Below are 144,179 nucleotides of genomic sequence, written 5' to 3'. Positions count from 1 at the left end.
GAGATGAAAAATAGATGTAATAATTACAATGCCTATTTCCGTGTCTGCTCAACTCCTCCTCCCTTCTCTATAACATATTGATATCAATATAGATTTAAATTACTAACAATAACTCTATTATCCCCCACTCTTCCCTTTATATATATTTTCTTTTTCCTTGTCTTTTTCACATGACATTTCCATTTTCCTTATTTGTGTGTGTGTGAAAAAATTGAAAATGCTTAATAAAAAAAATTATATAAAACACCCAATCTAATGTTAAATTTTAACATGAAGCCCGAGATTTTAACCTTCCTGAATAAAGGTCTGATTCCCCTTAAAATTTTATCCTTGCTCCTCACAAATCTAACAGCCTTCCTATTCTGCATTTCCAACTGAGATCAGCACTTCCAGCATCTTGAACGAATCTATAGGTGAAGCTGTATTTGCCACAGGGTAGTTTGGTAACTTTGGTGCATACAGAAAGGAAATGTGTAAAAATAAAACACTGGGAGGGGGGAATGGCTGGTTCCAATGGCTGTTCTGCTGTAGCGTTGCGTGTGACCTCCCCGTCTAAGGCTTAGGCTCAGATCTCCATTGGCCACACCAAATACTTGTGAGGTCCACATCTAGCCCCTGGGCTGCATCTGGCCTCTGGGCCACATGTTGTGCAGGCCTAATCTGTACTGATCATATAATACAACTTCTAACTGCATTATATGGTAGTGTGGATAGGGTCCATGTCAGGCCATTCAAGAACATTTTTGAGGTGCCCCCTCATTTCAAAAATATTTTTGAAAAACCTGAGCTTAGAATAGTTACCTGTGTCTTTTAGGTGTTGTGTGGAACCTTTTGCCACATTATGGCTGTTCCAGACCTAGTAGAAGCAAACAGAAAATCAATTGGTTGACATTCTATTTCATAAAAAGACCATGCCTAAACTTAAATGAAGGGCTAAAAAAGCAACAGAACTCTCCTCATTTTCCTTTGTGGAATTCCCATGGTGTTCCTCACCACTCCTTGTGAAGGTCTCTTGAAGAACCAGCCCTGGTAGGTGTCAAACCTAGTCTAGATAGCTTAGTTTTTTAGTTTGATTAAAAAAAGCATTTGCCTACATTCTTAGGCAGAAAACAGAACAAGAAAGAAGAGTTTGGATTTTAATTACATTAGGAGAGTATAGTTGTAGAGCTCTACTCTCCACTACCCAAAATAGAGGAATATTTTTGATGCACATTTCATTTAGAAACTCTGAAGGTAAGGGATTCCAGAACAGATTTGTAAACAGCCTGTGCAACATGGGAGTCACCTGCTCCCTAAGAGCCCACAGGCTATGTCTCAAAATTTGCCAAGTGGCTGATCGCTCTTCCCTCATCCCTGTTTTTGCACTGTAAGGTAAGCAACCAAAGAAAGTACTTTACTGAGATCCTAGTGAGCTTGTTCTCTGCCTTTGACTTGATAGATCTTACTTTGTGCAACCTGGATCCAGATTCCTTTCTTCTCAATCTGCCATTCTTTTTAGTCTTCAAACTCCCAATGTAGAAGTGTTCATTGTACTGCTAGCCCCACATATTTATGTCTTTGTAGATTTTATTATGCACAGATTTGATTAAAATGTTCTCTCAAGGAATCTCTAGTTTTTTCAGTGTGACTCTATGGTCAATGTTTATGACAGAGTTGTGCTGGAAAAGCTAGGGATTCCTAGAGAAATATTCTCTCAGATGAAAAATTGTGAGGTTTTTATTCACAATTTTCTCACTTTTGTAGGGGCCTCGAGCTCCTAACTCCAGCCAATATGAAGGGCTGACTGTACATGAAAGGGAGGGTGGCATCATTATATCATTTGCCATCTACACTTGGGGTTGAGAAAGTGGGTACATAGCCAAAATGAGTGAAACTAGTGAAGAAACAAGAATCAAAATGCTGCATACAAAGATGAAACTAAACTGCACATGTTTTAAAGGTGTGTGTATACAAAATTAAAAAGCTGTCAAGCCATCTGGTGGGTTTCATAAAGTAAAAATAAAATGAGTGCATGAAGGAATCTTTCATCACCCGAGGCCTCCAGACCCAAGTTCTAATGGAATATTGATAGCTATAGGGAAAAAGGTTTGCACATCCTCATTAGCAGCTGTACTGAAAGGTCACAATTCTACGGGTTTTGGGGATTTGTTATCCTGGAAGCTTTAAATCTGAATGGCCAGCAATAAATGTAATGCTGGCAAAAAGAACTGGAGGAGCTAAAAACTGTAATCTCATTTAAGAAATGATTTCAGAACTCTAGAGGGCCATTTCAGCCTTCCTATTGGCTTGTGGTGATGTCATCGTCATGACAGTAATGCATCTTAATGGGTTTTCCTTGTTATTCATACATTCCATTTCACATAGGCACTTCTAACAGTAGACTGGAGACAACAATTACAAATTAGATGGATAAGCTCATTTGGCCTTTAGCCCTGAGCCTCAGGATGCTACCTAAAGTTATAGGCATTGCAAGTCGTCATTTTATGGTTTTAAAAATAGCATTCTGGAAGCTTGGGGAAATCAGATTTTCAGGCTGCATGTTAAGATAAGCTTTGTCGAATTGGCTGTTGTAATCAACATGCATATTCTTCAATATTAGTTGAAGAAGAAAGATGCAAAAATAATGTTATCTAGTAAATGCTACATTTTTATGAAGCTTCACTCTAACAGGAGTACTTTTGTTTTCAGTCCATTTTCTACATTTGGTTGATATACTTAATTAAGATTAGAAATGCATTCAGAGTTTTAAATGCAGGAATGGGGATCATTTGAATGAAATGGTTATGGGGTTTGTAGTCCAAACATCTGAATAGCCAAATAAGTTACAGGATGGATCAGGGATCTAATTGTGGCATCCCAGTTTAGAAACTGAAGACATCTGATGTAATAACCATACTAAAACTAAGGACATCTGGATCAGCTCTGTATCTGGGTACTATACTGTGTTAATCTCACCTCCTCTACCTTAAAATCCATGAAAGAAAAACTGTATGGTAAACATAGCAAAAGATTAAACCACCTATGAAGTTTACCTGTTAACAAAATAAGATGCAAACCACAACAAGTACAATGTAGAGACTGTATGAATACTGCAGGGATGAAATATCTTTTATAGAAGGAAATTTTATTTATTTATGCTTCTGATACAAAATAAATAAATAAAAAGTAGGAAATGACAGTTTCATCTCTATAGCAAGGGGAAATGGGCAAATAAGTATAGTATTGTAAGACAATGCAAATACAGCTAGGTAAAAAAGGGAGACTATAAGTTTTAATTATATGTAAGCATTACAGTTGGCCCTCTGTATTCACAAATTTTGTATCCATAGATTCTACCATCCACAGCTTTTTTCCTTTTTGAAAAAAATGGCCCAAAGCTAACTCTGATTTTGCCATTTTGTGTAAGGAACACTACAAGGTGTTTTAAAAAGACAGGCCTGATTTGAAATTGCTATATGCATGAAAACCTTACCCCTTGAAAGGGTGAGACATAGAGTTTCAAATGATTGCTGCTATATTGCTCTCCCAGCACACAAACAGCCCCTAGCCTTAGTCATTCGCAAGATGGAGACCCCACAACATAAGGCCTAATGAGATATCCTCCATTTGTGGAGTTATATATATATATTTTCTGACTCAAAATGGTTAGTAAAACTTGATAACTTCATAAGTCATTAAACTGTAACTTTTTGTGTAATTGTAACATGTTGCTATGGAGAAATATACTGCTTTGAAATTAGATCTATCATTTTGAAAGATTTTGTATCTTGCTATGGCATTGTATATAATAGAACACGAGAATCAGTGATTTGGCATTCATGATGGGTTCTGGAACCAAGTCCTGGCGGATACAAATGCCTCACTGTATGTATACTAATAACAGACATAAGTACATTTAGGATGGAGATAAACATTTCTATTTGAAATATTAGACTTGGGGAAATATATTTCTAGAATATCTGTGGATTTGCCCACTAGTTTTAAACCATGGATGTACCTTTTACATCTTGATTTAATGATTTCCTGAAGCTATGCAGGCTTAAATCTGAGTAGTGATTGACTGAAAGATTGCTTATAAAATCCTGGCTGCCTTGATTTTCATGGAAGACCACTCAGGCTACAAATAGGAGACCGATAATGAAAGGGCCAGTTGTGGTTGGCTGCTAACAGGAAATAACTAATTAAAGGGCCAGCAGCAGGGAAAAGCCTCAGTACTGCTTTGACAGTCCACACAACAACAATGACCACTATAATTGTATTTAAAATGGGTAAGGATACCACAGACCAAGAGAGAACAAAAGAGAAAAGACACCATTGTCTGGATAGCCTTGATCACTTAATGAATGGTGCTAATTTCAGAGAAGATGGTTGATACAGAAACTACAGAACTGGATATGGAAGAACTATAGTAAAGGTAAACATAATAGGCAATACTTTAAAAAAGAATTGATCATGTGTAGGCGATTTGGTGCTAGCTCTACAAAGTGGGTCCTAGATTTAGAAGAGTTTAAGTAGTTATGATCATTACATGAATTGTGATGCAAAAGGGATTTAGCACTTGCAGAGCAATACAGTGGGAATGTGGAAGGAGAAGGAGGGCACCGCTCCTAATGCCCTATTTCAGAACATAGAGGAGAAAGAAGCAAGGCAAACATTTTCTGCTGTTCCAAAGACTTGAACATGAACCAGTGGATCCATATTAAATGAAAACATTAGAAAGAACTTTTTCTTACTGTAAGAGCTGTTAGACAGTGAAATAAATTGATGTGGAGGGTGTGAACCCACCACCTTTGGAGGTCTTTAAAGAGAGTACTTTATTTGTGTTGTCAAAGGCTTTCATGGCCGGGATCACAGGGTTGTTGTATTTTTTCCAGGCTGTATGGCCATGTTCCAGAAGTATTCTCTCCTGACGATTCGCCCACATCTATGGCAGGCATCCTCAGAGGTTGTGAGGTATGGAGAAACTAAGCAAGGAAGGTTTACATATATCTGTGGAAAGTTCAGGGTGAGAGAAGAACTCTTGCAATTGGAGGAGATGATGCTATTCAATGCTAATTAAGGCGATTAACTGCAACATTCACACTGGCTTCCAACTGACAAGAGTTCTTCTCTCACCCTGGACTTTCCACAGATATATATAAACCTTCCTTGCTCAGTTTCTCCATACCTCACAACCTCTGCGGATGCCTGCCATAGATGTGGGCGAAATGTCAAGAGAGAATACTTCTGGAACATGGCCATACAGTCTGGAAAACATACAACAACCCTACTTTATTTGTGTTTTGGACTAGATGTCCCTTGTGACCATTTCCAAGTGCAATACTTTATGATTCTGTGACACAGCAACTTTTCCCCACTCACACAGAAGGAGATGTATGCATGTAAATCATACATACTTAATTTATGGAAAAGCTGGACATTCTGACTAGATATTTTCAGTTAAAAGACCCTTCAGAGTTTGGGAAGGATTGGGAACCTTTTAAAAAAATTCTAGAAGAAAAGAATATGCTGACATGGGGATTTCATGTTTAAAATGTTATAGAAACAACTGTAATAATAATCAGTCAGAAAGAACTGTTTTAACCATATAAATCATGACGAGGTCAGGGTGTACTTTTGTAGATTTACACATAGGAAGCTTTGTATAGCATTTGTGAGAATAAAAAGGGTGGCGGCGGGTACCATGGCAAAAAATATGCATATTTTTATAGATAGCAGTGAGGAGTTGAAGCAAATGATGGGGCAGAGTTTACACTGGAGTTGGTATAGTCAGATTTTGGGGGGATTGGTTTAGTTGTTCTGTTAGGGAAATGTCAAGAACCAAAGGTTTGGTTTCCACCTTGGGATTGTGTGATTTCAGTTAAATCAACAGCACTATGCTGCATTTAGACTATGCCAAGCTTATAGCAATTATGAAGGTTGTGAAGATTAGCATGTTTGTTGTTGATGACTGAAGCACCTCTCTAGAGCCAGGATGCAACTGAGAGCAACAGAGGTACTCACCCCATTAAATAGATACAGCTTGTGTAAGATATGTCACAGAGTTCTTCTATTTTGATTGGTCCAACAGGCAAGGCTCACAGGGAAACCCTGTGCAAGCATGATGCAACAGCCTGTTTACACACCACGTGATGCCAAATAGGAGAGGAGGAGCCGCGACCAGCTGTTGTGTGGCCCGTTTTGGCTGGAAAAAAAACATGGCAGCTGAGCCCTTGCCATTATGGCAAGCTGAACAAGCCAGATTGGCCCAACGGAACCAACCAAACCGAATCTGTGCACAAGCCTACTAACAGATTTAAGAAATATTACTTCTTGGACTATTGATTCTCAAATGGCCAGAAGGTTCCAGAAGATGTAATTCAAAGAAGTACCATAGCATCCCCCCCCACACACAATAGACTGCTGCCTTGCTAAGAAAAAGAGTTGTTTTGAGGTATGTAAATCTGACTATGATTTTTGTCTCAATTTATTTTGGAATATCTTTTCTAATTTAGATGGAATGATATAACAGCATGTTTAATAAAGATTCCAAGCTCCACACCTACCCCATGTATGTTAGAGAGAGAGGGAGGGAGGGAGGGAGGGGGAGGGAATGAAAATGCAGGGGATAATCCTTATCCCATATTTATAGTTCTTCATATCTTATCAGGAATAAGAACTTTCCTCTGGGTGTGTGGCAGTCTTTCTGTACCAATTTTTTTAATGTCAGGAGCGATTTAACAAACTGAAAGTTGCTTTTGGTGTGAGAGAATTGGCCATCTCCAAGGATGTACCCAGGGGACACTTGGATGTTTTGATGTTTTACCATCCTTGTGGGAGGCTTCTCTCATGTCCCCAAATGGGGAGCTGGAGCTGACAGGGGGAGCTCACCCGTGCTCTCCCCAGATTTGAACAGACAACCTTCAGATTAGCAGTCCTGCTGGCACAAGGATTTAACCCATTGCACCACTGGGGGCTCTGTTTCAGTACTAATAAGAACAGGCCCTATTGAAGGGAAATGTGGTTTCAGGCTTCCTAACGATGCTTTTAATGCATTTGAGGCTTCTTTTATCCTCTGGTAGTTTTCTAAGCTACCAGTTAATGGTGTCTCATATAGTATTTTTTTTCGAGATCTTGCAGTTTAAGGAGGGTATTTAGAATTATGAGCCAGAGAGCTCCAGTGCCTCACAAAGCTACAGCCAAGGCAGTTAAAATGGAATCAGAGCACAACAATTGGGCAATATGAATGAGCCCTAAGACTTTGTATGGGTACTATAACCACAATGTAAAGGCACTTGGTTTAAGATGGTTCTGCAAATTTGAAGTGAACTATAAAGAATCCATTTTAATTGTTTTAATTATTTTAATTGTTTAATTGTTTTCAGCAGAAACTAGCTGTGTGGAATGTCCATTGACTGACCCTTATGGAAGTCATGAATCTTTTGCATCCAACTGTAAAGATCACTCATTGATGATACTATCAGCCCTTATATTCACTGGGGTTTATTTATTATTTATTTATTTATTTCCAACATTTATATCCCGCCCTTCTCACCCAAAGGGACTCAGGGCGGCGTACAAAATTGGCAACAATTCGATGCCTATACATAATTAAAACAGCTATAAAAATCCAATAAAACAATTAAAACAATATAAAAAATATAAAAACATATGATTAAAATCCATTCCTCCAAAATCCTCGTGCTGTAGCCGTAAATCAGTCCGGGTCGTCATTATCATTTAATCTTCAAAAGCCTGGGCACATAGCCATGTTTTCAGGGCTTTTCTAAAACTCAAAAGTGTTGGGGCTTGCCGTATTTCTCTGGGGAGGGTGTTCCACAGCCGGGGAGCCACCACCGAGAAGGCCCTGTCCCTCGTCCCCACCAGCCGTGCCTGTGAGGCAGGCGGGACCGAGAGCAGGGCCTCTCCAGATGACCTTAGGGAAATTCCTGGCTCATAGGAGGAGATACGTTAGGACAAGTAGATTGGGCCAGAACCGTTTAGGGCTTTATAGGTCAAAACCAGCACTTTGAATTGGGCTCGGTAGCATATCGGCAGCCAGTGGAGCTGGCTAAGTAGGGAGGTGGTATGCTCCCTATAAGCTGCCCCAGTTATTAATCTGGCTGCCGCCCGTTGTACTAGTTGGAGCTTCCGGGCCGTCTTCAAAGGCAACCCCACGTTTGCAGTAGTCCAAACGGGATGTAACCAGAGCATGGACCACCGTGGCCAAGTCAGACCTCCCAAGGAACGGGCACAGCTGGCGCACAAGTCTTAGTTGTGCAAAGGCTCCCCTGGCCACCGCCGAGACCTGGGGCTCCAGGCTCAGCGATGAGTCCAGGAGAACCCCCAGACTGCGAACCTGTGTCTTCAGGGGGAGTGCGACCCCGTCCAACACAGGCTGTAACCCTATTCCCTGTTCAGCCTTGCGACTGACCAGGAGGACCTCTGTCTTGTCTGGATTCAGTTTCAATTTGTTTGCCCTCATCCAGTCCGACACAGAGGCCAGACACCGGTTCAGGACCTGAACAGCCTCCTTAGTGACAGGTGGGAAGGAGTGACAGAGCTGGACATCATCTGCGTACAGATGACACCGAACCCCGAAACTCCTGATGATCTCTCCCAGCGGCTTCATGTATATGTTGAACAACATGGGGGACAGTACTGAACCCTGCGTGACCCCACAAGTCAATGGTTGTGGGGCCGAGCAGGTGTCCCCCAATGACACCATCTGGGAACGCCCCTCCAGGAAGGACCGGAGCCACTGCAAAACAGTACCTCCGAGACCCATCCCGGCAAGGCGCCCCAGAAGGATACCGTGATCGACGGTATCGAAGGCCGCTGAGAGGTCCAGCAGAACCAGCAGGGACACACTCCCCCTGTCCAGTTCCCGGCGTAGATCATCAACTAAGGCGACTAAGGCTGTCTCGGTACCATGCCCCGGCCTGAAACCAGACTGCGCCGGATCTAGAAAATCAGTGTCAACCAAGAATGCCTGGAGTTGTGCGGCCACCACACATTCCACGACCTTGCCCCAAAAGGGGAGATTGGAAATAGGCCGATAGTTATCCAATTGAGTGGGGTCCAGTGATGGCTTCTTCAACAGCGGTTTGATCACAGGCAATTTAAGGCTCGCTGGAAATATGCCTTCCCGAAGGGAGGCATTCACCACCACCTTCACCCACTCGGCCAATCCCCCTCTGGCTTCTCTCACTAGCCAGGATGGGCAGGGGTCTAGGATGCATGTGGTAGCCCTCACCTCTCCAAGCACCTTGTCCACGTCCTCAGGCTGAACCAATTGAAACGAATCCATCAAAATAGGACAAGCAGGTGCTCTTGCTACATCCTCGGAGACTGCCGTTCATATGGTGTCAAAGCCAGAACGGATCAAAGCGACTTTGTCCGCAAAGAACCGAGCAAATGCTTCACAGCGGGCTGCCGAGTTGTCAGGGATCCTGTCTTGAGGGACGGGATATAACAAACCTCTGACAACTCGGGACAGCTCCGCCGGACGGTTCTTTGCAGACGCAATATTAGCTGCATATGCCCTAAGATAGGAACACAGCCGTGTTCGGTTTGGCTCGCTCGGCTCCGAACGCCACACACCCTCTAGTCCCCTCTTCTTTCGCTTCATCGCTGCCAACTCCTCGGTGAACCAAGGAGATGGTTTAGCTCAGGTACTTGAGAGGGGACGTTCCGGAGCGACCGTGTCTATTGCCCTAGCCGCCTCCTTGTTCCAGAGGGCGACCAGAGCATCGACAGGGTCACCAACCGAGGTGGCGGGAAATTCCCCAAGAGCCGTCAGGAATCCATCCGGATCCATAAGCCTCCTGGGGCGGACCATTTTGGGTCCTCCACCCCTGCGGAGGTTGGGGGGGGGCGCAGTGATTCTAAACCTGATCAGGTGATGGTCGGTCCATGGCAAAGGAGCGATGGTGAGCTCCTCCACACCGCCACCTTCCTCCCATCCCTGGCAGAAAACCAAGTCAAGTGTGTGCCCTGCTCTGTGGGTAGGGCCAGATACTAATCGGGACAGCCCCATGGTTGCCATGGCGGCCATGAAGTCCTGAGCCGCACCGGAGGGAGTGGCCTCGGCATGGACATTGAAGTCCCCCAGCACAATGAGCTGTTGGGACTCCAAAGCCAGGCCCGAGACCACCCCAGCTAGCTCAGGCAGGGAGACTGTCGTGCAGCGGGGTGGTCGGTACACTAACAGAATCCCTAAACTGTCCCGGCTCCCTACCCTCAGATGAGCACACTCAAACAAGGTAGACTGCGGGATGGGGCACCTGGTCAGGGGGATGGACTCTTTATAGACCACTGCAACCCCTCCTCCCCTCCCTCCAGATCTTGGTTGGTGCTGCACGGTATATCCTGGTGGACAAAGCTGGGTGAGGTTAACTCCCCCAGCCTCGTCCAACCAGGTCTCCGTTATGCACGCCAGGTCTGCCCGCTCATCCAGGATGAGGTCCTGGATGATTGCAGCTTTACCGTTGACAGACCTGGCGTTCAGCAGCACCACCTTCAGATCGGAGGGTCCGCCAACCTGGGCACCCAACTTTACTTTGTCAGGAGGCCGTTTTAGATCTACAAGCACTCTATTTCTCACCCTAGGCCGAATTAAGTTATGCCTCCCTTTCCCATATCTCCCCCTCCCCTGGATAACTTCGATGGGGGCCCCCCAGCTGCTAAATGCACACCCTCTCCCTACATGGTCTACCATAGTTGTAGACTCACTTTCACACGTGAGGATCATATTACCGCTGCTTCCTACTCCTACCTCCTTTGAGGGTTATACTGATGTTCTGATTGGAAGCTGTAGTATACTCAGCGTAGGAGTTAAGATGTTAATTTCTTTACCCCAACCCTATAAGAGTGCTCCAGTGCTTCAGTGTTGTTTATATTGTTATCTATGGATGGTAATTGCACTGGCCCAATGGCCTCTAACCACTGCCCTCCCTTCCCACCCTCCTATTTGTGTCCCTGACCCTTAATTAATACTCTAGCTACTAACACACCTTGATCACTACAGATGTTGACTGTGGTTGTAACGACCTCAGTGCCAAAGTGCTATAGTGCTTAATTCAAGTCCAAAGAAGGGTCCAGCAATAGGTATTTGATGTTATCATAATTGTCAGGACCCAGGCTACAGAGCACCAATAACCATACGCAGAGGCCAGATTCAATCTAATATCTTTATTAAGGAAATATATAAGATTAATAAAAATAAATGTAAAAGTTAGTTCAGAAGCAGACCTTTCAGGAAAGGTCAAAATTAGTCCAAAAAAGCAATGTCCAATATGAAATATTATGATCCAAAGTTGTAATCCAATAACCGAAACACTCACTTTGCCAGGCAAGGTGAGGGGAGATGACAAGGTCCTTTAGTCCATAAACTTGAGCAAGGCTAGGAAATAACTTGATACTTGAAGCAAGGCTTAAAACGTGGAACAAGGTAACAAGGAACAAGAACAAGGTCCGTGGAATAACTTGGTAAAATCCGTGATACAAGGCAAGGTATAGTCCCGGGAAACAAGCAAGGTCCGTAGGTAAACAAAGGCTGGAAACTGGAGCGAAGGCTGGAAGGCAGGCAAAGGCTTGAGCGGGAACGAGGCTTGAAACGGAGCGCGCTGTCCAAACACAACTCGCTCCGGAGGCTGACGAATTGACTCCGCGAAGTTACTACGCGGGTAAAACACCTATATAGAGTCTAACTTTCCCGCCGAAGCAGTTCTCTGGGAACCAGAAACGAAAGCTAAACTCTGGGACCAGATGTTTGACTCCCTAAAGGTTCTCACGGAAAGCAGTCTTAATTGGCTACATTCTTAGCTGCAATTCTAGCACTCCTGCGCGAAGCTGCTTCCAAACCCCTCTGTTGTTTACAAAACTCACGGCGCAAGAACACGGGAGATGTGGCCTCTGGGTTTGTTTGACATACTTCTGGGACACAACTTTCTTGCAGGTGCAAGGTTCCCAGATCTGCCTGGGAAAGATCTGGCTGAGAAGATTCCAGTTCTGACTGGGAAGGTAAAAAACCCAAGTTTTCTTCTTCATCAGGGATTACAATGTCCTGAGCAGGACTACAAGGCCCATGGGTCATCACACTATCCCCCTCCTCAAGGCCCCTCCCAAACTGGGACTCTCTCCCCGAGGCGCGAGGTCGCGGCTTGGCGGGATAGGTCTGATGAAAGCGACGGGTTAGATCAGGAGCATGGACTGTGGAGGCGTCTTCCCAAGAGCGTTCCTCAGGGCCAAAACCCACCCAGTCAATGAGATATTGTAGGCGGCGGCGGTGAAAACGAGAATCCAAAATGTCCTCAACCTCGAACTCCTCCTCCCCATTCATCAAAACAGGAGGGGGGGCCGGTTGGTCTGTATCAGGACGCACACCATCCGCCGGAAGGAGCAGGGAACGGTGAAACACTGGGTGGATGCGCATTGAACGCGGAAGTTGGAGTTTGAAAGTCACGGGGTTTAATTGCGCCACCACTGGATAGGGGCCAATGAAACGGGCATCTAACTTCCGGCAAGGGCGGTGGGAGGGCAGAAAGCGAGTGGACAGAAAAACCCGATCTCCTACCTTGATTTCGGGGCCCGGCTGGCGATGTTTGTCAGCGTGGCGTTTATAGTCCTCCTTGGCTTGGTCTAGTTGCTGGAGCAAAAGTTGTTGTACCGCTGTGAGTTCCTGCAGCCAATCCTCTGCTGCGGGAACTTCTGAAGTTTCAATGACAGGGGGAAAGAAACGTGGATGGAAGCCGTAGTTTGCAAAGAACGGCGTTTCTTTTGTAGAAGCTTGAACTCCATTGTTATAGGCAAACTCTGACAGTGGTAACAGAGAAGCCCAATTGTCCTGTTGGTAGTTTACATAACAGCGAAGATACTGCTCCAAAGTGGCATTGGTGCGCTCCGTTTGTCCATCTGTTTGGGGATGATGAGCTGAAGATAAGCGAGAGTCTATGCCCAATAGTTTTTGTAGTGCCTTCCAAAAACGAGAGGTGAATTGAGATCCACGGTCTGTGACTAAACTCTTGGGCAATCCATGTAGTCTGAAAACATGTAGAAGGAATAGATCTGCAGTCTCTTTGGCCGTGGGAAGACCTTCACAGGGAATGAAATGGGCTAACTTGGTGAAAAGGTCCACCACCACTAGGATCGTGGTGAATCCACAGGAAGGTGGTAGGTCAGTGATGAAATCCGCAGAAATTATTTCCCATGGTCGAGATGGGGTAGGAAGGGGATGCAGAAGCCCTGAGGGCTTCTCCCTTCTTATCTTGGAGCGCTGGCATACTGGGCAGGTGTTGACATATTTTTCCACATCTTTGCGGATCTTGGGCCACCAAAAATCCCTTAGGATCAGATGCATGGTTTTAAATAGTCCGAAATGCCCTGCTGGTTTGCAGTCATGACACAGACGAAGCGCTTTTTCCCTGCCCGGTCCGGGTGGGATATAAACATGATTTCTATAGCATAGCAGTCCATCTTTAAGCGAAAAGGGAAAATGCAGACCTTGACGAAGTTGGTCCTGCGCCCAGGCATCTGCTTGCTGACTAGCCCTGATTTCTTGAGCACAGATGGGTCCTGGAGTAGAGGAAGTTGAACCAATGGGAGTGGATTTGGTGTTCCCCACTGTGAGCGTGGCAAAGTTCTCGGGTTGTAGTAATTGGGATTCAAAGGTCTCCTTGCGTCCTGCAGCGTATTCCGGTTTACGTGACAGGGCGTCTGCTTGCTTGGTTTGGGCTGGGGTCACATAATGAATCTGGAAGTTGAAACGTTCAAAGAACAAAGCCCAACGTTGCTGCCTCTGATTTAGTTTGCGGGCAGTTCTTAGATGTTCTAGATTTCGATGATCAGTGTGGACTTCAATGGGAAATTTGGCCCCTTCTAGCCAATGTCTCCAAGTTTCAAAGGCTGCCTTTATGGCCAGTAGTTCCTTTTCCCAAATGGTGTAATTTCTCTCTGGTGTGGTTAGTTGACGGGAGTAAAAGGCACAGGGACGAAGGTGGTCTCCCACCGGTTGTAAGAGTACAGCCCCAATCGCCACATCAGAGGCGTCCGCTTGCACAACAAAAGGGGTTCCAGGATCTGGGTGCTGTAGAATTGGCTGGGACGTGAATAATTTCTTTAGTTGCTGGAACCCTTTCTCTGCTTGATCAGTCCAGCGGAAGGGCTGTTTTCCACGGATGCAGCTAGTGATTGGGTCAGACCAGCGGGCAAAATCTGGAATGAACTTGCGGTAATAGTTCGCGAACCCCAAGAAACGCTGCACCTCTTTCTTGTTAGTTGGCGCCCGCCATTCCAATACTGCTGAAACCTTGGCTGGATCCATGGAGAGCCCTAGAGGCGAGATACGGTAACCAAGGAAATCTACCTCTTGTAGATCAAAAGCGCATTTTTCCAACTTGGCATAAAGTCCATGATCCCGCAATCGTTGTAACACCATTTTGACGTGGTTCTCATGTTCTGATTGTGATCTAGAAAACACCAAAAAATCGTCCAGGTAGATTATCAAGAACCTATCTAGATAGTCCTGAAAAATGTCATTGACAAAATGCTGGAACGTTGCGGGAGCTCCGCATAATCCATAATTCATAACTCGGGACTCGAATAATCCGAATTTGGTCTGGAAGGCGGTCTTCCACTCGTCCCCTTCTCTGATGCGAACTAAGTTGTAAGCCCCCCGAAGATCCAGCTTGGTGTAAACCTTGGCTCCTCGAAGCCGATCCAGTAGATCCGAGATTAAGGGCAGGGGATAGCTGTTCCGCTTGGTGATATTGTTCAATGCTCTGTAGTCCACCACCAAGCGTAGTTCCCCTGACTTCTTCTTCACAAACATCACTGGGGAGGCGGCTGGGGATTGAGAGGGTCTAATGAATCCCTTACGAAGGTTTGTCTCTATGAATTCCCTGAGAGCTTCTTGCTCTGGTTCAGTCAGGGAGTATAGGTGCCCTCGCGGGATCGGGGCCCCCTCCACCAGGTCAATGGCACAGTCATAAGGTCTATGTGGGGGTAATTTCTCGGCTTCTTTTTCATTGAATACATCCCAATACTCGGAGTACTTCTTGGGCAGGGTGATGATGGGCTCGGTGTCTGTGGCATGGCAGACCTTGGCTACGAGGCAATGGTTTTGGCAGTACTGTGAAGCAAACTGCAGTTCTCTGTTGGACCAGGAGATGCTTGGGTCATGGAGAGTCAGCCATGGAATTCCCAAAATCACAGGGAAATGGGGAACCTCGGTAACAAAGAAAGAAATCTCTTCCATATGTTCCCTTATCCACATCCTGGTGGGTTCCGACCACTGACTTACGGGGCCCATCTTGAGGGGGCGGCCGTCTATGGCTTGTACCACACGGGCATTCTTGAAATCATGATATTGTAATCCCAGAGAGTCGGCATACTCTCTATCAATGAAATTGTTGGTGGCTCCGGAGTCTATCATGGCGTGGATCATGACGGGTCCCCTTTTTGCTGACCATAAGGTGACCACGAGAAGGAACAGGACCCCGGTTGGCGGCTCTTGAACGGGTTTTTTGACCGGGTTGGCGAGCCTCTCTACGCCCGGTCGTTGGCTTCCCCCGCCGGCTGTGTGCCAGCCGGCTCAGACGCCTTCGTCTCCGTGGAGGACGCCGCCGCAAGACGGGCGGCGGGCTTCCCTTTGGCTGGGCACTCTCTGGCGAAGTGGCCCCCGTTCCCGCAGTACCAACAGAGGTTTAAGCGTTGACGACGGGCCTTCTCGGCGGCATCTAATCTGGGACGCACGTTGCCCAACTGCATCGGCACCTCCTCGCTTCCTCTGGGGTATGGGGTTGGTGGTGGGGGTCTCCACACTGGACGTGGCTGAACGCTGGCGGGAGCGGGGGGTTTTGCCCCAGCTCTACCGCTCTGGCCTCGAACCCACTGTTTCCTGTTGGCAATCATGACTTCAGCCCGTAAACATTGATCAATGAGTGCTTCGAGGGTCTGGGGAGGATCCACCTTGGAGATTTCCTCCAGCATTTCGATGTTGAGACCCTCCCGGAATTGTCCCCTGAGGGCTACATCATTCCAGCCGGTGTTATGGGCCAGCACTCGGAACTCGGCTATGTACTGAGACATAGGTCTGTCTCCTTGGAAGAGGCGACGGAGTTTGTGACCGGCTGCCTCCAAATTGTCCTCGATTCCCCAAGTCTCTTTAAGGTGGTCCAAGAAGCGTTGCGCGGACCTTAGGTGTGGAGAGGCTTGGTCGAACAGTGCCGTCGCCCAGTTGGCCGCTGGCCCGTCTAGAAGACTGTAAACCCATGCCACCTTGATGTCTTCTTGGGGAAATTCGGCAGCACGGGCCTCTAGATAAGCTTGGCATTGGCGACGGAAAACATGAACCTTAGAAGCTTCTCCAGTAAACTTGGTTGGCAACGCCATGGCCGGTAGACGGATTCCGCGTTCCTTCAAACCTTTTATTTCTCCATCCTGGGCATTAAGCTTATCACGGATTCGATCCACCTCATCTTTGTCGATGGTGTAGGTAATCGGCTGGCCGCTCGGCCCAGGTACGGTTCCGGTAGACATTCTGGCCGAGGTTAATTGGTGCTTAGGGTGGCGGAGTCAAACTGTCAGGACCCAGGCTACAGAGCACCAATAACCATACGCAGAGGCCAGATTCAATCTAATATCTTTATTAAGGAAATATATAAGATTAATAAAAATAAATGTAAAAGTTAGTTCAGAAGCAGACCTTTCAGGAAAGGTCAAAATTAGTCCAAAAAAGCAATGTCCAATATGAAATATTATGATCCAAAGTTGTAATCCAATAACCGAAACACTCACTTTGCCAGGCAAGGTGAGGGGAGATGACAAGGTCCTTTAGTCCATAAACTTGAGCAAGGCTAGGAAATAACTTGATACTTGAAGCAAGGCTTAAAACGTGGAACAAGGTAACAAGGAACAAGAACAAGGTCCGTGGAATAACTTGGTAAAATCCGTGATACAAGGCAAGGTATAGTCCCGGGAAACAAGCAAGGTCCGTAGGTAAACAAAGGCTGGAAACTGGAGCGAAGGCTGGAAGGCAGGCAAAGGCTTGAGCGGGAACGAGGCTTGAAACGGAGCGCGCTGTCCAAACACAACTCGCTCCGGAGGCTGACGAATTGACTCCGCGAAGTTACTACGCGGGTAAAACACCTATATAGAGTCTAACTTTCCCGCCGAAGCAGTTCTCTGGGAACCAGAAACGAAAGCTAAACTCTGGGACCAGATGTTTGACTCCCTAAAGGTTCTCACGGAAAGCAGTCTTAATTGGCTACATTCTTAGCTGCAATTCTAGCACTCCTGCGCGAAGCTGCTTCCAAACCCCTCTGTTGTTTACAAAACTCACGGCGCAAGAACACGGGAGATGTGGCCTCTGGGTTTGTTTGACATACTTCTGGGACACAACTTTCTTGCAGGTGCAAGGTTCCCAGATCTGCCTGGGAAAGATCTGGCTGAGAAGATTCCAGTTCTGACTGGGAAGGTAAAAAACCCAAGTTTTCTTCTTCATCAGGGATTACAATGTCCTGAGCAGGACTACAAGGCCCATGGGTCATCACAATAATAAATATTGGTGTAATATAGGTGGTAAGCGGTTTAGTTCATAAAGTGCAGTGCAGCAGTTCAGTTCTATTGGAAAGTGCTTATTGGTGCCCCTTCTACACTTAAAAGTGCATTAATGACGACAACACTGTCCCCACAAAGTGTTTGACGAACATCTGGTTTTTAAAGTGCTCAGCAGGCAGCAGCTCAATAGGACAGAAGCTATACAAAGTTCTTTCCCCTGTAGCCAAAGGTTGGATGGTCCCTTAAGTAAGCTCCACTGCCCTCTTCCTCCAAGGTGTTTCTGGAGTTTGGCAAGTTCTTTCCCCTCCGCTCTTATACACACACTGGCGTGGAATGGGGGAGGGAGGCTGCAGAGCTGTAGCCAAAGGCTGGATGGTCCCTTAAGTAAGCTCCACTGCCCTCTTCCTCCAAGGTGTTTCTGGAGTTTGGCAAGTTCTTTCCCCTCCGCTCTTATCCACACACTGGTGTGGAGTGGGGGAGGGAGGCTGCAGAGCTGTAGCCAAAGGCTGGATGGTCCCTTAAGTAAGCTCCACTGCCCTCTTCCTCCAAGGTGTTTCTGGAGTTTGGCAAGTTCTTTCCCCTCCGCTCTTATCCACACACTGGCGTGGAGTGGGGGAGGGAGACTGCAGAGCTGTAGCCAAAGGCTGGATGGTCCCTTAAGTAAGGGTTAATTGTGCTGTTTTCTTGTGAAAGTGAAAAACCAAGAATTAAAAATGATTTTTTGCCTGTAATAACACCATTCTAGGAATCTCTAGGTAACATGTTTCAAACCCAAGGCCCACTGACCGAATTTGGCTCATAATGTCAATTTTATGTGGCCCTCCAGATTCTTCTTTTACAACTCCTTTATTCCTCATCATTAGACATCATAACTAGAGCTGACGGGAGTTGTGATACAGTAACATCTGGAAGGCTGCATGTGATGGCACACCGGGGTTAAAAAGAAAACGATGATGACTGGCTATACCTGGTGGCTATCGGTATACCCTCTGATGTATTTCAGTTCTTTAAAATAAAGACTCTTGAGGCAGGATAAAGGTAACCAAAATAGGTTTACTGGAAACATAGGCAAAGTTAACTTCAGTCGGGGTTATTGAAAGGTGAATCAAAATAATATATTACAAAGAGGAAGTTTGTTGGTTGAATTTAGTTATACTGGTAATAAATACTTGACTATATTTGTATAATATGAGGTAAAATACTTGACTATAATGGTGGTAAGTCACTTGGTAAATTACTTGGCTATTGAAGGTAGAATACCTGGCTATAGATATAATACAGAACAAAGATGGTAAAGTACAGAACTATGGTGAAGAACACTAAGCTATATTGGTAAAGTACTATTTTGGTGGAAAAATACTGGACTTTGATATGGTAAATTCTGGACTATGATAACTATATGGTAAGGTACTCTAAGTTATGTTGGTAAAATATAAGCTATGTTGGTAAAATACGTGCTAAGGATGCCTGTCTGGATTGCTAAGGCCAAGGAACCCAGACATTTTCTGGTCTTCTCCTCTAAAACTCTGACACAGAATAAAAAGGAGGGGAAAGCCTTTCAGGCAAGGTCTGAGGCAAAAAGGCTTAACCAACTGAGCCAGGCCTCTACGGGGGTTTTAAGCTCCAGCCCTAAAACTAAGTACAAATGGAAAAGTCCACACCAAAGGGAGAGCTAAACAAGGAAATGAAGCAGAGGAGGAAAAAGCTAGGCCAAGACATCACACTGCAGTTTGTTCTGTTTAGTCAGGATAGTGGGGTTTGAGCTTTTGTGGACATGATGTCTGACTTTAAAATGCTTTTCCCATTATCCCCAGTCCACATGATGGATAATCAAAAGTATGGAAGTTGCCATTCAGTAACACTTGGGAATCCAAATTGGGTAAAAACTCAAGAGCACCAATCGCTATATTAACAAAATAGTTGACCCTCTGTCTCCACAGATTCTCCATTCATTGATTAAACAGCCCTTTGAAGGCAACCATAAGACTGATGTGGTCCTTGGTGAAAATGACTTTGACATTCATGCGATAGGTTCTTCATCATTACTCTGTGGTCCAACATCCACTGAAAGTGCAGCACAAGTCGACTTGAGACTCACACTAGAGGACCTAAATATTCCTAGAGATAATATTTTTTTTAAATCCATAAATAATCAAGTCTGCAAAAATCAAACCTGTAAATGTTGAGGACTTTACTACACCAGCCTCATTACATTAGTTAAGGGAATGTAAACATTCTGGAGTAGGTATGTTCATTATCACACAGAATAGAAACATCTCAAGATAGGTATCTATTAATTATTTCACCTCTCTGCATTAATGCTTTAGTGCTGGTGTCACACTCTGTGGTCCCATGTTTCTTCTGTGCCAACTCCATAAGTCCATCTTCCTGCCCAATATTCCTTCTAGGGTTTTTTTAACTGCAATTTTACTGTTATGGTAATACAGAAAAATGTTAAATAAAATAAAATAAATAGAGATGTGAAAGGAAAACAACCAGCCGGAAATAGCAAGGGGGAGGGGGTAGAGGGTGAGAATCACACCCACTGATTGACTGCTGGCAAATTGGAACAGAAACAGAAGGAATCTACTGCACTGAGGCAGGTAATGGGAAGGCAGTGCTATCAAGAGCCATTGGCAGGCTTTTTTCATCAATAAAAAGGGACTCAGCATTCATGGAGGGAAAGCAAATTAGCAGCAATATGCACTTGATGCCATGTGATAATTACCAACAACAGTTTAGGTTGTCCTTCTACAGTTTGCAGGTCTCTTATGATAATGTTCTGCATAAGCCTAAGATTTTTCTCTTCAAAAATAAAGAAACCCAAAATACAGTATTTTCTGTTTCATAATTTACCAGATGTTTCTGTTTGGAATTTTGGACCATTTGACTCAGCTTTTAGCCAACAATCTAGAAATCAGAGAGATATTTTTGGACAATATGGCGTGTTCCAAGTAGCATTACCTGCAGTAATTATGCTGTAGCAATTCAATTAAGATATTTTGTCTATTTGGTTGGAATTATCAGTAATTATTACTTTCAAAGAAACCAAATATTTAAATTTAGAAGCAGGCAGAGCACGAGAGGGAATTCCCTCTTATCCTTTTAAACAGGAAGAATCATACTCATCTGAAATGTGGAAAGTTAGAAATTGAAGTTGGACTTAAGTGCCTGTATCTGGAGAGGACCAATTTCTCAGTGCTCTATTGCTCACCAGCAACAGGATTTCAGATACTTTGAACTTCAAAGCTGAAACCTTTTATTTGTACAGAAGTGAATCACAAATATGTAAAACCCCAGTTGACTTACAAAATTCAACTAAATGATGGACAGAAAACTGACTTTTATATTGAGTCTGTCATGAGCTTAAAGGAACAAGTATTTCATATTATAGAAAGGTTATTGATTTTGGTAATGAGAGTTTTAACCAGAAGAGACGTTTATTTTTGACAAGAACCAGATTTAAACAGGAAACTCTCAGAATGAATGACAGATAGCTCGACCATTCTTCAGTAGATACTTAGCTTGTTCATATTCTTCATTAGAAATTTAGCTTTATTCTTTCCACAGTAAGATGGTTTTTTGCCTCTGATCTGAACAGTTGGATCAGTATGTGATTTCTCTGTTGTTCTTACAGTTCTGCTTCACCAGTTATGTATCAGAGATTACTTTACTTCCAGTAAAATATGTACCAGATAAAAGCCAAACAATCATTGTTAATACAATATATGCTCTTGGCATCTTTTACTCTGGTTGGAGCAATAGCACCTGCTGAAAACTTCAAGTGATAGTGTTGTTCTCCTAGTGGCAGCACACTCTACTCACTACTGTACAAATGTGAATGAAACACCTAGCATAAGTAACACCCACAATACCTAGCATAATGTTGTGAAAAGGTGTATAAAAAGTCCCAAACAAGCAAATAGAAGTATTAGACTCTACCCTTGTGCAAAGATTAAAATGGGAATGCATTTGCCCTGTAGAATTCATGAGGACTGGCATGATTTTAACTGCCATGACTCAATGCTATGGAATCATGACAGTTTTAGTTTTACAAGGTGCTTAGCCTTCTTCCAAAGAGTGCTGGAGCCTCACCTAACAACACATTCCAAGAATCCATAGCATCAAGCCATGGTAGTTAAAGTGATGTCAAACTGTATTAATTCTACAGTGTAGCTACACCCTGGGTCTTCTGAAAGAAGCAAAAGCTGTGTACTGTTGGAACAACATCACTGGATAGACATCACCCTTGCATTGCAATTCTTGGAGAATAAAAGAAACTGTAAAGGTAATGAAGTCTATGATCATGACAAGAGTAGCTGTTAATGTGTTCTCGGCCAAATACAGAATGCTTGATTGGATTTGGGAAATACATAATCTGAATGTGGAATATCAGAAACAGTAGATGCAAACAAATCAAAATAAATGTGTGAGATCCTTTCATTTGACTTTCTTATCTCAATGCCACCTAGAACACCCAAAGCAAAAAATAATTCCCATCACATTCATGTGGTGATTATATTCATATCATTTATGAATTTATTTCTCCCTGACCGTTATTGAAAGTTTTAGACCTCAATCTTTAGGAGTTTGTTTTACAATAGAAAGGGTGAGTACTTCTGTGTTCAGAGACTGGGAAAAATCTCTTCACACTCCACAAGTAGACATTTAGTTAACACCCATTAAATATCCAGACATCCCTCAGGCAGACACATCTTCTGGTTGGTATCAGAAATCTGGGGAAGATCTGTTCTCCATAAGGGCTTGTGAAAATTTTGGACTTTTCCCCAGATGATCTGGCAACTGAGTGAAGTCAGGAGCAGAATTCAAAATGATCTTAACAGATTAGAGAGATGGGCCGATACTAGCAAAATGAAGTTCAACAGTGACAAATACAAAATACTCCACTTAGGCAGAAAAAATGAAATTCAAAAATACAGAATGGGTGATGCCTGGCTCAACAGCAGTAGTTGTAAAAAAAATCTTGGATTAACAACAAGTTAATCATGAGCCAACCAATGTGATGTGGCAGCTAAAATAGCTAATGGGATTTTGGCCTACATAAATAGGAGTATAGTGTCTAGATCCAGGGAAGTCATGCTACCCCTCTATTCTGCCTTGGTCAGACCACACCTGGAATCACACTGTGTCCAATTCTGGGCACCACAATTGAAGGGAGATGCTGATAAGCTGGAATGTGTCCAGAGAAGGGCGACTAAAATGATCAAGGGTGGGTAGAACAAGCCCTATGAGGAGCGACTTAAAGAACTGGGCATGTTTAGCCTGCAGAAGAGAAGGCTGAGAGGAGACATGATAGCCATGTATAAGTATGTGAGGGGAAGTCATAGGGAGGAGGGAGCAAGCTTGCTTTCTGCTGCCCTGGAGACTAAGACACAAAACAATGGCTTCAAACTACAGGAAAGGAGATTCCACCTGAACATTAGGAAGAACTTCCTAATTGTGAGAGCTGTTCAGCAATGGAACTCTCTGCCCTGGAGAGTGGTGAAGGCTTCTTCTTTGGAGGCTTTTAAACAGAGGCTGGATGGCCATCCGTTGGGGGTGCTTTGAATGCAATTTTCCTGCTTCTTGGCAGGAGGGTTGGACTGAATGGCCCACAAAGTCTCTTCCAGCTCTATGAGTCTATGAATTATCAAAGGGATCTCTGCACCCATAATAAAGGATAGGGGTGGAAACATTGGAAACATCAGTAATCAAAAGGCAAATAGATTTGTATTACTCACAGCAGCTGATGCCTAAAAACCAGGGGTGTGTAGGCCAAAAGACACTACTTAGGGGAAAACAAAGCCCAAAATCACTTAACTTTTTCCTGCGCTAGTATTTGTCTTGGCAATTTCTTGTATTAACAGTGCTCTGAAAATCCATGGCAGGGTATGGCGATTTTGTTTTTCCTGCGTATGATGGACAGAAATAAATGTCACACATCTATACTCATTCTCTCAGTTTCTTCCACTTCAGTTTCACTGGTAATATTTGAAATGGAGGTATGCCTTTGCCAGAGAGGTTTTCCACTGACCTCCTCACCACAACAGGGAGACAAGAATGGCTCAAATGAAACATGCAGATTGAGGGTAATGTTAAACTTGGATACAACCAGCAACAGGCAAGGACCCAAAGCCCAGGTTATTTAGGACACAACTCACTGTGGGAGCAGAAAGAACCATTCTGAAACATGAAAACCAGAGACCAAAATTCCCAATGTTTACTGAATTATTGAACAGTCCAGGGGAGCCTTCACTGGATTTGGGAATTTCTTATTAATTTTTTCATAATTGGCCAGGTAGTGATTGTAGTCAATGATGCAGAAACTTTCTTTGCTTTCAGTTGACTAAGGGGTGAATAGGAAATTCTTCCTCCTCTGACTTCCTTCGGAATCTTTTTTCCCGACTTGAACATAGGAGACATCCTCATACTGCCTTTTTTCTGCCAAGAAAACAATAGTTTATAGGCATATTCATTTTCCCACCAGTATTTTTAAACTATCCAAAAGCAACAAGCATAACCAAGGATTATCCATGGAAGGACACAGGCCAATCTTTCTAGTTTAGAGACTCTCTTCCTATTGATTCTTTGGAAAGTAAAATATTAACTCACTGTGAATTTTCATTTCAGGATGTGGTAGGAAGACATTATTTTCCACATCAGTCTGATAACGTATGTTATCAGTTGCAGAATATTGGTGAGGGTGGTGGAGATAAGTTCTATATATCACTGGAGAAAAATAGTTAAAAACCTAGGGATGATAACTTTTTCTCTCTTGTCTCTTTGGTTGCATTCCACCACTCAGCTATTCTCTAGTTCTCTGTTAATAGCTAACTCCTCTTCCTGCTGCAGTATTTGTTATTTAGTGAAATCATGAAGACCTATTGCGTCAACCTGGAGGAAGAAGTTACTTTGGCCTTGATTAAATCTCCATTTCTTAAGGGAAGAACATCCCAGCAGTGAAAAATGCCCTCCCACAACTTTGTGGGATGACAAGATAGTGAGATTAGAATTTGTGTCTCCAGGTGATAATATGAAAGGGGTGGGAAAAAGTTCAGAATATTTTCTTCACAAAAGTACAGGAAGATGGGGATATTTATTATCAATGAGGGAATAATTCAGATACACATAATATTTTCCTGGATACAGGATGCAGGGACTGGGAAGAGATGGGCAGCCCTCCTTTTCCTCCTAGAAATTAGCAAGAGGTCCGATATTGCCTTCCCTAGAACATTTCTCCTAACTGTGCTTTCTTATGCTTGGCTTTTCTATGTAGTGAAACAAGTTGCAAGTCTTGCATTATCATTTATTCATCCCATGACCTCAAAATCCCTTTTCCTTACACAAAAAATGACAAGTGCACTTGAGAACAGCAGACTTCATAGGAAATCAAACCATTATCCCCTCCCCCACTCTTGCTAAGTGCACGCGCATGCATGCGCGTGCACACATACACTCACTGCTTGTATCATGTCAGAAAGGGAGAGAATTTAGCTTTCTGATATGTGTATATTTTTTGGTGCTTGGAGTGGTTACATAGAGTAATAAATAAGGGAACAGAGATCAAGTAAAAATGTTAAGACATTCGTGAGTAAAAGTCCAAATATTATATTTACATTTTCCCCAGATGCCTTGATATAGTTCGTTTCCCACCACCATAAATATGTTTATAAGTATGTAAACACAAAAGAAAAGGATATGGCTTGAGATGGAAAAAGCAAAATCATAGCAGTGGTAAAGAGCTGACAATTGAAACACATATTGGCTGAATGTAAGAAGTGTAGCAAGGGTTTCCACGCTGAGTTCCAGCACTTAGCTTTGGGGCTCTCTCCCACCACAGCTCCTCCAAATGTGAAAGAAGGCATTCGCAACCACTTATGGAAGGACTCTTCTCATCTTCTGGTAGCATAACTGTTAATAGAAGCTGGGAGCTCCTTCTATCATTGACCTCCCTCCCTCCTTTCTCCAGTTCTGGGACTCAAGATGGCTTTCCAAAATTAAAACAAAGATAACATTTCACAACACTAAAACAAGAAGGATAATATGGAATTAAACTATTAATAAAATTAAGAGCAATTTAAAAATGTATCCGCTAAAAAGCAGTTAACATGGAAAATACAGCTCATTATTACCCCCAAAGCCATATTGGAAAAGGTTTGGTGATGGAATGCAGGGCCACCAGATGCTGATTACAAAAGGAGGCTGTGATCCACAAAAATACCTCTCTAGTCTCTAAGGAATACTAAAAGCTTTCTCATGAAAGAACTGCAAAATTCAAAAAGGAATATTATAGCTTCAACTACAAAAATTAGGAGCAGAGCAAAGATAACAATTAAGATAGTGCCCAATTAGGGCAAATCAGGGACAAGGCACGTTAAAGTGATTGTGTCCTGAGATACACTCTGGTAGAGTATATGAAGCAGGAGCGCTTGTCTTGATAAAGGCAATATGGTAAACGGGGTGTTGTGTCTCAAAGTCCTGTGTAATAAAGAGTCCATTATCCAAGAAATAAGAAATTGAACTGGAATGTGTCCTAACAGTGGTCTATCTTCTGGAAATCTAAGGGGAAACCAATGCATCCTCAAGAGGTAATTGCCTTTAGTTGGTCATTTGCTGACTCAGTTGTTGCCTCATCAAATCAGAGTTAGCAAATACTCCAGTGAATAGATGATGTTGCTCATTCCCTTCATTAAAGAGATGAGGGTAGAATTGAAGACTTCCAACTCCCTTCACACTACTCCCCTCTGCTGGATGGACTATCGACCTCATCAGCTAGGCTTACTTTCGGAAGCACGCACATGATCTTCTATAGTTTTACAACTGAGCCTGCTAGCTCCCATACTATGACACTGAACTACTTCCAGTGAGGCCTCCACCGTAAAACTGTAGAAGATCCGTTGTATGCCGCCACGTGTTGCCTTTGAAACTATGGGGGAAACCAGGCAGACAATGCTCCCCCCCCCCATGGAATAGTGCACCCAGTGAGTCAGGGCATGGGATGACGGGTTCCCCATGGCCTCCGATGGGCACTGCCAGATTTGCCACAATGCATGGGAATTCTGGCGGCCTGTCTGATGAGGTCACATGATTCATGCATGTCCCATGCAATTTCCTTCCCTAAAATGTTGAACCTCAGGTTCCATCTTCACTTTCAGAGATCAATGAATTACAGTTCCTCATGATCTGCAATAGTAAGAGGAACATTGCATCTATCCCGTGAACCATGAGTCTATTTCTGCAAACCTCACCTATCCTCTGACATTTTGCAGATGAACATGGGGGGGCATGTGTCTGAGCATCAATCTGATCAAGATGTCAAAAGTTATTAATAAGAAAACACAGGTAAGCTCAGAGAGGCTGCAGCAGTTTGCTTTTCTTTGAGCCTATTGAGAAGGGCAAAATTCCACTCCTACCTCCTCACTCACCCACTCTACTGAGTTCACTGAGTGCAAACTAGTTTTGTTTTTTGAATTAAGTTTACAGTGAATAAAATCAGCAGAATATAAAGGGAGAAAGTTAGAGAAGATTAGATAACTGCCCCAATTTGGCAGGGACAGCCGTAATTCATCCTCTGCTGTTCCACTGTCCCACCTGCTTTAAATGTTCCAACAGAGGATCACGCTTAGGATCTCATCACATTGACCAAATCAAGCATTCTAGGACACTTCCAGCCTGCTTTGGGGATGGAGCCCCACACCTGCTATCACACGACGTTGTGTGACTTCCAGCAGAGGCCCTGCCCCCAACTGGGATGGAAGCATCCTTGGACACTTCCCTCCAAACACAGGATTTCCTGTAATCCTGGCCATGATGGAGTCAGAACACTTCTGCTCGGTTTGGGCGAAGCTTCTCCCATGTGATGGGGGAAGCGTCGCTGTGCCGAAGAGACGTGCAGGGTGTCATTATGACTGAAATTGCTCCAAAACAGAACACCTTCTATTTTGTCCCACATAGAACTTTATTTAGAATAGAATATAATTTATATCACACCCCTCTCCCCTTGGGGACCCGGTGCAGCTTACATAAGCATTGTACCACATAAGCAAAATCCATTGTAAAAAAAAATATTTGACAGCAAGATGGGCCCACTTGCCCAACGGGGCCCTGTGCTTAGTACGTATAAGCACAATGGTAAATTCAGTACTGTCTGGAAGGTAATCTCTATTAAGGTCTTAGGGTATGTTTAGCTTTGAAGAAGAAAAAGGCTGAGGGGGGACATTATAGCTATGTTTAAATATTATAAAGGATGTTACACTGAGGAGGCAAGCTTGTTTTCTGCTGTTCTAAAGACTAGGACACAGAGTAAAGGATACAAACCATAGAAAAAAGAGACTCCACCCAAAGGAAGCATTTTCTGAATGTAAGAGCTCTTTGACATTGGAATATTCTGCCTCAAAGTGTAGTGGAGTCTTCTTCTCTGGAGATTTTTAAACTGAGGCTGGGTGGACATCTGTCATAAGTGCTTTGATTGTGTGTTCTTGCATGGCACAGGGTTGAACCAGATGGCCCTTGAGAATTTTTCCAGCTCTCAGATTCTAGGATTCTATGACTCAGAGCTGTACGTGCCAAACTGGGACAATTACAAGCAAGGTAAAAATGGTCCTAGTAGAGGACCATATGAAGATGAACCTCTAGTTTTAGAAAATGAAGTAGAAACTGCATTTAAAACACTTGGGAGCAATACATCATCAGGAACAAATGTCATAGCAATACAGCTGCTTCAGTCTGCAGAAGCAAAATCCACTGAGGTTCTAAGTGAAATCTTTGAGCAATATGGAAAACATACACATATTTCTTCACATATTGGAAATTCTCAGTATACATTCCAGTCTCCAAGAAAGGAGTCATGAGAGATTGCAGTAACCACAGAACTATTACATTAAGTTCTCACATAGGCGAAAAGGTTGTTCAAATTCTATAACAAGGACTTCTACCATCCATGGTAGAAATGTCAGATGTCCAAGTTTGCTAAAGAAAAGGAAGAGGCAATAGGGGTCATATCACAAACATGTGTTGGAGTAGTTGAACCAAAGCACAGTGTTGCATGCCTAAGTTACATTCCATTTGGATTGTTGTAATGCAATTTTTGTTGTGTTGCCTTTGAAAAATGCTAGGAAACATGGTCCAGGGAGTGGCAGTCAGGTTGTTAACTAGGGCTGGGTACAAGGAGGACACAACTCCCCTGTTGCAAGAGCTCTGTCGGCTGTCAGCTTATTTCCGGGCACAAATCAAATGCTGGTTTTGACTTATAAAGCCCTATATGGCCTGGTACAATAGTATTCAAAGGCCCTTATCTCTCTTTATGAACCCGTCAGAACACTATGATTATCAGGTTAAAGTCTTTTCTCTGTCCCACCAGCCCCTCAAACTTGTTTGGTGGGAACAAGAGAGGCGGCCTTCTCAGTGTGTTGCTCTAAGATTTTGGATCCTCCACGCTAACAAGGCCAGAGTGACCCCATTCCTTCTTGCCTTTTATAGGCAGGTGGAAACATAAATGCCATCAGGCATTTATAAAATGAGGAGGGATGGGCTTTCAAGGTGTGATTATGATTTTCAGGTGGATATGAATTTAATATGTTTAATATTGTAATGTTTAATGGTTTTAATAACATAAATAGTTAAATTGTTTTCATGTTTATATTTATATTTTCATTTTTATATGTATACTTTAATGTATTATCATAGTTTTTAATTAGCACTATTTTATATTTCTTGTTTGTCATCTTGGATCCCTATATTGGGAGAAATCCATGATAAAAATAATGTAAATAAATAAAATATTTTAAAATGAACTTGAGAATGGAGCACATCATAGAATTCCAAAAGAACAACAGTGTGAGCATTCTAAATTGTAGCAAAGCCCTTGATTGTATAGATCGTGAAAAATTATAAATCACTCTTCTAGAAAAGAATGATTGCTCTTAAGCATAACCTGTACTCAGGACAAGAGGCTAACATTTGGACAGAATACACTACCTTGAACTGTGATTGGGTGTCATTTTTGGAGGTTTGCAAACAGAGACTGGATAGTCATATGTCAGAAGTGATTTGATTGTGTATTCCTGCATGACAGGGGATTGGACTGGATTACCCTTGTGGTCTTTTCCAACTCTATGAGTCTATGACTCTGTGACTTGGAGAAAGAAGGCATGAAAATTGGATGAAGTAACACCAATAGTTTAAGATATGCAGATGACATCATACTACTAGCAAAAAAATACCAAATACTTAGAATGTTTACTGAAGAAAATCAAGAAAGAATGTATAAAAGCAAATTTCAGTTAAACATTAGGAAAAGAAAAATGGTTGAGAAGGCTGGACAGTGAAGAAAGCGAATAGGAAGAGAATAAACTCATTTGAAATGTGGTGCTGGAGAACAATTATTTGCATACTATAGACTGCCAAAATGAGAAACCAATATGTATTAGAGCAAATCAAACCTAACCTCTCCCTAGAAGCCAATATGACTAAACTGAAACTGTCATACTTTGACCACATTATGAAAAGACAAGACTAACCAGAAAAGATTGTAGTGCTCAGTAAGCTAAAGGGAAGCAGGAAAATCACAGTTCTCAGTCTGCAAGATCTGAGTGAGACTATTTGGTGATAGAGGGACTTGGGAGGCACCACAAGTCTAAAGTTAGTTTAATGGCAGCGAACAGCAACAATACAAATTTTCTCTCCATGTTTTTATAACATTTAGGCAACATTTCTACGATCCACAATGATCTCTCAATTTCAAATAATTTTAAATTTCTCCTAATTACATTGTTGTAACAAAAATACCCCAAATACCAGAATTGATTGTGATTCAGGGTGATGATTATAATTCTTCCAATTATACTTGAAGCCTGGTTAAACATTCCACCGGTGATGTTGAAATCTATCATACTTTCCACAAATATATCCTATCCATTTATCTTGGACCAAAAGGTTTATATTCTTGTCATGTTGTCAGGAGCAACCATTCTACCTTCTTCTAATACCTGCATTCTTGTAATATTTATCCTATATTCTTAAAATATTTTAACTGATAAAATGTAACCTCCGGCAGTCTTTGCAAATGAATGCAAAACACCGCAGCCCACCTAACACTGGCCTCACATGTAGAACTGGAAGCATTTCAGAGAATTATCTGGTTACAGCTTATCCTAATGCAGTGTTTCCAAATCTTTGGTCCTCTGGATATTTTGGACTTCAGCTCCTAGAATTTCTGACAGTTGGTTAAGCTGTCTTGGGCTTCTAGGAATTGACGTCCCAAAGGCTGGGAATCATTGCTCCAATAAATGGGCACGATGGAAGGGTTAGGAATCTCCATCTAGGGATGTGAAAGATAGAAAAGTAAATGTGAAAGGATTATTGTTATGCCCAACTTTAGTTCTCATCATCATCACCAGCATACTGTTTGTCAGAAATTATGGAGTTGTAGTTCAACTACAAATGAAGGGCCACAGTATTAAGAGTTTCACTTTGCTGTTGAATTGCTTGCTGCTTGGGAGTTGGTTTCTCTCTCTCTCTTTTTTGGAGGTACAGTAGAGTCTCACTTATCCAACACTCGCTTATCCAACATTCTGGATTATCCAATGCATTTTTGTAGTCAATGTTTTCAATACATCGTGATATTTTGTGCTAAATTCGTAAATACAGTAATTACTACATAGCATTACTGCGCATTGAACTACTTTTTCTGTCAAATTTGTTGTATAACATGATGTTTTGGCGCTTAATTTGTAAAATCATAACCTAATTTGATGTTTAATAGACTTTTCCTTGGTCCCTCCTTATTATCCAACATATTCGCTTATCCTACATCCTGCCGGCCCGTTTATGTTGGATAAGTGAGACTCTACTGTATATGATTTTTCAGTATTAATTTGTTTGTAGTGAGCTTAATGTTAAAACTTCACTCAGTTGTCTTTAGAATTTGATCCTTGTGCATATACCTTTCAGCTTGTCTCTACCGTTCATTTCATTCTCCATTTTTATTCCTTTTGCTCCCTTCTAGGCCTCTGCCCTTTAAAGAAGAATTAGTTCCATTCATCACCATACATTTTAGCCTTAGTGACTTTTTAAAACATGCACATCTAGATTGTTACAACAATGCCAGGGCAATTTTTTTTAACATCACTAGGGTAACACAACAACACTATAACATAACTGGATATCACTATTTACTCAGGTGAGGGGAAGTGGGTTGATTGTAAAAGTTAGAATTTTTGATTTTGAAAAGATTAAATACTTATATAATTTATGGAAGCATTGCATCATCTGAAGGCCTCAAGATGACATTGATAAACACCAAACCTCCAGTTGTTAAGACTACTACAATCCTAAATAAATGAGGTGGGGGAGGCTCTAGTGTATTCTTGTGGGAAGTTCAAAAATGAGAAAGATGTAAGAAGCAGTGAAAGAGGTCACCCGATAATGTAGCCTAGAGGACAAAGAGGGTTTTTATATTTTATGGTGTTTCTTTCTTCCATTTTAATTCATTATTTTGTTTGTCATTATTTGTTGTTATTTTATTATTGTCATTGTTTATATTGTCTAATGTGCCATGTCTTGATGTATATTTATTTATTTATTTATTACATGCATTTATACCCCGCCCTTCTCCCTGAGGGGACTCAGAGCGACTGTTTGTATGGTTTTTCTTTAGGCATTGAATAGTTGGCATATGTTGGAAACTGCCCTGAGTCCCTTTGGGGAGATAGGGCAGTCTATAAATAAAGTTTATTATTTATTATTATTATTAAAGAGGAGACAAAGGGCAGATTTTGTGTTTGATTCAAGCAGGCGCTAAATGTGTGGATCAAGATTAAGAAGAAAAATTCACCAGGGCCTCATGACTTTGTTAGTGGATAGTATAGATGCCTAGAGGCAGAAAGACATGGGAGAAATAGTTTGGTTCAGTAATGAATCCCATTCTAGGAGAAAGGTAGAGTATAAATCCAAGAAATAAATAAAAATACAGTACAATCCCCATATTTGTGGGGTATACATGTCCAAATTTATTATGAGAACATGAAACTATGGATAAAAATGAACCCAATTGAAATGAGCAACATCTACCAGAACTTACTACAGAGTCAACCTGAGGGGCCTGGGAAATTCCTAGAAAGGTATTTAGGAATTTGCTAGATCCTCCAATATGGGTCTATGGTAATGTCTGCAGACGTATACCATAGAATCACCTGGAACCCTAAAAAATCCTAGACAGCACATCTGGCAAATTATGCTCTCTCCAGGAATTTTCTAGAGAAGGCATAATTTGTCAGGTGCAGGCAGTTGAAAGCACAGATACTCTTTTCATGAGTAAGGCTGTAATATATTCAAGCTAACAAAAACAACAGTATGTCATAGATGAGTAGAGAATGGCCAGTTTGAAACAAAGTCAAGTAGAGCCAAATGGAAATAGTTAGGACAACATAGGAAGAGTGGAAACTGCTAAGATCTGAATAGGCTTTATGGAGCTGAAAACGTGAAAAGAGTTCAGGGAGAAGTATTGCTATTATTTTTTTTACAAAACTGAGATGATACAATATACTATGTGTGGAACCAGCATGGCGTTAAGCTTTTATTTTGCCATAATCCAGCCCACCAAGATCATTTACCCAGCCCCCATCCCAAACTTTAGACTAACCACTGCCACCATTTGTGCCAGCTCCTTCCACTGCATTTCAGCCTACATTTAGACTTCCTTTGGAACCAGTTAGAATGAAGATGTTGTGGGTTTGTGTGTATTTTTTTCCTCTTTCCCCTTTGTTTTTATTGTTGAGCCAAAAGTAAGGCAGTTTGATGAGATAGCACAGAAAGTGTGAAAGGCAGGAGAAGACTAAATGGATGAGAGAGAGAGAGAAAGGAAGAAGGAAGGAAGAAAGGAAGGAAGGAAGGAAGGAAGGAAGGAAGGAAGGAAGGAAGGAAGGAAGGGAGAAACAGAAGAAAGGAGGAGGAGAGGGAGGAAGGAAGGATAGAGAGAAGAAGGAAGGAGGGAAGGAAAGAAGGAAAAAGAGAGGAAGAGGGGGGAGAGAGGAAGGAAGGAAGGAAGGAAGGAAGGAAGGAAGGAAGGAAGGAAGGAAGGAAGGAAGGAAGGAAGGAAGGAAAGAGAAAGGAAAAGCGCGAGAGAAGGGGGGAGGAAAAAGAGAGGGAGGGAGGGCTGGAAGAGTGGGGAAATAAATAAATAAATAATATCATTTCTTACCTGCCTCTCCTTGTGACTTGAGGAGGAAGAAAGAAAGGGAAGCAGGGAAAAGAGAGAGAAGGAAGGAGGTAGGGAGAAAAGGAAGAAAGGCAACTAGGAAATAGAGAGGGGAGGAATTCAGAAAGTGTGGTGTAGTGGTTTGGACCTTGGACTGTGGCTTTGAACGTATTGGCTGATTTTAAGCAAGTCACACATTTTCAGCCTCAGATGAAAACAAAGGCAAATCCCCTTTGAATGTCTTGACAAGAAAACTCTGTGAGAGGGTCACCTTAAGATTTCCCTAAGTATGAACCAACTTGAAGATGTAGTCCATCCCACCCCCAACAGTCTGAGGTACTGCGAACTGACCCTCTGTTTAAAAAGTTTGATGATCCCTGCAATAAATCTTTGCTATTTTTATTTTCTACAGCTTTGTGAATTTTTGAATTTAATTAGATAGGAAAACTAGTCTCATTTTACCACACTGAGCTCACTGATCAACATAGCCACTTATCCAATTTAATGGTCCCCCTGAAGCCTGATTACCAAATCCAGGGTGGGATTTTAAGAGTAGAAGGGCAAAGTGAGTGATGGGAACCTAAGGGTTGGTACTACAGAACCAACCAGGAGAGGGATTCCACCACAGGCTCATAGAATCACTTGGAAGAGCTAGAAAATTCCTAAAGAGGACATATTTTGTTGGGTGCAAGTATACAGTATGAAACCAAAGATACTGGTCCAGACAGGTTCTGTGTTTGTACTAATTATGATGTACGTCCTTAGCCATGAAGAAAAAGGAAATGATTAATCTTCAAGTTGAATCCAAAGTTACCAAAATTTCCTAAAATTGGACTATGCCACAGCACTTATTCCCTGAAACATCCTCACTGGAGAAGAAGAACTAAAAATAACGATCATCCTCCTTCATAGCCACATGCTTGGGCAAGATAGGATCCTTGAAGAAAGGAGAATTCACCATGTGTATATTAGATCTTTGCTCTTCCTAGTGTATTAAAGCAGTTCAGGGGGAATGCTTAAGTGGAGATGAGGGCGGTAAATGCTTCTCTCCAACAAAACAGAATTCCATCCTGCTTAAAAGAAGCTGTAGTTAGGCAGTGGCTGGAAAAAGCTCATTTCTGAACCACACTGTACTATATCATTACTGAAGTGACCAGCCTCTAACATTCCTTTTTTGGCCATATCCTGGAACCTGTTATGGCCTCTCAGCTTCAGGGGTTCTGTTGCAGCCCTGCACAGCATCTCTAAATATAAACAGCCACTCACTACACTTATTGCCAGTCCAAGCCAATGCTGATTAAGACAGCAAACTATGCAAGGGTATTCCAAAAGTTGTAGTCAATAGTTCATTCCAAAGGTCCACACCAAATCATCCAAGTTTAAGTGTAATCCAAAATTCCAAAGCCAAGGTCCAAAACACAAAGATACACATGAGGTCATCAAACTAAGCTCCAAGTTGTAGCAGGTTCCAAACGTTGCTCCCAGAAAAGACCAAATCCAAACTGCCACTCTTTATGCCCCATAGCACAAGTGCTCTCATCTGTTGGCCCTTCTCTGTGCCAGCCGGGTGGATCTGCTGAATAGCAATCAGTCCTCAGTTGCAGTCTTTCTGGGACACCTAACTCTACCTCATTGCTGTCCTGATCCTGAGTTAACTCAGGACTCCCACTTCCCTGAGGCACTTGGTCCTATACTGCAGGGGTAGTTTTCTCAGGCTGTAGCTGTTGTTGTTCCTTGTTTGCTACTGACTCAGATACTGGGCCTGGCAGCTCTTCATCTTCGCCTGTATAGCAGACCCTGACAGGTTCCCAGATTATCTAGACTGCTTTAAATCTGATTTCTGATCTGGTTTGGGACAGAAATAACTTTGGTGACTTTTCCTGCACATAACTATGAAGGAAAAGGTAGGAGAAATGTGTTCTTGTTGGTTCCTCTGGTCATTTCAGTAGCTTCTGACACCATCAATCATAATATCATTCTTTGGTAGGGCTGTACACAAATTTTCAAAATGGGCTCCAGCTGATTCGGCTCTGTCAACCTGATGTAACACCATGGGTGCTGCCACCATTTTTTTCAGCCACAGCAGACCATTGGCAGTCAACCACGGCTACTTTCAGTTTCATTCAGCTACACTTGGAGGGCAGACAGGCAGCCACTCGCCCACACGGAGGTTTCCCTGTGAGCCTTGTTTGTTAAGCCAGTCAGAACAGAAGAAAGTCATGACCTATTTTCAGACAAGCTGGGCCTCCATTTTTCTATTGCAAGCAGGTTCTGAGAGACACAGATTATGCTCCAGTACACTAGTGATCTAAATTTTTAGTGCCGCTTGCAGCTCTGCATGGCTTGCCTTGTTTTTTGACTCAAGTAGCACTAAATAAGCGTTTCTACACACTTAAGAAACTGCCACTGATGGTGCCTTTTACACAACACAAGCTTCAAATGTGGGGCAGAGGTATCTTGCCATTTCTAAAGTGGCCATAAAATGAGGACATAATTTATATTATTTCTTAACAATGGCTAATGCTCCTTCAGGTGGTGTGGCTCCCACTGAAATAAGTGTTTAAAAAGAGTGCCTTAACTCAACTTCACTGAAAGTGTATTGAGGGCAAGCAATCTCAGAAAATGTGGTTTCTTAAGTCTGATGCTTTAACCCAGGTCTTATTGAAGAAAATGATCAGCCTCAGTTGGCATTATAACTCTATCCTGAATTTTATTAGGTCCCTTTTGTTCTGGTATTTTAACTGATGATGTTATTTTTATATTGCTGCTGCAGTCCCCACCACCAATGAAATCAACTGAATTTTACTTGGTGGTTGATTGATATCATTAACTCTTGCTTTATTGTCTTACTGTGTTTCATTTTTTTGTATATTGTTCAATGTATTTATGCTGTTGTTTTTGTAAATTGTCCTAGTCAGGCCTTGCCCCATGTAAGCCACCCCGAGTCCCCGCTGGGAGATGGTGGCGGGGTATAAATAAAGTTTTATTTTATATTATTATTATTATATGAGGAGAAATGATCCCAGAAAAGGTAGTTTCTCAGGTCTGATGCCTTAACCCAGGTCTTATTGAAGAAAATGATGTCTTAAAAATGACAGAAAGGGGAGCCTTGGAAATTCCCCCATTGGGACAAATGGGCCTGATCCAGACACTGAAAACAGCACGGGTTTAAACTTAATTGCACAACCCTATTCTTTAGTCATGTTTCTGGGATAAGATTTGCAGGCACTGTTTTACAATAACTTCAGTCCTACCCTGAGGGGTACACTCAGAAGGTGGTGCTTGAGGACTCCTGTTTGACCATTGTTCTGTAGTGTCCATTTTGTCTTCCATGCTGTTTAAAATCAACACAAAGCTACTGGGAGAAATTGGAGATTTGTGATTCAATATCATGAGTACATTGGTGATACCAAATGCAATCTTTCTCTTCTGTCTAACTCTACATAAACTGCTTCAGTACTAAACTAGTCTCTGAACCTCATCATATGCTGCTAAAGAATCATCCCCTCCCCACTTCTCTGCGCTGCCAGCACAGAGTCCCCCAGAGCCCATCACACTGTAATGATTAGCTAGGACCATGGATAAAAGGATTTGTACCTGGAATGCGTATGCTAAATCAAAAGGGCCATGACAGAAAAATAACTCACCAGATTGAAGACAAGCCACAGAGGTTTAATATAATTCAACCAAAAGGGATGCAAGTACAAGCAAGATGTTTCAAAATAGACAAGCAAAAACATACAGAGAAAGCAAGACATCTTATACAGTTCTGACAGCTATTCAGATTTTTAGCTCCTTCCCCTGATTGGCTGAAAAAAGGGCATCATAGGATCCCTGCTGGGATTGGCTGGGAGGAAGATTGGCAGCCAGGAGTTGGTCAGAATGAAGGACCAATCAGCTGTAGAGACACCCCCTGGGAGGGAACAGTCCAGGGAAAACAAATGGTAAAGATAAGTTGATGAGCTTTTGATTAGCTCAAATGTCCAGTTCTGTGCCAAACAAAGATATAGATCTTAGGAAACAAAGGTGCAAAACTCAAGGCACAAAGATGATCTTGGATTATCAAGGAATGGCTGAGAGTTAATGAACGCACATACTCTAAGCTTCTATTTTCATGGAGTTGCTGCAGATTCTCAACTTTATGTGACTTGTACCAACATTTGAAACTTATCTGACTGACAAAGGAAGTCACCTATCTTTTACAATGAATCTGATGATTATCTGGCTTGGGAAATAGCCAGAAGGATTTGCCCAATCTTTACCATTCCCAGGGGATTATCGGAATAGGATCACATAGGGGTTGCTGTTTCTAAGTTATATTTTGATACATATCTAAGAAGCAGTTTATATACATTTCATATATGAGAAATAGATACAGTACACAGTTGAAAGATACAAGTTGCACAAAATCATAAAATAGATGCAATTTAGGAAAGCATTAGATATGATAGAGATTATTGGTTTACAGCTGCTGCTGGTTGGGTCATGATCTTCTGATGCTTTGAACTTGTGCAAGTCTAGAAAGGGTCTGTTTAAAAATGGAAAAATTATATATTTATTTCTGAGCTCTTGATGAACTATAAATCTTTTTGGGAGGGTGGTTACCATGGCTCGATAACAACATGACACAGGGTACTTCCAGTGGGGCTCCATGGGGCTCCATGCTTACAGTGTTGTACACCCGACTCATCATAGAGCAAAGCCAGGGTAGCCAGGGAGGAAGCAGAGGCAGATGGGGAAATGTCATGGGAAGGGAGACTACAGACCTTGACAGTAGGGAACAGAGCATGACAGTTCCCTCTTCTGACCTACGGTTTCCCCTGATGTCCCTCGCTTAATCCCTGGCCGTCTGATAAGGTCCTCTGTCACCAGTCATGGACTGGGTAAACACATTGAAACTTAATATAGAAAAGATAAAGGTGCTCCGGCTCAGTCAGCAGTTAGATAAGGAAATTTGGATTGAGCATGTGCTGAATGGGACTACAACTGTGCTGAATTGGACTCCAGTAGAAATTTCTGCTTTGTAATTTGGACATTCTCTTGCACAAAATTCTAAGCATGGAAGGTGGTCTACTGGTCCATTTCCAGGAAGAATTAAATGTGCTGATCATGATCTATTAAGCCCTATAAAGCTTAATGTAGGCTTTCTAAAATACATACATTGTATCTCCTTATATATCAACCTACCTGAGTTTTAAGATCTTCAGGGGAAGGATTTTTCTCAGGCACATTAACATAACAGGTATGTTGGTGGAAATGTGGTAGTAAAGCCATCTGTATGGTTATTAGAATTTTGTGCAGAATTCATTTCTCCAGTTTCTTTCATTTGTTCAGGAGCATGAAACGTGAAGCCTTCTCTCCGATGAAAATCAGCTTAACACGAAAGCAATCTAAAGCTGATCCAGGCTCCCAGCCTGCTTTTGCCTGCAGCTGAGCGCCTCCCAGAACTTTTCTCCTTGCCTTGGAAAGAGTGTGTGTACTCAGCATGTATGCCTCGAAAATGTGCATGCCTGCCAGTACCAACAGCTGAGTGCCTCTTACTCTAGAGTAAGAGGTGCTTGGCTTCAAGCACTGGCAGGTGCACACGCTTTTCGGACCTGCACACCAGACATGCACTCTCCATGAAAATAGAGTGCATGCATACCATGGCGTGCAGTCCCAGAAAGTGCAGGCACCTGCAGTGGCTGCAGCCACATGTGCTTTCGGGGTCTGCACACCATGCCACACATGCACTTTCTTTCCAAGGAGAGTGTGTGTGTGGCGTGGCATGCAAACCCAGAAAGCACACACAAAGTCTCATTATATATTGACATAGTAAAATAGTATATTTGATATAAAAGAGCAAAATCAAGGTTTGCTATTTGGAAGGGGGCAGGTGGTATTTTTGAGCCATGGTTAGTGGAATCTGTGGATGCAGAATCTGTGAATACAGAGTGCTGAGTGTATACTGATTTTTAAAGTAACAGTGACTTTGGACCACAAGCCTAGCGTTCTTGATGGTGGTGACTGATGCTGAATGCTTGTTGCTCCCCGTTCTGTCCCCGAACTCCCAGTGATTCCTCTGTTCACTATAAAATAAATACATGTTTTCTCCTCTCTTCGTTGAGTGATTTTGATACTGTAAATCAAAAATGAGCAGTGAACTGGACTTCTGTTTTAAGGACTGTTTCTTCTCCTACCAAGAACATCTCTGAACACCTGCTGTTCTGGAGTCGTGTCCTTGGCTTGGTGATAGGTTGACCTGTACAAAGAAAGTGGGAGTTATTCCATGTATCCCCATAACAATAGTGGTTTCCAACCAGTGATTTTTCTATTCTAACAGAAGAGGGGAATGGGACAGCTGCTTGAGGTTTCGTAAGAAATAAAATTCTTTCTCTCTCTGGGTGGCTTATTGAGTTTGCTATCTAGGATTTTAAAAGCTGAACAGGTGGCTGACGTCAAGGACGCCCTTGAACTTGGAAGATTACCTTCAACCAACTGTTTCATGATAGTACTACCAGCTTCTCATTACTTCACAGGCTAAAATTGTATAATTGCAGTGCATTAAATTGACATTGAACTGCTTAATAGACCATGCTTCTGCACCTATACTGAGGTAAAACACTGCCATGAAAACAATTCTGTTTAATGTTGTTAGCAAGTTAAAGCTCATCTGTATCTGATATGCCATCTGAGGTGGGGATATCTGAAGTGTTTAGCAAGTTTTACTTCATATTATGTCTTTTGTGAAGGGACTTCTTTCAAAAGAAGAGCAGACACCTTTGATTCTTTACCCCAGTTGTGTTCTAGTTCAAATTTTGGTTATAGCATCCTATCTAATGAGGCTGGATGATGGTGAAATCTCAAATCCCACAAAAATATTGGGCCTTTGGCTATATCTATATGGGTTTTTTTTAAAAGATTGTAGCCCTCTGTGTTGGTCCTTAGTTTAATCTTATGCAGAATTGAGATCAGAAAATGCTTATTAAATAGCTTATTAAATTAATGTAGCTGAACTATAACAATTGTGGTGGGCCACACCAACACAATTGGCTTTATTTTTAAAGCAGCTTTGATTCTGCCACAGTTGTAGAAGCTATAGACGCAGCCTCCCCATATAATTGACCTTTGTTTTAAACTTGTACCACAATAAGAAATACTATCTGATACTACTCCTTCAGTTGAGTTGCCATGCAGAAGTTCTGGAATTTGTGATTCATTATCATGCAGCTGGGTGGGGAAACTGTAGTCTAGTGCAAAATAACTTCCAGACCTCTGAAAGTGAGGCATAAGCCTCTTCCAGATCATGTCCCCACTCTGTTTGACATTACCTGATGATGCTCTGGAAGTCATGTTCCACAGTGGCCTTTCCAATCCCATGCATTTCTATGCTATCCTCATTTTCATCTGAAAAATCAAAAAGAATAAGAACAGAGGTGGCCCATTATCATGCTTTGGAGGGCCACTGAGCTTCCCACAGGCCTTGAAGGGTTTCATCCCCTGCCATGCCATACATAGCATACATTCCACCTGCGATTATTTTATACATACAGTATATTTAAACATTGAGGCCCAATTCCTTCAAGGATACACAGAAAGGCCATTTTTGGCAAACAATTTGGGGCAGGGTGTGCTCATGGTGGCGAGAGGCCATGGGTTGTACTTTCACCAACCCTATTAAAGTACTTCTGAAGATATCCCTGGTTATTAATTCCATGAACAACACAACTGCCTAGTTTGCCATGCTTCATGACTGCACATGAACTTGCTTACTGGGCAGCATATGCCACTCTAATTATTTATCCCTATATATGGTTAAAGTATGAAATTCACAAACTTTCTCCACAGGATGATAAGACCTTAGTCTAGTTCAATACGCCCAAGAAAGATTGAATTCATGCTTCATGTGCAGCCATTCACCATAGCATATAAATCCTTTACAAAATTGGCACACATGGGATATAATAAAGTGGCAGATTTCTAAAGGGAAAAAATCAACTGGCCATGTTCAGAGTTGATCTTTCAGTTCTGGCTTTATAAATAAATTAATAACTTAATGCCATCCTAACATTATTGGTCATACAATGTAGCATCTCTGCAGCTTTTACCACATGCAACAACAAAATTATACTCATAGCTTTGATATACTGTGCGGTCCAGCAATTTCTATGTATATGCTCATCATTTATACAATAAATTGTATTCAAAATTCCATGCAGAGTAAAAATACACTCTGAGATTTTCTGTTACATGTTGTGATTTTCTTATAGCAAAAAGAAATAAGATTTTATTAAAAAAGGAGATAATTACAGGTTGAGTATCCCTTATCTTAAATGGTATGGAACAGAAGTGGTTGGGAGTTTTTCAGATTTTGGAGTTTTATATGATTACATACATACCATAATAAGATATTTTAAAGAGGACATCTAAGTGTAAACATGAATTTCATGCTATGTGTATAGCCAGAAAGTGATTTTATAAAACATTTTAAACAATTTTATGCATGAAACAAAGTTTAGAATCATTAGAAAGCAAAGGTGTCACTATATCTGTCACTCATTTGAACAATTTTGGTTTTTGGAGTATTTTGGATTTCAGAATTCCAGTTAAGGAATGCTCAAACAATATTCATAAATTTCATTAAAAGCAAACAAAATATCGGAATATGTTCATAATAATTAGGAACCTGGGAATGGCCTTGCATAACACATCCTTGATGTTGACATAATATAGTAACGAGGCACCTTTTCTGGAATGGCCTGTTCCAAGGCAACAAGTAATCATTCCAAGACATCACAGAAAATTGGCAACTAGGCAAAATGAACTTGAACTTTTGTCCAGTATTTGGACTAGAACTACCATTAGATTAACATCTTCATAAATTCTTTTGCAGTGATTGTATTGTGATAATAATCTCTTTTAGCACTTCATAGTTAGGAAGTTTTCTTATGGTGTGTGTGTGTATCATTAACCAATAAAGTTGAACAGAATGTGTTTTTACAAGAATCATGAATCATTCCTCATTCAGCAGTATGTGCATGTGGTATCAGGACATGTATAAGCAAATCCTTGTAGAATTTATAACCAAGAGGTTGGAGTGAGCATAGAATTTCAATAAAAACTTTCATTCTAGTTTTCCAAAGATGAGAAATCAGACGTCATTACTGGATTTCATGAGAGGAAAGGAAGTGCCATACCAGATTAGGTCAATGATTTCTTTCAGTTAGTTTCCAAATCTGATGTGTGTGATTCAACAGCATACACTTTCAACATGAGGAAAAATAAGGGCTGCTGGAGGTGAATCATGTTACCAAATAGCCAAAACATTGTCTGAGTTTTAGTTGTTATTGTTACATAGTATAGTCATTACGCATGATACCACTTGACAGCAGAGATACAGGACTTCCAGCTTATGTCCACAATTCATGACCCCAAATCTGGTCCATGATGTTCTCTGAAGAGGACATACTCCCTTTCCATTCCCATGCCTTGTCCTTGTTTTTGCTCTTTCCTTTATTCCCCAGATCATCTTCTTGCTTCCTTTTGTTCTTCACTGAAGGTTCTCTAGCTCTATTGATTTTTTCTTGCCACAATTTGATCTGTGTTCTGCCTGGTTCCTGACCTTTCCGCAAAGGCTTTGCATTTCAGGGTCATTGTGCTCTTTTCCAAACATCTCCTGCTCTGCCACCATGGCATTCTTCTCAACTGTAGTTAAAATGGTTTTAGTCATGGCCAAACCTATAAAATGTTAACTCCAAAGTTTACCTAGTAGGTTTCATATTTATTATTATTATTATTATTATTATTATTATTATTATTATTATTACTATTTCATAGAATCATAGAATCATAGAATCATAGAATAGTAGAGTTGGAAGAGACCACATGGGCCATCCAGTCCAACCCCCTGCTAAGAAGCAGGAAATCGCATTCAAAGCACCCCCGACAGATGGCCATCCAGCCTCTGCTTAAAAGCCTCCAAGGAAGGAGCCTCCACCACGGCCCCGGGGAGAGAGTTCCACTGTCGAACAGCTCTCACAGTGAGGAAGTTCTTCCTGATGTTCAGGTGGAATCTCCTTTCCTGTAGTTTGAAGCCATTGTTCCGTGTCCTAGTCTGCAGGGCAGCAGAAAACAAGCTTGCTCCCTCTTCCGTATGACTTCCCTTCACATATTTGTACATGGCTATCATGTCTCCTCTCAGCCTTCTCTTCTGCAGGCTAAACATGCCCAGCTCTTTAAGCCGCTCCTCATAGGGCTTGTTCTCCAGACCCTTAATCATTTTAGTCGCCCTCCTCTGGACGCTTTCCAGCTTGTCAACATCTCCCTTCAACTGTGGTGCCCAAAATTGGACACAGTATTCCAGGTGTGGTCTGACCAAGGCAGAATAGAGGGGGAGCATAACTTCCCTGGATCTAGACGCTATTCCCCTATTGATGCAGGCCAGAATCCCATTGGCTTTTTTAGCAGCCGCATCACATTGTTGGCTCATGTTTAACTTGTTGTCCACGAGGACTCCAAGGTCTTTTTCACACACACTGCTGTCAAGCCAGGCGTCCCCCATTCTGTATCTTTGATTTCCATTTTTTCTGCCGAAGTGAAGTATCTTGCATTTGTCCCTGTTGAACTTCATTTTGTTAGTTTTGGCCCATCTCTCTAGTTTGTCAAGATCGTTTTGAATTCTGCTCCTGTCTTCTGGAGTGTTAGCTATCCCTCCCAGTTTTGTGTCGTCTGCAAACTTGATGATCGTGCCTTCTAACCCTTCGTCTAAGTCGTTAATAAAGATGTTGAACAGAACCGGGCCCAGGACGGAGCCCTGCGGCACTCCACTTGTCACTTCTTTCCATGATGAAGACGACGCATTGGTGAGCACCCTTTGGGTTCGTTCGCTTAGCCAATTACAGATCCACCTAACCGTAGTTTTGTCTAGCCCACATTTTACTAGTTTGTTTGCCAGAAGGTCGTGGGGGACTTTGTCGAAGGCCTTACTGAAATCCAGGTACGCTACATCCACAGCATTCCCTGTATCGACCCAACTCGTAACTCTATCGAAAAAAGAGATCAGATTAGTCTGGCATGACTTGTTTTTGGTAAATCCGTGTTGACTATTAGCAATGACCGCATTTGTTTCTAAGTGTTCGCAGACCACTTCCTTAATGATCTTTTCCAGAATTTTGCCTGGTATTGATGTGAGGCTGACCGGACGGTAATTGTTTGGGTCGTTCTTTTTTCCCTTCTTGAAGATAGGGACCACATTCGCCCTCCTCCAATCTGCTGGGACTTCTCCCGTTCTCCAAGAACTCTCGAAGATAATTGCCAGTGGTTCTGAAATAACTTCCGCTAGTTCCTTCAGTACTCTTGGGTGTAGCTGATCTGGCCCTGGGGACTTGAATTCGTTTAGAGAGGCCAAGTGTTCCTGGACAACTTGTTTCCCTATTTGGGGTTGGATTTCCCCCAATCCTTCGTCCATTCCGTGTTGCTGAGGTTGAAGATGGCTTTTTTTTTCTGAGAAGACCGAGGCAAAGAAGGCATTAAGTAGTTCTGCCTTTTCCCTGTCCCCTGTCGCCATCACCCCATCTTCTTTTTGCAATGGCCCTACCGCCTCCTTTTTCTTCCTTTTTCTACCAATGTAAGCAAAAAAGCCTTTTTTGTTGTTTTTTATGTCCCTGGCAAGCCTGAGCTCATTTTGCGCTTTAGCCTTGCGAACCTTTTCCCTACAGGTGTTGGCTATACGTTTGAATTCTTCTTTGGTGATTTCTCCCCTTTTCCACTTCTTGTGCATGTCACTTTTGAGCTTTAGCTCAGTTAGAAGTTCTTTGGACATCCATTCTGGCTTCTTTGCACTTGTCTTATTTTTCTTCTTTGTTGGCACTGTTTGCATTTGCGCCTTGAGTATTTCACTTTTGAAAAACTCCCATCCATCCTTAACTCCCTTGTTTTTTAATATCGGCGTCCATTGAATGCCGCTCAGTAATTCCTTCATTTTTTGGAAGTCAGCTCTCTTAAAGTCCAGAATGCGTGTTTGACTTGTCTTAGTTTCAGCATTCCTTTGTATTGCAAACTGCAGGAGCACATGGTCACTTGCCCCTAAGGATCCAACCACTTCAACTGTATTGATCAGGTCTTCCACATTTGTTAAGATTAGATCAAGAGTTGCTGATCCCCTTGTTGCCTCTTCTACCTTCTGGACCATAAAATTATCTGCAAGGCAAGTGAGGAATTTGTTGGACTTTGTACTCTTGGCTGAGTTTGTTTTCCAGCAGATATCGGGATAATTGAAATCGCCCATGACTACTATATCTCTTCTTTGTGCCTGTTTGGTCAACTGTTGACAGAAGGCTTCATCAAGTCCTTCATCCTGACTCGGAGGTCTGTAGTAGACACCCACGACAAGATCTTTTTGAGTCCCGGTTCCCTTGATTCTTATCCAGATGCTTTCAAGCTGGTTTCCCGGATTACAGTCTTGCATTTCTTCTGCAACGTAACTGTTTTTGACATATAAAGCTACTCCCCCTCCTCTCCCCTTTGTTCTATTTCTGTGAAAGAGGTTATAGCCCTCAATGGTTAAATTCCAGTGATGGGAGTCATCCCACCAGGTTTCAGTGATGCCTATGACATCGTATGTGTGGTGCTGTGCTAGGAGTTGGAGTTCGTCTTGCTTATTTCCCATGCTCTGAGCATTAGTGTAAAGACATGTAAGCCCCTGTGACCTCCCCTCAAACTGTTTATTTGGGATTATTGTGCTCTCTGTACTTGGTCCTTGCTGTGTTTGTGCAGCCCTCCGTTTAGCCTTTCGGCGGTTCCCTGTGGTCGTGGGTAATATAGTGTTCGCCAGGCTGTTGTTCCCCTCCCCCAGTGGATCTAGTTTAAAGTGCGCCTGATGAGGTTTGTGAGTCTGTGTGCAAAAAGATGTTTTCCTACTTGTGTGAGATGCACCCCATCGTTTGCCAGTAGTCCATCCTCTTGGAAGAGTAGACCATGGTCAAGGAAGCCAAAATGCTCCTCTTGACACCATTTTCTGAGCCAGTTATTGACCTGTACTATTTTTCCGGCCCTTGTAGAGCCGTGTCCTACAACAGGGAGGAGGGATGAAAAGATCACATGTACATTATACAGTTTTAGCTTTGTTCCCAGAGCTCGAAAATCATTTGTGATCTTTTGAAAAGTATGCCTAGCGGTGTCATTGGTACCTACATGAATCAACATAAGGTGGGGAGGGTGATGGGGCTTTAGGAGCCTGCTGAGCCTCTGAGTGATATGGTGTATTTTTGCCCCCGGGAGGCAGCATGTTTCTCGAGCCATCCCATCCGGTCTGGAAATGATGGCTTCCGTTCCTCTAAGGAGGGAGTCACCTACTACCAAGACCTGTTTCCTTTGAGGATTGACAGGGTCCCTTTTGTGCAAGACAGTGTGTATGTCCCCTGAAGAGTGTTCCTGTTGAAGTGAATCATGTAGGTGTAAAGTGTTGTCCTCCTCCTCAACATCCCCAGTGCATTCATCAATGACAATCCATTGAGATACATCCGAGAGCCCATTACTCTCCCAAGGATGTTCCTGTTGCTCCTGGTCTATGATTGGGGATGGAGCATTTGCATGATTACATAAGTGTGACTGTGGTGATGCACTGTCCCCGTCAGGGCTATCCCCTGCGCATTGATCCAGGGTGGTCCACTGAGTGGTATCTAAGAAACTGTGGTCCTCCACAAGATGTGTTTCCTGATTGTATGTTAATGATGTAAGAATTTCAAATCTGTTGTGTAAATGCAGCTGAGCAGAGGAGTTCTGCGGAGGCTGCCTGGTCCTGCGTCTCCTTCTATGGGTGACCTCCTTCCAAGCCTGAGGGTTGTCTACCTTTGAGTTGATCTCCCCATAAGGTTCCTGATCATGGTCTTGGTGGTGTTGGTGTGATGCAGGCTGCTGATCTACAGCAGCGTGTTGTGCAGTGTCCAAGAAGAGCTCGAGAGCCTGAATGTCCTTAAGGGTCTTAATACGGTGCTCGAGCTGTTGGATCCTCTGCTCCATCAAAGTCATCTGTTTGCATTTGGAGCAGATGTAGTTGTCTAGTTTTTGTGTGAAAAAGCGGAACATGCCACAGCTGGTGCATGTGATGGGAATGTTTTGCTTTTGTTGCATCTCTTGGTGAGCGTGGTGGCCAAGTGGGATCTTTGTACAGTTAAGTAATATGCACGCACTTTATGTGCAAACTGCAACAAATCACCTCTTTGTGTATTTGTTTATGTTGCTTTGTTTCCTGTATGTACTGCAAAGGATAGTTAGTAAAGGTGCCACAGGAGCCAAGCCCACACTCAGTTTAAAATCTTAGCCAAATCTTAGCCAAATCCTACCTGAAGCCAGGGAGCAAAAATGTCCTCCTGCTGCCTCTGCTTCTGCGAGAACCAACTGCCCTTCTGGGATCAGGCTCTGGCAGAAACTCACACTGGCAAATAAAGCTTTCCCAGAAACTCAATTAACGGGACAATGCCTGCTGTCAATCAACTTAAGTACCTGGCTCTCTTTCAACACAACAGTCACACAACAGTTAGACTTTGACCACAGGAGCCAAGCCCACACTCAGTTTAAAATCTTAGCCAAATCTTAGCCAAATCCTACCTGAAGCCAGGGAGCAAAAATGTCCTCCTGCTGCCTCTGCTTCTGCGAGAACCAACTGCCCTTCTGGGATCAGGCTCTGGCAGAAACTCACACTGGCAAATAAAGCTTTCCCAGAAACTCAATTAACAGGGGACAATGCCTGCTGTCAATCAACTTAAGTACCTGGCTCTCTTTCAACACAACAGTCACACAACAGTTAGACTTTGACCACAGGAGCCAAGCCCACACTCAGTTTAAAATCTTAGCCAAATCCTACCTGAAGCCAGGGAGCAAAAATGTCCTCCTGCTGCCTCTGCTTCTGCGAGAACCAACTGCCCTTCTGGGATCAGGCTCTGGCAGAAACTCACACTGGCAAATAAAGCTTTCCCAGAAACTCAATTAACAGGGGACAATGCCTGCTGTCAATCAACTTAAGTACCTGGCTCTCTTTCAACACAACAGTCACACAACAGTTAGACTTTGACCACAGGAGCCAAGCCCACACTCAGTTTAAAATCTTAGCCAAATCTTAGCCAAATCCTACCTGAAGCCAGGGAGCAAAAATGTCCTCCTGCTGCCTCTGCTTCTGCGAGAACATTTCAAAAGCTGAATGGGCATCTGTTGGGGGTGCTTTGACTGTGCTTTTCCTGCCTGGTAGAAAGAGATTGGACTGGGTGTCCTCTGCAGTTTTCCAGTGAAACAGTACTGTTAAGTTTATATTTTTTAAAAAGAAAGAAATGCTATTCATAAAAACTTTTTAAAGTCTCAAAAATCAATGGATGTGTGAAACCTGATACCTGGGGTGGGGAGAACAGTGGTACATGTATTCTACCATTCTAGCAAGTATCATCCTGATAGCTCTAAAAATGAGGGAGAAAGGAGCCCCCCTCCCGTGCAATTACATAATGAAAAAGTAACAAAATTTTCATTATATTATTATAGTTACAATATGGACCCCTTACGATATTTTAGAAACACTTTAGAAATTATTCACTGCCTTTCCCCCTAATTTAGTAATGAGTATTAAAACATTTTTTCATTGATTGCTTGTACATTTTGAAGCATCTTGCTTATTCTTGCATCCCTTTTGGCCAAATTGTATTTGATCTCTGTGCACAGTCTTATCTGGCTTAGGAAATAGCCAGAAGGATTTTTCCAACCTTTTCATTTCCCAAGAGATTATCTGAACAGGTCAGAGAGGGATGGCTTTTTCTAAGTTCCATTTTGACACATTTCTAAGAAGCAGTTTATATACATTTCATATATAAGAAATAGATACAGTACACAGTTGAAAGATACAAGTTACACAAAATCATAAAGTGGTTATTAAGGGGTTAGATATGATAGAGTTTAGGGGTTTACAGCTACTGCTGGTTCAGTCTTGATCTTCTGATGCTTTCAACTTGTGCAATTCCAGAGAGGATATTTTTAAAAATGGGGAAATCATATATTTATTTCTGATCCTTTGGTGAACTATAAATCTTAGGTGGGTTACCATAACTCCTATAGCGGATTAAGAGAGCAAGGAATAAGAATACAGGCAGTTTATACACCCAACTGGTAATCAAATCATAGGCACAGTAGGAGAAAATGCAGGTCTGATTAGGGGTAAGAAACACAGAGTACAGAAGAGATGTGTTGTTTCTTCTGCTTTCCTGCTTCCTATTCATATCACCCTCCACACATTCCAGAGAAAAATTGTTCATAGATAGTACAGAAAGAAAGGGAAGTATATTTATCCATATACGATTGAGTCCTACTGCAGGGCCCTATAATAATAATAATAATAATAATAATAATAACTTTATTTTTATACCCACCCCATCTCCCCGGAGGGACTCGGAGCGGCTTACATGGGGCCATGCCCGACATAAAAGTACAATCACAGCAATAAAACAGTAAAACCAATTTTTCACATCAATAAGACATCAACGTCAGTAAAACAGTCATAAAAATCAATATCCTGCATAAAATATTAAAAACGGAAGGCTAGAAACAGATCTGGGCCAAAGTGCAAAAGACATCACATGGGAGAGGTAGTTTCATGGCTAAAATAATCAATAAAGTGCAAGTAATTATGGCCAGGCATCCTATTGTTGAGTGGGCAGATGAATCAGCCTACAAAATTAATCCTCAAAGGCCTTTTGGAAGAGCCAAGTTTTTAGGCTCTTCTGGAAGGAGAGTAGGGTAGAGGCTTGCCTGATCTCCCTAAGGAGCGAGTTCCTAAGCTGGGGGGCCACGACGGAGAAGGCCCTCTCTCTCGTCCCCACCAACCCTAGGCAATTTATTTATACAGTAAATCAAGATACAGCTCAAACCAATTTGTTATGATTATAACATTAATGAGCAATCAAAAGCAATTCAGTGAGCTATCATATTAAAGGAAGCATTGAATTAAAGAGGTTTAAATATTTACATACATAATAAGACAGGGAGGAGTAAAACACATCTAATTACTATACTCTTTTGCAGGAACTACCCTGTTTCCCCTAAAATAAGACATCCCCAGAAAATAAGACCTAGTAGAGGTTTTGCTGAAATGCTAAATATAAGGCCTCCCCCGAAAGTAAGACCTAGCAAAGTTTTTGTTTGGAAGCATGCCCGCCGAACAGAACACCAGAGCATGCAGGATCGGTAAATATACGTACCGTAGAGTGTTGGGCATGGAATTAATGGTAGTAACAAGAAATTCTTGATAGGATTCACAGTTTGTCTGGTTATGCTGGTTTGTGATGACAACTAATGTACAGTATATAATAAATGTTCATTTTTTTGTTCAACAATTAATGTGAATTCTTCTTCATGGAAAAATAAGACATCCCCTGAAAATAAGACCTAGAACATCTTTGGGAGCAAAAATTACTATAAGACACTGTCTTATTTTCGGGGAAACACGGTATTTAGTGGCTGAATGCTTGTTTGAATAAGAAGATATTTTCCTGGTGGTGGAGGGACAGTTGAGAAAAGACATATATTTCCTCCAGTAAAAACGAATTGCACAATATGGGAACAGTCATCCCTACTGGAAATGCATGCAAGCAAGCAAAATTTTCTAATGTTATCTATGGGGCAAACTGTAAAACAGGGATGGCTGACTGTGGCCCTAATTCATACTGTAACTCCCATAGTTAGAGATGGGCATGAACTGAACATCAAATATCTGGTCTTTCAGCAATTGACAGCATTTCTCATATACATGCCAATTGCATGTATTTAATAGGCTGGTTTTAATCCTAATTAGGGGTGTGCATAATTCGGTTTGGTGATTCGGGATTTGGAAAAATTCGGTGATCTGGCAGCTGGACCACCAAAAATGGACAGGACGGGGGGCAGCCGGAGGCTCAACTGGAAAAGATAATGAGCAACTGTATCTTTTGGCTAATGGGGCATTGGGGCTGTGTGGCACTCTACCTGAGGTGAAGGCTGCGGTGGTGGCTCCTCCTCTTTTTTCTTCCTTGGCAGCCTCCTCTGTCCCTTCACAACCCCCCCCCCAAACCCAGCAGAGTTTCCGCTGAAGGCAAATAAGGCTGGAAAAAGAGAGAGGAAAGGGAGAAATGGAGAAAAAGTGGGGAAGGTTGCCCTAGGCCTCTCCATCCGGCAGTCTTTTCACCTGCCGGATGTTGATGTTTGTACCCAAGAATTCAGTAAAACAGACCTTGGACATTCCTCGCCTCCATTCCCTAGGAGAGAATCCTATTGTGCTGACAGAGAAGTCAGGGAACAGAATCGCAGGAGTTTACGGATTGCAGCCAAACAACAGGCTGATTAGACTTGCTTCCCTTGGGAAATTCTAAGGAGTCTTGCATCTGGACAAAGTTGGGTTTCGCTTCCCGTTCTCTAGGGAAAGAGGTTGTTGGCGGGAAAACGAGACCCAATATAGGTGCCTGACGCGGGAGAATCTTTGCGGAGTCAACAGAGCTGCTTCAGGAGTGAGATCGTGTGTGGACTTCGTAACTCCAGTTCCTTGCTTTCCGGATCAAGAATTCAAGTACTGCCTTGCCTTGCTGTTAACCACGGACCTTGTTCCAAGATTCACTGTTTGCCTTGTTCCTAGTCACGGACCTTGTTCCAAGATTCACTGTTTGCCTTGTTCCTAGTCACGGACCTTGTTAAAGAACCAAGATTATTTCCAGCCTTGTTGTCAAGCTTCCTTGGACTCCTAAGACTCTGGCATTTCCCCACACTATTTCTTGGCAATAGTGTGTGTTTCGGTATTGGATTTAAACTTTGAACTCTAATATCATTTATTGGACAATGCATTTTTGGACTATTTTTGACCTCATTTGAAAGGTCTGCTTCTGAACTATATTCTTCACTTGTTTTTATTACTTTTATACATTTCCTTAATAAAGATATTAGATAGAGATTGGCCTCCGTGTATGGTTCTTGGTGCCCTGCTGCCAGGGGTCTGACAACAACTTAAATTCTCCGAACATGTCTCCTCCTATGAACCATCAAGAACGCTAAGATCGTCGGGAGAGGCCCTGCTCTCGGTACCACCTGCCTCTCAGGTGGGAATGAGGGACAGAGCCTTCTCAGTGGTGGCTCCTCGGCTGTGGAATGCCTCCCCAGTAACATCTGGCGGGCCCCAACTCTCCTGGGATTCAGGAAGAACGTTAACACATGGCTTATTGCGCAAGCATTTAATGAGTAAGCAAATATTGACACGGTCTGAATTAAGGTCTATGTACAAGGTTCTTGGAAGAATGGAATTAAGTAATTTATATGTTTTTAATGCTTTTTAATGTTTGCATAATATATTTTTACTGATTACTGTTAATTGTTTTAAATGTGTTGTTAATTTTATTGATTGCTTGGCATTGAATCTTGCCGGGTGTTGTAAGCCACCTTGAGTCCCCTAGGGTGAGAAAGGCGGGGTAAAAATGTTGTAAATAAGTAAAATAAATAAAATGACCATTTAAGGCATAATGTAGAAGCCTTTATTGAAAATAAAGATGGAAGAATAAGTAATTAAAATATATTGTTAAATGGGCCCAGCTTCAATAGTACAGAGTAGTATTGCTGCTTCAAAGCCTGGCTGCCCTCTACCAAGGTTAATTAGTCACCTTGCAGCTTCAAAGCCTGCTCTCTTCCTGCCTGGGGGAATCCTTTGTTGGGAGGTGTTAGCTGGTCCTGATTGCTTCCTGTCTGAAATTCCCATTTTCAAAGTGTTGCTCTTTATTTACTGTCCTGATTTTAGAGATTATATTGTTCTGTTTTATTATACTACAGTAATTTTTATATACAGTATTATATTTATAATCTTATATCTTATAATCTTATAATTCTGGGGTAATCAAAAAAAAATCTGAAAACAAGAATCTCTTTCAAGCCAGAACTCATACGCTAGGAATATTGGATGACTAAATAAAAAAGGGGCATGAGATAATACTGCAATATATGTCAACAGCAGCAAGAATCTTGTATATTCAACAGTGGAAAAAGATAGAAACACCCACTATAGAAGACTGGACAGTGAAGATATGAGAAATAATACGAATGGACAAATTAGCAATATTGTTGAGGGACAAGTCACAGGACACTTTCTTAGAAGAATGAAAACATTAGTATAGATATATCTCAGGAAAAAGGGAAATACTCTATGTACAGGTTTGGAAATATATATTGCTGAGATATTTATTTGATAATGTTAAAATAAGCAGAAGTAAACAATTTGTGGGGTATAAGGTGGAAGAAAAATAAATTATAGAGAAACCAAAAAAAAGAGAAGCAAGTAATTCACGTTAAAAATAATTTATGCAAATATGTTTGTGATTTAACCTAATATATAATTAGATTAGAGATGTATGTGGTGTGGTTTGATATCTAATTCTTGTTAGGTGTGTGTGTGTGTGTGTGTGTGTGTGTGTATAAAATTAAAAATATTGGGGGGGGAAGCAGAAGTCATGATAGAGAAAAACACTAGAGCATGCATCTACACTGTAGAATTAATACTTTACTTTAACTGCTGTAGCACAGTGTTATGGGAAAATAGGAATTATAGTTTTACAAATAATTTAATCTTTTCAGCCAAAGAATGCTGGTACTTCACCAAACTAAAGACCCTAGGATTCCACAGCATTGAGTCATGGCAGTTAATTTGATGCCAAACAGGATTAATTCTACAGTGCAGATGCACTCTTAGCAGATGATGGCGGGTCTGTAAATCCCAGATTTATGTTCTTGCAACAGCTGTTCACAAAATAAAGTCAGCCATTTCTCACATGCACAGACCTCCTAAAAGGAGCCCCCAATGGTGTAGTGGACTAAGTGACTTGAAGGTTGGGTTGCTGACCTGAAAGCTGCCAGGTTCGAATCCCACCTGGGGAGAGTGCGGATGAGCTCCCTCTATCAGCTCCAGCTCCATGCGGGGACACGAGAGAAGCCTCCCACAAGGATGGTAAAAACATCAAAACATCCGGGCGTCCCCTGGGCAACGTCCTTGCAGACGGCCATTTCTCTCACTCCAGAAGCAACTCCGGTTGCTCCTGACACGAAAAAAAAAAAAAACCTCCTAAAGCAACAGTCTCATGGAGAAACATATTTATGATTTCTTTTCATCCCTACAACAATTACAGGCTTTTGTTTGTCTCATGGGATACAAATATACTTTAATGAACATTTCTCACCTTTTCTTCTCAACAAATTCCTAAGGCTAAGATGCTGACTTTACTTGAGAACGGGGGTCTGTTTACACAGTGAGTATAAACAATTTCCCAGCAATATTAAGAAATGACATCATTTTACTAGGTTTATTGCTTAATATTGCAAAGATTCAGACAAAGCATTTTATGGTCTATTAATTGTATTGTTTTGCTGGGAGATCTAGCTACTCTTAACACTCAAGGGAAGGATTGGAAACATGAAGCTGTACGAGTATTAGAGTGTTTGTGAACATTCACGTTTGCTGCAATTAGTTATTGCAGAGTGTTAGAAGGAGGCATTGTAAAATTTGTTTTTAAAATGCACAACATTATCTTAAGAAATGCCAAAACATTGCTAATGTCCACCCACCAGGGATGTGTCTGACATTATCACATCATAAATGGTGGCGGTCCTGCTGTTTGGGTAGATCGGATACTGTCTGTCTAATCCATAACTTTCCTGTCAACCAACAGAGTGATATGCAGCATATTTAGACTTTGCACTGGAAGTCGGATACCAAAATAGATGTAGTTGGCTCTGTCTCTGGTATCTCTTCAGCTTTTCTTCCAGCATCCCTTTCCTCTTTCTCATTAGATCAAGTGAACATCAACCATCAGTGAGGGTGAATGTGGAGAACCAATTTGCTGTACAATGGCTAAAGTGTTAAAATGGGATGTGGGCAATCTAGATTCAAGTCTCTGCTCAGTCATAAGGTTCATAAGAGAGTTACTGTCTCTCAGCCAAACCTTGGCAGAAAAGCTGGTGTGGATTGCAACATCCAGAATCCCCAGTCAGCATGACCGGAGGGAATCAATCACATAGAGCTGGAATGTGAGCACCACAGCATATCTTTCATTTGTAACCATGGCATCATTTGAGTTGGAGAGGCTATTGCCTATTGTCACAAAGCTAATGCTCAGCTCAGACCTCAGGACTATCCTAATGATCCTCACATGTATGGTGATTCATAACAATAACAACAACAACAACAACAACAACAACAACAACAACAACTTTTAAATAATACCACACTATCATCTCCCGTAAGGCAGCTTAAAAACACACACGATGGTGCCATACAACATATAGAATACAATATATCAACATTAAAACCAATAACATATTAAAACCAGACATATAAAATTAACAAGAACAACAGGATCTATAAAATATAGCCTAAGAGGTAGGGTTGCACCCAAATATTTTATCACTCAAGGCAAAGACCAAGATGGAAACACACTTCATAGCATCTACCAAAACAGAATAAATTGACAGTTGAATCTAATGTCAATTAGAAGATATTACAATATTCTTAGCTGCACTTGAAGATAAAAGGGTCATGGGGAACACATCACTGGCCCATTCTGCACCCCACAAAAACCAGTTATAGCATAGGCCATGTTACTTGTCTAAGCAGGGATGGCCCTGCTTGTTGGCAACTACCTTCCTTGGTGGTTTTCTTTCACTGATGGTGAAGCAATTGCTATGATTCTTGTGGTCCCTATTCCCATGTCCATGGCTTTATTCACTTCTATTTATAAATGGGGGAAAATGCTGATGAAGGACCATCTTTTCCTGTTAGGAATTTACAGATTGTGAACCTATGAAAAGTTCAAAAGAATTCCATCCAAATTGTGGGGACTGTTTGTTCCCAATCTTGGCGGCATGTGCATAATGCATGAACAGTATCCCTTCATTAGTCTAATATGCTGTACCAGGTTAGGACTGGCAGGGAACATTTTCTAGTGTGTTTCTTTTTAAGGATGAAGGAATGAATATAAAACCTCTGATATTTTGTTTATGTTGCTTGTGAACTGATGAACTTTATTCTGATTGGCTGCTGCAAATCACTGGGGAGTTATGGTGGTATCTACACCAAGTCCTGTTGCAGCCAATATAGATGTCTGCTTGGCAGCTGCATTAATTTTTTTCCATAATTGTATGCAGGTTGATTTTACTGCTTGGGCCAGAAAAGTAGAAGGAATTGCCATATATATAGATATACAGTCTCATGTTCTTCCCACTCAAATACACAGAGCATTGTTTCCCAAATGCTCCAACAGAGGAAATCAAATGTTGTTACTGTAACATGAGCCCAAAGTTTCAAAATCATTCCTGCTCCAAGGACTACTCCCCAAAGCCAATGGTCATCATAAAGCAAGGCAAATATGCCTATCCCTACAACATTGTTTGAGGGCTGGGCTACACTGTCTATGGCTTATCTAACAACTCCTGGAAGAGTCTAGATGTCCACCTGTGACGTGCAGGAAGGAGGTAGCCAGTGTATTAAGTTCGGTGACTAACCATTTACACACTTTCCTTGCTTGATAGTTTGATAGTGCTTGATAGTTAACATTGCACAATAAGAGAAAACCTCTTCCCGCAACCAGAACAAAGCATGGCCATTGTAACATTGTACATATGTGCCTTCAATTTTATAGTTCACATTTCTATAAACATGGCATACAAGTTGTCTTAGAAAAGTAAACCCATTGAGAAACAATCATTATTCTTTTCAATTTTTTTTAGTAATATTAATTAAATTAATCTATCATTGGTAAAATATTTCTTAAAAAAGACACACATCTTATTATCAAAACATTACACCTTTCAGCACCTTTCAGCAACAATTAAACAACATGGCCAGCAACCTGTATGGACAGAAAGTTTTTGCCTGATGGTGAAAAATATGGACACACACAGCACAGCGCATCTCTCTCTCTTTCCCTTGAGAAGGGTGGAGGGAAATCATCTCAGGAGAGCAATGCTCCCAATCACAGTGACACTAGGGGACCTGAACAGTGTGGAAAGAGAAAGCTTTCCCCCACTGGGTAACCCGGCAGCAATTGCTATTTCAGTAAACATATCATTTTGTGTTCAGTAAACACACATTCCAGAGGAATGCTCTCATTGTTTTTTTGGTCTGTGATGCATTAATGAAGAAATAAAGTTTAGGTTGTGTAATGGCGACAGCTTGAAATAATTTTGCCTAGTGTTATTTCACAGTGAAGTTTTGGAAGGCGAGGTAGAGGAAAGACCTGATTTAATATAAAGTTACCAACATGTGCAAAAAAGAAGGGGAGAGAAAAAGAAGGAAAGAAAAAACAAAAGAAAAAGAAAGAGATGCAAACAATCCACACATCACAAACGAATAAAATTAATTCTTTGACACAGAACTGCAAGAGATAAAATTTAAAGTGGGTTATATGAGGTTCTCTATCTATCTATCTATCTATCTATCTATCTATCTATCTATCTATCTATCTATCTATCTAATATTTGTTTGGAGTAGTGAATTCATTTCATGATATTGTAAACATTTTTGATATTCAGAATCACTTGTCCCAAATGGATACAAAATTCTGGGCAAGTTCTCCAGGAGCAGAGTCTACATAAACATACCTTTTGATTACATTTCCAAGAAATGCACCTTAGCATGTAACGATGAAGGTAAATAAAAGTAGGCTGGTCTGGAGCTGCTTTTTTATGTGACCATTTCACTCTCCTAGTGAAAAAAAGGGAAGTGAAAAGGCTTTTATATCTCCATTAAGCAATTTAGGTGAGTCTGTATGGAAATACTATCACCATTACCCAGGCTACTATTCTTGCTACATTTTGCACATCAACAACTGAAGAACACACACATTCCTACTTTCTTTCTTTTTTACTCTGTGTGCACTATGAAATGTATTCTGACAGCTCATCTTTCCTGTTATTAAAGCAAACAATGGTTTCTTTAAAAGAAATCAGCAATGGGCAGAACAGTTCGCTTTCTGGAGCCAAAACCAAAATATTCAAGAAAACCATAATATAGCAAGACTTCTCTTCATCCTTCAAGATGACTTACTATCAAAAGGTTGCAATTGTCCAACTTTCTTGAATCTTGAATGTCTCTTGTGAGATTTTGTTCACACATGCAATTTTCATCACTTGATGTCTGAGCTCTACAAGAATAAATGAGCCATTATTAATGAAGTACCACATACTTCAGAGATTATTAACCATAGTCTATCCTGTTTAAAGCAAATGGGAGTTGTAGTCCATGAACATAATCTAACCCTGATACATAGAACACTCAGATTACTTCAACTCAATTAATATTCAATGTAAAGCTGACACGATATGAGGACTTAAAGATCGAATTGCAAAGACTCTGGCACAAGCCAGTCAAGGTGGTCCCAGTGGTGATCGGCATACTGGGTGCAGTACCTAAAGACCTTGGCCTGCACTTAAACACAATCGGCGCTGACAAAATTACCACCTGCCAGCTGCAGAAGGCCACCTTACTGGGATCTGCACACATTATTCACCTATACATCACACAGTCCTAGACACTTGGGAAGTGTCCGATATGTGATCCAATACAACAGCCAGCAGAGTGTCTGCTGTGGACTCATCTTGTTGTGTTTCAAATAATAATAATAATAATAATAATAATAATAATAATAATGCCACATGCTAAGTCTAGCAAGAATCGGTGATTCAACCTAAAATTCATACAATTGATCCAGAAGTCATAGGGAAATCTATCAGTTCATTGAATATACCTTCTCTGTCTTAGACATTTTTCTGCTTCTCCCTGATAGATAGGTTAGCTATATAATAATAATAATAATAATAATAATAATAATAATAATAATAATAAGGTTCACCAATGGAACACTGAAGAAGGAGACAGAAAGCCTGATTCTTGGAGCCCAGGAGCAAGCCATCAGAACAAATGCAATTAAGGCCAAAATAGAAAAATCAGCTAAAGACCCAAAATGCAGGTTGTGCAAGGAAGCTGACGAAACTATTGATCATATCCTCAGCTGCTGTAAGAAAATTGCACAGACAGACTACAAACAGAGGCACAACTATGTGGCCCAAATGATTCATTGGAATTTATGTCACAAGTACCACTTGCCAGCAGTAAAGAACTGGTGGGATCACAAACCTTCAAAGGTAGTGGAAAATGAGCACACAAAAATACTGTGGGACTTTCAAATCCAGACTGACAGAGTTTTGGAACACAACACACCAGACCTCATGGTTGTGGGGAAAAAAATGTTTGGATTATTGATGTCGCCATACCAAGTGATGGTCGAATTGATGAAAAACAACAGAAAAAACTCAGCCGTTATCAGGACCTCAAAATCGAACTGCAAAGGCTCTGGCATAGACCGTACAGGTGGTCCCAGTGGTAATCGGCACTCCAGGTACCATGCCAAAAGATCTCAGCCAGCATTTGGAAACAATAAACATTGACAAAATTACGATCTGTCAACTGCAAAAGGCCACCTTACTGGGATCTGCATGCATCATCCGAAAATACATCACACAGTCCTAAACACTTGGGAACTGTTCGACTTGTGATTTTGTGATACGAAATCCAGCATATATACCTCATTTGCTGTTTCATACTATGTATAATATTATGTATAATAATAACTTTCTTTTTATAATCCGTCACCATCTCCCGGAAGGGATTTGAGAGGTAGTTATAGGAAGGGGGACAAAATGAGGGCATTTTCTTTTAACTAAAACCTCTCCCCTCTATATAAAATGTTCTCTGAATCCTCAAATTTGTAGATTGCAGGAAATGAGAACTTGAAAGTTGCTCACACTCAGACCTCCTCTATTTGCTATGTTCAGATGTCCTGGGGAACTGCCTGCCCCTTTTCTAAATGTGTAACTGAAGTTTTAAATTATTGTAATGTTAGAAATCCGACATTAAAGGAAAATTTAATCTGAGGGTCGAAATTCTTTTTTGGTGTGGGGCCATGGTCCCATTATGTTCTCTTCCACCCTCACTATGAAGCTGTCAGGAAGAATCTGAAATATCAAATTATATAACAAAAACTTCTTGGTAGGTCACCTGGATGTGAGAAGAAGAAAAGACTTTTGAAAGATTTAGTCTTGAATTTGCAAGCAAGCCAGTTCTAGCTTGAACTGGCGCTGAAACATTCTTGGGCCTACCCACCCCAATTCTTTCCTTCAGAGGGGCTTCCCCCCCCCCTTAAAATGCTTTATGAGTTGTTCATGTCTTCTGGTTAAACATTTTTTCATGGTTGAATTTTGATCTTTGTAAACACTGAATTCTAAGAAAAGTGGAAATAAAGCAAAACAAAGCCTGTCTGCTCAAAATTATGTTACAATCTAATTTGTTCTTTACTAATTGTATTTGCAGGAAATTGACAATAAGGACAAAGGAATATGGAGTAACTTCAAGAAAAAGCATAATTGCATGCTTGTGCCAAAACATTGATTACACATAGGCATTTTGCTTGATAATACACTGATAGGAAATGGAAGTGCTTTATTGTATTGTTTGTATCATCTGATGAAAATGGATAAACAATCCAACTTTAAATTCATTGTACTTTGCTTTGTTTACAGTAAATTTGCTATAATGCAAACACATAATGTGATTATGGCAGTGTAAGCAATAATAGGGAATGCATATACACTGTAGAATTAATATGGTTTGATACCACTTTAACTGTCATGGCTCAATGCTATGAATTCCTGGGAGTCATAGTTTATAATGTATTTATCCTTATCTGCCGAAGAGTGCTGGTGCCTCACTAAACTACAGTTCTAATTTGGCACCCTTGGGTTTGTAGCAAATTGAGGCGATACAGTTCTCTTCCTTAAGCTGCATGTTACAGAGCATAGGATATAATGTGATATCTGCATTTGAAAGCCCGCTTGAAATGGGACTCATCTGTTTGACACAGAAACTATGAAGACAAATGATAAACAGCTAAGTACGATCAATTGGAATTAACCATAGTTGCATCATCTTATGTTGTATCCATTGCTTTAAAGTTATATTGGGGATCTGTTGCTTTTCACATGACAATCCTGTAATGAGTGCCCATGTGACTATATGATTTGGGATTAGGGAGGGACTGAGTATTCAAGAAGAGGGGAACTGAAATGTGATTTTTGACTCTTTCCATTCAAGGGGTGGGGTTGGAGGGACACAAACAGAATGGTGGGAAACCTTTTCAAGCTTAGACTGGCAAAAACAGAAACCTTCACCCTCTGTTATACCTTCCCACCACCATTCCCCCACAACAATCTTTAACTTAGGTAAAGGGCAATGGGTTTGGAGAGACGTTTGATTTTCATGTAGCTTGTCTGCAGCTAGTTACAATCTTATTTGCAGCCAATGTTTGAAAAGCTACCATGGTCAGTGGCTATGCTGGCTGGGACAATTCAGAGAACTGCCATTTAAAACAACTTTTAAAAACTCTAACTGCTTCCAGAGATTGTGAACTTTGATTTGTGCACATCTCTACTACAAATAACCCTTTGCATGATGGGCAAAAGCCAAATTATTTGATCAGTTGCAACAACATGTTTTGCTGCCATCCCATATTCTCAGATTATGGCTACCACATCTGCAAAATTCACTGGGAATTATGGACAAGAAGATGGCAGAATGAGAAATACCCAAATGATTATATTAATAGTTAGCTACTGATGTGACATCATTTGCACAGTTTAGCTGTACAAGCTGCCAATCTAACTGTGATGTAGATGCATTAGGAAGAAGAAATGGCAGTGGCAATGAATTGACATGGCAGAGTTACCTGGTTTCCCTTGACTTTTGAAATCAGGAAGATTATCTTCTCCATATACGTGCATTGCATGGTTGAAGTACCTTCAATGCTCAGTGTTCCTTACTAAGCAGCAAGCACTGCTACAAATATGGGAAATCTCATACACCTTAAACACAAGGAAAAGCCCTTCAGAGTGCAAGATCCTGCTTGAAAAAATGTGAAACAATTTGCCCTAGGGAAAATGTTAGCAAATCAAGGATGATCTTCATAGCCCACAAGTATTCCATCTGCAAAAGCAGAAAATAGTACAAATGCTTTAAATATTTTGAGCTATATCCAGAAACTACAGTAATGTAGGCCAGATAAGCATCACGGCAGAGCCCATCAATCTATTTTTCATTCCTGACTGTCTTACCGGTATTTGTTGAAAAAAAGAAAATATTAGGAGGCAGCAAACGTTTTTAAAAATACAACTGGGCTTCATAAAAACTTGGAAAGAAGGAAGAACTTAGAGCACAATACGGTATATCATATAGAATCAAAGAGCAAGCATTTGAGAAGTTTGGATAAATTCTGCAAATAAATATTGAAGACTAAAAATTGCATAAGAAAAGAAAGGCAAATCATTGACTTCCACAATGACTAACCAACTGCTAAAAGGAAGTCCACATGCAGTCTCTATAGTAGCTATGTATTGTGATTTTTAAATTTGTTTTGATTTAACCTTTTTTGGATTGTAAGTGTGACTGATTATGTACATTGTTTCCTCTTGTTGTAAGCTGCCCTGGGTCTCCTTGGGGAGTGGAGATGGGATATAAATAAAGCTTTATTATTTATTAATTATTATTTAAACAACATCTGACTCAAAGATTCCAGTTCCTGTCCACTGTGTCTCACTCATTCTGGATATTGCAATGTTTACACATTCCATTTTTTGTTTTAAAATGTGTTGTACAGCTTCATGCTTTACTTTGCAGTAGGTCTACAGTAAGTCCAGGGCTTAGTGAATGGGCAGCTACAGTGTAGTTCCACATATAAAGCTACTATATTACTCTAAGACATATAGGATGCCTCTGCCTTACATGTTGGATGCATCCTTGGAGAAACTATGAAGGAAAAAAAAGACAAAGGATCCATTAGCACATACATACCCTGGACTGGAATAGGAACTAATAGAAAAGAAGGAATCCCATGGGAAGTAATAGATTGATACTCTTGAACAATCATGTTAAAATACATCAGTTAGTCTCATGGTTGCTGCATGATTCTTTTTTATTTTATACTGAAATAGAGTAATATGACGATCTCTTTGAAATAATAGATTTATTTCGTACATTCTCTATGTTCTGCATCTTTTGTTAATTGTGAACCTGAATAACTAGCATTGGTAATCAGTCTTCCAAACTAGAGCTTTCTGGATGTAAATAGTGCAAAGGCATAACATGGAAGAAATAATGTTAAATAACCTCTAAAAATTGACTTCAGTCTTGGGTGTTGCCAAAGGGTTACACAACACTCTTACCTATTATACCAAAATACTCTATGTCCTCCAAATCTCTCATTCCTTATGGAGCCATCTGTAACAGGCAACCTGTTACATGTTAGGTGAATCCTTTTCCTTTAGTGGAGCAGAATGGAAGAGCTGAATGGGTTTCTTGTTCTATATCTTGGAAACTCGCTAGTCCTTCTCAGCCATTGAAGATAGCGTGGGAACAATGCATTAATATTTCCATTGTTAAACTATAAATAGATCCCCCCTACAGTATTTATATATTCTTACGTCATTTAACCATTATAAAAAAGAAAGTGATTGAAACTGTTGAATAATGTAAGAATGATCGCCTGTACATTAGTTCCGCTGTCATGGGCATTAGCTGTAGTTTTGTGAGGTTTCTCTATCTGTTATTCCACCCAGTGTCATGTGGCATCCATGGTGAAATTACAGCATGTTGAAGAGCTCATTTAATAAAACAGTAACTTTTATGGTGTACTGAGCTCAGTAATTATATAACGAGGAAGCCTTAGTAGACATTCTGCTACGTTTAAGCTCTTGTCTACTGGTTTTAGTGCTGTTCACTTTTCATTTCCTGAAAGATATTTGTGTCACTGGTCTTCTTACTTAACTACAGTGGACCAGGTCCCCCCCCCCCTCCCAAATGTCATATAAGAAACTTTATTTCTGAATTTTATCTGAAAATTACCATTACTCCTTCTCATTTCCAAATAGGATATTTTTCTGCTGGACTGCACTCTGTTCATTCCCACTTTTCCACAAATGATAAGAAGAAGCAAGTAGGAAAAGCTGACATCTTTATGCCCTTTATGAACATCCAAAGACATCCTGTTGGTTGTTGCAGAAAAGATGAATACCCAGAACATGATCTGATTTGGCAACACAGTTTACTGGTTCTTAGCTGATTAGGACAATGGTTTGGGTCATATTGTGTCCATTTCTGGCACATCTGTTTCCTGCCAGATTTGCCTATTGTACTAGAACAGGAGAGACCTTTGGATTTCATTTGAAAACGAAAGGAGATTGTGCAAGAGTATCAAGTTATGTGTGTGTGATTCAAGCTGTCAATTTTGAGCCAGCTAAATAGACTGAAAGCATGCTCCTACTTAATTTTCATAATAGTTTCAGTCATGGTTGCTCCCCTTTCATCATGCTGCTGAACTATTGTCTAAATCTTGTAACAACTGTTTTATTTCAGCTTACTTTCAGTGGAGATCTGCCTAGGCTATTTTTCTTAGGCAGGTGATAAACTGGCACAGTAGCATGACATTGCCATTATAGCACCTCTCTGGGATGAAGCCTTTGGGAGTTATTGAAAGTTAAAGCCCAGGTCACACCACAGTTCCAGGACTGTGTTCCAGGACTGTGTTCCAGGACTGTATCTTGTGCAGGGAATCTGGGCACTTCTGTGGTGGTATCTGCCTCACTTCCTATAAATACTTTTAAAATTAAATCATCTGTGTGAAGCTGCTCAACACTGATAGTAAGTTGCCGCTACGCCGCATTGCCCAGCATCCCATAAACTTTATTTGTAGACTGCCCTATCTCCCAGGAAGGACTCAGGGCGGTTTCCAACACATATGACAAACATTCAATGCCAACAAAGCTAGGCTGCTGGTAGTAAATATTTATTTCACATTAATCACTGCTATAAAGCTTCAAATATTCAGAAATTCATTAGTACAAATCCTATGGTTCCTTTCAGATACAGTGCTATTTCTCCAGTAAATGTGACCTCACACACAGGTCACACATTTTTCACTGATCTTTCTCAACTTTCATTATAGTTGTTGCCTAGTAAAACCACAGTCTTGCTCTGTTCTTCACCACTTTAGCTAAATAATTTCTGCTTTAATCTTCTGTTATTAATATGCTGGTATATACAGTGCAGGGTTTTCAAAGCTGAAAGGGATTTTGAATGTTGCTTTGAAAAGCAGCCTTGAGGCTTTGGTTTCTTGGCCATCAGCCGGCTTTCTCATTCAATTCCTGGTATCCTTCATGCTGTTATTCTTTATGGAATGCACCTCAGAGGTGAACTTGCCATTTTACTGCAGCTGCAATAACTGGCACAGAACATGTGCATCACCATGTATAAGCAAATACCATAGTGGGGGTATAGAAAAATTGCCCTACATCTGCAGTCAGTAATGTCACACAACACGGTCTTCATCTACTCAGTCTGGAAGGTTTAATAATACTTATGTTTTCTCATTTCACATTAATATCTTAATCCTAAAAAGTAGATATTCAGATGTAAGACTTAATTTAGGATTACAGTCTCCAATAAAACTGTAATTCATGATTCTGTTTTGAAGATCAATATTTAGAGTTAATGAAAAGCACCTCTTCACACATCTGATTTTCTACAGTTGTTTTGTTGATTTTCAGTATCATCTTTGAATTTTAAATGGTTTTGGTTGTATAAATTGGTTAACTTTCTTTACATAACAATATATACACATGCAAAAATATACATACACATATATGGTGTTTGTGTATGGTTTAAAATCAGGAATGGTTTTAATAATTTGTAAGCCAGTTTTCACTCTAGCAACATGATCATAATATGTGAACATCAAGAAGAATATATCAAGCAAGTTTTCTCACTAGAATATGTCATTTCAATTGTCAGGAACTAATCACAAGACACTTGCCATTTAGTATGATTTACATGAGTGTGGAATTCCAGGGAAGAGCCAAGGAAATAGTATGGACTGCCATTAAGAGAGCCCTACCTTTAGGAAAAGTCAGATGACTACATCAGGTAGCAGATTTCAAGAAAGGAGAGCATTTCTAAAATTATTTAATGTGTTACTACATTTTACCACTAGTTTTGGGGAAAGCTATTTATGGAATTGTTTGCCTCATGTGCTGAAATAATTTGTCGGGCTTTGGAATATTATATATCTTGACCTGGGAGGTGGGAGAATGCCATTTGTTGCTCTGTTTGACTGCAGGTGACAAAATGATTTGGGTCAACCTTAGTCATGAAGCTCTGAAAACTAGGAAGATCAAAGTGGGGGAGGGAGTAGAATTTGCCCAGTATAACCTCTAGAGCAGTGGTTCCCAACCCATGATCCATGGATCACCAGCGGTCCGTAAGAACTATAATATGGTCTACGGCCTCACCATTACTACTACGGATAAGAACACAGCCCAACCCCCCAAAAATGTTTTTCTTCATATCTTTGTTTTAGGCCTGTTCTTGGGGTTATTTGGGGTGCTGGTTCAAAAAAATTGCATTAATTATTTTATTTATTTATTTATTTTATTGCAGTACTTATATCCTGCCCTTCTGATTCATAGGGGACTCAGGGCGGTTTACAATAAAAAACAATATAAAAATATTACAGACAATTCAATCAATTAAAATTAAATACATTAAACATTGATTAAAATATACATATAAATACACAATTGGCGCATTTCGAGTCATAACTGGTCTGTCATTGAATTCTAGGGTGGCAATAATTGATGCTGCTGTTAGACCACATCAGCTTTAGATTATTAAATATGGTTTTTTGTGGACGAGCAGATGACGACTATTGGGTGGCATATGTTCTGTATAAGAAACTAGAGCTGATGTGGTCTATCCAATGCAGTTTTCTGTAGATTTGTAAACCTTTTTGGTACTAATGTTGGAGAGTGAGCCCTGGTCAACGTGGTCCCTGGTCAAGTGGGCCCAGGTCAAAAAAAGGTTGGGAACCATTGCTCTAGAGGGAAAAAGGACAGACAGGCCACTCCAACTCCATCATCCCTTGATAACTGAGGCTGGATCTATACTACCCTATATCCCAGGATCTGATCACAGATTATCTGCTTTGAACTGAATTATATGAGTCTATACTTCTGGATAATCTGGGGTAAGCAGATAATCTGGGATCCAGGCCCGGCCCAACACGGGACACTAACCACGCCCCCGCGTTGGGCGCCATGTTCCCAGGGGCGCTACCGAGCCCCTGGGAGGCGTGGTTGCGCGACACGGGAGGTGTGCGCATGCTGCAGCGGGCCAGGATGCGCCCTGTGGGAGGCGGGGCTGGCCACACCTCCCACGATGCGCGCCCGTTGCGGTGGGAGTCCTTCCAGGCCGCGGCCTGGAAGGACTCCCGCCGCAGCCTGGCTATGACAGGGCTTGTGGCGTGGGAGGCAGGGCCAGAGCTGCCACGGGAGGCATGGCCGCGGGAGGCAGGGTCAGGCACATGTGCGATGTGGGAGGTGGGGCCAAGTCTGGCCATGCCTCCCACAGCAGGGGGGGCACAATTTTTTTTTGCATATCCCTTGAAATTTCCTCGGGACGGTCCTGCTGGGATCAGATCCTGGGATATAAGGCAGTGTAGATCCAGCTTGAGGTACAGAAAAAAAGCTCTCTCTCCAGCCCAATTGCTACTACTGTGGCCTTGGAAGGAATGGAGAACAGCCAGCACCTGCTAGAATTAGTCTCCTTCTGCATTGCTATTTCCTATCTCTTGTGTGTCCTGTCGTATAGGGCAGAAAGTCTGAGCACAGGGAGCTCTCAAATTAACAATTGTAAAACCAGTTGTGTAAAGCAATGTCATACTAATGAGACAACAACAATTATTTAGGTTTTATTTTGCAAAGACCCACTTTTTTAAAAGGAGGTTTCAGTGTCACCTACCTTTGCTATTAGTCACTTGCAGTGCTACTTCATAGTGGGAAGATCAGAAAAACAAGCAAAGAAATAAGTAAATAAATCATGTATTTCTATGGTCACTGAACTATCCAACCTGAAGTGGCAGTTGCTAACTAGATTCTCCATAAGTTCCAATACTGAGTATGCTTTAACCATAATGTCAAACTTTTACTCTTCTGCTTCAAGTCCCTCAACATGGCAAATTGATTGTTCCTATAACACCCCCCTCCCCACCACCCCACCCTGGCATCACTTTTTCATCCACATAAGGCTCTGGATTTCCTCCGTTTAAATTTCTTTTCTCCTTTCCACTGGTTATCTAAATCTACTGCCAGCAATTTCCTAGAATCATTAATAACATTATTTACTTTGGCTAATAAGTGGATGCTATCTGTTTGACCCATGAATTTCCCCATCATGATAACCAGCAAGGAAAATAGCCACTTTATTCTCTGGATTACTGTAAACGCTGTGAAGAAAAAAAACAACATATTCACCATTATTTCTTTGGGGGGGGGGGGAGGACACTCCCACAATTGAATAAATTCAGCTTGTATTTTTTTTTCATAATTAATTGCCAGTTTTGGGAGAGGAGAAAGAGAGAGAAAAAGCCCTGTGTCAATTTAACTTTCACCATACGTTTTAAAGCATACTTTTCTCAGTCATTAGAGAAAGAAAGAAAGACAGAAAGCCAGTTAGCAGAGATTACAGTCATTACAATAGATTTTCCTTCTGGACCAAAGTCCTACTGATATTCCTATCTGAAGGAACATTTACCAGTTTCTCATGATTAGTTCTCACTCTCAGGAGGAAAATAATAAGCAGTAATTGGATCAGTAGCCAAATTGTGAGACTGTGTCTTATTGTGTCAGCTGTGTGTTATAGCTTATTATTAGCATTAAAAGGTTTGTCTACATGGTGTTGTAGGAACTTCGCCAGGCAGTTGTTCAGCATGCAGTACTTTATGAGTGACACTTGGACACTGCTCCTTTCTTTAGCCCCTCCCCAGGAACTTTGTCCATGATTTCCTACCGTGGCTGCTGCTCTTTCCTTTACAAACAATGTTGCACAAAGAACACAAGCGGTGTGCCAATTGTATGTGTCAGCTTGAAGTGACCCATGTGGCATCAGCTTTGGTTCTGTTATGCATCCCTAATCAATGTTAGGGTCTGTTGGCACTTAAATTTGTTTAATCTAGCTTCATATCTGTCCTTATCCTTCCTTTTTTGTAATTCAACCACTTGCTCTTGTATGGTATTTGGCTAAATGTTAAAGCAGTTTGACTTTTACTGCAAAACTTGCTGTTTTGTTGCAAAGGGAAAAGTTTGTCCAAGTCCCCAACCATTTATATATATTTTTGCTCTTGTTTGTGGCTATTGTCCCCTCCTCTGGTTCTAGAGGCAAGGAAGAAGAAAACAGGGCAACCAAGATGACATGCCATCTTGTACCGTTCTGTGGTTGTCTTTCCACTGAGTGCAATATCAATTCATTATGACAGTCTTAAAACTATTTTTCATTGATATGGTTATAAATGGTCTACTAATGTAAATACAACCAATAATTAAGACAATAAAACTACAAACATGCTATCAAAAAAAGAAGAAGAAGAAAGCAGCAAAAGAAAAAAAATCAGCAAATCATATAGTCCTTTGGCAAATGAAATATTTTTGAGACAATATTGAAATAAATATCATGGTATCAGCCACATCTTGATGAGAATATTCCAAAATTGGGGTACCATAAATGAGAAAGCTATCACTGTTGTTGAATCATAGGGAAACCAGTGTATATAAAGAAGGGTTGTGTATGCCTGGTTGTAATGGAATCTTTATTGAGATGCTTATCCAAGTACATATCTCATTGAAAGTCATACATTACAGATTGCTGCCGTGTACATCTAAGGCTCTTTCACACTACATAATATTAGGACTATTATTCCACTTTATTTATTTATTTATTTACAGTATTTATATTCCACCCTTCTCACCCCGAAGGGGACTCAGGGCGGATCACATTGCACACATATAAGGCAAACATTCAGTGCCTTAACACAGAACAGAGACAGAAACAAACGTAGGCTCCAAGCTGGCCTCGAACTCATGACCTCTTGGTCAGAGTGATTTGTTGCAGCTGGCTGCTCACCAGCCTGTGCCACAGTCCGGTTCTCTATGGTTCAATCCTATGGAATCCTAGGATTTGCAGTTGCAGGAAGAGCACTTTGAATTCTCAGCCAAGAACTTTTATTGGCTTACCAAACTAGAAACCTCAGAATTCTATGGGATGTAGCCATGAGAGTTACAATGGAAACAAAGTGTTATAACTGTATAATGTGAAAGGTCTCTTGATATAAAGACTTCATCCCACTGAACAGGTCAGGTGTTTAGGAGACTAGATCTACCATTCAGCTTAGGCACACTCCGTTTTGAAATTAAATGGATCGTTTTCTTACCTTCATCACACACTTTTTAATCTGTTTTAATCAGGAGTCCTCCATCGAGTTGAGATTTGTCCCTGCCCACTGTCCCTCCCTGTTTTCTTTGTGGGAAAAAACCTGAAGAAAATTGCTGACAGTAAAAGATAGTTGCTATTATGGAAAGTTATGTTCCATTACAAATATTTAAAATCCATAAGTTCATAGCATGGCAGTTGAAGTGGTGTCGAAAGGCTGTAATTCGACAATGTAGATGCACTCATATACTTATGTGCCCTGGTTCTCCAAACTAGATTAACAGCCATGAACTATGCCTAGCAGCAGAAATCAGTTGTACTCATGATCTTGTTTATAGTCAGGCAATCATTTGTAAGAAAGGACTATAACTCTTATGAATCAGAACCAGAATCATCAGCAGAACAAATCTCTTTCATCCAGTGCAGCTCCTGGCAGTTAAAATGGATGTGAAGAAGGAAGAGATGGGCCTAAAGCTTTGAAACATTTTCAAGAGTTTAATTAAAGTTCAGTGTAATCCCCAGAGTGCCCTTCTTGGGAAAGGAACCCCCCTCCCCAATCATTTCCAGTCTAGTGGAACCTGTTCCGAGGAACTCTGTCCTCACTTAGTGAGGTGGGACCCCTCCACAGCTCCCGAGAAGCCTCCGTTGGATCCCCCTTTTCCTTTTCCTCCTTAGACCTACATTGGCTTCATCCCTGTTCTGAATTCAACTTCTGAAGCTCCTTTCAAATCTCAACTATTTCTCTGTATAGCAATCAAAGCTCACAGATGCAACACAATAACAATGGAAAGGCTCAAGTGAAGCAATGTGTATACTTTTAAAAGAAAGCACAAGAGAATGCCTGGAATGGCACTGTTGTGGGATCCAGCCAGGTAGAAACAACTGAGAAGGGATACAAGAATGAAAGAAGGGATGGAGGAGGGAAAGAAAGAGTAGAAGGAAGAAGGGAAAGTATCAAAGAAAGAAGAGAAGGAAAGGGAAAGGAGGAGAAGAAAAGGGAAAAGGGGGAAAACTTAAAAAACACCAAGATATATCTACCCTACATTTATTTATTTATTTACAACATTTCCACCCCGCCTTTCTCACCCGAGGGGACTCAAGGCATTTGAAGCCTACATCATGTGATGAACACAGTAGGTTGCCATTTCTTATGTGGGTGGCTTAGTAGAGTTTAATGCATGTTATGAAGTAGTATATTCTGACACAGATGCTCTCTATCTACTTTGTGTTACTTTTAATTTGATATGCTTTGGATGTCCATTCAGATGAAACTGCGTATCTGCATTCCAGCATTAGTTAATGAAGGGTCATGCTAGATTAACCAAGAAATGTCTTCTGTGTGCATGTCAGTGTGTGTATGTCACGATGTTTTAAAGGTGGGACATACTCCTTGCAGAAGACTCAATCCTTCCATTCTGCCAGAATTCTGAAAAGTATCACTTGCCTAAATTTGCTGTTCCTTTCTGGACAGAAGTTACCATATATTCTAATATTAGCTTTCTTCTGTGTTGAGTAGAGTTTAGGATGTGGTCTGCTATGGGGACTGTGGCATGGGGGAAAGGATTAAGCAGCACCCCTCTAGTATTCTGTATGTAAAATACAGATTGCATCTCCCTTCACTTACTACCTTTTTATATATAAAAAGAGTCAGAATAGCATATGACAAATGATTATGTGTTTCTCAGGTCATATAACTGAGACCTAACATGATTAGCAGTATAAGGAACATGGGTTCTATTGCCAGGGCAAGCAGATCTGTCCCTCCTTTCTAAAACCAACCTCTTATGATCAGTTCATTCACAATGGGGTGCTTTTTTCCAGGGAGAGGTATTAGTTCCATTTTATAAAGGAAGCCCTAGTCCTGAGACTGGAAGACCTGTGCAGGGTTCTTAATATGTTGGTAGGTTTCACATTCAAAGCAAACCTTTTGGTATATAAAAACCATTAATGTTAGCACCCCCCTCAAAAAAGACCACTCTCCCACTTTGCCTCAGCATTAATTGTGCCACAAAAAGTAGCTTCCTGTTCACACATAATCTGTAATTCCGAAATGCATGGATTTACCAGACCATTTGTAGGTGTATTATTAACAGTGAACCAGGTTAGTTGTGGAGGGATTGAATTTGAAACATGTGACTCAAACCATCCAGAAAATCAAACACAGCAGTTATAATTTCTGTATGACACAAGTGTTTCCAACGCAGGCTTTAATAATTATACGATACAAGACAAGTTGTATGGAGATTCAGGGGAGGTCTTATTACCATCTCTCTGTATGCTGCTTTTCCGATAGTGCAAAGCAGATCCCTAACAAATCGGAATTTAAGGTGTCTTTCTCTCCCCCCTTTTTGACCTAAAATCCCTGTGAACATGCTGACTCCACCTCTTTTTGCTGAAGTGTCCTGCTATGGCCTTGACCACTGATGCCCAAGAGGCTTTGGGAGTTTGCTTGAAACAAAAGGAAAATATTGCGAAAGGCAGTGGTGTCGAATAATGCTCCCATTTAGTAGGAATTTTTCTCCCCCCCCCCCCTTGCATTCTCAGGCAGCACCTGCTGTGTGGGGCTGCTGGCCAGCTCTGCTGAGCCTCTGTGATAAAACAAACAAAAACAGCAGGCGAAAAATTCCTCTTTATAACGCCTGTTATCCTCAAGCTACCTTGCAGCACTTTTTGCTTTACTCTCCAACTCCAAACTATTGAGCTCCCCTATGCTAATATCTGGTCTGGGGGGGGGGGTAGTGTGCTAACGGGCAAAAGGTTTGACACACATATATAAGCCGCCTTCTTGCTTAAACAATAAGTCTATGGTTCATCCTCTTGTACAAGCATAGTTTATTTATTTTTTTCAATTTTGAAGAATTTTGATTGAACTGTCTGTCAAAAAGAAGAAAATATGAAACATTATCACTTCAGGGACAAATTAGAATAGATATTCATTGGAATGAACATAACTGAGACGGAAAATGATAGAAAAGAGAAGTGAAAAATGCTGATGTCTTTGTAATAGCAGATTTTGCATTATATGTTAGAGTTCTCCAGTTGCCAGTGGTGTGGAAAAGAGGCAGGCAGTGGCAAAAATGGGAAACTGCACTATAGGTGTATTGATTTAATCAAGGAAACCACAGCCCTGAGTTTGCAAAACCAGAGCTGGTCAGTTGATAGAATCATAGAATCATAGAATAGTAGAGTTGGAAGAGACCTCATGGGCCATCCAGTCCAACCCCCTGCCAAGAAGCAGGAAATCGCATTCAAAGCACCCCCGACAGATGGCCATCCAGCCTCTGCTTAAAAGCCTCCAAGGAAGGAGCCTCCACCACGGCCCGGGGGAAAGAGTTCCTCTGTCGAACCGTCCTCACAGTGAGGAAGTTCTTCCTGATATTCAGGTGGAATCTCCTTTCCTGTAGTTTGAAGCCATTGTTCCGTGTCCTAGTCTGCAGGGCAGCAGAAAACAAGCTTGCTCCCTCCTCCCTATGACTTCCCCTCACATACTTATAAATGGATATCAGGTCTCCTCTCAGCCTTCTCTTCTGCAGACTAAACATGCCAAGCTCTTTAAGCCGCTCCTCATAGGGCTTGTTCTCCAGACCCTTAATCATTTTAGTCGCCCTCCTCTGGACGCTTTCCAGCTTGTCAACATCTCCCTTCAACTGTGGTGCCCAGAATTGGACGCAGTATTCCAGGTGTGGTCTGACCAAGGCAGAACAGAGGGGGAGCATAACTTCCCTGGATCTAGACGCTATTCCCCTATTGATGCAGGCCAGAATCCCGTTGGCTTTTTTAGCTGCTGCATCACATTGTTGGCTCATGTTTAACTTGTTGTCCACGAGGACTCCAAGGTCTTTTTCGCACACACTGCTGTCAAGCCAGGCGTCCCCCATTCTGTATCTTTGATTTCCATTTTTTCTGCCGAAATGAAGTATCTTGCATTTGTCCCTGTTGAACTTCATTTTGTTAGTTTCGGCCCATCTCTCTAGTCTGTCAAGATCGTTTTGAATTCTGCTCCTGTCTTCTGGAGTGTTAGCTATCCCTCCCAGTTTTGTGTCGTCTGCAAACTTGATGACCGTGCCTTCTAACCCTTCGTCTAAGTCGTTAATAATGATGACTTCCGAAAGTCTCCTATTCATAGGGTGGCCATAAATGGAGGCTGTTTTGAGGGAAAATAATAGTAACAGCGTGAGTATCTACAGAGAACCGAGGAGGTGCATGCCACCTCAAACTCTAAATTTAGTTAGTTACTTGTGTGGTGAAACATACACAGAAAAAGACATACTCACCTTATCATCAAGGTCTTTTGAGACCGCTCTTGGTTAGAAACCAATTGGCATATGTGGGATAACTCTACATTATAAAAATTAATGCAGTTTTACACCATTTTTAGTTCCAAGGTTAAAATGGTGTCAAACTGAATTAATTGTATAATGTAAATGCACCCTCAGATTCCCAATTGTTTTGGAAAAGCGCCTCTCTAGGCCAGGAAGCATATCATACAAATTTTGCTTATTCTGCCTTAACAATGCTGTCTTTGAAAACTTTACAAGATAGTAACATCCTAAAATACATATACCCAATGGAATATACATTTTCATTAACAGGTTTTGTAATCACATTTATAGTGGATTTGTGCAGGTGAATCGCTATCAATTTCGGCTTGCCTGATACTGTAAGTCCCCCATATTCATTTTCCAGTGCCTCACAAAAATGGATGCACTGCCGAATGGGCATTTTCATTTCACATCTAAAAAAGGTTCTTTTCGGCCCATTGGTGGCAATGGGGAACTTACGAGTCTCCCCTTTTCCCTGGGGGCTTTTTCTTTCTTCCCTTCCCTTTCCAAGGCATTTTAAGGAGGCCCAGAGAAAGAAGAGCGATGACCTGGATCTCAGTGGAGCTATCCTCCCTGTACTACCTTAAAAATCTCATCTCTCGTTTGCAATCTCCCTTCTGCTTGGGGTTTTGCCTCCAGTGTTTCTACTTTCTACTATAGAGGAGAGGTAGGCTTCCCTTTTTGTTTTCTGGGTTTATTATTATTATTAATAATAATAATTAATTATTTTAGAAGAATGTTCTTAAGGAGAGGAAGGGAAGGAGAAAAGGGAGGGAGGACGAGAGCCCCCAAACGTGTGTTTGTGCACCCCTCCCACTGTCCCTCAGGTTCCCAACTCCCAGTCAGCCCCACTAAATAAAGATAATTTAAAAATAAAGGAAAATAAAAAAAGATTCAACTGTGATGCCGAATAGGGGAAGAGGAGCCAAAATCAGCTCCTGCTTGTTTTCGTTGCAGGCGGGTTTTCGCACCAGGAGGGTCCTTACTGTTACATGTCCCTGAAGGTACCAGAGAAAGGAAAACAGATCTGTGCATAACTCTAGTTTAATGCTTTAGGTTCTGGTCTTTCCTTACTAGACTCTGTTCCCTTTATTATAATCTAGAAATGTCATGAAACAGATTGTAATATGGTTCCCACTGTATTAATGGATGATCAACTTAGGACCTCATCAGATATAGGACCCCCTTGTTTTGACACACTTTAAAAACAATTTACAGATGAAGTCCCAATCATATAATGCAAAACTACTTCCAACAGCTTACTCTGTCTGTAAACTTGGAAGAGACCTCGTGGGCCATCCAGGCCCACCCCCACTAAGAAGCATGAAAATCGTATTCAAAGCACTCCCGACAGATGGCCATCCAGCCTCTGCTTAAAAGCCTCCAAAGAAGGAGCCTCCACCACAGCCCGGGGGAGAGAGTTCCACTGTCGAACAGCTCTCACAGTGAGGAAGTTCTTCCTGATGTTCAGGTGTCCTATAGTTTGAAGCCATTTTTCTGCATCCTAGTCTCCAGGGCAGAAGAAAACAAGCCTCTGCCCTCCTTCCTATGACTTCCCCTCACATATTTATGCATGGCCATCATGTCTCCTCTCAGCTTTCTCTTCTGCAAGCTAAACATGCCCAGGTCTTTAAGTCCTCCTCATAGGCCTTGTTCTCCAGACCTTGATCATTTTTGTTGCCCTCCTCTGGACACATTCCAGTTTGTCAACATCTCCCTTCAACTGCGGTGTCCAGAATTGGACACGATATTCCAGGTGTGGTCTGACCAAAGGAGAATAGAGGGGTAGCATTTTGTACAAACATAAGAGGAAATTGTTTCTCATCTACAATGAGATAATATGCCACACACACACAAGACCCTATAAATAGTAAGCAAATGTAATCCTTTAGGATTGAAATGTCAATAGAAGGCAGCTTTGGAAGAAAATCCATGATTTACAGCATCAGTAACAGAATTAAACTGTTACTAGATCCAATAATGTCCCTATTCATCTAAGTCACCATTTCTCAACATGATGACCTCTAGATGTTTTTGGCAGCTATTTCTATCTGCTCTCTCTATTCTCCCCCCCCCCCCACACACACACATGTGACTAGTTGTATTACCTCCCATTCCTTGAATCTTTATTACTTGTTTCTTAAACTACATATTACCTGAGCCCTCTTTTTCTTGGGTCTATGGATAGGAAGGAAAGGATATATCCTGTGGCTATCTAGGTAGGATTTCAATATGGCTGACTACACAGGTACCATTCCAGTGTAGTCATATTGGAATTTGGAAACCATGTACTGTTACATCTGTTGCTAATGGAAATGGCAGAAAAGAGCTATACATTGGGGAAAATATACTAACAGTGACAACTGTTAAGCAGAATAAGAAGCTGTCTGAGTGTATAGGTTCTCTTTGACTGAAAGTACTCTATTGAAACAAAGGCTGGACAGTGGTCAGTAGGTGAGTCTGTGGCTGCACCCTCATTACAAAACCTGCATTAGGCATGAAATTACTGTATATACCAGTCATCCTAAAATTCTGGGTCACCAGTTGTTTGGTTCTCCAACTCCCAGAATTCCTAGCCATTGAAAAAACTGGCTAGGGTCTCTGGGAGTTGGAGGTTCAAACAGCTGGAGACTGGAGTTTGAGGATGCCTGGTATATGCACATTTATTATTATTATTATTATTATTATTATTATTATTATTATTATTATATTTATTATATATCTCAAAGTGGCTCACAACTTAAAGCATTTTAATACAACTTAAAATATACAAATATTAAAACAGTATATTAATAGTAAAACAATTCAGGTTAAAACCATGAAAGCATATAAAAACATATCACAAAATCACAGCAGCCCTTGATGGTCTTAAACTGATCTCATGTATAAGTCTAGAATAGGTTTTGGGGCCAAAATTATGGATTTTGATGTGTCCTGGGGATGAATCAAGAGTCATCCCCAGATCACATCAAGAGAGCAGGAGGTGACATTGCTTCTTTTAGATTCTACCAAGACAAACTAAGGTCTTGGCTTTCTCTAGTCTACATGGAGAAGGAAATGGTTACTTTAAAAAAAAAGAGTTAAAATGCACTATTGATTCATGGATAAGTCAACTCAGCTGTTTTGGGTTGATTTTTTAACTAAAAATTTCAGACTTATACATAAGTATATATATATAGGGTAGTCTGTGTAGTTTCCTTTATGTTTCTGGTTGTATAGGTTTACAAAACTATACAGTATTTTTTACCCACCAACTGAAGGAACTAAACAAAGTGATCAGACAATTCGGCGCACTTTAATAAAGGAAAAATGAACTTAGTTGCTCCTTTCTGAGCAGCCAGTCTGGGACTTAACCTGTCCTATCCTACTCTGGATCAGGAGTTCTTAAACTTTTTTCATTTGAGATCCCTTCCTGCTCCAAAGATTTTTAAGTGACCCCCAGGTTTATGGTTATATAAAATAGATAAAAATCAAATATTTACTAATAATAAATTAGCATTTGAAAGGTTTGATTTTTCCTTTTTGACAGAGTACAGCTGAAGCATTTTATGCAGTCTACTGTAAATGCTACACATTGTTACTAATAAATGCATGTAATGTCTAAAACAAACACTTGGTAGTGTTCAGAAGACAGTTTTACTGTTGCCAATTTTAAAGACTTAAATTTTTATTTTTAAATTTAAATTCAAGCTGGGGCTTCTGGATTGAAGTCAAAACCACCTGGAGGAACAAAGCTTGGGAACCATTGCTGCAGATTACAAGACCTCAGACTGGTGTGTATATCGGTGTATAATATAAAATCAATTTAAAACAATTTACATATTTAAATTAAAAAACAATGAGGAGTAATTTAAACAGTCTAAACACAATATACATTTTAACTATTAATTAAAACAATCTAAAACAGGTACTGGAGTCCCGGTGGCAAAGTGTGTTAAAGCACTGAGCTCCTAAACTTGCAGACCGAAAGGTCTCAGGTTCAAATCCCAAGAGTGGAGTGAGCGCCCGCTGTTGCTCCAGCTCCTGCCAACCTAGCAGTTCGAAAACATGCCAATGTGAGTAGATCAATAGGTACTGCTCACCCAGGAAGGTAACGGCGCTCCATGCAGTCATGCCGGCCACATGACCTTGGAGGTGTCTATGCACAACGCCGGCTCTTCGGCTTAGAAACTGAGATGAGCACCAACCCCCAGAGTCAGACATGACTGGACTTAGCGTCAGGGGAAACCTTTACCTTTAACACAGGTACCAAAAACATGCCATCATCAGAACCAATCAGGTCTTCGTTCCACAACTAGGGTGGAGTAGCAGAGAAGGCCCATTGCTGCATCCTCTCACAATGTATTGCTCTCAGTGATAGGGCACAACAGAGGACCCCCCAAAATTACTATGGTCCTTGACAATCATATATGGGGAGAAATGTTCTTTCAAGTAGCAAGGTGTCAAACCCACCACTTTGAATTTAGAACAGACCATTGTATGGTTTCTAGAAGACATTCTAGTCAGTAGTCAAGCTATTTTCTTTGCACTGGTTGCAGTTTCCAAGTTATCTTTAAGGGCATTCTCATGTAGAAGACATTGAATTAGTCTAATCAGGAGATATCCAGCATGTGAACTGCAATGGCTAGATCATCCCTATCCATAATAGGCTGTAGTTATAAAAAACATTTGAAGCTGGCTCCAAGTAATTTGAGCCATGGAGTCCTCATGGGCATCCAGTGACATAGATGGATTTATGAGGACCTCAAACTGTGCACCACCTCCTTTTCATTCAGCCTGAACGGCAGTGTGGCATTGGCAGTTTTGGAGGAGATGTTATCCCTGAGTCCTCATACCTATTAGGCACAATCATACCTACAGCTGACAGAAGGGTTCTTAACTATATGGGCTTAAATTCTAACAATTCATCAAACTGCCATTACATATATTTCAAAGCTGTCCTGACACATCTGTAAGCCACTGGTGTAGATAATTACTTGTTTCCTTGTGACAAAACACATAGGGGAAGGTTGTGGTACTATTACTTAGCTCATTAATGGCTGCATTTACGCACAACTGATTATCCTGGTTCCTGAGTTAGACCATATGATCGTCATTTCAGTGATGACCAAAAACAGCTTACGATTGCATTGGTAAATTGTTGCCCTTCCTTAAAGCCTGTGGCTACCATGGAATGCTTCTTACAACACAGATAATGCAGGTAAACAAGCATTACTATGTGTTTTTATTCTGTTTTCCTCTTTCCCAATCAGTCACAGCACGTTCATTTTTTCCCTCCCAGCTCTATAATTTCAACCCAGGGTTAGTATTTAGTAAGTCAGATTAGTGCAAACTCATATAATTATTGTTCTCATTGTGATGCATAAATCCTATGGAAAGAAACACTTAAGATGATCGGAGCTTAAGCTGTTACGTTAGTTCATCTGCTGGCTGTTTGATGAATGCCACCTTATCAACCTGCACATTTGTTGCATTATTGAATAAAGCAACTGATTGCCACTTTTCCCACAGAAGTGAGAAGGAAGTGGCTTCAACCAAGCACAGCAATATAAGGTTGTTGTTATTTTAATCAATTAGCAAGAATTTTTTTAAAGGGAAACAGAGCCATTTTAATAGATATTAGTGTTTGCAAAACTATTCTGTGGAGATGAATTAGTTGAAGAAAATTAGTTGAAAAGTAATTGTGAAAATGTCCATGTTAACATGTTTTGAAAAAGTGTACAATTGCACAGAGAAAAGCTCCATTGTGACTCAAAGTACTCCCATCTCGGTGGCACAAATTATAACAGACTGGATTGTAACTAGAGCTGCCAGCTATTCTTGTTTCTTAAGAGGGCTACAGCAGTGCTTATTAATCAACTGCACTCACTGGTCTTTTTGAATACAGCTCAAGGAGCAATATTTGTTCCAATTTCTTTTCACTACCACCAAATTCCCATTCTTCACATCTCTTTCCATATTACTTAGTATGTTCTACTATGAGAGGTGTTTAAATTCCCACTTAGTTTATTTAAGTTCCTCTCCACTGACAACTTTTTATCTAGCTGTGATGTACACTCACCAAATCACAGTGTCTCCAATGAGACACATATCTCCTAAACCTTCAGTTCCCATAGCCTTTCATCCAGCAATGTCACCTGCCCAGTCTTGAAGTGAAGGGTTGTACCTCTCTAGTAGAGCCTATTGTTTGTCTGCAGAAAGTCCCAGTTCCATCTCTGAGTAAGTCTGGGAAAGATCTTTGTCTGAACCCCTATCACCTTATCACACAGGGTTGTTTTTTTTTGTTTTTTTTTGGCCCTTACCACACTAGGGCTTCTCTTTGGCCACAAATGCAGACACACCCAATCAGATGACACAGGCCAAGGGCCTGCCCCATCATTGAGTGAAGTGAGAAGTGCTGCAAGAAGTCTCCTATCTTTTTGGTAGTTCCAGTGGAACTACGTGCTGTTTCTATGTGAGAGGGGAAGGAGGGAGGGTGTGCGGCTCACCACAAGTCACCACTTGCGCCTTCCATTTCACTGATGATTGTCGAAACTGGGCTCATATGTATGATGAGGCCCCAGGAGAGTTTTTCTGGAAGTCACAGAATATCAAAGCAGAGCAGAATTTATAACGACTCTAAACAAAGGATGCCCCAGAGGCAGGAAGAAGACAGCAGATAAGCTTTTCAATGCTAATTAAAGTGATTAACTACACAACATTCACACTGACCTCTCTCACCCTAGACTTTCCACAGATATATATTAACCTCTTTGCTTAGTTTTCTCCATACCTCACAACCTCTGAGGATGCCTGCCATAGATGTGGGCGAAACGTCAGGAGATAATGCTTCTGGAACATGGCCACACAGCCCGAAAGACATACAACAACCCAGAATTTATAAACTTTTATAAACTTTGAAAAAACTCCATACACCTGTTGGCCATGTTAGCTGGAGCCTAAGTCCAAAAGTAATTTTTTAAAACTCAGAACTAGACAGTCCAGTTGTATGCCTTAGCCTAAGTAAATTTACTATGGAACTAATAGTCAACTTTCCTTCATTAAGCTGTTCTATCACATGGAGAAAGCTGTTGATATTTTTTAAGTTTGCTTGTGAAATCTGCTGGGATAGCTTTCAACTGAAATTTGGACAACAATAGGAGAAAGATGAATGTTTTTCAGCTTCTTGGCCTGAAACCCTTGATGGAGGGAGATAGGCCACCTCATCAAACATGCCACCAGAATCACCATGGATCATGGCAATTCTGGCAGTGCCTGTCCAGGGGTGTGGGGAATCTGTTGCCACATGCCCCACATTATCCGACTCACCCAAATCCCCATTCCACGGGGGAAGCGTCCACTGCCCAGCTCAAACAGCTTGAGGATGTCTGCTCTAAACCATCATCCAAGCCATTAATAAAGATGTGGAACAGCACTGGGCTCAGGAGAGAGCCCTCTTTATAGCACTCCACTGGTCACTTATTTCCAGAATGAGGAGAAACCACTAGTTAGCTCCGTTTGGGTTTGGTCACTCAACCAATTACAAATCCACCTAACAGTAATATTGTCTAGCCCACATTTTACTAGTTTGTTTCCAGGAGCTTGCCAAACGCCTTACTGAAATCAAGATATGCTACATCCACAACATTTCCTGCATCTATCAAGCTTGTCTGCCAGGCACTCAGCTGGTGAAAATGTATTTGATATGACCTATGGACCCATATAGCCCATTTGGGAAAGCATATGACATGCATGCAGAAACCCTGGTTTCAATTGTCAGTTTGAAAACATTGGTAGAAGACGATGAGAAAGAATGAGACCCCAAAAAACTGCGAAGTAGACAATACTGGGCTAGACAGACAGACAGTTCGACATTGCCCTTGTGTGGCCAAGTTGTACTACAGTGTGGTTGAGAAGGCTGAAACTAATAATGATAAAAGCCACAAAAATAGGAGGGTTGCAATGTTTTGCATTTGCTTGAGTCTTCTGGGAAGAACAAAATGTCACTCCTGCCCATCCCATATTTCACCACTGTTGAGTTAACTGAATGCAAACTACTTTTACAATTTGAACTCAGTTTGCAGCAATTTAGTTAAACAAAGAGTAAAAAGAGAAGATACAAAAAAGAAGAGACAGAAACTGGAATATTTTAAAAGAAACTAACAAATTGGAATGGCAGAGGATTAATTGAGACTATCTCTGTTGAGTCAGGATAGCTGGAAGATAAAGGAAATGAATGTATTTGCCACTACTACCATAATCACCATGAGCTTGCACTTATGGTACGTTCTCCTCTTGTTCATGTTTTTAAAGTATCAATAATATGATATGATCCTCAATGTCTGTAATGAGCCTAGCTTGCCGACAAAGTGACATACTGCCTTTTCCAGGTCACCCAGCAGCAGGCTATATCTTTCTGAAAACACAAGAATTACAGGGATTTATTTGAGGAATTCAGAGTTCGAGACGCAAGCATTTTTGCCCTTCAGACCCTAGCAACTGTGCATCTGCAGTGGTCTCCAGTGACTGCCATAGAGAAGAGCAGCTGGTTGGCTGTCGTACAGCTTTGAAAACAACTTTTTAATATGCAGACATCAACCCCTATCCCATTTTATACAGTTGTCTCTGGCGTACAGCAAAATGTATCAGATGACAAAACAGAGGGCCATAAATGCCTCTGATCTGAATGCAAAAGAGGAAATCCTCTTAGTTAAAACAGCACCTGAGCATGCTCTGAATTCCTTCCTGTGTACCTCAATATAGCACAAGAATCCCCCCATCCCATCGTCTGAACATATTAAAATTCTAGCAATGGGTGGGCCAAGCACCTGTTGTCTGGCAAACACATTACATAAACCTTTGCATGCTCAGGATGATTCCTTTGATGTTTGTCACTGTGGCACATGTTTCTCAGCACACAAAAAGGGGATAAACAGTGAGCGGTATAGAGTTGTAAATGCTTATTCCTATAAAACTATTTTTTTCCTTTTGCAGACAGAAAATATATATTAGTTTTTGTAAGGAATCAATAGCTGAATGGAAAATAAATAATTATCTCCCCCAGCAGTCATCATTTCCTTGAAGAAATTATGCTTGAAGCATAGATGAGGTGAATTATTAAGTTTAAAAAAAATCTTTTCTTTGTACTTTATTGCACAAAGCAGGCAAACTGGGCATCACCTGTTGCCTGAAGCTATGTGCATCCCACTGCTGGTCTGCATACTCCTAACGATTATCCAATCCTTTGCTATTGATGGTAAAACCTACCTTGATATGATGGGTTCCTTTCACTTCTGTGCCAACATGTCATCAACAAAATGATGCCAGGGGATATAATTAATTTCCTCTCCAACTCCCCCTCATTATCCCAAAACTGTCAATTTTCTATAAACAGCAGTATTGCAGAAAATGAAGAGTTATGAAGGTATGTGGAAATTTGATCTCAGGATCATGAATTATTGATTTAAAAGAGTCATACAATTAAAGAGAGATGTGATATCAAAGATACTCAATCTGGTATGTACCTGCTATCAACGATGGTTCAATTGCAGTGGAATAGTTTATTTGTGCAATAAAGTTAGCATAGAGGAAATTTCTGATTTGGTCCATGCCCATTTTATGAGTACCATATTTATTCAAATCTTAATGCTCACCTTTTTTGGCTAAATGATATTGCCAAAATCAAAGTGCACATTAGATTCAATTGTGTGTTAGAATCGCACACATAAACCCATCTGCATGAAAAGGCCTGGAGGAACCTGGAACACCACAGGCCAGAGAGGGAGGTGGGGATAAAGAGGTGGCACAAAGAGGCCGTTTCCAGTTGGCTCAGGGTTCCTTGGTACCTGGAGAAGAAGGAGAAGTACCCAGCTGGTGACTCAGTCATTCCTGTTATTTAGCTACAGACAGAGCTGGCCCTAGGTATTTTTCAAGTGTAGGCGAACAGAATTTTGGCGCCCCCTCCCCAACCAATCACTGAAAAATAAAAGCGTTGGATAAGTGAAAATGGTGGATAATAAGGAGGGATTAAGGAAAAGCCTATTAAACATCAAATTACATTAAGATTTTACAAATTAAGCACCAAAACATCATGTTTTACAACAAATCAACAGAAAAAGCAGTCTCGACTGCGCCCCCGTATGTTTTGCGCCCCAAGCGACCGCTTAATTCGCCTCAGTGTTGGACCGGCTCTGGCTACAGATCCTGCCTCCCAGGTAGTCGAGTTGGGAACTGTGCTTGACGGACGGGTGAGGTTTCCCAAATGACCTCATTCATGCTGCCTGCCTGCCTTATATGCTATGCCTGTACTTTTGGGCACAATACATTTGAGGACCAATCCATTTTTTTGTAATGTACACCTTCAAAATTTAAAATGTGTGTTATATTCAATGGCTCGTTATACTTGAATAAGTACAGGTCATTTCAGCAGGCAATACTCATTCTAAGCAAACATCTTAAAACTATTTAATAGGCAAAAGAAACTGAGGGACAATTTACTGGAAATGGTTTAATCTTTCTTGTTTGTCATCTATTTGATATGGATAAAGGCATTCACATTATTACATTTATTATATTTGCACACTGCCTATGGCCTATATGTCTTTTTTTGTACCTTTAAGTCACCTGTCTACTTTTGGGGGGCTCATGAATTTTAGGATTTTTTAAAGGCAAGGATACCTGTTAGAAATTTTATTTCAGAAATGTCTGGAGTTAAAACCTTCACACCCGTTTTTGTTTGACATAAATCAATTCTGATTTATTTGAACAGGGAAGTGCAGATTCATTTGGTACCAAAGTAATGGTCCACTGCTAGACCCAGCCTAGAGGAGAAAGAAGTATCTCTTAAAGAGGGACAAGAGTCTGGGTTTTTTCTCCTTTGAAAAGATACTTCGGCACGTACTGTATACTTGTATATAAGTTGATCTCATGTATAAGTCAAAGACAGATTTGGTGGTTAAAAGTATGGATTTAGATTTGACCCATTGATCAATCGAGGGTCATTCCATGGTGAAACAAAAGCACCTCCTGGACCAGTCACCAAGGGCCACTGCCACCATCATTTCCTACCCAAGATTTCAAAAAGACCAGAAGTAGTTCTGCCAAAGAAAGTAAAGGAGTCAGTGCTTCTTTTACATTCTCCAAGGTTCTTGCCTTTTGCAAAGGATACTTTTTTTTCTTTCTTGATAGGAGCTAAGGTACAGTACTTACTTACATTTGTCTGTGGATAAGCTAACCCAGGTTTTTGGGTTGATTTTTTGACCAACATTTCTAGACTTTTATCCAAATATTCACAAGCACTTATTCTGTAGAAAATTCAGAACAATCACTACATCCAAGAATGAAATGCATGCATTTTTAATATATGGATTATAGCTCCCTGAAGAACCACCCATCCAGCCACATCTTTTGTTTTCCTATATAGATCTTGCTATGCAATGATCACCTGACAGAAAAAATCCCAGATATAAACCAAGAAATCCTCAATACCAATCTATTAGTTAAGGCCTGAGATATATGGACTTCCTAAGTTGAGATTTAATTTACACCCTAGTGCCTATGATCCCATGTACTCTTCTTCTGGGTTCTGAGAATGTTCAGTGTTTTTAAGAGCTCTGAGTTTTTTAATATACTTGCTTGGTTTGGAACTGACAGAGCTTTGATGCATAGAATGAAACCCAGGCAGGGTTGTGGTAGCTTAACAAGCAAGTTAAATTCATAGCTAGGTGATTCTCTGCAAACATATGCTTTCCTTCACTGAATTAGGGTTGTTGGCTAAATCCAGACTTCTAATCAGCCTACAAAAGCCTCCATCCAGTTTATCCTACTTCAATCCATCCATGCATGACTTGTTTTGCAGCCAACTGTTTTATAAAGATTTCCAAGAATCCTTGCTTGCTCTTCAAACTGTGTTATCCATCCAGATGTTCAAGAGGGGAGGAAAATACTAGAACTTTCCAAGACACTCCTAACAAATTGTTGCTTTCTAAATCAGTTGCTTCCCCCTCCTCTTGCTCCACAGCTGAATAGCTGTGAAGAGAAAGCCAAAATAGCAAGGTTGGGCTGATAAGAAGTCCAGTACAGTTATAGAAAAGTGGAAAACAAGGAAAGACATAAAGACACAAGGGCTATGTTAAAGACAACACAGAGATGTCTTCAGCCATGTTCATTTAAACACGTCATTAAATATTTCCTAAATTTCATTCTTAATTGACATGAAATGCATATGAATAAAGAAAATAATAATAATAATAATAATAATAATAATAATAATAATAATAATTATTATTATTATTATTATTATTATTATTATATTTCTTATCTGCCTCTCCTCATGATTTGAAGCGGGTTACAACATAGCTAAAACACATAATCATAAACATTATATTAAAACACATATTAAAACATATTTGTATGAAATGAATGTATCAAAATACATAGAACAAAGATTTAAATATAGTGAATAAAAGATGAGAGTTGAAAATTCATAGTTAAAACTAACTGGCTAGGCATGCCAGAAGAGATTGGTCTTCAGATGTGTTTTAAATTCTGACAGCTCATTTAGCTGTTGAATCTGGTTTACCGACAGGTCATTCCATAGTCTTGGGGCAGTTGATGAAAAAGTCATCTAGGTGATGGTCACCAGTCAGGTCTGGCTGACTAAAATAGATGCCCCCCCCCCCCCCGCCAGAGGACTGAAGTGTCCAGGGCAGATTGTACAGGAGAAGACAATATTGTAGGTTACCTGAACCCAAATCATATATGGCTTTATAGGTCAAAAACAACACTTTGTGCTTTGCCCAGAAACTAATTGACAACCAATGGAGTGAGTTTAAAATGGGCACAATATGCTCACTCCTGGATATTCCTGTAATCTGGTTACAGAAGTCCAACCATAAGGTTAGCAGGATGTGCACTACCATCTTTAGGTCCTCTAGTTCTAGGAAGGGGTGCAGCTGCGTATCAGCCAAAGGTTACATTGATATCTATGAGAGTGCAGACTGCATGTAAGAAGAAAGGTATAGTATGAGTACTGAATTTATTAGATGGTCATCAGGCTAGATAGCCAAAATGGAGCAATGATTGGTGCCAGGCTGAAACAAGTCATGGGTGTCACAAATATTTTGCTCCTATAATATGCACCTCTAGGAATTAGACATGTCCAAAAATCGTTTTGAATTGTATATTGGATTTATTTCGGATTTTTCTCACTTTTTGACACGCATTCCGAGACATTGTCTCACAGGGCAACCAGCAATGTAATTTGAACCATTGTTGGCCCATTCTCTTAATGTTTCTTTAATTCCCCCCCCCCAAAAAAAACAATTTTTAAATATATTTTTAATATTTTTTTAATTTTTTTTGTTTCTGCAACCTACCTTGAATGAGAGTTTAGCGCAGCCTAACTTGGCTGCCACTCCCTGGCCAATCAGAAGCTTCCACGATGAATGCAAAGGTGGGGGCTAGGGTCCTCTGCGTCCATGTGGACGATTGCCATAAAAGCCCATTGTGTAGCCTGGGTGAGCCATTCTGGGCTGGGCTTTGTGCGGAGAGGGTGGTGGTCTGCAAATGGAGAGCAAGCAAGCCTCTTGAGGGAGAGAGAGGATGAAGGGGCCCAGTCTGGCTGTTCCCACAGAGGGGTTTGGAGAAAGGGTTAGGGTTTTGTTGCTGGTTCTTTCTCTTAGCAAGGGAATTTCTAGTTTTCAAAGTATCTTTGCACTCCTTGCTAGGGCATTGCTTGGCGTGGTGGTCACTGGTCCATTTCTAATTGAAGGCATTGGGTTGAGGCTTGTGGGATTACATAGCCAGAGACACCATTGATTTCCAGTGTCCTTCTTGCTTACAAATATAGCAAGGGAATTTCTAGTTTTCAAAGTATCTTTGCACAACTTGCAAGGGCATTGCAAATTTGATGTGGATAGCTCAAGAAATGAGGGCAGGAGAGCCCTATAAAAGTCCCCCTCCCGGTTCCTTTTTTTTTTTTTTTTTTTGGCAATTGCACATGCGTGCCCGCCATTTTAGAAACATTTAGAATCATTATGAATTTTCGGAAATATCCGAAATTTTTGGGTGAAAAAAATCGAAAATACTTTCTATATCGAAGCACCAGTGCCCCCTACTTTAGAAACGAGAATTGAAACATTTTTTTCATTGATCGGACATGACTACTAGGAATCTAGGTGCTTCAGGAAGAATCTGCCATGCCCATTGAACATTCTGAGAAGTTATACAATAAAGTACATTAATAAACTAAAAGATAAATGCATAAAAATCGTATTGTAATATGGGACCCAGTATAAAAGACTGGAAAACTAAAGAGTTCATATCTCATTGCCAAGATGTATTTATTTTATTCATTAAAATATTTTTATTCATTCATTTTTCAAATGAATGAAAAATGTTAATAATTTAAATAAGATAATAATTGATTCCTAGCTGTGTCTATCAAGGTAAATATTGGATAATCAAGAAGTGATTCTCCAGTACCACATTCTAGATTCAACTCTTCATGGTTTAGGAATAGGATTGAGCTTCTTTGCTATACCTTCTTTAGAGTTTGGACTCTCACTGATGTTGGAATCCTCAGCCTTCTCTGAATGCAAGCATTAAAATGGTGTTTCTCCATATAAAGAAATATTACAGAATATAATGACAGAAGATGCTGAGAGTTCTTTGTTTATGTCTCAGAATAGTTCTACCATCTAAGTAACAAGGTGATTTTATATCCTTAACCAGATTTGAAGCCCAATAGAAAGTAAACTCCCTTAAAAGTATTATAAAAGTGGATGAATTATATTTACAATATATATACATTAGAGATGTGATTATTACTTTTCTTCTTGAAAAAAGCAGTGAGTAGTTTTAGCCATTTTCCTTGCACTGTGGGAAGGCCTTTCTGTGGATTTTGAAGACAATTCACAATTCAAGACACATTCTGTACAAATTCTCACTTGGTCATTTTGTGAATTCCATCTCATGCAGAAAATGTTTTCAGTGCAAAATAATCTTATGAAAATTTTACATAGAAGTGACTCCTCAGTTACAGCATGTTATGCAGAAGAACATTTTCTGCTTCAAAAATAATATGAAGGCCTTTCCTGCACATAAAATTGTGTTTTCTGCACAGAATAACTACCACGTATACGCAGTAGGGCTGTGCAGAATGTCGTAACATTGTCATATGTCAGATCTATTTCGTATGATTTGTACATACGACTCAATATTAAGAAATGCGGGCAACGCCCACACCAAAACCATAAGAATCAAAACTCTCACCCAGTACTTTTTCATAAGTTGTATAACTCTCTCTGTGATGCAGTTTTAATTTCCAGAGCAAGCAAACTGTATTGGGAGGTGAAGCCAAACTTGGTGTGCTTCTTAGCTTATCAGGGCTGGAGGAGGAGGCTGATCTGAAACCATTCCTCTTTAAATTAAGGAGCACCACGAGGTGCCTCCATTGCGAGCTGGGAAAGCAAGAGAGCAGAACAGCAGGCTAGGCTAATGCTAGGCACACAGTAGGCTAGGTTGCACTGAGAGAGGCTAAGAGGACTGAGTGATTGACTGTTATTAGGTGGAATCCATACTGCTGGGAGTTTTCTATGTTTTTATTTTACTTCTATAATTTAATTTATTCTTTATTATGCTAAAGAGTGGCTGCTGGGAGCATTTAAAAAAAATCTAAAACCATTCTGTGGGTGGGAAATTTCTGAGTTATTTAATCTGATATTGCATCTGCTGGGGTGACTGGGGAAACAGTCCCAAAGCTTTAGTAGTTTTCCAAAACCATTCTGTGTTTACCTGAATTGCACACCCCTAATGACTACCTCTTTTGGTGGTGGTATGGCCACCAGCCGACCACTCCCCTCCACCCCACCCAACTTTAGCCAGGCAGCCATAGCAGCTAAGATACATGATAGAGAAATTCAAGGGGATAGCTGTTGTGGCTTTTTTCTTCTTCAAAAAGTTGACTAAAATTTAAAATTTTCCCCAAAATCAGTAGATGTGCAAATCCTTCTGAAACTTAGAGGGAATTATGCCCTGGTTATGTTGTGTCATTGTAGAGAAATTAAAGGAGTTAGTTCTTGCAGTTTTTTTAAAAAAAATATTTATAAAAACTTTTTAAAAATACCCAACAATCGGTGTGTTAGTGAAATGTTCTGAAACTTGGGGGGTAACAGTGGCACACATGTTCTACAATTGTAGCAAGTTTTATACCTATAGCTTTAAAAATGAGGGCGAAAGGAGCTTCCCAACTTGTGCAAATACATAACGAAATACAGTAATAACAAAAATGTCATTATTTCATAATAGTTACAATACGGACTTCTTATGATTTTTAGAAACCTTTTAGAAATGAATCGCCACCCCCCTAATTTGGTAATGAGTATTGACACATTTTTTCTGTTGATTGCACACCCCTAATACTCATATATGAATTGACCTCATATGTAAATCAAAGCAGATTCCGGGGGCACAATTATGGATTTTGATATGACCTGTGGATAAGTTGAGGGTCATTCTGTAGTGAAGGGATATTACCAATGCTGCCTCAGGGGATCGGCCACCCCTAACTGCCACCACCATTTCCATGTCCAAGCATTTAAAAAGCCAGAAGGGCAGTATGTCAGAGAAAGTAGAAGTGGTAAGTACTTCATTTAGGTTCTGCTTTTCATTCTATTAACTTTTCCAGCTTCATTGGTGCTAGTTGCACCAAGTTGCCCATTTGGGCCTGTGATAATGACAAGGACTTACTGTATACTATAAATATTGATAAAACAACCTGGTCAAACAGAAGCAAACAGCAAGACCACCACATCACACAGGAAAGTGAGATTTCAATTCAGAAGAAAACACCAACACTATGTTATTTCTAGTGCAAACGATTAATCTTTCTCAATGTGTTAAGTTTACCATGGGCCATTCCAAAGAGACTCATGAAGATATCTTGGTGAAAGCAGCTGGAGGTTTATTACAGAAGTCTCAAATTAACATGTGAATAAATATTTCACAAAGAGCAATTAACCATACGAATCCTCTGAGCTATTCTCACAGAAGAGGGATCTAATTTGATCTGCTTAATGAGCAAGAAAGACCAAATAACATAAAATAATAAAATACAATAATGGCATCACTCATTTTAAAAAATTGCCTTTTAATCAGAGCTACCTAACTGCCTGCAGATTTTCAGCATCTCCCTGGAGTGGGTTCACATTTCCAGACAGAAGATGTATTTTGCTAGTAATTAGAAATGTTACTCTTAGTGGACCTGTGGAAAAGAAAAAGAAGCAATACTGGAGAAACAAAAGAAGGATTACAAATGGGGAAGGATGACATCATGTAAAACCACTCTAAAATTCAGTGACTGAAGTGACACAGTGGCATGAGAAAAGTCTTGAATGTAGCAATTGGAGCTGGAGGAAAATGATTGCCCTCCAAATAAGAATTCTACCCCACTCCCCAAAACCTCCCTTGAGTCACCAAATGTCTAGCTTTGCAGAGAGTGGGACATTGAAAGTTGTTCACACTAGTCAGTACTCTTCTATTTGCTTTATTCACATTCTTTTGAAATTTTACTTTGTTCTTTACTTTGAATGTCTGCACTGTGTTTCTAGGCAGTAAATGGAAGCTTTAAAGTGCTGCAGTACTACATATTTGGGAACTGAGGTATAATTTTATTTGGGGGGGGGATAAGAATCTTATTGATGGGCAGTGCCATCATTCACCACCCCCACACCACATGCAGCAACAGAGCCGGAGCTGGTAGCAGGTGGCGTAAGCAGAGGCAAGACCAAGGAAGCCCCTTAGCTGGAGGGGCTCACCGAGCTGCCAAGCCTCTCGATAAGTTGTGCCATGGCTGAGTGCACCCAGTCCAACATGCTGCCACCATAGTGAGGAGGTGGAGGAGGAAGGCTTTAGGGAACTGCCACTGAGCAGCTTCTGCCACTGCCACATCCTCCTTTTTCCTCTTCCTCCTGCCCCCCCTTTCAGTTCCCACCTCCAACTTCATAATCTCACCAGGAGAGGAGGAAAGAGAAAGAGGTAGTGGCAGCAGAAGCTGCTCTGTGGCAGTTCCCTAAAGATTTCAAGAAGTACCATATTTCCCCATATAATCACTACTGAATAATAGTCGCATTTTTAGAGTGGTAAAATAGGTATTTTAGTATTCCTTGCATAATAGTCACACTCTTCGTTCATTTGCCTGGATGAAAACTCTTTAGGCAGGCCTGCCAGAAGAGACTGATCTTCATTTGTGTCTTAAATTTCGACAGCTTATCTAGCTGTTGGAACTCTACCGGCAGGTCATTCCACAGTTGTGGGACAGCCGATGAAAAGGTCCTCTGGGTGACACTTCGGTCAATCTAGTCTTTGCAGTAGTCCATGCCATTGGTTTTGCTTTTTAAATTTTTTTTCAATAATTATTCATAGCCTGTGGCTAATTGCTTCCAGGATCCACTTCTCTCTTCTAGGACCTCATCCCATGGGGGGGGGGGGGGGGGGGAGGGGAGCGGCGGAATTGTCTTCTCACCATAGCATTTCTTCGGGTTCAGTTAATAAGGAAAATTGATAATATATTCACCCCCATCACAACACAATTTTATTTCTCCATTTCTATAGTAATACTCCATGGTCTGAGTTTTCACATGGGTGAGTGTAGCCCCCACCCGTACCGTTTCCTTCCTTTCTTTTAAATTAAATTAAAGAAGGGTAAATCTCAGAATTGTGGAAGTTCGAAATCTAGGTCTAGAAAAGGGAAAATATAGCTACAGCAAACTGATAATATTAATATTAATAATGAATTTATTACCCACCACTCCCTGCGGCTTAGAGCGGGATACAACATCATGAAAACAAGAGATAAAACACTATTAAAATAATAATAATAATAATAATAATAATAATAATAATAATAATAATAACTTTATTTTTGAATCCTGCCTCCATCTCCCCAAGGGGACTCAAGACGGCTCACATGGGGACAAACCTGAACAACATAAATTAAAACATAGATCAATAAAATTAAAAGATTATAACCACATAAAACAACACAAAACACATCAACAGCTATTTAAAACCTGGACAGTAACGGTTACTGATCATTCAGAGGGTAAGAATTTGTGTATAGAACTCTGAGTAGGGCTTGTTGGATGGTGTAAGGGCAGTCATAAATAGGAACAGAAGAGCAGTATCAATAAAACACTAAAACCTATCGGGAAGGGACATTGATAAAGAGCAGTAGCTGGTAGTGGGTTATAATTTGGGCCGAGTATCTAGTGAGGCTACTTACTCAAAGCCACACCAGAACATCCACGTTTTTAGGTCTTTGCGGAAGGTGGACAGGGTAGGTGCCAGTCTAATCTCCCTGGGGAGAGAGTTCCAGAGCTGAGGGGCCACCACCAAGAAGGCCCTCTCCCTCGTCCCCACCAGCTGCACTTGAGACGGAGGTGGAAGCAAGAGAAAGGCCTCCCCAGCAGATCTTAGGACCCACATGGTTTCATAGGAGAGGAGGCAATCACAAAGGTAGACAGAGTTAAAATACAAGTTAAAATCCACTGATAAAATCCAGATTAAAATTCACAATGTAAAATTGACCTGCCAGAAGAGATGGGTTTTCAGTTGTGTCCTAAATTACAACAGCTAAATTGCACAATTCATAAAGAATACATTATTTTGAAAAATTACCAGAAAAGTTTCACACAAGAGGATTAATGATGAGAAAAGGAGCATCAAGGGACATTTCGAGACTGCCCTCAGGAATGCCCACATTTTGATGCCACTACAACGACCTAATACAGGGAAATCTGACAGTTCCCACTCACGTTAAAATAAGCGCCTTTTGCGATTTCTGTGTAAATTGGGAGCTCTAAAGTTGATTACTCCCCAATTCCAAAACCTCATTTTCTACACATTTTAAAAACAGTTCAAAAGTGGAGTTCCATGGGGAACTGCTGGAAGTAGTCTTGCATCATATAACGGGCTCTGTGGGACTCCTGCTTTAAACTATTTTTAAAGTGTGTAGAAACCGGAACGGGGAGAGGGGGCTGTGTCTGATGAGGTCCCTAAATATCTTACTCATCCATAGGAACAACCCTTGTTATCTGTCGAGTGGAAATCTCTAACATCAAATGAAACAAAAGAACCTGTATCCTGTTACAGTGAGGTGAGGCATATCCATACACATATACTACACACACCACTTGGATCATGAACCATTGGTGTATATGAATTATACTCTTGCTGCTTCTCTTACAACTTCTGTCTCTTCACTAGCCTTGCATATCTCTCCTTCTGAGATTTCTTGGAAATGACAACTAGGTTATTATAATGGTTAAGATTTTAGTTGATAAAGATACACAAGCAGCTATCATCTATCAGCCATCTCCCTGTAATATCAATGTATGTATGCAATATGGGTAAACAAATATATGTATAACCTGAGAGCTAGCATGGAATAATAAAATATGTCCATTATGTTCATTCTGGAGCATGACTAATGTCCATTGGCACTTCTGAGACAGCCCTTTTAAGGTTAATACTTCCTTTGGATTGAATGCTTGTAACATATTGGAAAACTGACATAGGGTATAAATATCTGTGCAGATTAATTGCAAAAGGAGAGAGAGGTGGAGCCACCAAACAGTTTTCAGGTTCAAACTTTGCAAGATATAACCGGTCAGCCCCACCCTGTCAGCAAAGTCAATTTCTGAACAATTTCTGGGGTGTGAGAAATGCCTGTGCACTGTCTGTATCAACTTCTTTGGCATATCTTGAGAAATATGCAGGTGCTTAGATTATAGATGCAAACACATTTTTCACTGAAGTCAGCATTCCCAAGCAAATACAGTTTTGTCTGTGGAGAAGTTTCTTCATCTTAAGTTTTATCCAGAGGAAGAAAAAAAACCTATGGACGAATCTCTTTTCTCGGAACTTTGTTTATTGAGGAGTGACTGCAAAGCAGGAGAAAGAAGGATAGTTCTAAAAAGTGTAAGAAGAGAGGGGGAAACCCCCAGCTTCGCACCTTGACTCATCTGAAAACTTGAACTGAAACCAAACTAAATAGCTTGAGAGGCCCCATCGGACATAATGCCTCAAAAAGTTAATAGAAGTTTGAAAGCATTCTGATAAACATCTGAAGTACCTGCATATTTGGAAAAAACGAAACCTGTTTTTCAGATACCTGGTCAAATTTGGCAGGAATACCAGTTAGAAAAACCTTGTTTCACTTGATATACTGAGTGATACTGATAGGGCACAGATATCATCAAGAGAAATAAATATAGGGACATGAAGGAGTCAGGTTTAAAAGTGTTTTTCCCTTTTAAACTTTTATAGGGGACTGAATGGGCCAACAAAGGCACAGCAAAGGGACATTTTACACTGCTTAACATGTTGCCAAGAGAAATGATCTGCTCTATTTGTATATTTGTTTGTTTATGAAAGTTCTCAGGGTGTTTTACAGTAAAAGGCAGCAAGATATAAACATAACATCCAGATAGAATGCAGCTGACAACAATACAAAATCAGAGAAAAGCACAGAAATACAAAGAACATGAGTGCAAGATAAGGAAGATTTTAAAAAGTATTTTGTTGGCATAGAAAAGACCAGATTCTTTATGTAGGCAAGCCTTGGGACTACATATGTACAGGCAAGAAGAACTGACTGGATCCCTCATCTTGTCTGTAATTTGTAAGTGCTGAGCAAGGCAACAGAAAGCAAGGGTTTCAAAAGGTTGTACAGAATCTGCTAAAACTTTACCATGGAAAAAGTTCTGGTCTGGCAATGAGCAATGCCTTCGGGACATTTCTTGGCCGCCCCCATTGTGCTTCAGAAGGGCTGGGTGTCTACAATGTGCTCCGCATTCTGCAGAGCCAATTTCACTCTGGGATCTGGGAAATATTGGGATCTGTTGTAGCACATTTTATGGCTTATTTCATGCTATCTTTTCATAATGTGCTGCAGCATGCTTTGGTGTTGAGAGTTTTGTAGCCACATGGTTTCAAGTCATCTTGAAGCTGCAGCATTGATGTGCCCTTCAGCTCCAGAAATTCCAGCCAGCTTGGTCAACATTTAAGAATTCTGTGAACTGACATCTATAACATCTCAAGGGTCAAAGTTTGGCAATCAGTTGTTTAGTGGGATCCTGTGTTCCCACACTTGTCTCCATTCCACTTGGTCATTGCTAGATAAATGCTACCCTAGTGCCTTAAAGCTCTTTTGTTGTCAGCTGGATACCGTCCTATTGAAGATAACCAAGGAGGACAAGATCATCCTCCTGGGGGATTTTAATGCAAGATTTGGACAAGACTCTGACCTGTGGCCAAGGACCATAGGAAAAGACGGGGTTGGAAACAGCAACTCAAATGGCATCCTGCTTCTCACCAAATGTGGAGAACACAACCTTGTCAACTAAGAAACACCAAGACTGGTTTGACAATAATGACTAAGAAATCCAATAGTTAATTGATAACAAAAGGAAAGCCTTCCAAACATGGTAGAGAGACATCAAATGTGCTGCTAAGAAAAAGATCTATGCTAGTGCAAAAACTGTGGTCCAAAGAAGGATTAGAGAACTCAAGAACATCTGGTGGACAAAGAAGGTTGAAGAAATCCAACACTTTGCAGATACCCATGATGCTCAGGGATTTTTCAAAGCCACAAAGATAATCTACAGAGCAAGACTCCATGGCATACACCCTCTACGCTCATCAGATGGAACTAAACTTCTGAAGGACAAAAGATCAATTGTACTACGTTGGAAAGAGCACTACCAGAACCTTCTGAATCGCAACTCCAATGTGGCCAAAGAGGCCCTCTCACAAATCCCGCAACAACAAATCAGAGGTGACCTTGCAGCACTACCTAGTTTGGAAGAAGTCAACAATGCCATCAGCCAACAGAAAAATAACAAAGTCAGCAGACCTGATGGGATCCCTGCTGAAATCTTCAGAGAGGATGGACCTGAGCTGATACAACAACTCCATCAGCTCATTGAAAAAGTGTGGGTGACCGAGAAAATCCCAGCAGACTTCAAGGATGTCATCATCATCATCCTTTTCAAGAAAGGGGATAGAACAGACTGTGGAAACTATCATGGTATTTCCTTTCTAACCTCCGCTGGGAAAATCCTCGCAAGAATCCTTGCAAACCGCCTTCTTCCTATCTCAGAAGACACCCTCCCAGAATCCCAGAATGGCTTCCACCCCTCCAGAGGAACAGTGGACATGATCTTCACTGCACAACAGCTCCAAGAAAGATGCAGGGAACAAAATCAACCTCTGTACATGGCATTCATTGACCTTGCAGAGGCATTCAACAGTAAATCGCCGTGCTCTCTGGACCATCCTCCAAAAAATTGGGTACCCTGACAAATTTGTAAACATCCTGCGGCTTCTCCATGATGACACGATGGCAACAGTCTTGGACAGCAATGATTCCCAAAGCGACCTATTTAAGGTGGAATCAGGTGTCAAACAGGGATATGTTATTGCCCCAACCTTATTTTCCATCTTCATTGCTATGATACTTCACCTTGTTGATGGGAAGCTTCCCACCAGAGTGGAAATAATCTATTCAAGAGATGGCAAGCTGTTTAACCTCAGCAGACTGAAAGCCAAAACCAAGGTCACCACAACATCCATTATATAACTCCAATATGCTGATGACAACGTAGTCTGTGCGCATTCAGAAGAAGACCGACAAGCCACTATAAACACCCTTGCAGAAGCATACGAGAAACTCGGCCTCTCACTGAACATCAAGAAAACCAAAGTGCTCTTCCAACAGGCACCAGTCAATCCCTCTGCAAGGCCAGAAATGGTGTGACGTTAGAAAATGTTGACCATTTCCACTACCTTGGCAGCCACTTCTCCACAAAAGTCAACATTGACACTGAAATACAACACCGCCTGAGCTCTGCGAGTGCAGCATTTTTCCGAATGAAGCAGAGAGTGTTTGATGATCGGGACATCCATAGAGATACCAAGGTGCTCATTTATAAAGCCATTGTCCTCCCAACCCTGCTCTATGCCTGCAAAACATGGACGGTCTACAAACGTCACACTCAACTCCTGGAGCAATTCCATCACTGTTGCCTCCAAAAAACCCTGCAAATCTCTCGGGAAGACAGGTGGACAAATGTCAGTGTGTTGGAAGAAGCAAAAACCACCAGCATTGAAACGATGCTCCTACGTCATCAACTCCGCTGGACTGGCCATGTTTTCCGAATGCCCGACCACCATCTCCCAAAGCAGTTACTATACTCCAAACTTAAGAACGGAAAATGGAAAGTTGGTGGACAGGAAAAGAGATTCAAAGATGGGCATAGACACTGAGAACTGGGAAGCCCTGGCCCTTGAGCGCACCAATTGGAGGTCATCTGTGACCAGCAGTGCTGTGGAGTTCGAAGAGGTATGAATGGAGGGTTTAAGGGAGAAAAGGACCAAGAGGAAGGCGCATCAAGCCATCCCTGACTGGGACTGCCTTCCACCTGGAAACCGATGTCCTCACTGCGGGAGAACATGCAGATCAAGAATAGGTCTCTTCAGCCACCTATGGACACACCCCCAAGACACCAGAATGGGAGAACCATCATCCTCGGCCTACGAGGGATCACCTAAGTTAGGTGTTCTTTTCTCTTCTTTTGCTTTTCTGTCTGTATCATGTTGACTTCTTGGTATTGGATCTGTCTAGCTGATCCTTTCCAGTGCTTAGAAAATATTAAGAGCTAAATCCTTATAGCAAGAACAATACAACCAAATTCAGTTTTGGACACCATGCATTTCCAGAATCTATTGAAGTGTTATCACTCATAACCAACAAAACAACGCCTGGTCAATACTTGCAAGATTTTTTTTACCACCACATCATTTTCATATTTGGAATTTTATCAGTTGGCACCATATTGTGTAACAGTACATCCCACAAGTTCAGAGCCTCACAGAAATGAAAGAGTATGAGTAATTTGATAATCCAAGCTCCCAATTTTGTCCTTTCCATCTTCCCAATTTTTAAAATTTCTGTTTTTTTCCTAAAACGCAGGGTTATCATAGTCTCTTGGACTTTGTATTAGTTTGTGTGTTTTGGGCTCACAGAGCTATTTTGTCATTGTGGTGTAAAATTAGAGCGGGGAGGGTGACAAAAAAGATCTCAAATACAGATTAGCCAGAAGGAAAACACTGCCGTTACTATTCTCACAGATTTATGTTGCATGCAGCCCTCTGGTGGGAAACACCAGTGGACTCTTTTCTACACACAATGAAAAGAAGATGATGATGAATAATTACCATAGTTTTCTCCTAACTGTGGGAGAAAAGGAACATTCCCAGGTAAATTCTCCACTGGATATCCTGAAGTACATTCTGGAGTAATCATTCTGCGCAGAAAACACATGAATTATTTGTATGTGTGTGCACAACCATTTTATATACAGAAATAATATGGGGGGAAATTGCACAAGATTATTGGTGGTTTATTCTTCCTGACTGACTTTCTAACTCTCTGGGAACTCATTTTTTCAACTGGAAACAAATATTAATGAATATTCTTTCTAACTCTGTGAGAATGGTTGAAGCTTAAACCTTTCAGGAAACATATAATGGTATACATTAGCTTGTGGAATTCAGCTGAACCGTTATCTGTTTCTGTTATCTGAATTTTGGCAGATCCGCAGATTTATTTTTCATAAACCTCCCATAAACAGCCGCTGTCCAAAAAGCCATTTTTGGTTGGCAACTGAAAAATGAGTCAAAATCCAGCCCATTGGCGGCAATGGGGAGGCTTCCTAGCCCCCCCCCCCTTCTCATCATTTTTAGGGCTATTGAGATTAAAATGGCTACACTTGGAGGACACATCTACCACTGTTAGCCCACCAAGTTTCACCACGGGACTATAGGGAAAGATAGGGTTGGAAGCAGTGACTCAAATGGTATCCTATTTCTCACCAAATGTGCGAAACACAACCTTGTCAACATCAACACACTCTTCTACCAGAAAAATAAGTTTAAGACGTCATGGAAGAACCCCCGGTCAAAGCTTTGGAACCTCTTAACCTATATTATTATACATGCCAGACAGCACCATGATGTATTTCTCAAAAGAGCAATGACAAGTGCTGATGACCGCTGGACAGATCGCCGATTAATTAGATCCACAATAGCCATCAAGATTACCCCCTAACTTAGACTCCAAGGAAGAAAGATAAGGCATAAAATTAACATCCTTGGAGCCCTCTAAATTAGCCCTTCTTCAAAAAACACGCAATAATCATCTATCTACCTATGGAACACGCTGAAAATGTTGAAGAATATTGAAAGAAACTGAAGACCTCTATCATTACAGCCTGTGAACAAACCACTGGATACCAAATTAAGAAATATCAAGGCTAGTTAGATGAGAATGATAATAAGATCCTACATATAATTTATAAGAAAAGGAAAGCCTTCCAAATCTGGCAAAGATGTGCTGCCAAGAAACTGATCTATGCCAGTGCCAAAGAAAGACCAGAATCCAAGAACAATAAAGGTGAACAATAAAGGCTCAAGAAATCCAATACTTTGCAGATGACAACAACACATAGGGATTCTTTAAAGCCAAGTGGGTCATTTATGGCCCAACAAATCATGGCATACATCCTCTAGAGAGGATGCATGCCATGATTTGTAGATGTGAACAGTAGATATGACTTTCATTGCAGATGGCTCCAAGAAAAATGTAGGGAACAAAATAAACTTTTGTTCATGGCATTCATCAACCTTACAAAAGCTTTCAATAGTGTGAAACAGAATTTACTGGACCATTTCCTTGAAAATCGGGCGCCCTGATAAATTTGTGAACGTTTTGTGGCTCTCTCATTCTGACATGATGGCAATGGTTTGGGGCAGCAACTGATCTCAAAGTGATCTATTTATTGTAGGATCAGGTGTCAAACAGGGATATGTTATTGCCCCAACCTTATTTTCCATTTTCATAGCTATGATTCTACATCTTGTTGATGGGAAGCTTCCCAACAGTGTGGAAATCACCTATCAGACAAATGACAAGCTCTTTAACCTCAGCAGGCTGGAAGCCAAAAGTAAGGTCACAACAATGTCTGTTATAGAACTTCAATATGCCGATGATAATATAGCCTGTTCTAATTCAGAGAAAGACCTACAAGCCACTTTAAACCCCCGCAGATACAATGAAAAGCTTAGCTCTCACTGAACACCAAGAAAACCAAAGTGCTCTACCAGCAGACACTACCTATCCCTCTGCAGTGCCAGAAATACAGTTATATGATGTGACATTAGAAAATATTGACCATTTCTGTGACCTTGACAGGCACCTCTCCACAAAAAGTGACATCAGCACTGAAATACAACACTCTTTTGAGCTCTGCAAGCACAATTTTTTTTTCAAATGAAGCAGAGTGCTCAAGATCAGGACATTCATGGGGATCCAAGTTGCTTGTTTTTAAAGCTATTATCCTTCCAACTCTATTGTACAATTGCAAAACATGGACTATCTACAAAAGTCACTCTCCACTTCTGGAAAGAATCCATCAGCATGCCTCTGAAAAACCTTACAAAATTCTTGGGAAGACAGGTGGAAGAAGCAAAGACCACCAGAGAGCTCCACTTATTTCAAAAGGATGAGTTGGGAGCTTTGGACAGGGGACCGAGGATTTTCTGTTGAGAGCTCCAGGCTCCATTTTGATATGACAAGAGCTCTCTCCAGAGGCATGCCTCCATTTGCAGGCCTCCAAGGTAGGTTTTTGGTTGGGGGGGGGGGTGTCAATCCCATCCTGCCTTGGCTGATCTTGATTGGTCCGGGAGGGTATCTGGCAACCTCCACCAAAAAGGCAAAGTTTTCACCAGCCACCTGGCCTCTGACATAGAATGAAATCGATGTTTAAAACACCAATTTCATTTGAATTTTAGGCCTGTGTAGATGCGACCTCCATCAGGTAGTGGAAGAACTCCAACTTCCCCTCATGAAATTTAATTTGACTTTTTTCCCCAATATACCTAATGAACACTCATAACATTGCCACATCAGCTAAGTCATGAAAAAACCCAGACTCCATGGAACTGTGAAAAACTAATAATTCTTTTATAGCTTTTGCTCTGCTTTGTTCTATTACACTTCCTTCTTTCATTGTTATGATGTCATTGCTTTCTGTGCAATATTTGTAAGGAGCTCTGCAAAAATGACTTTAGCTACTTGACTTTTTCAAAAAGCTAGACATTTCTGTGTGGTTGTATTATTGACCTAAGAATTTGAAAATTAGTATTGAGAAACAAGGAGCCATGTCTACCATTGTTAATGTTAGTCCTAGGTGTGAAACTTAATTTAATGACCAAGCACACTGTAACACATGGTTATTTCTTGCAAAATTGGACAAAACAGTGTTCTTACAAGTTCTTGTTTGCTTGTTTTTTTTAATAAAATAAAAGCTTAAAAAGATCCATAAGAGTTCAGAATTGCTTGTTTCCTAGACTATTCTAACTCCAGCTTGCAGCTGGGAAGAAACAAATCCATTTCACTAGAAGTTATGAAGATACATTCTTCCAGAAACCACTTTACTCAATTCAGCCCATTTGTGTGTACTACACACTCTCACATGTTCTCCCATACAGATGCAGAACAGGTAGAAAGGAATCAAGTTTGTACCCAATGCCTATTCTTTCCTACCACCACACACACATTCTAAATATTTAAGAGAAAGCATCAAGCTGTCCTCGGTGAACCCATATGTTAATGTTCCTTGTTCCTTTGGATGTAGAGATATTCTTCACACTTCCTACTGAACAGACACATAAGACAGGACTGGGAAATACAGTTCTGCTCTTGATACATTCAATATAGCCCTGGAAGATCAAAGTGTAGTCTGAAATCTTGGGGTTTGCCTGGCATGCCAAGCTCGATTGATTCCAATGGAACACGCAGGATGGAGGGCAGTGTCAGAACTTTATTTCTCCTGTTAGCCAAGGAAAGATATCAGGTTAATTCTTCCAGATCTGACATGTCTTACCTTTACAGACATTGACATATTATAGACATTTGAAAAAAAAATAGACATTGCTGTGATTGGTACCAATTATGATCAGCAGTCATATTAGTTCAAAATACATTAATGGCTGTAAGAGTTACAGTTTATATGATTGGTGTACAGTGTGATGAGAAATAGAGGTGTGCAATATGGTCAAAATCAAATTGATAATTTGTTTCAGAGATTTGGATGGCCCCTGCTTCATTTCGTAAAGATTAGTAATTTGAATCTTCAAAGCTTTGTAATTGCTTCATTAAGATTTGTTCCATTTATTCCAATGGGGAAATTTTAGAAACTAATTTCTTCTAAGGATGAAACTTGGCACACTTGTAGGCAATATTTACAACTTTAAGTCCACCAAGTTTCAGAATATTTCAACCATCCACTGATTTTTAGGATTTTCTTTAATTGTTTTCATACAATTAAAAATGAACTACAAGAGGTACCCACTTGAATTTCTGCATAGTAGAACAACATAAGCAGGACATCAATCCTGAAAAGTTTCAGAAAGATTAATACATCTACTGATTTTAGGATTTTTTTTTAAAAAAAACAATTAACACATACATTTTTATAAAATTACAAGAGGTATCCCCTCAAATTGTGGCACAGTGAGACATGAGCAGGGCAGCAAGCCTGCCAGGTTTCAGAAAAATCAATCAATCAACTGATTTCAAAGTTTTTTTTCCATTTAAGCACATGGTATTTAAGAGAACTGAGTGGAAGGTAAGGGCAGTAAAGTCTGGGGAGGGAGAGTTTAGGGTAAGACATACAGATAATAATATACTTTATTTATATTTTGCTCTATCTCCACCAGAGGACTCAGAGTGGATTACAGGGTACATAGATGGCAAACATTAATAATAATAGCTTTATAATAACTCTATTTTTATATCCTGCCACCATCTCCCCAAATGGATTCAATGTAGTTTACAAGTGGGACCAAGCCCAGCAACAACTGAATTAGCCAACTAAAAACACATTTAAAAACATAATAAACATATAACAATCTAATTAAACAATTAAAAACAGTAGAGTATAAAAACATCATTAAAATGAATCAAAGCAAACCTCAATAACCAAAACCAGGAATATGGTGGACAGATCAGAAATTAGAGAGGGCTGGGCATGGGCTTGCATAAAAAGCGGATAATAAGGCCAGGGCTGGGGGTAAAGTGCTGGGTTCAATCAAACAGTCAATTAGGTCTGGGCATTCATGGACAGGGGCTTAACTATTATCAAATGTATATTGGAACATGCATGTTTTGAGGTTCTTGTGGAAGGTAGAGTGGGTGCTAGCCTAATCTCCCTGGGGAGGGGGTTCCAGAGAAGCCCCCCTCTCTCGTTTCCACCAACCATGCTTGTGACAGTGGTGGGAGTGAGAGAAGGGCCTCCCCAGCAGATCTTAGGGTCCACACCAATTCATAGGGGAAAATGCAGTAGCAAAGATAGGCAGGCTCCAAGTCAGGGGCAAAAGGCCCCACCAAATGGCCCCCCTCCTCCTCCTCAGACCAGGCCTTAAAGGTATATGGAGGTCGAGGCTTCTGACAGGGGTAACTAGAGGTCATTTCTAAAAATCAACCTTTGGGGGGGGGGGGGTTGGATCCTGACTTCAGACAAGAAAAGAAACACAACTAGGATATTCCACAGAAAATTGGGTGGCAAGATGGTTTCAAGGATATATCAAAATTAAGTATAAGAGATGGAAAGAGCAGGCTTCTTTTCAATAAAGAAGAAAAAATGATAACCTTGTACAACTAACACAGAAAAGAGTATGCTTTGCAGGAGCCCCTCTTGCTGACTTTTCAAGGTGCATCACTATTGTTGAGAGCCAAATCCATATGCTCTCAATATTAGCAGGTATTTGCAAGAAGTATTTTGGTTTTGGTCAGGAGCAGTAGGAGCCATTAGGATCTGTGACACTTCATCCTAGACCTATTTGATTCACTAGGACCTATTTTTGTTCAGTTACTATGTATTGATATTGTTTTGAAGTTAGATTTTGTGTTCTGAGAGGTTTTAATCATGATTGTTTGAAGATCTCCATGAGCAGCTGTTTGTTGCCTTCCAAGTGTTTAAGCTGAAGAATCATTCCGACATATGATTATTATTTGCAGTTAAAAGTGTAATAAATGAGGCACCACTCAGGCACCTAATCCTTTGTTTGTGTGAACTGAGCTTCAGTGAGAGGAGGGAATGGGAGCAGAAAAATAGCCCCATATAGCAGCAGGGGCCCATTTTAGGATCTCTTGGACTGCCTTCAGCAGTCTGTTTGTAAGCAAGAAGTGCTTAAATATTTCCTCACAAAATTCCTCCTTAGCTGCATTTTTTTCTTGGGAAAGGGGGCAGATACAAATACCTATATCATGGGGTTTTCATGGGGAAAAGTGTTCAGTTTTTTGTCATTGTCTTCTTTTGAGCTGAGAGAGCATAACTTTCCCAGTTCACCTAGTAGGTTTCCATAGCCAAGTAAGTATTCAAACTCTGGTTTTACAGAGTCATAGTACACCATTTAAACCATTACGCTCTGTCTCAGAAAAATGAGATAATAGTTGAATAGAAAATTTGCTGGGTCTGACAAGGTTAAGCACCATCCTTTTCTTTAAACTCCCATCTGCTTGAGGCAACATTTTATTATTATTTGTGTGCTGTTGATGTATGAACTTGTTTTAATTTTTGTAAGCTGTCCTGCAAGCAATTGTTGATGGTGTGGGGTCCAATTTTTATTTTAAAATGTAATGAACAGAAAACATCAGGCAGAAGCGGCACAGGCCCTGAAAATGTACCTCCAGATGATTTTTCACTGTTACCAGATAATCTGGAGATGCCCCATCCTGCTCAGAGCAGCAGAGCGCCTTTGACAGCCAGCTGACCCTGTTTAAACTTTTTTGAGCCCAAAGTAGTTAAGAAGTTTGCACAATACAGCTAAAGAAGAAACAGCTGCATGATATTTTATTCCCTATGTCCCCCTGCTCCCAGTGCCGACTTTCCCTTTAAAGAACTTCCATGACAGTTCTCCAAACTGCTTTTTTGAATGCAATAAACTGAAAAAGCAGTTTGAGTTTCTGTTAAGATTAAAATTATTTGAGGCAAAACTGGTGATCGTGCCTGTACATGTAATGGATGTGTGTAAAAAAAAAAAAGATTTCAGCCACTGTTGTTACCTGACTAGCAACACTTGTTGAAATTCCATCTTCTACACAACAATTAAAATTATAAGAGTCCCTCTCCAGTTATCAATCTGGCAATCATAAGTAAAGCAATATGGAAAGCTGCCTTGTACAGAGTCTATCCATGGTTCCATATAGAAGTTTTCAATCTGTCAATAACACAAGTAGCCTTATAAACAGACAGTTTGTTGTTCCATCTAGATCAGGGATCTCAACTTTGCCCAGCAGTAGTTTTTCTGAATTTCAACCTGATTGTTTTGCTAGCCTTGCCTGAAAATACAGGCCCAGTCAAGACAAATTCAGGTACATTCAGGGTAATATAATTGTACATCGTTGCTGAGAAGCAATCTCTTTTGCGGGAAATGCATGGATCCATATGGGTGTTATCCCCTGGAGCGAGGTCCTGGCACATTCTAACCAAGCTGTAGAGAGTTTTCATCTTTTAACTTTTCCCTTGTAGACTTCCTGTGGCTGCGATTCTTACAAAGCTAATAGCATTTAATAGTGAGGCTGGTGGGAATTTGAATATAATAAGCTTGTAATAAGAACATTTGCCATTTTCATAATCCTTTTTATTAAAATCAGGCACTCTTAAAGTGTAATCCTTCCTTTGTTTATAATGAATAATGAGACCTCCCCCTTTTTTATGATTTTCTGAATTGCATGCTGTCTTCCTTCTTTTATTCTGGAAATGCTAGAAGATAAAAGCACTCAAGAAAAGGGCTTTTGATTGTTTCTGAGTGCCTGCAAGTCATTTCTGACTTATGGTGACCCTAAGTCATGAAGTTTTCTTGGCAAGGTTTGCTTGGGAGAGTTGCCTTTGACTTGCTCTGAGGCAGAGAGAATGTGACTTGTCTAAAGTATCCCAGTAAATTTCCATGATTTAAAAAAGATTTTGATCAAATTACAACCAAGGGAAACCAGTGAGGGGAAAGGGGGAGGGGAGGAAACAACTCCTGACTCTACATCCTTTGCATGATAAACTACACTTCCTGAAATTCCATTTTCTTGTTAGGTACAATCTAGTTAACACCCATGTATAGTAATCCTATCATAAGATTTTCTTCAGAAAAGGAGGTTTGAAGTTACCTAACACTGAAAAATCTGCTGAAAGTCCCCAAGTGGGTTTTCATGGCTGAGCAGGTATTTGAATCCGGGATTCCTGGAGTCCTAGGGCTCTTCCAGATAAGCTCCAAAATGCAGGGCCTGTCGGGCTTTTACTGGAGGCATCCAAATGATGCCTCTAGTAAAAGTGGATTAATTTGGGAGAAAGCAGGTAAATCCTGCATTGTCCCAAATTATTTTGATACCCCATTAGATCCTGGCCTTCCCTAAAGTCCCTTGTTTAATAGGGTATTATGTGCCAGGAGGCGGGGAGGGGACAGGAGCAAAATCGCTCCTGCCTTCCGCTCCCCATCTCCTGGTGAAACATTTCGATGCACCAGGAGGACTCAAGTAGTTCCTTAATGTTGGCCTGGTAAGTTATTTCTTCTTTTAAGGGCTTTTTTGGGGGTTGGATGGCCCCATGCCATCCCGGTAATTACTAGGAAAGCATTGGGCACTCCACCAGAAAGGCCTATTTTTTTGCAGGTGGCACAGGGATTTAAACCCATGCTGAAGCTGGTTTCTTAAATTTACTTCAATACAGGTTTAAGGCCTGTCTAAAAGCGCCCTTAGTCTAACACTAACCATTTGGTCACTTAGTTACCTGTAAAACTGTTTCATCTTCTACATAACCGTTAAAAGTTCAGAAGTCCTGTCCTATTTTACTTCTGGGAACCCGTTATAAACCATGGATGAATCCACTTTTTATTATAAGCCCTCAAGTCCTTTAGACTTAGGGAAAACCCACTTTCAGAAACCTGTTGTTATATCAATAATTACATTTAACTATTCATATAGCTGTCACCATAAAATGTAGTTTCCTATTTCAAAGGCAAAATAAGAGATACTGCCAATTTTCTTTAGCTTGATGGGATTGTATTCAACCATTTGGAACTGTAATGTGACAGACAGGGGTCCAGATTTAAAGTTCTCAGGAACTGACATTTTCTTATGTATTTTTTTTTATTTCTTAGCTTAGGAAATGTGAATTTATCCAGAGGATAAGAATTAAATTGCCTTCCTCCCTTTCTCTTTCCCTTCTTCTTTCCTTGTGGATAAGTCATGGCACTCATTTTTTTTTGTAATTTATAAACTTTATTAACTTATTTTAAACAATTTAACATATTCCAGTTGCCTTATTGCATCATTTATTCCCAAATCTGTTCAAGCACGCATTTTTCCTAAATTTTTATTATCGTTTAGTAGAAGTCCCGGTACTGTTCCATTATCCGGGCAGACTCCAAAAGGGGTCCTAGACAGAGAATAATAGTTCATTTTATTGGGGGGGGGGGGGGTGAAGGAGAAAAACAATTTTCTCCATTTTTGCAAGTTATTCCCTTCCCATATCATAAACAATGGTTGCTTTGATGATGTCGGCATGGGTGGGGGAATAAGAGGAAAACAGAGGAAAATAGTTTAACTCCTTCAACCCCCTTCCCCCCCCCCCTAAAATGGACTATCCTACTCTAGCGCCCTCTTCTGGCCTCAGTCTGGATAATGGAACAGTACCCAAGTCCCCTAAAAATACCAGCTGTTAATGGCATTCCATATTATGCCTATTTAAATCTAATAAGGCTATTTGAAATTATTGTATTCTGAATTCTCCTAATGAGTTTTTCCTGCCTGTTTTCCATAAGGCATTTGTTGAGATGGGGAAAATCTAAAAAGAATATGGTTTCAATATTTCCAGAAAGAAGAGATGTATTAATACAATTTTCGTCTTCATCAGAAACACCTGAAGTATTTACCAAAACAATTCCAATTCCAATTATACACAATGCTCTGGTGCAGATCAGAACCATGGTGAATATTGTGTATAGGATTCTGAATGCCAGCAATAAATGCCAGACTGGTAAAGCTGAGGGGCCTTGCTATGTAATTCTGTGCTGGAGCTTGAGCCATGATCTTCCTGATATGTGCTGTGCTGTTCCTATTTAGACCAGGGGGCTGCAGATTAAATGGTTCCCAGAGTTAATGGTGTATAGCCAGTCCCCAAAGTTACAAGCAAGATAGGTTCTGTAGGTTTGTTCTTCAGTTGAATTTGTATGTCAGTTGGAACAGGTACATTTAAGTGTAACTCCAGATATATATTATATATCTATCTTTGGATTGCATAAGGAAAGGTTAACACTTGTTTGTTTTGTGCCCCTGTTCACAAGATGTCATCTCACTTTCTGTCCCTGTGATAACTGGATTTTGGAAAATGTGGCATGTTGTAGAAACAAGGATTGGGAGAAAACTTTAGTGGAGACACTTTTCTCCCCATGATACCTCTTTCAGGAGTGAATTTCCCTTCCTAGGTGTAGATTTTTCTCACTTCCTGTTGTTTCATCCCCATTTTTAACTATTAGTCAATTGCAAGTCAGATTTTTGCAACTTGGGAATGCTTTTATAAAAAAATTAAAAAAATTCACATTAAAATCAATAAGTGACAAGATCAAACTCATCAAGCAACTCATGGGAGTTAAACCTGATTAAGAACGCTAAGAGAGTTTTTAAAAATATGAATACTTAAAAGTCAATTACAACCCACCCACCCACCCCCCCACACACACACACATACACACACACACAAGCCGCGTGTTGACCTGATACTGAAAAGAATCCAAAGTTGGCACCAGTCTGCCATTTGGGCTGCTTTGGCCTGCAGTGTCTCTTTCTATCAGTTATAAAAAAAGCTCATGATTCTGGCAGGGTTTTTTTTTATTGCTAGACAGATTATTCCTGATGCAACAAATGAACTCTATCCAGTTTTCACTTGCTGAGTGTTTTCATTTTGCTATTAGTTGAAGATGGTTTATTGTTGTTGCTGTTTGCATTATTGCTTTACAATGTAGTTGTGACATTTTAACTATTGCAAGCTACTTGGAGGAGGATCTAAATATTTTTCTTAATTTTCTGATACATTCTAGAATTTTGGTAGATTCTGGTAGATGACTCATTTGCACCCTTGTTTTCATCGTTTCCTGAAAAAAATTGTCCAATTTAGCATTACAAATTAGAAATTATATTGCCAGCAGGTTAATGTTAGAGCATGAAGAGATAAACAGGATTACTCCTTTACAGTTGATTGTAACTATCTTTCTCTGAATGCAGTGGAAATGTAAATGATTGCATACTAATTATTACTAATTAGCCAAAAAAGAAAAGAAGCAGGAGATATGTGGAAAGAATAAAAATGTAAAGTAAGAAAAGAGCTAGAAACCAAAAAGAAGTGCTGGACCTTCCCCTTTGCAGTCAACACAGAAAGAGTGAAATCTCAGCTTGAATCTCGTTTTGTTGACATGGGTCAGGTGCTTGCAGGTAAAGCTGGAAACAATGTGAATGTTTTGTCCACAGCTATTTCTCTGCAAGCAAGGCAGCTTCACAGCCAGGTAAGTGAATGTACAAAATCCACCTCCCCCTTATCTGCTGTGTAACCAATCCAGCCTGAAGACATTATGTACTGTCTATCCCTGTTCTGATAAAAATAAAGCATATAAAATACAGATAAACACATATACACTATCCCAGGCCAAAAATTTGCTTCAGGAGAACATACTGTGACCAGATAAGAAGGGGCAACCTGGCACGTAGCTACCTTTTTATACTTCAGTGTCAGTAGGGCTGTTGCACAGATGGAACAGGGAACAGGGGAAAGAAGAGAAGAACTAAAATGTTGTGTGGATTAAGGGAAGTTAGGGGGAAGATTGGTTGAGAGAAAAAAGCATGGAGAAGTGTATAAAATATGCTTTACATAAGGGATCACCCACTGAAACTATTAATCAATCAACTAGAAAATCACTAAAATCAATATGGGGCAATTTAAGGTGGCGGATTGAGTTGCAATCTACTTTTTAATGTTATTAGGCTGGATACAAATTAAATTTGCTGCACGTAAGGTTCTGTTGAGATCAATCTAAAAAGTTAGTCATGGTGGAAGTCCCAATCTTTTCATTGGTAATGACACCTAAGTTACATAGGTCTAGCAGTAAAAACCTTTGAAAGTCAACTTTCACTTTTGATATAACGTACTTCAAGTTCCTTAACAGTGAGGTAACATTTAGAGGATTTAATCCAACAAAATCCCTCAGAAATCCATACTTGAGCCGGTGGTATTAGAGTCATCCAGATCTGTGGCACTGGATATTCTATAAGCTATTAGCACTGGATATTCTATAAGCTATTTCATCAGTAGTTTAATTCCAGGTAGGTTAACCTTGATGGCCCAATGTCTGCAAAATGCTGTGCCTACAATATGATGAATACTTTAAAAATGTCACCCTCATGTTTTATATGAGATTACATAAGCAGTTTTGGCACAGCCCAGTTTTAATCAAATTGACACTGATCTGTTAGATATTGCAGATATTGATATCTCACCTTCATCCAAAACTATTCAGATAGGAATCCTGTTCAGAGCTACAAGTGCGGTAATTCATTGATTTATGCACTATTTAAATCAATCATTCTAACACAAAGATATCCCCAAATGAAAATACTGTTGTGGGCGAGAGACTATTTGTAGAGTAACCCAGACCATCATGTGCCACGTGGCTTTCTGTATCAAAATCTATTTCTTTTTGAATACTGTGGATAAAGCACTGGGGAAGGCCAAGGCCTAGAGGCAATGATTAACAAAGCCTTATTGCAAACACTGGTCTTCAGGGCACTCTGAGGCAGGCTAGTGTGTGTCTCATGGGAACTCATTGTGCCCCTTAACATAATGCAGGAGGCCATAAGAAGCAGTGACCACACAGATAAAGGCAGTTGGGACACATTCTTAATATCATCTTCCTACACAACCATCTTAACCATGAAAACTCTGACCTTAACTGACTCTCTGATAAAACTGGTTGCAATCAAAAAATTCCTCCATTCCATTGACCTTTCCAGTGCATAGATATGATTTCCCCTGTTGATTAGTCAGTAGGCACTCTCTGGCTCTACAGATACAGCCCAAAACAGAAAAGAGCCAACTGAAGTCAGTCAGATTTACTGCTTCTTGAATCATAAAACTGAAAAAAAAAACTCAAGAGCCATCCCATTCAAACTTCTGCCATGCAAGAATTGACAATCAAAGCACTCCAAACAGATGGCCATCCACTCTGTTTAAAAACTTCCAAAGAAGGAGACTCCATTACGCTCCCAGGCAACATATTCCATTGCCAATCAGCTCTTACCATCAGGAAGTTCTTCTTAATGTTTAGGTAAAATCTTACAAAGTGTTTTCTAATAGGTGGGTTCAACATGTTAAAATTACACCATAAGCCCTTTCAGGTTTATCATATGTTGTAGGTTTTAATTACATGGGAATCATTTTATATTACACTATGTTTAGACTATTGATTGGTCCCTTCACCAGTCAGTGTGTTAATACTATTTAAATGCTAAAACTATATTTAAAATATTTAAAGCATTACATGTTGCTGTTACCACCATCCTTCCTCCTTCTCCACCACCACTCTATGAAGTTGATGCTTCATGACTATCTTCTCCCATAGTAACCATGTCTTCTTCTTCATGGAATATCTCAGCCAGTCAGGAATCACACTGTGAACATGAAGATATTTTAATTAATCAACCAATCAGAACAAACCCAACTCTGATGTTATTGAGGAGGAACGGAACCTAAAGTGAGTCCATAATTTCCTAGGGTTTGCATAAGCAATGCTAAATATAGAGGATGGGGGGGGGGGGGGGTTAAACAATGTAGAATGGAGAAGATTTTTCAAATTTGCCAGAATTGTCAAGGCTTTTATTTCTGCTGCCATCAAAATGTAGAGGATTCGAACTTGCTACCTCTACCAATGCTACCACCAATGCTTTATTCAGGAGCCTCTTCTAGGTTGGGATATTGAAAGAGACACACGTGACACTTTGTGTGAGGAGAAACAAGAAACTGTTGTTTATTTGTAGTTTGAATGGTAAATATGAGTGATGGTTTCATTAACATTGCATAGTAAAGATGCTTAGCAGTTTCATTAAAGGCCTTTGCTTTTCTCTTCAAAGGATGGTCTTATAATTTGGTTTCTGTGTAAATATGTTCCTTCACCAAGGAAACACAAACTGGACAATTTACTTTTAAATCCACTTCTCCTGGGATTTAAACAGCAACACTCTAGACTTTAGAGTTCACAATATAGTTCTCAGCCCCTCTTTCCTGAACACTTTCACTATATTTTTTCAAAAAGGCTTCCTTTTCTAAACACAATTACCAATGGTCTGAATTTCAAAAACCAACTGCTAACTGATTGAGTTTCAAACCCTAACTGAAAAAGAACTCTCTGGCTGCTTGGCTTCAACTGTCACTTTGACTCCACCCATCTCCAGTTGCCAAGCAACTTCAGCCAACCAGACTGCCCCTATTGTAATGGCTGCCTGACTGCTCCTTCCCCTTGATCTGCTGAGCTGTTGCAAGTAAGGCCTGCAAAAGGGCCACACAATCAGCCCTGCTTACAAAATGGCCACACACCAGTCCTGCACGGTGGGCCTTGTAGGGTAGGCAAGATCCGTTACACTAAGCATTTATGAACATGGTGGCTGTAGTGTCTCAGAGACCCTCGAGTCATGACCCCGTCGCCATTATGGATCAGACGGAAGAAGATATGGGGTTGGTGCCGATTCCGCAAGATTCTGCCCCCTTCCAGATGTCCCCTGTTGACAGTTTTAGCCCACAGTTAATTACAAAGGCCCTTGAGCCAGAGCCCGGTTCTCCAGAGAGCGCTCCTTTTGAGCGAAGATTGTTTTGGAAAACATCTCACTCGGAGAAGCAGAATAAGAGAAAAAGCGCTAGATTAGCGGAGAGAGCAAGCGCTAATTAAGCCAGTTCCCTTGAGAGTTTAGCGGGAGGGTTGCATCTGGGAAAGAGTGTTCAGACACCTGGCTTGAGGGGAGATTGTAGTCCCATAAAAGTTCTGGGCGCAGACTGACCTTTGCAGTGTCAACGTGTCAGTTGAGGAATTCACATCAACTCTAGTTTCTGCAGCGCGCTACTCTCGAGTAGACCGGGCGTTGCATCTCGTCTCCCTGCCAAGCCTGGACAGCGATTCAGCTCTACCACAACTAACTTTGTCTTGCCTTGTATCCTAGCCTCAGAATTGAAACCTGGAACTCTTTGACAGACACTGCTATAATCCCCACTCAAACAGCCTAGCAGTTTGAGTGTGTTTCGGTTATCGGATTTAAAACTTTGAACTCTAATACTGGACATCTACTTTCACATTACTGGACTATATTTGACCTTTTCTGAAAGGACTATTGCTGGACTATATACTCTGCTTATTTTTATTTGTCTCCTTTATTTCTTTAATAAAGATATTAGATTGTTTATTGGCCTCCGTGTCTGGTTCCCAGTGCTCACATTGCCCTGAGGCGTCACAGTGGCAGTCAAAACCCATTCAGGCCAAAGCATGCAGAATAGTCACTTCCTCCCACATTAAAAAAAAATCACAGAAATGGTGTGGCTTTTAATAGTGATGAAAGTGTTCATAACAATTTCTCACCTTGATGCGCAGCCCTACTATTTACTCTGACCAATTGTTCTAGTTGAGGTGTCGCAGGGTTTGGTCCTGGGCCCAGTGCTGTTCAACATCTTTATTAATGACTTAGATGAAGATTTACAGGACACTAAATTAGAAGGGATAGCTGTTACTCCAGAGCAGGGGTTCTCAAATGGTGCTCTGTGGAGCCTTTGGGGCTCCAAGGGTTTCAGTGAGGGGCTCCGCAGCACCGTGCTGCTTCCCGCCTCTTTCTCTGTCCTTCTCCTAAAAATGCAGGGAAATTAAAGTTTTGAGCTGCCAGAAACAACAGCAGTAGCAGTAGATACCAGCAGCAGCAGCATCCTCAAAGGGCACAGACCCTTCCCCACCTCGTTGCCCAGACTATTTTCCTTCTCACACCCACCCCCCTTTCTTTGCTTCCAAACCCTATTTCCCTCCCACCATTCTGGGGGTGCTTTGATTGAGTTCTTCCTGAATGGCAGAAGGCGGTTGGACTGGATGGCCTCTGGTGTTTCTGCTATTATTATTATTATTATTATTATTATTATTATTATTATTATTATTTTATTATTATGACACAGCAAACAAGATAGACATGCTGAGGATTATCATCATCATCATTACAAAGACAGACATGCTGAGGATTATCATCATCATCATTACAAAGGCTGAGTGGCCATCTATTGGGGATGCTTTGATTGTGCTTTTCCTGCATGGCTGAATGAGATTAGATTGGATGACCCCAGGGATCTTCCACTGAAATACTGTTAGGTTTAAGTTGATTTAAATTGTTCTTCATTTTAAATATTGTATTGTTCTTTCCTTCCTCCTCCACCCCACCTTTTTTTTTCCTTTTTATCTTTTTTTTTTTTTTTTTGCACTAATTGAATTAGTTCACACAAACACTCTCCATCCATTTGCCACTGGCTCGGCCCATGTCTGAGATATATATATATATATATATATATATATATATATATATATATATATATATATTATCATGTACAATATAATATAGAAACATTTATTGGGTCTCCACGAGAAACTTTTGCTTCAAAAGGGCTCCATGGCTGAAAATGTTTTAGAACTCCTGCTCCAGAGGACACAATCACAATTCAAAATGACCTTAACAGATTAGAGAGCTGGGCCAAAACTAACAAAATGAATTTCAACATTCTATACTTAGGCAGAAAAAATGAAATGGAAAGATACAAGATGGGTGATGCCTGGCTCGAAAACAGTACACGTGGAAAATATATTGGAGTCTTTGTGGACAACAAGTTAAACATGCAGCAATGGTTTGATGCAGCAGCTAAAAAGCCAATGGGATTTTGGGCTGCATTAAAAGGATTATAGTGTCTAGATCGGGGAATCATGGTGCCTCTCTATGTCCAATTCTGGCCACCACAGTTTAAAAGCAATTTTCCTCCTCTCTCTCCCTGCCCACCCCCTCCACGTGCTCTCCTGGAGGATAATTGCTACGCTCCAGGAGAAATGTCGGACAACTAATGGAGGCAAGGTAATTTTTTTCTTACTTTTCAAAGCAGTTTGGGAGTGGAGGGTGGGGAGGGGGGTTGGGGAAGGGCTAGGTGTCCTCGTGGTTTTCCGGGCTAATTTAGCCCAGAAAACCACAGGACAGCTGTCTGGACTGGTGTCCAGACAGCGGAAGTAGTGGGTTTATCCTGCGCCTTCCTGAAAGCTTAACTACAATATGCCTACCAGTTGGCATTGATGTTTCTTTGCTTTACTAATCAGTCAAGTAATCAGTAGCAGCTGGTGGCTCCCACAGCAGTGGAACAGGGAATCTACTCTAGGTTTTAGTCCAGACTTTAAAAGAGAGATCCAATGTATTGATCCAATTTGGGAGAAAGGGTTCAATACTTTAGAGATCTCTTTTAAAATTTGGATGAAAATCTGAATTCACCACTCATCTCTCCCCCAAGATGTTTTTAACTTCTTTAATACTGGTCTTGAGGAAAGCTTAATTTTCTTGTTATCTCTTCCACTGCGATTCCAATTCATAGGATCTGTGCCAACGTATTGCATGGACATTGGTGAAACCCAGTCTTTGAAACAGGGCTTTGCCTCATGAGCTGCACAGCTGCTATTCAGTTGAAATTCTGTTCTTATAGCTGTGTGGTGCCAGTTGCAGGAGAACATATAATCATACATTGGGAAATGGTTTGGAGAATGCCTTTCAACATGAGGCAGCAGCACACATTCATCTAGCACAGTGGTTTTCAACTTGTGAGTCCCCAGATGTTTTGGCCTTCAGCTCCCAGAAATCCTAACATCTGGTAAACTGGCTGGGATTTCTGGTAGTTGTAGGCCAAAAACATCTGGGGATCCCAGGTTGAGAACCACTGATCTAGCAGAAAGCTTCAGCAGAAAACAGTCATGTTCTTTGGATTTTATGGGACACTTGTGTCAGTTTTTGGGCTGTAGTGGCATAACCCATGGAGAGCAGGATGGCTCTGTGCAACAGCTGGGGAACAGAAGGTCTCTAAATTGGGTTGCATTAGTTCCAAGACATCTGTGAGGAAGTGGGGCAGGCAACTATGTGAAGTGAAGTTCTAAAAATGACAACAAATCTAAGAGTGTTACTGAAACCATTTTTCTCATGTGGTTCCTTTTCTTGAGGGTTATACTGACATTGACATCCAAACTGGTGTTCACATGTCCTCAGGAAGAGAGCCAGAATACAACTGGACCATCATCCAATCTTTGGATAGGCCTGTTTGCTACCTTTAGGAAGGAGGAACTACAAAGCAGAAGCTTGCTGTTTGCCTGTGACAGATATGCATAGACAGGTTTCATATAGTAATGACAAACACTAGGCAACACTTCTTTTCCAATGACTGGCATAGTAATCCCTAACCACTGGACCTCTTTGCATGGCCCTTTCGAGCCGTGCCATTGTGCTGGCAATTGTTGGCAAAAGGGAAGGCAGGCGGGGTGGCTTGTAGCACCCTGCGCACCCAGCTTCCTTCCCTCATCACATTTTTTCCGTGTCAGGAGCAACTTGAGTGGCTTCTGGAGTGAGAGAATTGGCCGTCTGCAAGGACGTTGCCCAGGGGACGCCTGGATGTTTTTGATGTTTTTACCATCCTTGTGGGAGGTTTCTCTCATGTCCCCGCATGGAGCTGGAGCTGATAGAGGGAGCTCATCCGCACTCTCCCCAGGTGGGATTTGAACCTGGCAGCTTTCAGGTCAGCAACCCAACCTTCAAGCTTTAACCCATTGCGCCACCGGAGGCTCCAGGACTTCAACTAGAGATGGGACTTGTAACCACCTTCCTATAATGGTGGGTATTTCAAAGGGTGGTTTTTCTCACCGACTTCCCTTCTCTGGACCAAGGTGGCATAGGTCACTTAGGAGTAGGCTTGCCCTGGAGTCAGTTGAATGCCCTAATCACTAATCACTCCCTCTACACATTTGTAGTAAATGCAGCTCTACTTCAGCCCAAATACATTGGTAACATGTCTTTATTTCGCACACTCCAATACTGTTTAGAACATATGTGACCAAACAATCAGAGTACAGTCAAGACAGCAAAAGTTTTCACACAAGCTAAGAGAGACTGCATTAGTTAGCTTTTGTCTAAGTCTCCTGGAAAGGGTAAGATTCTGTCCCCGCATTTTCTCTCCCTCTACCCAATTAATTGGGTGCAAATTACTTCTGTGCTTTGGACTCAATTTGTAAGCTGAGGTCAAAAGGGGAACGTGAGAGGAGGAGAGAGAAACTTGGACATTTTAAAAGCAACTGAAAAGTGGGGTTCCCAAGGATTAATTGGTACTGTCCCTGTCAAACCATGAAAGGTGGAGTGTATATCATTTCCTTCACTGCTTCTAAGAGTTTGGAGGGAACCCTTGTTGTTTTGTTCAGTTGCTTCCGACTCTTCGTGACCTCATGAACCAGCCCACGCCAGAGCTCCCTGTTGGCTGTCACCACTCCCAGTTCCTTAAAGATCAAGCCAGTCACTTCAAGGATACGATCCATTCATCTTGCCCTTAGTCCTTCCTTTTCCTTCCATTTTCACAGCATCATTATCTTCTCCAAGCTTTCCTATCTTCTCATTATGTGCAAATTGCTGGAAGAAACATTAACATCCCTAGGTATGCAGATGATACCACTCTGATGGCCGAAAGTGAGGAAGAGCTGAGGAGCCTTATCACCAAGGTGAAAGAAGAAAGTGCAAAAGCTAGGTTGCAGTTAAACATCAAGAAAACCAAGATCATGGCAACTACACCTATTAATAATTGGCAAATAGAGGGAGAAAACGTGGAGGCAGTGACAGACTTTATATTTCTAGGCGTGAAGATCACTGCAAATGCAGACTGTAGCCAGGAAGTCAGAAGACGTTTACTTGGGAGGAGAGCAATGGCCAACCTTGACAAAATAGTGAAGAGCAGAGACATCACACTGGCAACGAAGGTCCGCATAGTAAAAGCAATGGTATTCCCCATAGTAACCTATGGATGCAAGAGCCGGACCATAAGGAAGGCTGAGCGAAGGAAGATAGACGCTTTTGAACTCTGGTGCTGGAGAAAAATCCTGAGAGTGCCTTGGACCACAAGAAGATCCAACCAGTCCATCCTCCAGGAAATAATGCCCGGCTGCTCACTGGAGGGAAGGATATTAGAGGCAAAGCTGAAGTATTTTGGCCTCATCATGAGAAGACAGGAAAGCTTGGAAAAGATCACAATGCTGGGGAAAATGGAAGGAAAAAGGAAGAGAGGCCGACCAAGGGCAAGATGGATGGACGGTATCCTTGAAGTGACTGGGTTGACCTTGAAGGAACTGGGGGCGGTGACGGCTGACAGGGAGCTTTGGCGTGGACTGGTCCATGAGGTCATGAAGAGTCGGAGACGACTAAACAACTGAGTAGCAGCAGCAGGTTCTATCAGAAGAAAAAGTGTGGGAGAATCAAACAGTTGTACCCAAAACACTTTGCATTCTGAATACCTAAAGCACACATTGTTGCTGTTTATTGATAGACTGTCCTTTTGGCCATAGGACCACAATAAATCAACATGCAACAGAAAAAAATGTGAACTGTACAAATCAAAATGGCATTGTAACATTAGAACACCAGCAAATCTTTTCGCTCTCCCCCAATCCTATTGCTGGAGTCTCTGTCCTTTCCTTTCAGAACAGATGGTGAAAGTTACCCACCAGACATGGAGCTTTGCCAGTTCAAGAAGCATACAGATTGCTCGATAAACTTTAACATTTTTCAAATGAAGTTAATTGGGATGAAGCACAGAGGATTGAAGCTAAGATTCAGGACCCCAAGGTAGTTTTTGTGCCACGTATTGCATTATGTCAGAGCTTCTACCGGATTGCCAGTTCCATCTGCTTGGCTCCAAAAAAAAAAAAAAAGAAGAAGAAGAAGAAGAGGAAGAAAAAAAAAAGAGAACACCAGGAAAGGTAATTCTCAGAATTGGATTAGGGCATTATTTGCTTGGAACAATTTCTTTCCAACCAGCAGTTCACTCGGCATATCTCTCTGAAGGAACATTTCCAAATTTTATCTGGTCATGTCTCTTGCTCCACCTTCCTCCTGCTCATACAACTAGACCCTGGCTAATGAGTATTTTTTTTAAAAAGGAGAGCAACAGTGGGGAAAGCACTCTGCTTCCTAGTTTTAAAAAATGAAACCAACAACCTTTCAAAAGATGCACACTCATCTATCCAAAGTAACCAGGATTAGCTATAATTTCTTACATATGTGCGTCTGAATATTGTAGCACCTTTGAGAAAAGATGGTTCTGTTAGATCAGTGGTTCTCAACCTATGTGTCCCCAGATGTTTTTGGCCTTCAACTCCCAGAAATCCTAATAGCTGGCAAACTGGCTGGGATTTCTGGGAGTAGGTCAAAACACCTGGGGATCCACCGGTTGAGAACCACTGTGTTAGATGATTAGAAACTTCTCAGCAAGACCAACCCCCCCCCCCCCTATTTTTGCAACAACATAATTTGGAGCAAAGAGATAAAGCCAGCATTCCATGAAGGGTTACAAAACAGCTTGTGTTCATTCTTTCCCCCTTGTTCCACAACTAGGCCTCCATATTGTCTGAAAGTCTGCCCCAGAGGTCTTCCCCATCCTTCCAAACCAGATTTGAGGTGTTTGAGAGGTTACTGTGAATAGAGTGGTTGGTTTGTGCCTACATTTGTTGAATCTCCCCCTGCTCCATTCACCACCACAAGATCCTGCCAATAAATTGACATGGGTAAATAGATAGTCACTGTTACTTCTAAACACAGTGTTGATACTTAGGCAGCCTCTGAAATAAATAGGATATATACAGTAAACAATTTAATCCAGTGCATCAAAGTACTTCTATCCCTTACAAAAATAGACAAGTTTCTTCTCCAGCTAGAGGTCCAATGGAAGACTGTTTCACAGATGTGGAATCAGATCTCAAAAGTCCTGTGGCTTTGTCCAAGCTGTGCACATTGGTAGCACAGAAATAATCATTTGCCTGTGCATGGTGCATACCATGCTCTCTGAATTGGCAGGCACTGGAGACTATTACTATGGAGCTCTAAATATTTGAAATAGGCCCTGACCACTGGACTATGACTCTAATCTGTTTTTTATAACTGCCTCGCTAGGGAACTGTGTTTCCCATTTCCAGGGCGTTTGTGCCCCACTTTGTGCTGGTCATGGACCGTAATAAAGTTTGTTGTTGACTCTGAGGAACAGAATTTGATTCCCTGCTTGGCCATGGAAACTGAATGTATGACCTTGAGTCACACATTCTCAGCCTTTGAAAACTCTGCCATTGGATTGCCTAAATTAGCCATGACTTGATGGCACGCAACAACAAAATATCTAAACCATGTCATACAACTATAGTATTGGAAGAGTCACCTAGTCTAGTTCCCTGCCAATGAACTATAAGGCAGTTCTACTGTTTGCTTCTCTTTGTATTAAAAAAGAAACAAAGAAAAGAGGGAGGAAAAATAAGAAAGGATATGGAATTAACACTTCTAACATGACAGAAATAGAACCAGCCAGTTTCATGATTCCATGCCAAACATGTGCTGTTTATATTTATACTATTTCACAGTTTCTCTTAAAAGCAGAAACAAAGTAGTGGGGGGGAGACGCTTTTATTGGAGTCTGTCAATGTGATCGCTTTCAAGTGTTAATATGTTGGCGAGTTTTAAGACTGCTAGCTTCATTACTAATGACTCCTTCAAAAATGCTCCTGAAGGATTGGGAGTTAACAGTGCCAACAAAACAAAAAAGGCTAGAATATTTTTCATCTCCAACCTCTAACTTGTATGTAAAATAGTGCTGAAACATTGCTCAGTTTTCAGACAAAATTGCATTTGAAGAATAGCTTGTTGTTTGCTGTGCTGCAAAGCATTGCCACCTCTTGCAGAGGTCTGGATTGAAAGATCATCCAAAAAGGTCCATGTGATGAATGGGATAGGTCAGCCCTACTTCCTTCTTTGAGGCCACTTGCATTCCTCCAAAAGTTGCTTCTCAAGATCCAATGAAGTTTACTATGTGGGAAAATAGGGAAATAGAAAACTGGCTACTTGAAGTATGGGGTAGAGGACTTGTGTTGTGGACAATTGTTAAGTATCCATCATCTTGTCTCCATGTAGAAGGCAAATATAAGACTGTTTTCCTGCTCTGAATCCAATTATTATTCCCCACTAGAGTAAATTGTTTGAATATTTCTGATTAATCTTTCTGCCCTTGCAAAACTGTGACTGCTCCCTCTCTTTGAAATTAACTTCCACAAGAGGCTGAACTGGCTCCCTTTGTCATGGATCCATATATAGAGTGTTCGAGACACCAGAACACCTCCATGACATAAGTTTCATAGTCAAGGCCATGGGGAGAAAGCAATGGGGATGTAGTCAGGATTACTTCCCACCAATCCAGTAGCACTTTTGCTAGCCATAGTTTTAACATAATGTGTAGTTTTTCCTTTAGTATCATAGCACACCCCCACCCCTGGAGAACTAAGTAAAATATCGGATTTTGCCATACACTCATAGCTCTGAAAAATCCCATCATGTGTGATGAGCACCATGATCAAACACTGTTAATGAGGCTGCAGCAGTTTGCTTTTGCCTGAGCCTACAGGGAAGACCAAGACTCTGCCCTCAAATCTCCTTCTATTAGGTTGGGGATGTGGGATGAAAGTGGGGTTAACTGGGTCATTCCTGCCAAATCAAAACAGCTGGAAGCTATGAAATCCTACAGTAATATCAATAGTATTATTATGAAAAACTAATTCAGGAATGGGATAGTTCTTTCAACTTGAATGACAAGTTAAACTGCCGTTTCCTCCAGTCACATATCCCTTCCCAACTAGATGACTGTGACAATGTTAAAGGACATCTTTCCATGAATGCTTTGTAACTGTCATATAACTGTGCTGGGATTCTCAAAGAGTTAGATATCCAATACGGTGAGAGATTTTGAACATTTTTCTGTGAAGTTTAGCTGTATAATAAGCCAGTGGAACTGTGAACTTTGGGAGCAAAGCTTTTTGTCCTAGCCTTGATTCGCATTGGTCAAATTGTCCTGTTTTAGAAAATGAACGCTGGTTTATTTTACAAGGGCTAAAGCAATTAAACCAAAGAGCAAAGAACGCCACCCACTTCCTTTGGTAGTTGTCCGGGGGCAGAAAATCAAAGCGGTTCTAGGAAGTTAATAAAACAACAGAACCCCCCCCCCCCAAAAAAAAAAAAAGAATCTGTCCTTGATTAAAACTGAAAACAAAGTAGGGAAAAGGGGGAACCAATTATTCCGTGTAGTGGGCAAAAAGATAAATAAATATTCAAAGTTCTTGTTTGTTCAATAATGATGAAGTATATGGAAGGTGTGAAAACAAAGGTAACATTCAGTTGCTCTCTCCAGAGTGGGTTCCATTGCTCTTCTCCAGAGTGAGTGTAATGTACATCTAAATGCACTAAAAAGGGTAACAAATGAAATTGCTGGAGATAAGACAATCTGGGACACATAGCAGATAGTCTGCTTGGCTCTTCTTTAAAAATACATATAGGAAAAAGCCCTAAAAAGGTATGTTTTTTTGGATTATTACTCATATAATCCCTCAACCAGCTGATGGATTCTGAGAGTCGTAGTCTGGAAAGGTAACTGTTCCATGTTTAATGCAGATGTTAAATACTAATTATGTAGCTGTTTTCCCCCTTTTGATCACAGGAACATTGCTGTAACTGGTATAGCCAGGAGAGGACTGACCTGCCCCCTCCCATAATTTGTGGCATATTCTGTTTCATATGCATTGTTTAAATGTATTGCTTGTTGTAAGGGCTATGACTGAGTAATAGTAGCTGAGACTAGGAAAGAAAAATGTCAATCTGAACTCTCGTTAGAAGAACTAAAACATAAACAGTAACATTTATATAATTTTAATCCATGTTTGGAACTTTGCACAAAAGCCACTCCTAGAGCTACTTTGCCCCGCACACAGGCAATTTTGAGTTGTACTTGGGCACACATCTTGGTAAAAAAAAAAACTGGTTTAAATCAAGGAAACTAGACCTTAGGAAAGTTGCTTTGTCCACTGCATCTCCCAGAAGTCCCTACCTGTGTGATTCCAGCTGTCGTAATTCAACAGTGTCATCTTTCCAAGCTGTAAGAGATAAGGCATGGACATATATTTGTCACAATACTGCTGCAATACACATTCATAGGAGTTTATGGCATGAGTTCATGAAATCACAGTTATAGCAGGACAACAGTATCTTTGGCTGGCACTTATCACTTGATGTTGCTTCTGTCTATCCCAGTAGGACACAGGCTGGAAAGTGAATCTTTTACAGACACAAATAACACAAGCCAACAAAATCAAACTTTTTGTAATAATAAGAAATGAGAGCAGCACAGTTTAAATCAATTTTTATGCTGATTTTAAATATATCTTAATTTTTTTCCATCATGTCTATTTTTTTAAAAAATCTGACAAATGGTACATTACAGTGGACTATTGTAAAGTCTGCACATTTCACATCATATTGGTGTAACACAAGCCAACAAGTATTTTTCATCAGATATAATTTTAGGTCATTCTTATAGTTTTTTGTGCTGAATTCGGATCTGTTTATTTTTTCTTTATCACATGTGGATTTTGTGATGTAGCCAATTGAATAATTAATGCATTTATGCACTGATATCAATAGAATCTAATTGCATAAATGTGTTAATTATTCAATTAGCCACATCACAAAATCCACACGTGATAGAGAAAAAAATAAACACAGATCTGAATTCAGCACAAAAAACTCTGTAAGAATAACCTAAAATTATATCTGATGAAAAATACTTATTGGCTTGTGTAATCTGCTAGTGACCTTTTTAAGTAAAAGAAATGCCTTCTAATAGTCCCCCTTCCTCCAGAACAACAGAAGACATCTTCATGTGATAAATCCTTCTGTTATCCTGCTGTAATTATGATTTCCCTGTCTCCAAACTGTGGTTGGTTCTAGCCTTACTGACTGGGTCTGAAGTGATTTGAAGACCATAAATTGTCAAATACTAAGGCCCCTTCTGTACTGCCCTATATCCCAGGATCTGATCCCAGATTATCTGCTTTAAACTGGATTGTATGAGTCTCCACTGCCAGATAATCTTGTATAGAAAGTTTATCTGGGATCAGATCCTGAAATATAGGGCCAGTGTGGAAGGGGCCTTAGAAGGATGTTTGCTCTTGAGTAGCAATGGGAAAAATGCAGCTCTCCTGATATAATTGGACTGCCAGTCCTATCAGCAGAACCAACAAAGAAGAACAACATCTGGGGGACTCCTGCTATGGTAGACGAAAGCAAGAGTGTTTTGTAACATGATATTATATTCTCCCCCCCACCCCCCACCCCCAGTTAGGTCTACAGATATTTCACCTCACTGTTGTGGGAAAGCATGTTATTTAATAATTGTTCACAAGTGTGGATGTACAATTTTTGAAAGGATTACACAAAGGCGATGGGATAGGGTGCGCTGGCACCCTTTCCCCATCAGATGGCAGAAAGTGTGGCAATGCAAGTTTCCCCACCGCCCTTTCCTCCATCATACAGGGAAATGGGGAGCAAAATGGGGCAAAAATGCCCTATGTGAAGAGATGGTACTTGGAAGAACAAGATTTTGCCCCTTTTTTCCTCTCTCCTCACTGAGTTAACTGAGTGCAAATTACTTTTGAACTTTGAACTCTGTTTGAACCAATTGAAGTAAGATGAATTCAGAAAGGAAAGTGGGAGCAAGAGGAAGAAACTGGGAAAAGGAGCCAAGAAGGTGGGACCACAGAAGATTAATTATTGTCATTTTAGCGAGAACATGCTCTTACTAAAATTGCTAGGATAGAGTCCATCATCAGAGATAGGGTTTCCTTGTTTCACTCTGTGAAAACCCCACAAGAGTAGTAAATCTGAAGGATTGTAATCTAGGATATTATCTGCATCTTCCCTTGAAAGGAGCCTCTTCTTCCTTCCTTGAACCCTTTCCATCTTTGAATCCTTTTCTCTGGTTTGCTGAAGAATTTTCTGGATTTTGTTACTTAACATTTGTTTATTATTACTTTTTTGTGCAATACTTTTCTTTAAAAAGCTTTTTGTTTGCATATAATTGACTCAATATGACATTTGCTAGCATGTCCAGATCTGTGGTATCATGCAGAGGGTGAGCAAGGATGGGGAAGAAAGGAAATTATTCTATTGGTACATATAAAATATTTTGTCGATTTGTCTGCTAGTTGGTAGTTTTAAAGAAATTTCAGAACCAATTGAGGTGTAGTGGTTTTGGAGCAGTTTTGGAGCCACTGAAAAAAGTATTTTACTTATTAGGTAGTTCATTTTCATAAAACCACACTTAAAATGCTATAGTATATTACTGGTTTGTGGCTTGTATTTTCAAAGGAGTGTAGTGTTGGAGCGTGGTGATGCAACAATTGTTTCTACCAGTTACAAAAAAATGGTAGAAAGAAAACTTATTGTGTTTCTCATTTTATTTCAGTATTCAAAAATTACCTTCCAGTAACTTGGAGTAGTATGAAAATAGAAAAGAGAAAATTATAGAAAATGTTAAAACAACAATTAAACTGTTTAGTAGTCATATGCATTTGTATGGAATTGCTGTTCATTTTGTTTTGTTTCATTCATTTTGTCTCATTTTTATATTTGTCCCCTGCTTTCAAAAATGGGGTGTCTGTACAAATAGGATTTTTATCTCATGTACAAAAAAATGCAAGTTTTTGGACCATTGGCAGCACTGGGAGGGCTTCAGAGGCTCATCTCCCACTCAGTTTTAGGGCTGGGGGTGAAAATCACCACACATGGAGGGCATATTTAGCCCACTAACTTTTAAACCATTTCAGTCTTCTCCCAATTTTTAGCAATTTTTTTCCTTTTTATAAATAAAATCCCCTATAAAAGCATTCTCTTTTTCCTCCCAGCTGGCACCGCCCACTTAATTTCTTTTTTTAAAAAACAATAGGAGGAGGAAGAAGGGGTTTTTACACAAATAATAAAGAAGAAAAGCCCCACACATACTCCCCAGCCAAACCCACCCCTACCACTTCAAAAATCCCAGCCCCTTCCCTTCAAAGGAAAAATTATTAAAATAAGCCAAGTAGCCAGGCAAAAAAGAAAACCCAAATCTGTGCCCACTGCCCAGTGCCCTCACCAGCAAGGCAAGGAAGCAGCAAGGTTAAAGGCAAAGCACAAGGCAAGGCAACCAGCAGCAAGCCAAGCCGAGAGAGAGAGAGAGAGAGCCAGCCAGCCCACCCATAGCAGCAAATGACGTGACCGCAATGGCCACTTTGGGGCAGTCCGCCCCTTATATAGCCTCCCTAGCAGCCCAAGTCACTGTTTCCTTGGCCTCTGATTGACCAAGGATCACTTCCTCCCATTCCTCCTCTGAAGCTTCAGGAGTGGATGCCATGCAGCCAGAAAACGAAAGCAAAGCACAGTGACCATGCAACTTTCTCTTTTGTGTTGGCTTTTGTTTCGTATGAAAATTGTGTCTTTTGTATCGTGCAATCTGAACGTGCGGTACAAAACGAAAGACGAATGAAATAGATGAAACAAATACCACGCACATCTCTACTGTTTAGCTACAGGACTATCATTAGAATGGAATGAGTACAATATTAAAAAAACCATTAGGAAGAGAACAAAAATATTTTCACTAACCCCTCCTAAAAGAGATGAGACCAATCCCACCTCCGTAAGTTAGGGCATTGCCCCAGAAAAGACTGTCTTGCCACCCCACAAAGACAGTGAGTAGTATGACATACAAAACCATTACAGCTGAAAAATTATGAATTGTTCTGGAACTGACTGTAGTCCCAGACCTCTAAATTCTCACCCAATGCTGTGAATAGGTCAAACTGAAAGCAATGCTAGGGCTTTCTCTCATCATCTCCTCTGGTTTTGTCATTTTGTAGTTGGCTGATGCCTTTGCTGACTTCCTTCAAGCTAGGCAGTACTACAATCTCATCCCTGGTTTGTTGTTGCTGGATTTGTGAGAGAGCCTTTTCGGCCATGTTGGAGCTGTATTTAAGGAAGCTATGTTAGTGCTTTTTCCAACATAGTGGAACTGATTTTTAATTCTTAAGAAGTTTTGTTACATCTGATGAGCATAGTGGTTGTATGCCATGATTTTTTGGAGCATAGATGACCTTTGTGGCTTTAAAGAATCCCCATGCATCATGGACATCTGCAAAGTGTTGTATTTCTTGTTCACTAGATGTTCTTGAGTTCTCAGTTTCTTTATTGGACCTCAATTTTTGCATTGGCGTAGATTTTTTTCTCAGTAGCTGCCCTGTTTTGTCTTTCAAGAACAGCCTTAAAACACTGTGGTAAGTAAATGAAAACTGCTTTACTTCAGCAAAACATAAAGTACAGCACACTCAGTGGAATAATGCAAAAGGAAGCAAGGAAGTCTTAGGGTAAACACAGTTCTTAGTCTCTGTTAAATTCCCAAGTCAAATAGCAAAAGACAAAAAAAAACAGCAATAAATACTTAAGACAAAAAAACAGCAATAAATCCTTAGGAGCAGTTTCCCAGATGCAGACTTGAAGCAGGCACAAGGGGAGTGAAGAGTCAGTTTGTTACCAGCAAGAGCTGGCTGCACTTGCTTCTGCTTTATAGCCCTGAGTCGCCTCCCAGCTGCTAGGGCAATTCCTAATTACTCAGCTGCATCCCTGGCAGCTGTTCTAGCTGAACGACATCTCTGCTCTGTTTCCTTTCACCTTTCCTGAAATGTGGGTACTTGCAAAATCTCCTCCTCAGATTCCAACTCACCTTCAGATTCATGAATACTTTGCTGCTCCCCTTCCTCTTCTGAAGAAGAGGAATCCCTAATAGTAGCACAGTTGGTATCTCTCTGCTGAAATCTTTAAAGAGGGTGGACTTGAACTGACATAAAAACTCCACGAGCTCATTTAAAAAGTATGGGTAACTAAGAAAATCCCAGCAGACTTCAAAGAAACCACCATCATCACCCTTTTAAAAAGGGGGAAAGAACAGACTGTGGAAACTATCGAGGTTTCTCCCTTCTAAACTCTGTGGGAAACTCTTTCAAGAATCTTTGCAAACTACCTTCTACCCATCTCAGAAGACAGTCTCCCAAAATCCCAGAATGGTTTCCACCCTTCTAGAGGAACAGTGGACATGATCTTCACTGCACAACAGCTCCAGGAAAGACGACCTACAAGCCACTTTAAACACTTTTGCAGAAGCATATGAAAAGCTTGGCTTCTCACTGAACATCGAGAAAATCAAAGTGCTCTTTCAGCAGGCACTAACCAGTCCCTCTGCAATGCCAGAAATGCAGCTTAATGGCATTTCTGCTACCTTGGCAGCCACCTCTCCACCAAAGTCACCATCAGCACTGAAATACAACACTGTCTAAGCTCTGCAAGTGCAGCATTTTTTTTTCAAATGAACAGAGTGTTTGAGGATAGGGACGCTACAAAGCTATCATCCTTCCTACTCTATTGTACACCTACGAAACATGGACTGTCTACAGACATCACATTCAATTTCTGGAACAATTCCATCAGCATTGCCTCCGAAAAGTCCTTCAAGATTCTTTGGAAGACAGGCGGAAAAATGTCAGCATTCTGGAAGAAGCAAAGAGCACCAGAAGCAAAGACCATCTAACCAGTTCCGGCCCAGTTTACCTGTACAAACGTATCTCCCCCTATGAACCAACTCAGAGATTAAGATCATATGGGGAGGCCCTCCTCTTGATCCTGCCTGCTTGGCAAGCTGGATTGATGGGGACGAGAGACAGGGCCTTCTCAGTGGTGGCCCCTCAGCTGTGGAAATCCCTCTCTAGCAATATTAGATAAGCCCCCTCCCTTCTAGCCTTCAGAAGGAAAGTAAAAACCTGGCTCTGGGATTAGGCTTTCTTAGACTAGTGCAGTGCAATAATAGATATGGAATATGTGCAATGACTACAGAACAGCCTTAGACTATGATGGCATGATTTAAATATTGAATGTAATGTTTTAAATGTTTATATGTATTAATTTTAATTGAATTTATTCTAAGCTCAATGTTTTGTATGTGTTTAAGGCATTGAATAATTGCCATATGTAAGCCGCCTTGAGTCCCCTTTAGGATAGAAAAAGGCAGGATACAAATAGGATAAATAAATAATAAATTGAAGAGATATCATCAACTCCACTGGACTGGCCATGTTGTCTGCATGCCCAATCACCATCTCCCAAAAGCAGTCATTCTACTCTCAGCTCAAGATCAGAAAACAGAATGTTGGTGGTGTGATGTCTCAGAGACCCTCGAATCATGACCCCGCAGCCATTATAGATCAGACTGAAGAGGATATAGGGTTTGTTCCAACTCAGCAAGATTCTGTTCCCTTCCAGATGTTCCCTGTTGACAGTTTGGGCCCAAAGCTAATTACAAAAGCCCTTGAAACAGAGCTTGGTTCCCCGGAAAGTGTTCCTTTTGATAGGAGATCATTTCTCAAAACATTCCGCTCTGAGAAGGAGAATCGGAGACGAAGCGCGAGATTAGCGGAGAGAGAGGACACTAATCAAACCTATTCCCTTGGGAGTTTCCAGGGAGGGTTGCATCTGGCAAAGTTGTTGTCTTCAGTCCATTTCCCTTGGGAAAATGTGATCAGGCACCTGGTTTGGGGGAAGATTTGAAGTCCCATAAAAGTTCTGGGCACAGGCTAGCCATCGCGGTGTCAACGTGTCAGTTGGGAAGTTAACATCGACTCTAGTTCCTGCGGCGCGCTACTCTTGAGTAGACCGGGCGTTGCGTCTCGTCTCCCTGTCAAGTCTGGACTGCAATTCAGTTCCACCACGACCAACTTTGCCTTGCCTTGCCTTGTTATCCCTGCCTCGGACATTGAACCTGGAACTCTTGTGAAAGACCTTGCTTTATTCCCCACTCAAACTGCTTGGAAGTTCGAGTGTGTTTCGGTTATTGGATTTAAACCTTTGAACTCTAATACTGGACACTTAACTTTATATTACTGGACTATATTTGACCTTTCCTAAAAGGACTATTGCTGGACTATATACTCTGCTTATTTTTGTTTGATTCTTTTATTGCTTTAATAAAGATATTAGATTGTTTATTGGCCTCCGTGTTGGTTTTCCAGTGCTCACGCAGCCTAGAGGCGTCACAGGTGGACACGATGAAGATGCTAGAGCTTCATAGGTCCTTTGTTCAAAGGTACTGTTTGTTGTCTGTTTGCCTTCCTACACAGTTTCATTGCTCCTCCTAGTTACAGTAGGGATGATTCTTCAGTCTTAAACAACATTAGACACTCACATCCTTTCCATCAATTTGAGAAGGTTTATTAATGTAAATGCCATAGAAGAATTAGAAGGGTTAATCTGACTTTGCCCCACTTCATTAAAAGTAGGGAATGCTCTGAAATTTGACTCAACCTTTGGAGCCTCCCACAACTTCAGGGCAGTATGAACAACTAGATAATGTCCAATCCAGACCAGTCTACTGTCTGCACAGGATACCACCACTTTTCCCTTTTTATGTGATCATCAGAACAGGGAAAGTAGGACAGATCATGCCTGCATCATTGCCACTCCCAGCTGGCTGCACAGCTTCATGTTAGTTCCTTGGCTGTCATAGTTACCTTGTTCTGAATCAACAGAGGCATCCATGCAACTAGGAAGAAGGTGAGGAAATCAATTCTCTCCTTCTTTCTGGTAATATGGGATGATGTCAGAAAGGTGTGTCTGTAATGGCCAAGAACTCATATGAAGCTCTGCAGTTGGCACAAAATGATGTTGCTGATGGTCCAGTGGGGCTGATTTGGGCTTGGTCTCGCCGGGCCATGTGGAACCAAACTCTCTATGACACTGGTTTAGAAGGGTGCATGAGGTTGTTTCTGGGGTCAGTACAAAGCATTTCTGCTTCATTCTGGCTCCTTATTACTGGCCAGCCTAGACATGACCAAAGTCACTAGTTCAAATTAACCCTTTATATACCACTGAACTGCCAGTGTTAATGTATGGCCATGATGTTAACAACATCTCCAAAACCCATCTGCCTGGTTTCAGGAGCCCAACTCACTACATACTACCTTGAAGTTTATTTGTTGATAGAATTTAAACTAAATAAATGATTTGGGTCAAACTTTTGTGTCCTCTCCCAATTATTTTTTTATTTCATTCATCCTTCCATGGAGCATGAATGATGGGACACACATGACATGGCCGTGTAAAGAAATGAAATATGGTTCTGTGGTCTCTTCAATGTTGATGCACTATTTGATCTTCAAGTGCCTATAAAAGATATCAGTAAGAAGGAGAGCTCATACAATTTATCTACTTCTTTGAACTAAATTACTCCTATACCTACTTATTGATTTTCTTTCACAAAGAAGGCAAAGTGAAGCATTTTTAAAGGGAAAGATAGCTATGAAGACAGTTCAGATAACCACTCTTTGTTCATGTGACTGATAAAGAAGGAGACAGTTATATTTACTGTCTCCTTTCACATACTCCACACTCCCATCCTATCCCATTTTTCCTATGTGATTTTTGTAAAGCATTGTCTAGAATACACCTCTGAGAACTATGTCTCATGTTAAAGACACCTGTGTTGTCAAAAGAAGGTTCTGCCTTTATGCTTCCACATTTAAAGATAAATAAGTACTTTTTGCATTTGAATGTGTATTCTGCATTCCAGCACAGAGCTCCATATAAAACCTAGTTGATTGGGATTAAATCCAGAGTGATACTAGAAGATTCCATTAGCATAAAATAACTTTCTTCCCCTCCTCTCTCCCTTGTAGTCCTCTATGCTGCCCAAAATTTGCTCTGGAGAGGTTCTCAGATTTAATAGCAACAGCAGTAACAGCAGGAATGTTAGCAGTGTCATCAGAACTTCACAGCAAAGTACTAGTATTTTTGTTTATGAGATTCCTGGGTAATGATTTTTTGGCTCACCTGTCACTCTATACACCTACTAATAAAGTAATTGAGTCCCACCAATAAAATCAATCTTGATTGTTTTTTCTTCTCAGCGTCTTTCTTATTGGGACAGTGGATTTCCTCTTACTCCAGAAAAAAAAGAATTAAGCTCATAAGGCTGGCAAATATATGCATTGCACACACTGGATTGTGAACAGGGAGGCAAAACGTCAGTCTGGATTACCACATCAGTGACATTTTGTATAACCATGGTTAAGTTTGTATAACTGTAGTCAAGTATGAGTTGCTAAACCATGCGAGAAATATTTGGTCTTGGCACCCACTGTGTCTGCACCAATATAGTTTTATGGCTTTGGCACTGCTTAGGGGTCTGTAGCTAACCTATGACATCATGGCCATGTATCATCCTGATGTCAGAGGTCAATTCCAAATCTGGAGCAATGCCATTGTCATAAAACTATAGTGCTTCAGAAATAGCCAGTGTCTGTGGTTTAGTAACTGGTATGCAATAACTTGACTGTTGTGATACAAAAACTTCTCCAAGGATGACTCTTTCCAGAAGGATGTGTAACCATGCCATGCAAAGCTAGTGCCTCGCACAACTGCACAAACATGTTTGAATGGTGATATGCCTATTTACACATGTTCGACCCTAATGGAACCAGTTCTTGTTTGCATCAGTCTGCACAGACAGAGCCCCCTATGTCCCAGGTTTTCTGCTTTAAACTGGATTATACGAGTCTGCACTGCCAGATAATCTGGGATAAACAGAAAACCTGGGATCAGATCCTGGGATATAAGGCCTGTCTGGAAGGGCCCTAAAATATAGAAAATTGCCTCAGACCAAGTTCATCTAGCTCTGTATAATGTTAGTACTGGCTAGAATATGAGAAGCAGGGTTTGACCCAAACAAGGACTCTACCTACCTACTACTGTGTTGCATTTGTTTTATTTATTATTTCCCATACTTATATCTCACTGTTCTCACCCTGAAGGAAAGCCAGGGCAACCTCACAACAGGCAGCAATTCAATGCCCGACATACAAATTCCAAAAATAACAATTACAATTAAAATAAAACATTAAAACTGCAATGATTAAAACAGCAATTAAAAACATGCAAGATCAAAATCATAGTCCAGAATCAGTCCATTAGTCAACACTTTAAAAGTTCTCAATTGTTGTACTGCTATAATTATTGCTAAAATGCTTGGTCCCATAACTATGTCTTCAGTGTTTTCCTAAAAGACAGGATGAAGGGGGCAGTTCTGATTTCATTGGGGAGGGAGCTCTGCACCTCCAATGGAGGTGGGATTGAGAGCAGGACCTTCCCAGAAGAGCTTAACTTCTGAGGTGGGTCATAGAGGGAGATAAGTTCGGACAGGTAAGCTGGGCCAGAACCATTTAGGAATTTGTAAGCTAAAGCCAGCACTTTGAATTGTGCTCAGTAGTAGACCGGCAGCCAGTGGAGCTGATGTAGCAGGGCGGTGGTATGCTCCCTGTAGGCTGCTCTGGTGAGCAATCTGGCTGCCGCCCATTGGACTATTTGAAGCTTCCAAACAGTCTTCAAAGGCAACCCCATGTAGAGCATGTTGCAGTAATCTATTTGGGATGTAACAAGAGCGTAGATCACTGTGGCCAAGTCATTCCTCCATGGCATTCCTCAGAAGATCAGTAAGCATACAGGGGCACCGTTTCAGATTTAAAATGAGTAGCCTAATGGGATATTCCTACATCTCCTAGACACTGAAATATGAATGTGAAGAAGTAGGCCAATCCAGATCTCTCAAATCATAATACCCTCTTTTCCATGGGGAGATAATCTTTATACAGAGTGTCCATCTAAATACAAAAAAAAAAAAACAACCCTTCGAGGTAAAACATATGTGCATTTCTCATCTTCCAACCATTAAAGACAACTTGTACCAGGAAACTTAGTGGCATTGCTCCCATGTGCCTCGAGAACAAAATTTCCAAAGAGCTAACATAGACCACTTGTTAAACTGGAAAGCAAAAGATCTAACAAAGGCTGGGATCAAATGCCAAACCAGGTACCAGCTAATCAATAATGCTCAAAGGTGAAGGCCAAAAAGAGGAGGCAGGGGGAGTTGCACAAGTTAAGCAAAGTTTAGTGAACGGGCAAACCTGATAAAGCAATGATTTTAATTATCTTTTCTGTGAAAAAGGTGTCTTTAAACTGGCACTGGAACAGAGTCCACATGCCAAAATATATGAGAGATAGGCAAAAAGTAAATGTACTCCCCAAAGCACCTTATGCTTCAAGGTTCTGCTGTTTGAGCCCCAGCGTTACTAGTGACTGATCCTTACATGTCTGAATTCATGTAGCTTCCTACCCCAACTGTGCTGGTAAAAGGGGGGTTGGAAGCAGCTTGTTTTCTGCTCAATGACTTCATCTCAAAGGATTTCTCCCCTTTCTGCAGCTAGCTTGCCATGTGCAGTCCTTCCCTTTTCTCGTTCACCAAAGTTCTCCCTCTAGTTTCTGGAAATAATTTGTGGTTTGGAAGTGCCTTCATCAGTTTCAAAGAACTTCAACTTTTTCATGAGAGACCAGACCACTGGTCCATCTAGTTTGATGTCTTGTCTCAGTAGTAGCCATGGGCCACAGCTAATCTTTGAGAAAAAGATCAAGTGCCCAAATTAAAAATTATTATAACTCTAACCTTTACTTTAGCATTTGTGAGGTGAACTCAGTCTGGGTAGATTTTTTTTTTAAAAAAAAATAATAATCATATATCTGCAGCTGATTCTTCTAGGCCTTTCTAGAAATTTTCCAAAGAAAGCACTAGGAAACCCCACACATTCTTACAAAAGGCACATTTTCTCTGAATGTCAATGTGTATCGAGAAAAATTTACATTATTCAGTGCAGCTTAATCTCTTAAATATTGATTTGGCTCCCTTCTTTCCTTCCAGATTTTGGGAAAAAATAGCCATTAAATTTTCCTGTAATAGAAGAGGATCAAGCAGGTTCTAAAATCTGAGTCTAATTCAGGATTTAGGGAAGGGTCATAGCTTGGTGGTGGTTGCAATATAATAGCCTGGAAGGCTGAATGGGGAAAGATTGACAACTGGGGGAAAAGAGACCAGAATTGTTATCCTTGTCTGAGATAGATAGAGCACACTACTGTGTAAATAAAAAAAAATGTAGTTAACATGTCACATATTTAGATGGGTCATGCTAATGGCACCATCATTATTTTTCCTTCTTGTTATTTTTTAAGCTATATGCTTGAATTGAACACAAGCATGAGAGAAGAAAAAGTAAAAGAAATTCAGGAAGTCTTTGGGCCCTTTCACACTACACAGGTATAGCATTATGATCCCACTTTAACTGGCAAAGCTGCATCCTATGTAATTCTAGGATTTGTAGTCTGGTAAAGAAGCTAAGTAATGACAGCCCTGGTTAGAATACTTGAATGGGAAATTACCAAATAATATCAGGTGCTATAGGAAGGTAATGCAAGATAGTCATTACTTAAGAAAACATTTGGCTGACAGGTGAACTTGAAAACAAATATATACACAAGGGACTGAAGGAGAGAATTCTGAATGCTCCTCACTCGAATCCCAGGGTTCCACAGGCTAATATACTGGAATCATAGCACACTGTATTAATGAAAGGGTCCCAGGACTGTTGGTGAGCTTATCTATATGATCTGGTGCAGAACTAAGTGAAGCAGTCGCTGACAGACATAGCATGTGGAACAGAACTAAACTGTTCTGAAGAACAGCTCCATTCTATTTCCTTGCTTGACTATAAAATAACCTGTATAATGCTGCAAACACTGTATTACTCAGTGGTTGAGCCATGTACTGTAGACTGAAGAACTACTTGCACTAAGAAATTGTTGTTGTTATGTGCATTCAAGTTGACTCTAGCTTATTGCAATCTTATCTAAGGGCTTTTGGTAAGCTTTATTTATAAAATTTTGCCTCATATGGTGTGAAATCTCCTTTTTTAAAAAGATCTTTAAACAAAAGCTGGATGGCCACCTTTTGTGAAGTGCTTTAGTTGTGTATTCCTAAATGGCAGAAAGCTGTGCTAGATAGCTTTTGGAGACCCTCCCAACTCTTATAATTATATGGTTCTGATAAGGTTAAGAGGATATGGCTTGCCCAGTCACTTGGTGGGTTTCCATGGCTGAGTAGGGATATAGACCCTGGTTTCCCACAATCCTGGTCTATCACTCAAACCACTTTACCAGACTGAGGGTGCATCTACACTGTAGAATGAATTCAGTTTGACACCACTTTAACAATGCGATGGAATTATGGATGTTGCTGCTTTACAAGCTCTTTAGACTTCTCTGCCAAAAGGTGCTGGTATGCTATGGAATACCAGGATTCCATAGCACTGAGCCATAGAAGTTAAAATGGTGTCAAACTGCATTAATTCCACTATGTAGATATACCCTGGGTGTCTTACAAGAATTAGTGCTCAACTGTAAATACTTTTTTCAGCCCTTGAAATAACTGAAACTTTTATATTGAGACAGCTCTTGGAAATATAGCAAACTGGTAAATTGGTAAACAACAATTGATCTGCTTCTGAATCAAAAGATCACTGGATAAAAGGGCTTTCCTCTCTTCATCACGTATGCCTCATGAGTGATATGGACTTTGGTTTTGTCTTATAGGATGGCACACCAACCCTCTGGACAATGACTTTAATCATACCCTGAAAAATGGCTGTTCATGCCCATTTGAACCTGGCTCAAGTCTACCTACTATGAGACAAAAGTGTCATGACTGGTAGCAGATGAATTAGGATTTTACTTTTCTGCTGCCAGTTTGGGAATAAGTAACCTGTATAGGGATATATTGCCATCTAGTGATAATAGTGAGTTGGAGGCAGTGGATGAAAAGATGTTTGGTTTGCAGGGAATCCCTATAGCCCTTGAGCATAAAATGTGTTCGATGGGATGTTACTTATACTTGTATCCTTAATTGTAAACTATATGATACATGATAAAGTTTATATTGGCCATTGTTTAGAGGTGCTTTTTCAGACTCTTCTTCCCAGATTCCTCTCACAAGAATAAACAGTCAATTTTGGACTATAACTCTCAAAGCCCCCACCCAGCATGACAGCTGAAAATGATCTCTCTCTCTCTCTCTCTCTCTCTTTTTTTTTTTTTACTACAGTTACCAAACTATTGAAAACATCACAACTAAAAGTCAGACTTTTGAACTGCAGCTCCCAGAATACCCCAGCCATGATTGTTCTTTAATTCTTGGAATTCCAAAAGTTGATGGGACTTAGAAACATAGAGTTGGAAGAGACCTCGTGGGTTATCCTGTGCAACCCCTGTCAAGAAGCAGGAAAACTGCATTCAACGCACCCCTGATAGACGGCCAAACAAACAACATGCCATGGGCTGCACAATTCCCAACCACTCTAGAGGATAGGGCTGACCATTTTGCTGCATTCCTTAGGTCTGTGGGAACCACTGTTTTCATAAAAGAAATCAAAAAAAAAATATGGCATGAATGGAAATTTATCTGACTTCCAACTTATCATGAAATTAAATGTTATGATGTGACTTTTAAACATGTAGCATCAATTAAGGATGCTTTGTGAGGTCCACAGATATGTTTTAGTAAGAGAGGGGGGGGAGGGAGAGAGAGAGGTGTCATGTCACCAGAAGCCTTCATGTGATTGTCCCCTGGAATAAGGTCTGTATCTTTATGTTGTTTTTAAGGAGGGGCCTCCCATCTTATTTCTAAAAACAAGTGGCCTTCTGCACATGCCCATTTTTGTCTGGGGGGACTAGTGCACTCATAGCATGAAATGGCCCCTGGGTGACCCAAAGATGCATTGAAGAGTCACTGGCAAAGTAAAGTTAGAATAACTTCACAATCCGTAACGTAAGTCAAATACAGGTGCTTCATAACTTTGAGCGCCCATTGAGAAAGTTACTAATCTTCTTGATTTTATTGCATATCTGAAATTGCAAACAGCTGGTGGGAAGATGAAATACTTGTCAGGATAAAATGCATGGTCAGTGGGTTTCATTTAGCTTCACTGGTTTCAAGTTACAGAAAGTTGTCTTAGGGTCATTGTTGTTTCGACCCTAAAGCAAACCTATCATGGAGTTTTCTTGGTAAGACTTGATCAGAGGGGAGTTTCTTTTGCCCTCCTCTGAGACTGAAAAACCATGACTTGCTAAAGATCATTCAGTGGGCTTACATGGCAGAGTGGGGATTCAAACCCTGCTCTCCAATTTCATAATCTGGTGCTCAGACCACAACACCACATAGTCTTTATTCTGTCATGGCCGACAATGACTATAGATCCCTCTTATTATCACTTGAACTAAGAAAAATGCCTTGACTAAGAATAATTACCACTTTTAAATCCAATCAGTGTTGAAAGATAAATGTACGGGTTCCCCATGTACATTGTGTTTCATCATAATCCTGGAAGAAACACTACACTGAGGTGACTGTTCTTGGCCAGAACCTGCAAGTATTGTCTCACAGCCCTACATTTCTCCTCCCTCTTCCCAGATCAGAGAAGGAAATGGAGTAATAATGCCTTTCTCAACCAACATTTGCGTGTGCCAACTGAGTATGCGTCTTCCACCCTTCTCTGCAAAGGGAAGTGAGAAACAGTGATGGGTTCCAGGCTAAACTGGAGACATTCCATCTGGTGGACCTAACAATGACATTGGTGGGCATGACAATACTTGTAATGTCATCTGGCCCACAGAGAGCAAAGGAGATATGGCATCCAACTGTGCATTGTTTCCCTACCTGCTAGTACAGCACTAATTCAATGCCAATTGCCAGGATGCTTATACATAATTGCTAATTACAGCAAGCACTAGTGCTTTAAATGAGAGTTAATAGATAAATCAATTATCATGGGGAAGAGCTTTAACAAGTACTTTTTTTTGGATTATAATACTCAGAAGTTCCAAATCTCCAGAACTGGCATGGCCATTAGTTGGGAGCTTCTGGGAGCTGTAGTCCAAATAGATAATCATTTTGAAGTCTGGAATTTTATAAAATCAGAGTTGGAAAAGACTACAAGGACCATCCAATCCCATCTTCTGCCATGTAAGAATACACAATGAAAGCACTTCTGATTTATAGCAAGAATCCATGCTCGGTAAAGATGTGCATTGGGTACTGTAAGAAAAAGGGAAACTATGAAAGACCAAGGACCATACATCCTCTAACGAACAAAATCTAATAGCTCAACTAGTTGAGATAACCCAGAACAAGGGAGAGCATGAGCTAACTGGTGTCTTATGAGGAACAACTGACATAATAGAGCATGAATATTTTTCCTATTCCTGACTTCTACCACTTTCTAATAAACACAAATTACTCATCTGATTTCCTAATGAAATTTCCCAACAATGTTTCTGAATTCTGCTCTGAATACATCCTCCCACCCTCTGGAATGATCTGCAGTCCTGCAAACCAGCATCTCATCCCTTCCGCTACCCCAAGAGACAGCTAGATTATTTTATTAGCTGACTGGAAGCTGGGCAAGAAGGTCACCCCCATTCTTGAGCAAAGCCTGGTTGCTAATGTTTTCTGGAAATTTTGTCTTGTCTGAACATGAAATAATAACATAATTCCATGATAGGTTAGCTATTAGTTCACAACTGTGTTTTTTTAAAGGAGGTGAGGAATAAAGAAAGAAAAGGCTTAACCCAAGCTAGATGAATGGGAATCCCAATAGTTTCTGGCACACCATGAAAAACTGAACTAAAAGTCTCAGCATCTCGTAGTCAGCATCTAAAATTTTATTTAAGGGGGAAAAATGAAACAGTATTACCAGGTTTCCATGGCCTCATCTGTCTATACTGAAGGTCGATGCACAAGCCAATTAGAAACCTATACAGAATCTGGATCATCATCACGTTTTCAGATTACAGTTTTCAACATTTCACACAGAGAACCAGCAGAATCCTATATATTGAGTACCACACAACATCATAATCCCACTTACCAGCAAGCAACTGCTGAGATCAATGACAGTCCATTCCCCCATTATCAACCAAGAAGCATCTGCTAGGAGTGATCTCTGGTTCAAGAAGCAGAAAAGAGACACCTGTCACAAGTCTCCATTGTGCTGGAGATCCTCATGCAGGGAAGGGGAAGCCAAGCAAGGGGACATCTTGTTGATTTCAATGGCTGCTTACTAATATGTGGAGTTTTGAGGACTTTCATGGTGAATATGTATCTGTTAAGAATGCACAACTGTATGTTACATACAGATATTTGTAACCTCCCAACAGGATTCTGGCCATTATTTCCAATTCTATTTGAAAACCCAAGAAACAGAACCTGAGACTTTCCACATACCAGTATTTGTTCTAAGTTTTAAGTATGGACATTCACAAACCTATTGTTAGAAATTGCCTACAAAAGATGTTACATATATTGCTTACATGTGCAAAAGCATATTCCAAGAAAACCTGAGTGAATTGTGACTGACTAGGGACCTCAACAGATGAAGCATTTCCCCCATTGTAGGACACTTCAGGTCCATTTCAAGGATGAAGTGGCACGGAGTCCATCAGATGATTTTTGCCTATTTCCAGCTGTCATCTGTTGCCTTTTATCCCTGAAATGGAGCTGAAGTGTGCTGAAAGGAGGGAATTCAGAACACGAGTGAGACATTGTGTTCTGAGCCCCTAGCATGTGCCAGAACTGTTGCTAACGCCAAAAAACACATCTGATAAGATCTGACAGATTCACCTGTGTTGAATCGTTTCAGTGACTTAAACAAATGGGTCTTCCTCACCACTTTGCTTTCACTGCATTTTCTCCTTAATAGTAATCTTGGCTTGAAATTGTGCTCTTGCTAGTTTTTTAACATTACACTGGTCTAATGGAGGGAAAGAAAACTTAGCAGGAGGAGATCACTGCAAAGTGATTTATAATTACACTGGTACAATGAAGTGAAGCAAAGCATTGGGGGATTGTTGCAAAGGGGTTTAAAATTACACAGGTATAATGAAGGGAATTAATGCCTTGCAAGAGGAGATCGTGGCAAAGGAATTTATAATTGCACTGATATAATGGAGGGAAGGAAGGCATGGGAAAGATTTATCATGGAAAAGGGGTTAAAAATCCCCCCCCCCCCCAAAATGGGATGAAGTCTATAAATCTTGGCTTTCAGATATTGAAGTTTTCCCTGATATTTTTTAAAGTAACACAGCAGGAATATTTCTGGGAGCATAGGTATTTTTAGCTTTAATATTTTTTCAATATGTTGTCAAAGACTTTCAAGGCCAGAATCACAGGATTGTTGTGAGTTTCCTGGGCTGTATGGCCGTGTTCCAGAAGCATTCTCTCCAGACATTTCACCCACATCTATGGCAGGCATCCTCAGAGGTTGTGAGGTAATTTGGAAAAACTAAGCAAGGAAGGTTTATATATCTGTGGAAGGTCCAGGGTGGGAGAAAGAACTCTTGTCTGTTGGAGGCCACTGTGAATGTTGTAATTAATCACCTTGATTAGCATTAATGGCCTTGTCAGCTTCATGTCCTGGCTTCTTCCTTCCTGGGGGAATCCTTTGTTCAGAG

The 144,179-nt window shown here is 40.8% G+C and overlaps 1 long non-coding RNA gene across 1 annotated transcript; it reads right to left on the bottom strand.

Annotated features, from left to right (window-relative positions):
- Positions 1 to 37,395: 37,395 nt before the first annotated feature.
- On the bottom strand, positions 37,396 to 125,819 carry LOC107982807 (uncharacterized). Its single transcript, XR_001730254.2, has 4 exons — positions 125,770 to 125,819; positions 114,107 to 114,236; positions 41,044 to 41,119; positions 37,396 to 39,974 (listed from the first exon to the last, which is right to left on the bottom strand). It is a non-coding gene; the product is annotated as an uncharacterized LOC107982807 (long non-coding RNA).
- Between the last annotated feature and the right edge of the window lie 18,360 nt (positions 125,820 to 144,179).

This window comes from Anolis carolinensis, chromosome 1, assembly GCF_035594765.1.
Source record: "Anolis carolinensis isolate JA03-04 chromosome 1, rAnoCar3.1.pri, whole genome shotgun sequence".
Lineage (NCBI taxonomy): Eukaryota > Metazoa > Chordata > Lepidosauria > Squamata > Dactyloidae > Anolis > Anolis carolinensis.
This window is presented reverse-complemented; position numbering and strand designations above follow the sequence as displayed.